Source organism: Mesoplodon mirus (assembly GCF_964341445.2).
Source record: "Mesoplodon mirus genome assembly, chromosome: 14".
Taxonomy (NCBI): domain Eukaryota; kingdom Metazoa; phylum Chordata; class Mammalia; order Artiodactyla; family Ziphiidae; genus Mesoplodon; species Mesoplodon mirus.
In genome coordinates, this window is record NC_138990.1 from 32,742,153 (window position 1) to 32,884,813 (window position 142,661).

Genomic DNA, 142,661 nt, shown 5'->3' on the forward strand with positions numbered 1-142,661 from the left:
TAAAGATGAGAGAGCTTAACCACAGAGCGATGGGAAGCTGCTGCCGGGGCTTCAGGGGCTGGGGCGGGCGTGGGGAGCCGTGGCCAGGTCAGTGGGCTCTGTGTCCTTTGCAAGCTGCCTCTGAAAACTTGATGTTCTCCATGAAGCTTTCTTCCAGGCCTTTGAATGTGACAGCAGATGGAGCTGAAGGGGCTGGGGGGGGGGTGTCTAGCCTTCAGTTTTCTGAGCTGGCCTCCAGGTGGTCTTCCGGGGGACCTCCAGTGGAGATTTAGCCACAGGGATTGGGAGTCAGTGGTGAGCTTTTTCAGACAGTAGCCATGATTGGTATTTCCACCATGTCTTTCCTCTATTGCAAGACCTGTAATGTCGCGAGAATTTGAGGCACTGAGGACCGCTAATGGGGTGATGCCCTCTTGCTTGTCCACACCCTCCCCGTGTGAAAGTCCAGCAGAGTCCCAGTCTTCCAAGAAACTTCCCCTATGTTTGCAGATATTCACTGATCTCTCTTTTCTACTCTGTTTGAAGCTTATTGTCCACCCGATGATTTGGGGGAAAGGTAGTATTAAGTGTGACCGCATCAACACAAGTGAGCCCTAGGTCTTTGACGGCAGGGGAGGAGGGATCTACTCTGCACTTCCCAGCTCAGCACACCTGGGACCCAAAGCACCTGGCAAGCATCTGTTGTGTTATACACACAGCTGGAGAGAAGCCAGCACCTGCTTCTTCCTTTGCTTTCCTCAACTCCAGGTCTCCTGACTTCAGCTTCTTTGATGAGTCAAAGGACCAAATCAGAGGGTCTGACATTCATAGATGCTGCAACTAGATTCAGATTTTCTGATTTTCCATCCAGTTCGACAAGAGAGGGATAAAGAGAGAGAATGACCGCAAGCAGGCTCCCCCAGGCTGCCCCACTGTCCCCATTGTCCCAAGTCCCAGGCCTGCTCTCCTAGTCCACCTTCCACCCCTAGATCTTCCTTCTCCAGAGATTCTTGGCAGTCGGAATTTCTCTTTCCTTTGGGAGGGAAAACCCCACTCCCTACAACCAGGGTTGGCCTTGCCCCCAGCTGCCCCTCCCCACTCCCTGCATGGGAATGTTTCCCAGAGTCTTTGTTTTCCAGCAAACAACAGCACCCCACGGGCTCTTCAACAGAAGAGGCTTTCTGAGCGTGGTCTCCCCTCTGTCCTTCACCTTGCCTGGGGAAGACTTGTTTTCCCATCCTCCGTAACATCTTTGATGGCCACTCCCACTTTTATGTGCCTGAACAAGAACACACAATCCTTCCAGGAACAAACAGTCATTTTCCAGGACAGTGTAGACTAAACCCGTATTTAGAAAGGAAGAAAACAAAACAGATTAACAAAACATCCTTTCAAAGCCAACATAAGCTACAGAGATTTGGCTTCAACGTGTGGAAGACCATTTCTTTTCTAGATGTACACCATTTTACATCATCATCTGCCAGGTTAATCTTTCTGCTAACTGTTGCCCACCCAAAATGTCCTTTGAGGTTGTCTTCTGTACTCAGAGACTCTCTGCCTGAAAGGCAAATCCAACCTTTTTCCCTTTCCCTTTGACTTGCCAGGAATGACCATTTCCCTTAAGTCCAAAGTTTCAGGGCCAAATCTGCTTTTTCTCCTTTTCCACCTTTTATTATGGAAAATTTTAAACATACACAAAAGAAACAAGAATATTATAATGAACCCCTACCTACAGTCTGCCCTCCATATCCTCAGATTCCACATTCCTAGGATTCAACCAAGCATGGACTGAAAATATTTGGGAAAAAAAAAATTCCAGAAAGCTCCAAAAAGCAAAGCTAGGTTTTGCTGCTCTGGCAACTATTTCCATAGTACTTACATTGTATTAGGATTATAAGTAATCTAGAGATCACTTAAAGTATTTGGGAGGATGTGCGTAGGTTACATGCAAACATTATGCCATTTTATATGAGGGATTTGAGCATCTGTGGATTTTGGTATCTGACAGGGGTCCTGGAACCAATCCCCTCTGCATACCAAGGGACAATTGTAGGCATTTCCCACCTTAAAAAATTAGCAACACATGGACTATTTTGTTTTGTCTATCCTACCAACAGTTTTCTTTTCCCTGCTGGATTATTTTTAAGCAAATCCCAGATAAACTGTTTCACCCAAAAATATTTTTGTGTGTTACCGCGAAAGGTATTCTCTTTTCAATAAACCGTTGTCCCACTGAAATAAAAAGTAACAGTAGTTCCTTATTATCCCAAACATCCAGTTAGTATTCAGTTTCCCCTGATGTTTCATTGACATGCTTTTGCAGTTGATTTGTTTGTTGGAATCAGGATCCAAATGAGGTCCATGTGTTGTGTTTTATTGATAAGTCTCTTAGGACTCTTTTGATTGATAACAGTTTTTCCTTTTTCCTTGCCATTTATTTGTTGAAACCAGCAGGTCACTGGCCTTTTGCATTTCCCTTCTTTCTGGATTTTGCTGATTGCATCACTGGGCTGTTGTTTAGTATGTAACTTTGTCCCTGTATAATCAGTAAATTGGTGGTTTGATATAGATGCTTGATCAGATTCAGGTTCAGTGTTTGGCCAGAGGTGTCCGAGTGATGGTGCGTACCTTACGTTGCATCTCACTGGGAGGCACATCGCGTCTGAGTGTCCCCCTTTCTGACGTTAGGATTGGCCAGTGGGTTCAGGATTGTCAGCCTGATCTACCCATTTATAAATTCCCCATCAGCCTTTCAGCACTGGATTTAGCCACAAGTGACAGTCACTGCCAATTCATAAGGGACTGCAAAATGATGATACGCTAATTTGGAATTCCTTCTTCATTTATTTGCTGGAATTCTTTTTTTTTTTTTTTTTTTTTGCGGTACGGGGGCCTCTCACTGTTGTGGCCTCTCCCGTGGCGGAGCACAGGCTCCGGACACGCAGGCTCAGCAGTCACGGCTCATGGGCCCAGCCGCTCTGCGGCATGTGAGATCTTCCCGGACCGGGGCACGAACCCGTGTCCCCTGCATCGGCAGGTGGACTCTCAACCACTGCGCCACCAGGGAAGCCCTGGAATTCGTTTATAAAGGACTCTTCATCATCAGCTACTTGGCTCCCCTGAAATACAGATCACACAGGAAAGGCAGCAGAAGTGCTTGGCTCTTCAACCATCAGATTTCTGGATAATGAGTTGGTTCCCTAGCATCCTCCAAAGCCAACCAATGAGTATTTTTTTAGTATTGTTATGAAGGTATGGCTTTTTAGCATATTCAGTGGGCTCAGTTCTGAGAAGTAATTATTCTTTTTGGTGCTCAAATTGCCCTCCTCTGGCCAATGGCCCAGGTATGGGGCTCACCTCCCCACAGCAGTCTCTCTGAGAGCAAAGCTTCTCCCTGGTGGATGGCCTTGGGAGCGAGATTTCAATGACGGGGCAGCAGCAGATCACCCTCTCCGCTTCCCATCAAACAGTTTTCCAGGGCTCAGAGCTTTTTTAACGTTGCCCCATCATCCCCATCTGAGCTGAGGCTCACGGAAGTGAAGTTCTTCCCAAGACGATCTAGCCAGTAAAGGTGGAACTGGGACTCCAACCCTGAAAATCAAGGAGGGAATGAGAACAGGTCAGGGGATGGCGTTCCAGGTGCAGGGGAAAGGCAGGGAAAGACAGGAGGGTGAATTCAGGGCAAGGCCAGCTAAAAGAGGGGCACATTGAGTGTGGAGCGGAAATGACAAGAGCAGCTGGATCTCGGGAGAACCTGGATGCCTTTCCGAAGAGGCATCAGACAAAATCTCAAGGCGACTCGGATTGGGGAGGGGTGGCTGGGGGTTCACACAGGTGAGCATCTCCTCAGTCTTTCCTGTGCTCCTAATACTCTCCCCTGTGGTGCTTCCTCCCCCGTATCCATGGTCTCCTCTGCTTCCTGAGCTTCTTGGGAACAGGACCCATTCCTAGTTAAACAGTGAGCCCACACCTGTCCTAAAGCAGACGCTCCTGGTAGATGCCCCAAGTCTCTTAGATAAGTATTCTCAGCTCCAAGCTGGGGTAATAACCATAGTCCCTTCTCTTAGGATTGTTGTGGAGATTAAATGAGATAATACACCTCAGGTAGTGGCCCAGCACTGGTCCGTCGTGAGGACCTCCATAGACGTGGCCTCTGTTACCATCAGTGAGACTTTTCTCCCTGCCCGTCACTTCGGCACCTGTGTTCCTAGAAGAACAGTCTTGCTTCAGTCTCCCTCGCTCTCCATCACCAGGGAATTTCTAGCCTGCAGCTGGTGGAATTTCCATGGCACAAGGCGATGGAGTTGTAGGTGAAAGTGAAAACAGTGTCAGAAGTATAAAGGCTTTTTTTTTTTTTCTAAATTGAGGTGAACTTTATATGACATAAAGTGGACCCTTTTTCAAGTGAAGGGTTTACTGGCATTTAGTACCTTCATTTGAAAAAGGGCTCTTTGCCTCTGCCATCTCTAGCAACAGCATCTTTAAATTCTTCTTCTTTTTTTTTGTGGTACGTGGGCCTCTCAGTGTTGTGGCCTCTCCTGTTGCGGAGCACAGGCTCTGGACGCGCAGGCTCAGCAGCCATGGCTCACGGGCCCAGCCGCTCCGCGGCATGTGGGATCTTCCCGGACCAGGGCACGAACTTGCGTCCCCTGCATCGGCAAGCAGACTCTCAACCACTGCGCCACCAGGGAAGCCCTTTAAATTCTTTTATTTTCATTTTTAGAAGTTTTGGGAGGAACGCCAATGCTACATTTCTATGGATCAGAATGAAACTTTTGTATTTTTTTTTTTGGCTGCACTGGGTCTTAGCTGGGGCACGCGGTATCTTTTAGTTGCGGCACGTACGCGGGATCCAGTTCCCTGACCAGGGATCGAACCCGAGTCCCCCCTGCCTTGGGAGCGTGGAGTCTTAGCAACTAGATTACCAGGGAAGTCCCCAAACTTTCGTACTTTTTATATTTTTTCTACCCACTGTTTTTTCCACCTCGGGTGGCTGACTGCCCTTTGCTTGGCGACCACCATTTTGAATAACATTCTGTCCACGTTACAAGGCTTTTAGTCTGCGCCCCGCCCCACCCGAGGCCCTCCGTGGACCCCTGGCTCCTGTGGAAGAGCTCATGTCTTAGAACCATCCTTCAGATAAGTAGAACTCGAAGAAAGAAACTATCATTTTTTATGGGGCTGAAGTGGACATTTTTTTTAAAAAATGAAAGAAGCAACTCTCCCTATAAATACAAATTGATTCACTCAACAAATATTTATTGAGTGCTTACTATGGGCTAAGCCCTGGGCGTTTAGTGATGCATTAAACAGATGTGACTCCTGCCAGGATTTTCTTGGCGACACCAGGGCATGGGGAGATTTGCTGGTTTTCTAAGGCTTTAGAACAAAATCAGTCTTGAGCTTCTAGGCCCCAGGATTGTATTGGGTTGGCCAAAAAGTTCGTTCAGGTTTTTCTGCAAGATGCTGCCCACTGGCAGTCCACTAGCTTGTCCTCTGTTGTGTATATATTCACTACGTTGCTGTCATCTTTTAGGTTCCACATAGAAGTGATATCATATGGGGGTCTGTCTTTTTGTCAGACTTATTTCTCTTAGCATAATCCTTTTTTCTTGGGAGGTGGTGTTGAGCAGTATTCCATTGTGTGCTGGGGGGAGGGGGGAGGAGGGGGGGAGGTGAGGTGGGTGGAAGGGAGGTGTCGCATCCCCTTTATCCAGGGCATGCTTATTTGTGTTCCTGGAGGGAGATATTTTTCTTTCTTTTTCCTCTCCATGGAGATCACGGTGGGGGCGTATGTAAAGAGGCATATAGAAAACACAATTCTTTGTTCTTTCCCAAAGTAAATACTGGGGAGAGTGGAGGAAAAACCAGAATGAACTTTTTGGCCAACCCAATAGAAGAGCCCCTAGTTTCGATGGGAGGCGCAGTGGGGTGAGAGTCAGTAACCTGGGTCGGGTTGTTTGTCCCATCAGCTGTCGTAGGAGCCATGTATCTACCCCTGAACCTCTTTCCCTATGTGATCAAGGACCCGACGTTGGATCTGAAGGGTCCTCTCGAGAACAGAATGAAAGAAATGCCTCTTCCGAACAACTCCCCAGACATTTTGCACAGTTTAGTGTGTTTTACGCTTTACTTGAGTGAATATGATTTAAGTTTTATACACAAAGATAATCGGGTCAAAATGACCCTTCTTCAGTTGCTGGAGCAGCTTGGGTAAAGGAACCCAGGGACTGTGGGAAGATGGCTGTGGGTTCTTTCATCACCCCATCTGCCTGGGAACGGACTTTTTGATAAAGTCAGGGCTTCTCTGTTCTTGAGCGGAAAGGAAAAGTTTAAAAATAATAGGCTTAATTGGACCTGATTGTTTTCCTGTTTGTTTTTCATAAATGAGACTGTGTAGGTAGGCAGGGTATGGTTCCAGAAAGCTCTGCAGACTCATCAAATCTTTTTAAAAAAATATACTTATGTCATTTTTATTTGATTTCTTATATCCTAAAGTTTTGCTAAGTTATATGGTTGCAATTTACAGCTTCATATATAGGATTAAAATTTTTTATTGGAGTATATTTGATTTACAGTGTAATGTTAGTTTCAGGTATATCTTTTCTGTTTAATTTCCCAAGGAAGGCTATTTTTTCACCCATCCTGGGGGTCAATGAGGGACCCACAGCTTATCTCCCTGACATAGTGCTGGGTCTCTTTAACTTGGTCCCAGTGTGGGAAGAGTAAGGGCCTTTATGTCACCTTTGAGGGATTTCGGTCCCAGAATTGAAGGATGGCCTTCTCAGGGAAGGAAGTTTTAAGTAGCTCGGCCATTGGGACTGATTTTTCTGGGAGCAACATTCAAGATCTCTGCCACAAGTTGGACTCTCTGAGTCCCTAGCACAGACCTGGGTTCCTGGGGAACCTCTTAGTCACCCTTCAAGGCCCACTTCCTTCAGGATACCTTGCCTGGTCCCCTGAGCTGATAGAATGTTCTCCCTTTTCTGAACTTCTGTAGCCCTGGGTTGGAGTTTTGTTCGGATTCACCAGAAACCTAAATTAATAGGAACATCCTATTTCCCAAGAATTCCAATTCATTGAGGGTTCTTGGTCTTGCTTTACAAAAATAGGAACAGTGGCTTCGTTGTAGTACTTCACATTTATTTAGCTTTTATGAAATAAACCAGTGTTTATGAAGTAACTTCCCAGGCCTGGCTTTTCTTGGTACTGAGGGTGACGTGTTGGCGGGCATTCTGGCTTGGTATGTCCCGCTGCACTCACGGGGGCTATAGCAGGACCCGTGGCAGCGGCACATTTGTGGTTTCATTCAGCCAGTATTTTCTGAATAGTAGCCTGTGCCAGGTACTGAACTGTGCTCGGGGGCTGAAGAGCCGAATGGGTTCTGGTCTCTGCTCTTAGGAGCTCATAGACTAGAGTGGGGAAGACACATTTCCTTCTAACCCTGACAGAACAGGAGTGAGAATAACTCTGGAAGGTTCAGCTGGATCAGTTGGGGTGGGCGGAGGAAGGAATATTTCTGATCGGGAGCCTGGGCCACATGGTGTAGAGTTGGATCTATACGACCAAAGACGATGGGAAATGAATGGTGTCTCCAAATCCCAGGACACAGATGAGAAGCAGTGGACACTGAGGGCCAAATGTGTATGTGCTGCCTACCGGGCTAGGCTTGTTTACTACAGGTCTCATGTAATCCTTTCATCAATCCTATTGTGTAGCTATTACCATGTTAACCTATTTTGTATTAGGGAAACCTGAGAATTAGAGAAAATAAGTTATTTCCCCAAGTTATCTACTGCTTTGTTGAGCTTATAATTCACCAGCTGGAGACTTTGACTCCAAATCTTACACCCGTCCAGTGGGTGTCCACCTCTTTGCTCACATACCACGGCCCTATTTCTATTATCAAATGTCAGTGTTGTGTCTTCAGATGTATGTGCTGTTTAACTGCTTTTTCCAGGAGGGGGCTGGCCCACAGAAATGCTTGTCAAGGAAAAGGGGAGGGGTATTGATTGATTGCACGGAGCTCGTTAGAGGGGAAGAACTGGAATGAACTCTTTGGAGATTTCAATTTTGCCAAAGGAATGCCCCTGAAGTTTTGGGAAATCAGGTGCCGAATACAGTGACCAAGAGACACTTGTGTATCTTTCAGGACTCAATCTGTACAACCGACCTCTATGCTGAGACCATTGCTCCTTCCCTTTGTTACAGCACTTAACATGTATTGATTTAGTAATATGGCATTTTGCCCTATTGGGTTGTGAGTTCCTTTGAAGTTGAGAGCAGGTGCCATCCACCTCTATGTGTCCAGTACCTAGCACTGTGCTTGGCACAGAGTAGGTACTTAAGAGCTGCTTGTTGAATCTATCCATCTACCCACTCAACCATCTATCCAACCATCCATCCATCCATCCATCCATTTGTTCATCATCCATACATCTACCAATCCATCCAGCCAGCCAGCCATTCATCTATCTATCTACCCACTCATCCATCCATCCATTCATCCCATCCAGCCAGCCAGCCAGCTACCTATCTACCCACCCACTCACCCGTTCATCCATCTGCCTCTCCATTATCCATCCATCCATTCAACCATTTATCCACCCATCCATCCATCCACTTATCTACCATCCATCCATCCATTCACCCACCCACACATCCATCCATCCATCGTCTATCCGTTCATCCATCCACCCATCCACTTATTTATCCATCCATTCACTGACCTATCCACACATCCATCCATCTTCCCATCCACCCATCCGTCCATGTACCCATCTACCTACCCACACAGCCATCCATTCAACTGCCCATCCATCCATCCATCCATCCATCCATCCATCCACTTATTTATCCTTCCATTCACTGACCCATACACCAATCCACTCGCTCACTCAGTCCTCCATTAGGTATTCTCTGAAGAGTACAATGTGCCTGGTATTATGGCCAGTGCTGAGGTAACAAGAGATTGAGTCAGATACAGACCATGATCTCAAAGAGCTCAAGAGTCTAAGGATAATGAGAAGAAAATGTGGCGAGTAGGGAAAAAAATGACTGAATGGAGACCACATTATCTCCAAGCCTGGGACTTTCCAAGAAGATAATAGGTTGCTCCTTTATCTTAAATGACATAGATATGGACGAGGCAAGCTCTCCCTCTCTATCCCTCTTCCCTTGTATCTCAGCCCCTGTGAGGTTTTCTCTGGCCCCATCTGGGCCCTTGCTCTGCTGGAAGCCCTTTGAGACATGAGGATCTCCATAGGAGCTCCGTGCCGAGGGCAGGGCAGGGGGCACTGATCTGGCGGCTTCAAGGTGGCCATATCGCCGTCCCCTCCTGTGTCTCCCCGAGAGGAATGCTGCCTGAGAGGACAGAGCAGATGTTCTCCGGGCAGAGTGATCATTCATCGGCCCCTCCTCTGGGAACAGGGGGTGACAGCACATTTATCCGAGAGCAGAGGTGAAATCCCCTGACACTATTCTTGATTCATCCATCCTGCGAGCGTTTGGTGAAACACTTCAGACTCCTGAGGGCCAGAGGACATTTGCTCACCTTCTCCAGCCTTTGTGATCGAGCGGCCACGTGGAGCTGCTTAGTTAGCCTCGCAGGACCATGCATCGGGTACGCTTTGGAGCACAGCCCCAAAGAAGCCTAGACGGAGCTCAGTGGTCTATTATTTTCAAACTCTCCTGGCAAATCCGTCACCTGGGCATTTTAGGTGGAAAAGCGGGGTGACCTATCTTGCAGGACTTTGTGGGTTTCCTGCCAACAGCACGACCAATGCTGGCTGTTTTCAGACTTGGGTGTCCCACTCCCTGCTGGCGTCCCCGGGTGCGTGCTGTCCACAGCGAACTCCTCATGGCCTCCCTGTCCCGGCTTCTTCTGAATGCGCTGACTCCGTCCCCAGAACTTGGGCGCCTTTCCTTGCCTCCACCACTGGTGGGTACGGCGTGCTGTAGATTTCCCTGTCATCCTCTGTGCGTGTCTTTTGGGGAGGGACCTGTTCTCTCTCTCCCTGTGACTGCTCTGGGGCAGGTCCTCGGTCTCTCTTCTCTGGTCAGGTCTCCGTGGTGGGTCACATTCCCACCACTGCATCCCCAGTGCATCCAAAACACAAGTCCAGTCTCATCACTCGTGGGCTTCAAGCCCTGCTGTGCTTTTCCGTCGGGACTCAGGGGCTGATGCTGCCTTCTTCTCCTTACCCGACTTCCAGCTGCAGTGAATGGAGGATCAGGCAGACGGACACCAGAGTCTCACCTTCATTTCTGCCGGGGCTGTTGGCCTGTCTGTTTAAGGTGTGAGCCGAAGGCCTGGCTGATTCTCCCTGCCCACCCCGCCCCTGGCCAGAGTTTGGAGTGGGTGGCTCTGCGTAGGGAGAGCCTCACACTGGGGGTATCTAGGAAGCTGTGTCTCGGCAGCAGACTTCGTGCCTGCTCTTCCCAGTTCTGCTCACCCTCTGCATCTCTTGGTTCAAATGTACAAGAGAGAGATTTGGCCCAATTACTCCTTTCGAGTCATTCCGTGCAAGTTCCTTCTCCCCACTCTGCAGGGGAGGTTGGAGTCTCTTATTTGAAATGGGAATCCTAACAGCAAAGGCAGGGCAGGAGACCCCCTTCTTTTGGGAGCTTGGTCAATAGAATCTGAAAAGTCCTCTTGGTGAAGATAAGGTTTAAACCATTGCTATGGACTGAATTTCTGTGTTCCCCGAAATTCGTATGTTGAAACCTAACCCCAATGTGATGGTATTGTGGTGGGAAGTTTGGGGGGAAATTTGGGCGTGAGGGTGGAGCTTTCATGAAGGGGATTAGTGCCCTTAGAAAGGAGGCCCCAGAGAGCTCCCTTATCCCTTCTGCTGTATGAGGACACCGTGAGAAGACGGCAGTCTGCAACCTAGACGAGAGCTCTCACCAGACCCCAACCCTGCTGGCACCCTGATCTTGGACTCCCAGCCTCCAGAACTGACAGCAGTAAATTTATTGTTTATAAGCCACCCGATCTGTGGCTTTTTTGTTATAGGAGCCTGAGTGGACTAACACAGTCACTGTACTAGCTTCCCTGGGCTGTCGTAACAGGGTACCACAAACTGAGTGGCTTAAAACACAAAAATGCAGTATCTCTGGAAGTCCACTTTCAGGGTGGCACCTGAGTTCCCTCTGGAGCACTAGGGAAGGATCTGTTCCAGGCCCCACTTTTAGCTTCTGGTAGTTCCTTGGCTTGTGACGGCATAACTCCAGTCTTAACACGGTATTCTCCGTGTGTGCATGTCTGTGTCCAAATGTCCCCTTTTCTAAGGACACCAGTCAGATTACACTAGGGGCTCCCCTCCTCCAGGATGACCTCATCTTAACAAATTACATCTGCAATAACCCTATTTCCTAATAAGGTCACGTTCTGAGGTGCTGAGGGTGATGGATTTTAGAAGACACGTTCATCTCCTGACAGTTACCTTCTTGACGTGAAAGGTGCTTAGGACTTTAATAGGCAGTGACATGGAAGAACGGCCTTCCTGGGGTGGGACGTGGACATCAGGGGCAAAAGCACAGAGGTGGGAGGGGTGCTTCTTCTCTTTCTCCCAAGGCAGTCAACCACCCTGTACTTGGTCTGCGGTTCACTTCATCCTGCTGAGAAGCTTGTCCCTGGGATAAACTCGGGCATCATAATTACATATATTACTTCAGATTTATGGGTCTTGGCCCTGCCTCCTCAGCTGGACCTAAGGACCTCCCCAAATTGCATGTGGGCAGCGTAAACGGGGTTGGAAGCATGGTCATTGAATGACCCACCCATTCACTGATAGGAGATGCTTGGCTTCAACTTGGATTTTGTGTTGGTTCCACATTCTGAATTGACTGTCTCTGTTGATTAAACCAAGAGGATATAATCAAATGCCCATGCTACTGGGAGCAGGTTTTTTTAGGAGTGATGCCGGGCATAGTTGAGATGATTTGCCTGAACGGAGAGTGAGCCGGTCAGTGGAGCTGTTCACTCGTTGTGGGCTGTGGACAGACATGGTGGGCCGTACCCTGCCCCTCGCCCTCAGAGAGGATGCATGTGGCTCTGGGCACGGCCCTGTGTGCCTACTAGGTTCTCTTCCCAGCCTCCTGGGCTCCTGTGGCCACGGCTTCCCACTTTTCTCCCAGGACCCTGGGTCTGTGACACCTCAGTCACTTTGCCCCATTTTTCCTGCTCTTGTCAGCCTAGTGAGCACACACTCATCTTTCACCCCTTTCACTGGCGCGTCCTCATGGCAGTTTTCCCTGTAAACTGGGCTTGATGTGGGGCTCAGGCAGTCCACCACTCGGGTCCCTGGTACATTTCGGAGTTTTAGCTCCTCAGCTTTAGAATAATCCCCATTGTGGCACTTTCCTCAGGTGGTCCCTCTACCTGTCCCAGCAGGGCTCCCTCTGTCCTGGGGGCCCCAGGTAGTCATAGGCATCACGAAGGCAACGTGTTTTGGAACAGCATGGAGCCCTTTACTAAGACATTATAAGGAATTATAGCATATTCGCTCGTCCATTTTTAAAAGTCTGTTCTTCAAGAAATTATCAGATTAGGGCTTCCCTGGTGGCGCAGTGGTTGAGAGTCCGCCTGCCGATGCAGGGGACGCGGGTCCGTGCCCCAGTCCGGGAAGATCCCACATGCCACGGAGCGGCTGGGCCCGTGAGCCATGGCCGCTGAGCCTGCGCGTCCGGAGCCTGTGCTCCGCAACGGGAGAGGCCACAGCGGTGAGAGGCCCGCGTACTGCAAAAAAAAAAAAAAAAAAAAAAAAGAAATGATCAGATTAACAAAAGTCTATGCACGTACGATGTTTTTCTTTGCTGGCTTATGACTGACATCGTTCAGTAGGTGAGTGACTTTTCCAACACGTCCCTTTTGTGCTTGCAAACACTTTTCCACTTGCTTCTCCTTTTGGAAGTCCCCAAAACGTCATGGCTCCCTGAAAACTCTTATGAAATACCTATAAGAGAGCATTTTATTGGAAACTTTCAGGCATTTGGAAAATATGCTATTGTAAATTAACGGTCCTGGACATGTCCATTTTGTGAATTGTTTTTAAGCTGACGGTGGAGCAGGTGTACCAGAGTATGGAGTCAGTTACACCCTTGGCTCTACTATCATTTCCTGTGTGTACCTGTTATGGCCAGGCTCAGCTTCTCTATCTGTGAAAAAGGGTGACAATGATTATAAAAAAAAGCCACCTTCCCAACTCAGTTATTGAAGACTAAATTAAAGTGCTTGGTGGGGACTTTGCTGGTGGCGCAGTGGTCAAGACTCCAAGCTCCCAATGCAGGGGGCCCAGGTTTGATCCCTGGTCAGGGAACTAGAGCCCACATGTGTGCCGCAACTAAGGAGCCCATGTGCCGCAACTAAGGAGCCTGCCTGCCGCAACTAAGACCCAGCACAACCAAATAAATAAATAAATATTTAATAAATAAATAAATAAAGTCAGAATGATAAAATAGCACCATTAAAAAAAAAACATGAAAGTTCTTGGTAGTTTATTATCACCCAGTATAAGTTGGCTTCCTGCCTTTATAGTCATTGTTCAAAGGGATCTTCCCACATACTCATCTTGTTTTATATGTTAGTCTCACTCTAGTGCAGGCCTAGATCCTCTTGTTTTAATGTGCTAATGTAATTCTTGTTTCTGTTACATTTAACAACTGGTAGCAAAACACTGAGGAGTAATTAAAAGCTGCTGGGAACTTCCCGGGACTCAGAGAGTTTTCCTAGGAGTGGTTGTTTTCCTTTTCCTTGCCTGTGGGCATTTTACTAGAGAAAGTGATTTAGTGCTTTTTCTTCAAGAGCAAAGGAAAAAAAGGAACCAGTCACTCTAACAAAATGGTACATGCATATTTAATCACTGGCAATGGCGCTCTTTTATCTCCTGCAAACAGGGATAGATGACCTGCCCAGGAAGCAGGGGGCCTCTTTCCAGATAGGTGTCTCATGTCAAGGTCATCAGGAACCAGAGAGTCCGGTTCCTGGGAGTTTATGACTTTACAGTCATTGAGAGTTGAAAATGAACACTTAAAAATAAATTCAGGATAGGAGAAAGTCATGCTCATTTAAAGGTAATTTTGGATTGTCTGGGTAAGTGACGGTGCTTTCCTTTCTTTTCAGTAGGATGAAGTCTGTTCTTTCTGGGGCTCCTCATTTGTGCCTCAGACACTGAGTGGAGAGTTTCAGAAGTCCAGGGTTAGAGCATCGGACAGGATGAGGTTTGTCCACGCTGCAGTTGGGAAGCGGCCGGGGTGTTGATTAATGCGGGCCATCTATCCAGTCTGCCCTTTGGCCGGTGTCCTTTATTTCACCAAGGCTAAAACCTACGGAAACAACTCACCTTAGCCTCAGAGGTGACCTGAAGCTCTGTCTGGCTTGGTACCCAGACGTCTGGGTGGAGCAGAACAGTGGCAGAATCTCGCACAGCTCCTCAGGCCGGTGTCCAGTACCCCAAGGTTAAACTAGACCAGAGGAAAGGTGGAGAGACCACAGGCTTGGGAGCATGATCGATCTGCATTCAGATGCCACCTCTGCCTCTTACTGGTGTGTGTCCTTGGGCAAGACATCCATCTCTCTGGCCCTCATGTTTCCTCTCCTGCTGGTCTCACAGGACTGCATGAGGATGAAGTGAAGTGATGTGTCAGATGCCCAGCAGAAGGATCCTCTGGGGGCAGTTCGTGTGCCCGCCTTATCAGGTGGATAATCAATACTTAAAATAGCCACCTCTGCAGGCTTGTAAAATAGCACTTTGATATTTTTGCATTTGCCTTGTGGTACCGTATCCTGTCTGAACATCCTCTTCTCCCCAGAAGGTCAGCGTGACCTCATTGTCTGGGACAGATTTGGCCTTGCTCTGTTTTGGTCTTATCACTACTTTCCATGCTGTGCTTTCCAAAACACATCACACATCTTCTTGTCACTGGCTGAACAGACGCTGGACTCATTGCAGCCCGTGGCCGACAATTCTATCCATCCCTTTCCTTATTCCTGACTGATGGAACCCTGATTTTGTTCAGGATAGCAAAGTGCCTGGCTAAAAACCCAGTTTCTCAGGCTCCATTGCAGTGTAGGTGGTCCTAAGGCCAAGTTCCAGCCAGTGTTTTATAAGCAGAAATCTATTGGGTTGGGACTTCTGGGAAAACAGTTGTTTTCCTGGTGAAGAAGCCCTGCTCCTTTTATCGGTTTTTTTTTTTTTTTTTTTTTTTTTCCGGTACCCGGGCCTCTCACTGCTGTGGCCTCTCCCGTTGCGGAGCACAGGCTCCGAATGCGCAGGCTCAGCGGCCATGGCTCACGGGCCCAGCCGCTCCGCGGCATGTGGGATCCTCCCGGACCGGGGCATGAACCCGTGTCCCCTGCATTGGCAGGCAGACCCTCAACCACTGCGCCACCAGGGAAGCCCTCCTTTTATCTTTTGCTTTTCTCCCTTCGTCCAGTCTGGATTGTGAACTTCAGTGGCTGCCTTCCAAGGCAGAAGGAGCTCTGGTATTGAATGTCATTGTCAGAAGGCCACCCTGACTCTGGACTAGCTCCCTGCAGGCTTCTAGTTACATAGGAAGAGTGAGCTCCTCTTGGGTTGAGCCACTGTGGTTGGGTTTCTGTAACAGGCGATGAAATATCATGGTGGGTATGTGAGGTGCTTCCCTGAGTTCACACTGACATGACTCTGTCCATGTAAATGTGTTTCATGTGAACTTTTTTAAAGTTGTCCCGGTCACATTCTCTTTCTTGTGACTATTTCCTTCTGGAATGACATACCCTATAGGTTTACTCGGGCTTCTTTCATTAGCCATTTGGCAAAGACACAGGAGGCTGTGTTCATACAGAAATCCTGTCTCTAGTGCTGAGAGGAAGCACCAGCTGTGGTACAGCCACCTCTCCTCAGGCCAGGACTGCCCAGCCAGGCACAGACCAGCCCCATAGAATGTGGCATGAGATGGAGGCCAGGCACCAAGTCACATAGAGGGGTCAGACACTTGCCAGGGTTTTAGCAAAGACTCACTTTTATCAGTGCCGACTTAGTTTGTTCTCGTGAAAAAAGGATCCACTGAGGGCTTGAGCTCATGTGGATTAATTACTAATGTAACTCTAGTTTTATGAATGGTTTTAAGCATTGGCCTTCACTCTTCCTCACCTTTGCCACCTGTTTTTCTTTCTTTACATCCTATGGCGTTTTATGACACCACATGACTCTAAGCTTTCTTCCTTTACATCACAAGTTCCTTTAATAGGAGAATAAGAGAGAGAACATAATGTAGTGGAAAGATATGAGTTTTGGATATCAGGAAACCTGCATTAACATCTGAGCTTTAGGGCTTGCCTGGTGGCGCAGTGGTGAGAGTCCACCTGCCGATGCAGGGGACACGGGTTCGTGCCCTGGTCTGGGAAGATCCCACATGCCGCGGAGCGGCTGGGCCCGTGAGCCATGGCCGCTGAGCCTGCGCGTCCGGAGCCTGTGCTCCGCAACGGGAGAGGCCACAGCAGTGAGAGGCCCGCGTACCGCAAAAAAAAAAAAAAAAAAATCTGAGCTTTACTTACTAGCTATGCGATCTTAGTTAATGTCTACAAGCCTGGTAAGAATTTTCGTGGAGATTAAATAAGATATTGTACGTCGAATACTAATGGCAGTCTTCTCCACAGTTGCCCACTCCTTCCTCCTTATCTTATTCTTGGGAGGCAATAACTTTCAGTCCTTTTAACTGATCCTTTTAGTAATCCTCTTGCCATTTCTAAAGAACATACTTTGCTACTTCTTGATTCTTGAATTTTAAATAATATTTATTCACTTCCCAATGGGGAAGATAAGGATTTTGCCCTCTTGCATATAGGTCTCATTCTTCCCATTCAGATACACACATCTTGCCCTCTATTCCAATATAGTTATTTATAGTGTTTGATAGCTCAATTCAATGTGTGCATGAATATGGCCATGTAAACAGTTTGACGGCTGAGCCAGGTATGTACTACTATTAGTTTTATCTTTTTCCTGCATAGCTTTTGTTTTCCCTAAAGTTAGCCATTGCTTATTTTTTGGGTATGCATTTATCACAGTTTATCTGGTGATCAGCATAAAATGGGGACGTGATAAATAGTAGTAGGCATAGTATGAGAAAAGAAGAGACGTGCCACTTTTTCAGGGGAAAGGTCTCCCCTCCCCCATTAAATTCTTTTTTTTTTTTTTGCGGTACACGGGCCTCTCACTGTTGTGGCCTCTCCCGTTGCGGAGCACAGGCTCCGGACACGCAGGCTCAGCGGCCATGTCTCACGGGCCCAACCGCTCCGCGGTATGTGGGATCCTCCTGGACCAGGGCACGAACCCGTGTCCCCTGCATCGGCAGGCGGACTCTCAACCACTGCACCACCAGGGAAGCTCCCCCATTAAATTCTTAAATCAATTTTTACTGTGGGACCTCATATAAATGATATTGTGACACAGTGGACTTAATTATTTTTTTTTGTACCTTTGTTTTTTTTTTAATTTTTTTTAATTTTTTTTTGCTTTATAACAAATTTAATCAGTTATACATATACATATGTTTCCATATCCCCTCCCTTTTGCGTCTCCCTCCCACCCTCCCTATCCCACCCCTCCAGGCGGTCACAAAGCACCGAGCTGATCGCCCTGTGCTACGCGGCTGCTTCCCACTAGCTATCTACCTTACGTTTGGTAGTGTATATATGTCCATGCCGCTCTTTCACTTTGTCACAGCTTACCCTTCCCCCTCCCCATATCCTCAAGTCCATTCTCTAGTAGGTCTGTGTCTTTATTCCTGTCTTACCCCTATGTTCTTCATGACATTTTTTTCCTTAAATTCCATATATATGTGTCAGCATACAGTATTTGTCTTTCTCTTTCTGACTTACTTCACTCTGTATGACAGACTCCAGGTCTATCCACCTCATTACAAATAGCTCAATTTCATTTCTTTTTATGGCTGAGTAATATTCCATTGTATATATGTGCCACATCTTCTTTATCCATTCATCTGATGATGGACACTTAGGTTGTTTCCATCTCCGGGCTATTGTAAATAGGGCTGCTATGAACATTTTGGTACATGTCTCTTTTTGAATTATGATTTTCTCAGGGTATATGCCCAGTAGTGGGATTGCTGGGTCATATGGTAGTTCTATTTGTAGTTTTTTAAGGAACCTCCATACCGTTCTCCATAGCGGCTGTACCAATTCACATTCCCACCAGCAGTGCAAGAGTGTTCCCTTTTTTCCACACCCTCTCCAGCATTTATTGTTTCTAGATTTTTTGATGATGGCCATTCTGACTGGTGTGAGATGACATCTCATTGTAGTTTTGATTTGCATTTCTCTAATGAGTAAAGATGTTGAGCATCCTTTCATGTGTTTGTTGGCAGTCTGTATATCTTCTGTGGAGAAATGTCTATTTAGGTCTTCTGCCCATTTTTGGATTGGGTTGTTTGTTTTTTTGTAATTGAGCTGCGTGAGCTGCTTATAAATTTTGGAGATTAATCCTTTGTCAGTTGCTTCATTTGCAAATATTTTCTCCCATTCTGAGGGTTGTCTTTTGGTCTTGTTTATGGTTTCCTTTGCTGTGCAAAAGCTTTTAAGTTTCATTAGGTCCCATGTGTTTATTTTTGTCTTTATTTCCATTTCTCTAGGAGGTGGGTCAAAAAGGATCTTGCTGTGATTTATGTCATAGAGTGTTCTGCCTATGTTTTCCTCTAAGAGTTTGATAGTGTCTGGCCTTACATTTAGGTCTTTAATCCATTTTGAGCTTATTTTTGTGTATGGTGTTAGGGAGTGATCTAATCTCATACTTTTACATGTCCCTATCCAGTTTTCCCAGCACCACTTATTGAAGAGACTGTCCTTTCTCCACTGTACATTCCTGCCTCCTTTATCAAAGATAAGGTGACCATATGTCCGTGGGTTTAACTCTGGGCCTTCTATCCTGTTCCATTGATCTATCTTTCTGTTTTTGTGCCAGTACCATACTGTCTTGATTACTGTAGCTTTGTAGTAGAGTCTGAAGTCAGGGAGCCTGATTCCTCCGGCTCCATTTTTCGTTCTCAAGATTGCTTTGGCTATTCGGGGTCTTTTGTGTTTCCATACAAATTGTGAAATTTTTTGTTCTAGTTCTGTGAAAAATGCCAGTGGTAGTTTGATAGGGATTGCATTGAATCTGTAGATTGCTTTGGGTAGTAGAGTCATTTTCACAATGTTGATTCTTCCAATCCAAGAACATGGTACATCTCTCCATCTATTTGTATCATCTTTAATTTCTTTCATCAGTGTCTTATAATTTTCTGCATACAGGTCTTTTGTCTCCTTAGGTAGGTTTATTCCTAGATATTTTATTCTTTTTGTTGCAGTGGTAAATGGGAGTGTTTCCTTGATTTCACTATTTTTCATCATTAGTATATAGGAATGCCAGAGATTTCTGTGCATTAATTTTGTATCCTGCAACTTTACCAAATTCATTGATTAGCTCTAGTAGTTTTCTGGTAGCATCTTTAGGATTCTCTATGTATAGTATCATGTCATCTGCAAACAGTGACAGCTTTACTTCTTCTTTTCCAATTTGGATTCCTTTTATTTCCTTTTCTTCTCTGATTGCTGTGGCTAAAACTTCCAAAACTAGGTTGAATAAGAGTGGTGAGAGTGGGCAACCTTGTCTTGTTCCTGATCTTAGTGGAAATGGTTTCAGTTTTTCACCATTGAGGACGATGCTGGCTGTGGGTTTGTCATATATGGCCTTTATTATGTTGAGGAAAGTTCCCTCTATGCCTACTTTCTGCAGGGTTTTTATCATAAATGGGTGTTGAATTTTGTCGAAAGCTTTCTCTGTATCTATTGAGATGATCATATGGTTTTTCTCCTTCAATTTGTTAATATGGTGTATCACGTTGATTGATTTGCGTATATTGAAGAATCCTTGCATTCCTGGAATAAACCCCACTTGATCATGGTGTATGATCCTTTTAATGTGCTGTTGGATTCTGTTTGCTAGTATTTTGTTGAGGATTTTTGCATCTATGTTCATCAGTGATATTGGCCTGTAGTTTTCTTTCTTTGTGACATCCTTGTCTGGTTTTGGTATCAAGGTGATGGTGGCCTCGTAGAATGAGTTTGGGAGTGTTCCTCCCTCTGCTATATTTTGGAAGAGTTTGAGAAGGATAGGTGTTAGCTCTTCTCTAAATGCTTGATAGAATTCGCCTGTGAAGCCATCTGGTCCTGGGCTTTTGTTTGTTGGAAGATTTTTTATCACAGTTTCAATTTCAGTGCTTGTGATTGGTCTGTTCATATTTTCTATTTCTTCCTGATTCAGTCTTGGCAGGTTGTGCATTTCTAAGAATTTGTCCATTTCTTCCAGGTTGTCCATTTTATTGGCATAGAGTTGCTTCTAGTAATCTCTCATGATCTTTTGTATTTCTGCAGTGTCAGTTGTTACTTCTCCTTTTTCATTTCTAATTCTATTGATTTGAGTCTTCTCCCTTTTTTTCTTGATGAGTCTGGCTAATGGTTTATCAATTTTGTTTATCTTCTCGAAGAACCAGCTTTTAGTTTTATTGATCTTTGCTATCGTTTCCTTCATTTCTTTTTCATTTATTTCTGATCTGATCTTTATGATTTCTTTCCTTCTGCTAACTTTGGGATGTTTTTGTTCTTCTTTCTCTAATTGCTTTAGGTGCAAGGTTAGGTTGTTTATTCGAGATGTTTCCTGTTTCTTTTTTTTTTTTTTTTTTTTTTTTTTGCGGTATGCGGGCCTCTCACTGTTGTGGCCTCTCCCGTTGCGGAGCACAGGCTCCGGATGCGCAGGCCCAGCGGCCATGGCTCACGGGCCCAGCCGCTCCGCGGCATATGGGATCCTCCCAGACCGGGGCACGAACCCGTATCCCCTGCATCGGCAGGCGGACTCTCAACCACTGCGCCACCAGGGAGGCCCCTTTCCTGTTTCTTAAGGTGGGATTGTATTGCTATAAACTTCCCTCTTAGAACTGCTTTTGCTGCATCCCATAGGTTTTGGGTCGTCGTGTCTCCATTGTCATTTGTTTCTAGGTATTTTTTAATTTCCTCTTTGATTTCTTCAGTGATCACTTCGTTATTAAGTAGTGTATTGTTTAGCCTCCATGTGTTTGTATTTTTTACAGCTCTTTTCCTGTAATTGATATCTAGTCTCATAGCATTGTGGTCAGAAAAGATACTTGATACAATTTCAATTTTCTTAAATTTACCAAGGCTTGATTTGTGACCCAAGATATGATCTATCCTGGAGAATGTTCCATGAGCACTTGAGAAAAATGTGTATTCTGTTGTTTTTGGATGGAATGTCCTGTAAATATCAATTAAGTCCATCTTGTTTAATGTATCATTTAAAGCTTGTGTTTCCTTATTTATTTTCATTTTGGATGATCTGTCCATTGGTGAAAGTGGGGTGTTAAAGTCCCCTACTATGATTGTGTTACTGTCGATTTCTCCTTTTATGGCTGTTAGTATTTGCCTTATGTATTGAGGTGCTCCTATGTTGGGTGCATAAATATTTACAATTGTTATATCTTCTTCTTGGATCGATCCCTTGATCATTATGTAGTGTCCTTCTTTGTCTCTTCTAGTAGTCTTTATTTTAAAGTCTATTTTGTCTGATATGAGAATTGCTACTCCAGCTTTCTTTTGGTTTCCATTTGCATGGAATATCTTTTTCCATCCCCTTACTTTCAGTCTGTATGTGTCTCTAGGTCTGAAGTGGGTCTCTTGTAGACAGCATATATATGGGTCTTGTTTTTGTATCCATTCAGCCAATCTGTGTCTTTTGGTGGGAGCATTTTAGTCCATTTACATTTAAGGTAATTATCAATATGTATGTTCCTATTCCCATTTTCTTAATTGTTTTGGGTTCGTTATTGTAGGTCTTTTCCTTCTGTTGTGTTTCTTGCCTAGAGAAGTCCCTTTAGCATTTGTTGTAAAGCTGGTTTGGTGGTGCTGAACTCTCTCAGCTTTTGCTTGTCTGTAAACGTTTTAATTTCTCCATCAAATCTGAATGAGATCCTTGCTGGGTAGAGTAATCTTGGTTGCAGGTTTTTCTCCTTCATCACTTTAATTATGTCCTGCCACTCCCTTCTGGCTTGTAGAGTTTCTGCTGAGAGATCAGCTGTTATCCTGTTGGGGATTCCCTTGTGTGTTATTTGTTGTTTTTGCCTTGCTGCTTTTAATATGATTTCTTTGTGTTTAATTTTTGACAGTTTGATTAATATGTGTCTTGGCATATTTCTCCTTGGATTTATTCTGTATGGGACTCTCTGTGCCTCCTGGACTTGATTAACTATTTCCTTTCCCATATTAGGGAAGTTTTCAACTATAATCTCTTCAAATATTTTCTCAGTCCCTTTCTTTTTCTCTTCTTCTTCTGGAACCCCTATAATTCAAATGTTGGTGCGTTTAATGTTGTCCCAGAGGTCTCTGAGACTGTCCTCTGTTCTTTTCATTCTTTTTTCTTTATTTTGCTCTGCAGCAGTTATTTCCACTATTTTATCTTCCACCTCACTTATCCGTTCTTCTGCCTCAGTTATTCTGCTATTGATCCCATCTAGAGTATTTTTTATTTCATGTATTGTGTTTTTAATCGATGCTTGATTCATCTTTAGTTCTTCTAGGTCCTTGTTAACTGTTTCTTGCATTTTGTCTATTCTATTTCCAAGATTTTGGATCTGGGAAATAGAATCTTGGATCATCTTTACCATCATTATTCTGAATTCTTTTTCAGGTAGACTGCCTATTACCTCTTCATTTGTTAGGTCTGGTGGGTTTTTATCTTGCTCCTTCTCCTGCTGTGTGTTTTTCTGTCTTCTCATTTTGCTTATGTTACTGTGTTTGGGGTCTCCTTTTTGCAGGCTGCAGGTTCGTAGTTCCCGTTGTTTTTGGTGTCTGTCCCCAGTGGCTAAGGTTGGTTTAGTGGGTTGTGTAGGCTTCCTGGTGGAGGGGACTAGTGCCTGTGTTCTGGTGGATGAGGCTGGATCTTGTCTTTCTGGTGGGCAGGTCCACGTCTGGTGGTGTGTTTTGGGGTGTCTGCGGACTTTTTATGATTTTAGGCCACCTCTCTGCTAATGGGTGGCGTTGTGTTCCTGTCTTGCTAGTTGTTTGGCATAGGGTGTCCAGCACTGTAGCTTGCTGGTCGTTGAGTGAAGCTGGGTGCTGGTGTTGAGATGGAGATCTCTGGAAGATTTTTGCCGTTTGATATTATGTGGAGCTGGGAGGTCTCTTGTGGACCAGTGTCCTGAAGTTGGCTCTCCCACCTCAGAGGCACAGCACTGACTCCGGGCTCCTCAATTTGGGATGATGTGTTGTCTATTCATGTATTCCACAGATGCAGGGTACATCAAGTTGATTGTGGAGCTTTAATCCGCTGCTTCTGAGGCTGCTGGGAGAGGTTTCCCTTTCTCTTCTTTGTTCTCACAGCTCCTGGGTCTCAGCTTTGGATTTGGCCCCGCCTCTGCGTGTAGGTCGCCGGAGGGCGTCTGTTCTTCGCTCAGACAGGACAGGGTTAAAGGAGCAGCCTCTTCGGGGACTCTGGCTCACTCAGGCTGGGCGGGAGGGAGGGGCACGGAGTGCGGGGCGAGCCTGCAGCGGCAGAGGTCGGCGTGACGTTGCACCAGCCCGAGGCGCGCCGTGCGTTCTCCCAGGGAAGCCGCCCCTGGATCCCGGGACCCCGGCAGTGGCGGGCTGCACAGGCTCCCGGAAGGGCGGTGTGGGCAGTGACCTGCGCTCGCACACAGACTTCTTGGCGGCGGCAGCAGCAGCCCCAGCGTCCCACGCCCGTCACTGAGCTCCGCGCTTTCAGTCGCGCCCGTCTGTGGAGCCCCTTTAAGCAGCGCTCTTAATCCCCTCTCCTCGCGCACCAGGAAACCAAGAGGGAAGAAAAAGTCTCTTGTCTCTTTGGCAGCTCCAGAGTTTTCCCGGACTCCCTCCCGGCTAGCTGTGGCGCATTAGCCCCCTTCAGGCTGAGTTCTCGCCGCCAGCCCCAGTCCTCTCCCTGCGCTCTGACCGAAGCCCGAGCCTCAGCTTCCAGCGCTGCGCGCCCCGGCGGGCGAGCAGACAAGCCTCTCGGGCTGGTGAGTGCCGCTCGGCACCGATCCTCTGTGCGGGAATCTCTCCGCTTTGCCCTACCCAGGTATGTGGGGAGTTTCTTGCCTTTTGGGAGGTCTGGGGTCTTCTGCCAGCGTTCAGTAGGTGTTCTGTAGGAGTTGTTCCACGTGTAGCTGTATTTCTGGTGTATCCGTGGGGAGGAAGGTGATCTCCGCGTCTTACTCTTCCGCCATCTTACCCGGAAGTCTCCAGTGGACTTAATTTGATAGCAGATGCCAAAGCCAGTTCCATATGGCTGTTTTCCACGATGGTGTTGAAAAAAAGCCAAAGTTACAATGTCACAGTGCAGCTCTGGGAAGTTGACTCCATGTGGGACCAAGTTAATCGGGTTAAAAATGTCTTGTGGTGAAACTTGATCCAGGAGTAAACTTGGGCACCTGGTGGGTTGGGTGGACGCCATGTCTCCTGACCTATCTTTTCTGCTGGTCAGCCTCTCTAAATAGCAAGACTGCACTCATTCATTCAGTTAGACAGCCAGACATGGACTGGGCTCTGGAGAGTCTGTAATCAACAAAACAGATGTGGTCTCTGCTCTCATGGAGTTCATGGTCTTGTGGGAATACAGATACTGCAACGTGCATTGTTGGTATCATGAGTGTTGTGAAAGAAAAAGGCAGGATGTGTCTCCTAATCCCAGTTCCATCAATAGTTGAACAAAGTCTGCCGGCTTGATCATTCTGCTGATAAGGATTCCCCAAATCCCTTAGTTTCCCTTTCCTTTAACTTTTTTGAAGGCTTATCTCTTTTCTGCATTGACACGCAAACAGCTATTGAGTAGAGTAAACCCACAAGATTTCAGAATCAGTCTTCTTTCTCAGGCTATAAAGTCACCTTCATCCAATCCAAAACTTGCTCAGGGAAACAGTGCAGCAGAGATGCGGTTGGACACGCCTGTTCTGGCTGTCCACACTGGGAAAGGGCCCTGAATTCATGAGCATGCTGCTGTATCTGAGGAATGGATCACAAAAATCCAGGGGTCACTACTCTGGTAGAACAGAAGAATGATGACTTTTCAAGGTTGCAGACCTGTCACTGTACATCTACTTCAAATTCACACTTACATCAAAGTTAATGAGTGGCAGAAATCTCTTTCAAATCCATCCATAAAAGGCAAGAATTTATAAAATACAAGCACCCTAGTTGAAAGTAGCAGAATTATTTGTTTGGATTAAATGTTCTATTCCTTGCTTTTAAAATGATACAAGTTTCTTAGTATAAGGCAGAAGGTTGGACTGGGTGATAGTTTTAAGTACCCTCCAATTGTAAAACCTGTGATCATAGAATATTTTATATAGTTCTTTGCCAAGCAATGCTCTGTCTGCAAGCATTAAGTGCTACTAAGTTTGTATTTTTTGGGAGAAATCCTTAACACCAATACTCATACGAAATTATATGCGTTTGTCAGATTTCACTTTTTTCTTTGCTAGCTAGAGATATTTATTCTAAAAGAATGACCAGATAGCTTCTTTTAGATTGGAAGTAATTAGATTCAGTAATTCGATTGGATGAAGAATTAGCCCTTGGCATTTTTTTTCAACTGGCTTGGACAATTCTCAACATTACTAAAATGTGACTTTGGTCGCTAGAAGTACAGAATTGTCTTGCAGTATAGTTATTACCTTAAAAAATAATCAGAAGACTCTAACTATTTTTATTTTCTCTTACTTTATATGTTTGTTTTGCACGGTGACTTCGAAAATTCCCATTTGCCAAGATTCAGAGGATCTTTTCCATTTGAAAATAAAGGGAAGAAACTCTAAAAAATAATGAAATTGCCAAATCTGTATTAAACCTGTGAAGATGGAAGAGTTCCCTTTCCCTCACCAGGGAAAACATCCACTGTTCACATTTCAGTGTATTTCCTTCCAGTCTTTTTTCTATGCATTTTAAAACCTGCAACTGTAGTAGGTACTAAGTATGTAATATACTTTCTCTGCTTTCTATCATTTTTTCATGTTTTTTGTCATTTAAATGTGTCATATTGAGTATGTGAGGAACTCTCTAACTAATGAGTCAGCATTAGCCAGAATAAAGTGGGAAAGGTTCATTGACTCCTGGAGAGTTTAGCAACCATCAGATATTTAGGGTCATTAATTCTCTTTTTTCTTACTGCCTATAGGAGCACCTCATCAATAAATACTCTCATGGTTGTTATTTTGTGCTAGGAGCTTGGGAAACAGATGGGCAGGATAGGTTTCCAGGGGCTCCAGTCTGGAGCATCCATGAAAATTATTCTTGTGTCTAGTAAAATTAAAGATGGAGCATTCATGGCTTCCTCGATGGGGGCTTGCTTCTGAAAGGCAGAGCTGATAATGTCCTGACTCCGAGCAAAAGCCACAAAGGAGCTATCTTTTCCTAAGTCTTTAGTTTTTGTTTTAAGGTTCACTGCAAACTTTAGCAGTGAAAAAAAAAATGCAGTAACTGGGTCAGAATGACCTAGAACCAACCAAAATACTTCTAATTACTGCGGCAGACAATGATGAATCATACCTAAGCTCGCTTGCTGCCTTTTCAGTCCTATGTGCTCATAATCAGACGCATTGTTTCATCGCCAGTGGAACACTTGCTCCAGCTTGTTTGGGTCTGTAGGAGGAGAGAAGTTTGCGGATCTTCCCAGCGTAGGATCTGCTCAGCTGCACTAGTACAGTAGGGAGGGGTCTTCACGTTATCAGGGTTTAAGCTCCCTCAGAGCAGGGCTGTGGCTTAGTCATTGTCATCATGGTGATACCAATAAAAGCTACCATTTTTGAGCACCGATTGTGTGCTAGACAGTGTATAAAATGTGTTTTATGGTCCTTATGTCATTTAAGCCTTCCAACAATCTTATGACATAGGTATTATTATCCTCATTTTGCTGAGAAAACAGGCTCTGGAAAATTAAGTCACTCAAATACCCAGTGTATGTAAGGTAGGCACCCGGCAAATGTTGAGTGAGTGAATGAATGATTACTCCAAGCTAATGGAGGGGAAAGGCAGAGGCGAGAACATGGCCAGTATGCGCCAAAAACTTGAGATTGTGTACCACCCAGTTATTCACTTTTGCAATTTTTAAGCTCCAAATTTGAGTAGCAGTGGGGGAGGCGAGAGGATTTCAATGTAGGCAAATAACATAAGACATGGATGAGGGAATAAGTTTGTGATCAGCAAAAAGATCAGCTTGACCGGGACAAAAAAAAAAAGAGAGAGAGAGAAGGAAAAACCCTGAAGTGTCAGCCACTGTGCTAAATACTTTACTACATTATCTTATTTGAAACTCACAAAACCCCTTTGAAGTAAGCCTTGTTAATCTCCATTTATGGGGGAGGAAACAAGCTCAGAGAGTTCAGGAGCTGCCTGAGGTCACACAGCAATAGGCCGGTGTGAGGCCGGGATGGGAACCCAGGCACCAGCTCCATAGCTGCTTCCCCATAAACAAAAGCCAGGAATGGAGATTTCATGAATTATGCTTGAATTTTATTTTGTATGTGATGGAGAGAAAAAAACCCGTATGATATACAAATTTCTTTTATTCTGACAAAACCCAGCAACTGGCTCTACCCCAGGAAGAGATTCAAGTTCAATCAGTGCAGGGAAAAGGCCAAGCAGCTGATGAAAAGTTTTGGGGTTGCCAGAAAGAATGAGCTTGGCGTGACTGGTGTGCAATTCAGTGGTGGTGACCAAATTTTCCAAACCAGAATCGGCATGCCATGCTCTTTGTTTTTCCCCCAACCCCGCCCCACCCCAAGTATCAGAGGAACTCCTGAAAATGTAGTTGGAATGCAGAAATACAGTCATATGGTCAGTTCTGATACAGTGAGACATATGTTTCTAAAAATCACTGAATCATGAAAAATCGCACAATAAAAACCACAGGATTTGTGGGAAAGATGGGATTATAGGCACAGGACTCAAAAAAATTTCATCAATGACATATTGAAAAAATAGGTAAACGCCTAATAGAAAAGGGAAGCACAGTTTTACATATAAGAAATGGTTAAGAAATACACAAATGGTGCAATAAATATGGAACTTTACCTAGAAGTGCAAGATAAATGTAGTTTTGTGTGGAAATGGGTATTGGAAGGGTTGCAGCTGTGAGTTACTGTGAAGTAGAGGAAGGAGGGAGATGTGGAATCATATGGAAAGTTCTAACACCAGCTGTGGATGGTTGTGGTTTACAATACATGCAGAGATTAGAGGTGGCTGGTAGGTGTTTGAGGTGTGTGGTTCTGTGTATTCCTAAGCAGCTCACTTCAGCCGGGCACCTTTTTTTCTGCATTCACCTTAGTGTTTCTTGCAGAGGAAATCACACCTAAGGGCACACAAAATTCACAAAATATTAATCCGTTTGTATTTGTGGTTTAAAAACATGTGTCATAGCAGAACTGACTGTGTATAGGACAACATAGCAGAATATACAAACTCTTACATATCAAAATGTGCGTGGCTTCCATACCTGTAGCTTTTCCACTCAGCTCTCTAGTTAGGGTCCCTATTAGAGACTAAATGTATGTTTCCCTCCCAAATTGATATGTTGAAACCTGTCCTCCAATGTGATGGTATTGGGAGGTGGGGCCTCTGGGAGGTGATTAGGTAATGAGGGTGGAGCCCTCAGGAATGGGATTAGTGCCCTTTTTTAAATTTGTTTTTATTTTTGGCTGCATTGGGTCTTCCTTGCTTCGCGGGCTTTCTCCAGTTGTGGCGAGCGGGTGCTACTCTTCGTTGCGGTGCACGGGCTTCTCATTGCAGTGGCTTCTCTTGCTGCGGAGCGCGGGCTCTAGGTGCGTGTGTTTCAGTAGTTGCAGCACATGGGCTCAGTAGTTGCGGCACGTGGGCCTTAGAGCACGTGGCCTTCAGTAGTTGTAGCACGTGGGCTCAGTAGTTGTGGCGCACGGGCTTAGTTGCTCTGCGGCATGTGGGATCTTCCCAGAGCAGGGATCGAACCCGTGTACCCTGCATTGGCAGGTGGATTCTTAACCACCGCACCACCAGGGAAGTCTGGATTAGTGCCCTTTTAAAAGAGACCCCAGAGAGCTCTCTTGTCCCTTCTGCCACAGGGAGAAGATGGTCCATCTATGAACCAAGAAGTGGGCTCTCACCAGATACCAGATCTGTTGGCACCTTGGTCTTGGACTTCCCAGCCTCCAGAACTGGAGAAATAAATGTTTGCTGTCTGAGCCATCCAGTCTGTGGCATTTTTGTTACAGCAGCCTGAGTGGACTAAGACTGTCCATCAGCTCTAAACCAGAGGATGGACTGGGTCATTTCTACGAACTCTTCCTCTGTGATTTTTGGGTCTCTCAGTGAATGGACTGGGTGACACAGTGTGGCCCCCCAGTCTCTCAGAGGATAATAATTAGAGTTTTTAAAAAAATTCTTTATGTATCCTTGTTTTTTTTCTCAGGTTGCTTTAGTATCTTTCCTTCTCCTGGATGTTCTTGTCATGCTTCAGTCCTTCTTCAGATGCCAGGGGACCCTTGGATTTTCATGTGGGTTTAAGGAAGAGAAAGTCGGCTGGGAGTTTTGTGTCCATGGGTGGAGCTTGTGGACTGGCAGGTGTTGCTTTTTGGGTGCTCAGGACAGCATCCGCTCGTAGTTTGGAGCCCTCTAAATGCCAGACGGTGCCTATGTTAGTGGCCCTAGTTCTCCTCTGTTGATTCAACTTAATTGATTTCATGTGTTTTGCCCGTGGTGCACACTTGAGTCCTGGAACCCTGCATGTGGCTGTCGGGTGGGAGGTGGAGGGGTCAAGCGCTCTGTACAGAGTATTTCAAAGAAGTCCCCTGTTTTCAACTAACACATGCCAGAGGCCCGAGTCTGCGTTTCTGTAGGGCCAACCGGCTTCCTCTGGTTACTTGCCTTGTATTAGCCACAAGTCCTCTCTTTAGTCTGGCTTCTGGAGTTTTGTTAAACCTGAACAAAGACAGAAGTGCTCAGGTCTGTTTGGGGAGGTCAGGTCCATCACACAACAGAAGAGATGTTTGAACTAGGTTTTGAAGGATGAATAGAAGTTCATCTCATGAATGAGGGGTAAGGGCTTCCCAGGCAGACAGAACACACAGCACGCGCAAAGCACTGGAGGCATGAGCAGTCAGCATCGGGCAGTACCAACCCCTCACAGTTTGTACAAGTAAAGCAGATCTAAAGTGATCTGGAAAACTCTCACGGAAACATTTTGTAAAAGCCAAGGCCTATTTGTTTTGTTAATGGTGGTTATCACAGTCTCCAGGACACTTTGTTGGACACGTAGAGACTTTTTGCTTTTTGAAGGTCATCACTTCAGGCCTTTGTGGTCACAGAGAAAAAGCCAACACAGTTGGCTGCTGGTACAGTGAATCTGTCCATGCTTGCCACATGTAAGGTGGAAGGGACTTGGCCGGGGGGTGGGGTGGGGGAGAACAGCATTTGGTATGGAACAGAAGAGAGGGAGATAGATATATGTGGCAAGGAGATATATTGGCATTGAGCATAGATTTGCAGATGTAAATTCAGCAGGAAGACGCACACCAGAAACACCATCAGAGCTGCCACTGGGGCGAGCTCTCTCTCCTGTGCAGGCACCCCAATGTTATTTTCACATCCAAAGCCTTTTTTTTTTTTTTCGCGGTACGTGGGCCTCTCACTGTTGTGGCCTCTCCTGTTGCAAAGCACAGGCTCCGGACGCGCAGGCTCAGCGGCCATGGCTCACGGGCCCAGCCGCTCCGTGGCATGTGGGATCTTTCCAGACTGGGGCACGAACCCGTGTCCCCCTGCAACGGCAGGCGGACTCTCAACCACTGCACCACCAGGGAAGCCCCCAAAGCCTATTTTGACAGCAATGGGAAAGCATGGTCAGTTCAAAGGTATTATAATACAGGCCTGATGAAGGCAGTTCCTTCTTTGCTAATTTTCTCCTCGTGATGGTGATAATTTATGTCAATTTAAAATTAGCAAACTATGGAAAAGATTAAAGAAGCATTAAAAAATCTTGAATTCTTTCACTTAGAGGCAACCACTCTAGACATTTTTTTTCAATCTCTTTTAAGCATTGTATTTATTTATTTGCAGGCTGAAAGCTTAGCAATGATAACAGTTGTTACTATTATCATGGCCTATATAGGAAGTATTATATATGTGCCATTCACTGTTCTAAGTACCTTCTGCATATTCATTCATGGAATCCACACAACAGCACTAAGAAACAGGTACTTTTATCCCTTTTATCAGATCGGGGAAACTGAGGCACATAAAGGTTAGGTAAGTTGCTCAGGGTCAAATGTCCAGTAAGTCAGGATTCAAACCCAAGCCTGGGCCAGACCCAAGATATATCTCTCTTGACGGATCTCTATATAATAAGATATCGTATATCAATACATTGTATTACATGTATGTGTATACATGTATTCCTCTCTTTATATTTCTATAACAATTTAAAATCTTTTTCTTGCTGCATGTTGTACCCTAAGGATATCCATATCGTTTAAAAACTTCATGCACAGGGCTTCCCTGGTGGTGCAGTGGTTGAGAATCTGCCTGCTAATGCAGGGGACACGGGTTCAAGCCCTGGTCTGGGAAGATCCCACATGCCGCGGAGCAACTAGGCCCATGAGCCACAACTACTGAGCCTGCGCATCTGGAGCCTGTGCTCCGCAACAAGAGAGGCCGCTATAGTGAGAGGCTCGCGCACCACGATGAAGGGTGGCCCCAGCTTGCCACAACTAGAGAAAGCTCTCGCACAGAAACGAAGACCCAACACAGCCATAAAAAAAAAATAAAAAAAAGAGTCCCAATTTCAACGGTCAGCTACTCTTACAAATTCCCACAATCAGAAAAAAAACCCCAAAACAACAAACTTCGTGCACAAAGCCACATGCATGTGGATATCAGAGGCTGCATTAAACCTCCCTTTCCTGTTGGACATTTCTGTGGTGTCCAGTTTCCCACCATTACAGACAGTGCTCTGAGCGGTGGACGGTGATAGGCACCCCATGCTGGGTCACCCCCTCTCCAGTCTCCTCAGACCTGAGCTGCCGCCGCCCCGCCATGAGTGAAGCCACGCCAGGCTTTGCTTCGACTCCTGCAGCCTTGTTCAAGCAGAGCCACCAGGGGGCGCGGCCCTGCCCGTCTGTGAAGGCCTGGGAGCAGGTGGGGTCTCCCCTTGCCTTGCTAGGGGGGTGGGGCTCAGCCTGGGGAGAAGTAGGTCCGAGACGTGGGGCTCTTCCTTCCACCGCGTGGTGGTTTTGAGGACGGGGCCTCGAAACAGCTGAGAACTCTCTTTGCTGACTGGGGCACCAACAAGAATAACCCAGTCCTTTGGGCTTTGGCACAAAAGGCAGATGACATGGATCCCCCTGGGTCCTACCCATGTCCTCTTGGCGGGCAAATAAAAGACCGTGGAAAGAAGATAAAAATCAAAGTTAAAGGGATTTAGCACAAATGAAGGGACCTCCCATGATTTCTTGTCTTCCCTTTTTCAGTTAGGATTTGAGCACGATTCCTGGATTTCCGAATGTTAGTTGCAACAGGAATGTGTAGGAAGGTCCGGACAAGAGCTGGTGTTTTCATGATTTCCAGCCTGATAGAAATGACTTAAATACAATAAGTTTAAGAACGAGCCGCTGTGACTCTCAGGGGACTTCTCCTGGCCGGGTTGTGTTCCTTGCTATTCACGGAGGCGGTTGTTTGGAGGGGCACGTGCTTCTCGGGGTCAGTGCCACACCTGCGGTCCTCCCGTGGCCAAGCGGGCTGCCCGATTCCCATGGCAAAGCCCGTGCTCTTCCCTGACCCTTTGTTCTCTGCGCAGGAGGACCCGGTTCCATGCCAAGTACAAAACTTTCATGTTTGAAAAGACTCGGTTTAACTGCTGGTGGTTAGACTGACAGATTGGTATGTACCTGCGTGGTGAGCACTTTGACCCAGTAAAACACTTCAGCGCTAAGAAGATGGAAAACCATGGCATTTGCCATCTGACCCAGCAGGAGCCTGGGGCAGAGGGAGCTCAACTTGGAAAGTCTGCTGCTGGCTTTTTTTTTTTTTCCCTCCTGGTTGTTGTCGTAGCCTCGGGAGCAGATACTGCCTTTGAAACCTTTCCCCTGACTGGCTTGACTGCCTCTGCCTCCCAGGGAAGGGGCCAGGGAGCCAGGGTGTCAGGCTGACCGAGCGCTTGGCCCTGTTCTTGGGGGCATTAAGGGCTCCTCGCACGATCAGAGGCACAGCCCGGGAGGCAGGGGCTCAGCAAGCGCTCGCCCTTCACTGGGCTCAGCCTGCTCCTGGCTGGTTGGTTTCTGGCTGCCCGAAATGACCAGCTTCTTGTAAGGTACGGTGTGTTCGACCTTGGGAGCGGAGCGCCCGCTTTTGGGGGGTTGGAGAGGTTGGCGTTGGCGTTTTGGCTGATGATAGAGACGGCACTGGCCCGTGTCAAGCGGAATAATGGCAAAACGTTTGCCTTTTCAGTAAGCCGAGTGAATCCACTTAATGAACTCATTTCCTGATTTGCTGTTGAAAATGGTATCTAAAGGGGTTAGAACTAATTAGTTTTGCACAAGGTGGGCACCAAGCAGCAGCGAGTCTAGTTATAAATGATGTGCTAAGGAAATACTCTCTGGATCCTGCCTGGTGGGTTCTGGAGAGAAGTTTTTCCATAGTTTCTTCTTCCCTGAAAATCTTCCCTGGCTTTATTCAGAAGCTGCTTCTCTCCCATTCAGTTCTCCCTGCAACTGGGGGTGGGGACATCGCGCTTGCTTTGTCGTTGCATTCCAGAGAGCTTAAGGATGGTCCCAGAGGAAGGCGCCATCTGACCTTGTGTGGACAGATGTCTGGGTGGCATGGTGCTCTGGCGGCTGAGACAGGACAGTCCCGGTTAGAGAGACAAGCAGATTAAATAGAAGTCACGCCCTTAGCCCGGCTTTTCGTCATTAAACAGCACCTGTGGAGTTTATGAGTTCCTCCAGGGAAAATCGCAGAAATCTACATTAGAATGCCGTTTCCTGCCAGGAGGACCTCAAAGAGTTTGTAGGAGACCATCCTGCCGTCTGAATGCGTTTATGGTCACATCATATATTCGGGGCTGACTCTTCCTCCTCTCCTAAAAGCATCACAGCCATTCCTCATGTGCGAGGGCCCACCGTGCCGCGGGAGGTACAGGAGGAGGTTGGAAACGCGGTCTTGAGAGGGCTTTGCTTTTGTTTTGTTTTCCAAAACTTTGGTCTCATAAGAAGTAAATCACCATACTTGTGTGTCAGCTGAAGGACTCTTAACTCTTGCTGTAGGGATGTGGGAGAAGGAAGGAACGGGTTAGTGGCAGCTCAGATCTGAGCTGGAACTTGGGGCATTGATGGTTCCCTTCCGGGAGGCCCTGAGGTCAGCAGGGATTCGGGGGGAGGGCTGTCTCCGGAGAGGGTCAGGTGGGAGGGTCTGACGACCACAGGTGTGTTTTGGATGTGATTCAGAATGGAGGCAGGTGGCAAAGGGAGGGGAAGAGAGGCCTGGCGGGGGCTGTGGATGGGTCTTCTCTTTCATGGACTTGAACTCCGGCTTTGACTCCAGGGCACGGACGCTTTCTTCTCTGCCCTTGGTCACTTCTCCAGGCGAGGCTGAGAGGAGACAGAGGACAAAGACAAGTGGGTACCAGCCCCATTTTGCACGTAGCTCAGCGGATGCCTGTGAGGGAACAGATGGCAAGCAAGGGGATGGCTGGAGGGTCCTGAGCACCTGGCGCGTGGGGCGCCTCAGCCCTCCCACGGCCCCTGTCCTTCTGCATTGCGATGGTGACACCACCGACTTCCGCCTCTTTCTAAAGCCCAGTCTCCCCTCTTCCTCAGCCTCCACATGAGCCAGTCTTTGTGTCTTCCTTGAGTCTCAGTGTATTGCAATATTCTCCTATATTCCTCCTTAGGAAGCCTAGGTAGTCTCTCTCACAGTCTGATCCAGCCAGCTTCAAGTCCTTGCCTGACTCTACGGGGTTAAATCTGAATGGGTGTTCACAGGGCTTAGTCTAGACTGGTCCTCATCACCCTCCTATACCTGTCCCCCCCCCGCCCCCTACCATACTCCAGCATCTGGAAGGACCTGTGTTCCCCAATCACACGTGGGTGTCACCCCCGGGTCAAGCCTGGGTGTGTTGCCCACCTCCTCTCCGAATGCCCTTTCTTATATTCAGCTGGCAAACCTGTGCTTATCCCCAGATTCAGCTCTTCTGGGAGTTACCCTGAGATTGCCTTGAGATAGAACCTTCCATGCCCATCTCTGTTTCCTTTGGAGCTGCCCTCTTGCCTAAATCCCTGCTAAGGCAACGGTCACACTGCCTTGTTTACCTGCACTTCCTCCCTACCTGTGAGTTTCTCCAGGTCAGGGACTCTGTGTCTTTCACTTTCACCCTTAGCTCCAAGTAGGAATGAAATATTACTGCCATGTATCCAAATTAGACTATTTAAGCATTTAACTTTAGGGCAAAACCATGAATCTAAGAGGAAGGTTCACTGTTTCTCATGAAGCAGAGAACAGGCTCGGATTGTCGATTTGTGGCTTAGGACAGACCTAGCTGTATGAACTTGGTTCTGAGACCTTGAAGGCCTCCAGCTGTGTCTTCTCTTTGAGCCTGGGGTGGCCCGGGTGGAGGGCGAGCGGGGTCTCTGGCCGCCTGGGGTAATGAGCAGAGTCAATGGCTGATCCTTTGCCAGATCTGCTCCAAAGAAACTGTTCTGGGCTCCACGGGGAATGAGTGAGCTTGGTTGCTCCATCCAGCAGTTCAATCCCCCGAGAAGGGGGGGAAACGCAGACACACTCTGTGTGGCTTTAGTGGGGAGAAACCCAGAGCCCAGTGAGGTGTATGCAGAGTGCTGGGGGTGGAGGAGAGGAGGCCATGAACGTTGGCCTCAGTGTGAGCCCAGGGAAGAACAGGCACAAACAGGGCCCATGGGGTAGCAGAGTGTCCATGAGGAAAGAACAGAAGTGCACATTTTGAACTTCGATGCTCACAGGAAGGGCTCCCCTCTGACCCTGCTTGGGATGGAAAACAATTAGGTGAGTTCAGGTAGTACCTGGGGCAAGGAGGCATCAGCTAATGCACTTTCTGGGACTGTAACAGCGATGGCATCCTGGGGTCCGAAATGAAAACCTCAGGTGCGTCTACTTGGTACACCTGGGGCTTCTGAGTCTCCATGTGATGCTTTCACACAGGACCACGCTCCGTTTCTTTGCCGTCCTCACTATAACCTTGAACAGGTGGTCTCCCTCTCCCTTTCCGTCTCCCTCTGACTCCTTTTAGGAGTTATTATCCGGGACCTGCAGTATTTATGGGAAATAAAGAAGTGACTAGAGGGCTTCCCTGGTGGCGCAGTGGTTGAGAGTCCGCCTGCCGATGCAGGGAACACGGGTTCATGCCCCGGTCTTGGAGGATCCCACATGCCGCGGAGTGGCTGGGCCCGTGAGACATGGCCACTGAGCCTGTGCGTCCGGAGCCTGTGCTCCGCAACGGGAGAGGCCACAACAGTGAAAGGCCCGCGTACCACAAAAAAAAAAAAAAAAAAAAAAAAAGTGACTAGAATAGTTTCTGTTGTCAAGTGGCTTCAAGTCTTGAGAGAAAGGGGGATAAGCCGTGAGGAAATGCCATCTACTTGCATAGGCACATTGCAATTGGTGTACCCCTAAAGGAAGCCAGTTTAATTATTGCTATCAGAGTACAGTGAATCAAGTTAAGTCAGCATTTCTGGTTAGCATCTAGAAATTAGAATTAGGAGCAGTTAATTCCAATTTAAGAGAGAAAGCTAGAGTTTATTAACATCTACTATGTGCCAACAACTCTATGTATGTTAGTTCATTTAGCCCTCATTACAACTCTGGGAGTGGTTCGTATTATCCTCACTTTACAAATGAAGAAATGGAAGTTCAGAGAGGTTAGGTAACTTGCCCAGGGCCACACAGCTCAAAAGCAGCAGAGTCATAAATGAAGCCCCTGGTGGCCTTATTCCAAAGTACATGCTTTTTACTACCCAGCAGGCAGATTATGAACGCTTTTGCGTTTGAAAAATTGTTTGAAGTTGGTAAAGTCCAACTTTACTGAGGGGTTTATTATCTTATAACTCAAAGGGACCTGCAGGGCCCTCTCTGAGAGTCCTGCTGGCTTTGATCTAAGTCGCCACCATGGCTGAGAACCCAAGAGCTTGCCCCCAGCACATCGCTGGCCTCAGTCTCCACACACAGAGGGACCCAGCCAGCGATGTGCGCCTCTGGACGTCTGGAGGAAACGGGATGTGGGTGAGGACCCCTCTACAGGTTAGCAGAGATCCCTCTGGGGTAGGGGGAGAGCCGGCTCTGATGGGTGAGCAGCAGGGGAAGATGGTAGCTTTATTTATTTATTTATTTATTTATTTATTTTTAAAAGTGAGTTATTGGGTTTTTGTTTTGTTTTGTTTTGCGGTACGCGGGCCTCTCACCACTGTGGCCTCTCCCGCCGCGGAGCACAGGCTCCGGACATGCAGGCCCAGCGGCCATGGCTCACGGGCCCAGCCGCTCCGTGGCATGTGGGATCTTCCCGGACCAGGGCACGAACCTGCGTCCCCTGCATCGGCAGGCAGACTCTCAACCACTGCGCCAACAGGGAAGCCCCAGTAGCTTTATTTTTATGAGCAGAATGACTAGTGGGCAGCAGCCAGGGACACACAGAGCTGGGCGTCATCCTTAGGAAGTGGGTTCCAGCCATTCCAGGAACAATAACTGTTGTTGACGGCTGGGAGCTCTGGGCTTAAGCAGAGGTGCCTCGTTACCTGACCGATAAAAGGCAAAGGTGAAAGGTGCTCAAAAAGGAGCAGGAAAATCTTTGTGGACGCAGAGTTTAGCTGGACACAGAGCTCTTCAGGGCTCCCAGTGAGTGTCAGTGAGCTTTTTAAGTGAAATGGGTTTTCTGTCTCTTGGGCAAAACTTTTGATATTCTTTTTCTTTTTGCCACACTGCGTGGCTTGTGGGATCTTAGCTCCCTGACCAGGGATGGAACCTGTGCCCCCTGCAGTGGAAGCACGGAGTCCTAACCACTGGACCGCCAGGGTATTCCCCAAAACTTTTGATAGTCTATTCTTTAAAAAAAAAAAGAAAGAAAAAGGAAAAAGGTCACTTCAAGGAGAGGCTGGAATGTTTTTCTTGAAAGGGCTGGAGTCTGGTTTAATCCCTGCTTTAATCTCCAAGAAAGGGCCAGTCGGGCTGTCGGGGAGGCGGACACTGTCCAGGCCCCGGCGGGCCGGCGCGCTGATTATTTGTGTGTTCTGCCAGTCTCGTGAAGCAGCAGTGAGCCCGCTCGCCTTCCTTCCTCGGGGAGACCTGTCTTCACGTAGCATTCTTAGAACGCTCTTGGTTTTCTTTGTCTGGCTAGAAGTGTGTCTTTTTAAATGGGGCTTTTCATTTGCTGATGCTGTGTTTTCTCGTCACGGCGGCCCCCCTCTCGGTAAAGTACCACTAAGGAAAAACCCAAGGCAGTTCTCTTCTAACCAAAAGTTTTGGCATGGCCGGACAAGTGGACACCGTTAAAAAAACAAAAACAAAACACAAGAACTTTAAAAAATGCTCCCTTTTCTGAGGTCACCTACGTCATTGAAAGCAAAGATTCCCTTGCTTTGGGCCATTATTCGACATTCTAAAATTGTCCCAAATGTGAGACCTTGCACAAGTCACTTAATCTCATCCTGCCTCAGTTTCCTAATATATAAAATGAGAACCATGCTATGTGCATTTTAGGGCCATGGTGAAGATGAAATAAATGATAAATGTAAACTAAGAAAGGTGTCTGCACAAAGTGGCCCTAGTAAGTGATGACTATTATTTTGATTATTACGTAAAATGTTCTTGGGGCTTCTGTTGCTAAAGGAAATAATAAAGATGTGAAGACAATCAATGCTTTTAAACCCCAGACACAGTCTCTTCACCTGCAAAATGAAGACAAGAGTACTTTTGTCACAGAACTGCAGGCACAAAAGAGATACTAAACAAATATTGGTTTTCTTATTCTTTCATTCAAACTCGGGTCGCCCCTCATATATATGTATATATCTGTCTATTGATTCATAAATTGTATACATGGACCGCAGTATACCCTGTATATTATTTACATTATAAAACATACACTGAAAAATAATATAATGATTAGGTAAAATAGATATGAGCAGAGGTTTTTATATTTTCTTTTTTTGTTCACTTTGGATGTAAGGCTGTACTATATATGTAAGTACTATAACAGGGGCTTTATAAGGTCGGTCATGTGGTTCAGTGAGTATAGGTAGAACCTTCTCCTATGAATAATTGCAGGGTTTTATGGGCTCCCAGAGAACCAGCGAGAACACTTAGCCTGGAAGGATGTCCAGTTTTGGATGTTGTGTGCATGCTTAGTGTCGTGAGGCCAACTCTCCAGTGCTATCCTCTAGAAGTTTTGAGGAATACCATAGCATTCTGTGAAACTGGGAAATGTCTTGACACGACTGGAAAAAAAAACACTAGAAGGTAATGGTAATACAAGTTTATAACCTTTAAACTGAGGATGTCTGAGATTTTTCAATTCTGCTAGTTTAAACTTCTTAAAGACTACTTTTCATGGAAGAGATTCTTGGAGATGGGCTTTTAATTCCAGACCAGGAACTAGCTGTGTGTCATTAGTCAGGTCTCCCAACCTCCCTGAGCTTTAGTTTCTTCATCTGTAAAATCAAGATACAAGTAGGGAGAGAAATAATGAGCAGAAAGGATTGTTGCTAGGATTAAATTCAGTGATACTTGTGGAGATGCTTAGCAGGGTGGCCTGCCTTTGCTGTAGGTCTGTAGTTCCCCAAGATCTTCAGTTGCTCTCCTACTGAGGTGCTGTGTGATGTCCATCATCCATTATAAAAATGGATATGCATAAAGCCTGCATTTCATTAATTTTTAAAAATGTAACCTTCAGCTTTTAATAAACCTAAAAATGCACGCAGTCTAAAAAGTTAAATGTTATAAGCTTTAAAATGAAAAACAGTGATCTCCTTCTCACCTATTTCCACTCCAATTCCTGCTATGTAGAGGCAACCATCTCTTAATTCTTTCTTTTTCTTTAATTTTCTGGAATTTACCTCTTTATTTACAAGTAATAACTGATGTTGCCCTTTCTTGATCATTCCTAGACCATCTTTTCATTCTTACCATGGAATGAGAATTGAGGGTTCTCACACCGCTTTCCTCCTGCCCGCCAAACATGTGTGTATCCACCTTTTTCCTTTCCCCATCTTCCAAAATAGTTACAGGCACACCTTGGAGATATTTCAGGTTCAGTTCCAGGCCACTGCAATAAAGTGAATCACATGAATTTTTTGGTTTCTTAGTGCATGTAACAGTTATATTTATACTGTAGTCTATTAAGTGTGCAATAGCATTATGTCTAAAAAATGTATGTACCCCAATTAAAAAGTACTTTATTGCTAAAAAATGAGAACCATCATCTGAGCCTTCAGTGAGTCATAATCTTTTTGCTGGCGGAGGGTTGGAAATATTGTGAGAATTACCAAAATGTGACACAGAGGCTGGAAGTGAGCAAATGCTGTTTTTATTTTTGTTTCTTTATTGAAGTATAGTTAATGTACAATGTTGTTTCAAGTGTACAGCAAAGTGATTCAGTTATACATATTTATATATATCTATTCTTTTCAGATTCTTTTCCATCATAGGTTATTACGAGATATTGACTAGAGTTCCCTGTTCTCTGCAGTAGGTCCTTGTTATTTGCCTCTTTTATATACAGTAGTGTGTGTACGTTAATCCCAAGCTCCTAATTTATCTCCATCAGGCCTCCTGCCTCCGGGTCTTCACTCCAATTTTGTTCTAAACATCCCTGTCCAGCTGACCTGCTTAAAATATCACCTTTATCGTGCTTCCCTGGTGGCGCAGTGGTAGAGAGTCCGCCTGCCGATCCAGGGGACGCAGGTTCGTGCCCCGGTCCAGGAAGATCCCACATGCTGCAGGGCGGCTGGGTCCGTGAGCCATGGCCACTGAGCCTGCGCGTCCGGAGCCTGTGCTCCGCAACGGGAGAGGCCACAACAGTGAGAGGCCTGCGTACCGCAAAAAAAAAAAAAAAAAATCACCTTTATCAACATAAGTCCCTAGTTCTGAAGCTTCAGGGCTGTTGCCTACTAAAACAATGTCTAATTTTTACCCTCAGTTTTGGTTTTTTTCCTATCATGGTGCCCCCTTTACTACTCATCAAATGCACTTATTTTCTTTTTCTAGAGCATGTGTGTATTTGTGGAGCTTTCCTTCCTGTGTACCCTCCTGTTTCTTTCCCAAATGTTAGTCCCAATTTTTGGCCAAAAATATCCTACTCTCCCTTTTTGGCCCACTTTGGGTACCAGTCCTTTTGGACCGCTTGAGTTCTCACTGATTCTCCCCAAGACCCCTACCCCCACCTTACGTTGTAGGAATTATGGACTATAGCACTTTTTTGTCCCTTGTCACTTGTGATTTGAAGTTCTTATCTTTTCACATGCCTGTTCAGATTTAGCTAGAAATGAATGGCCATGCACTGACTACCAGGTGCTCTGCTAGGCACTTCCACACTCTGTGTCTTCTGCTCTCTGTGATGACCAGGGAGTCCTTCAAAGAGCCCATTTTACAGATGACAATACCGAGGCCCGGTGAGCCACACATGCTCTCTCCGTCTACTCTACCAGGCTCCTGTGCATTAAGGTGAAGGCCGTGGTTTGACCATCGTCGCTGCAGTGATGGGCACTGCTTCAGATTCTGTGGTTGAAGAGCATCACGCACCAGCATTGGGAGAGGCTGGGCCAGGCCTTGGAAGGCAGGCAGCAGAGCGTGACGTGTCAGGGTGGGAAAGGAATCCCCGCAGTTTGCAGACTTGAGTAACTGCAGCAGGAGACGAGCAAAGAGGCCGTTCCCAGGGAGCGAGTGGTAGAACCCAGTCCCGGGAGGTCACAGGTGTCGCCCTGGATCCACGAGGCTCTGGGGAGGAGTTTGGCTTTGGTGTTTGACCCTGAGCGAGGCTGTCCTCTCTCTGGCTCTTTAGTTCCCCATGTGACAGGTGTGGGATCCTAGCACGCCAGCGAGCCCCAGCTGGGCCTCCATCTCAGCCTGCTCTGCCTGCCCTCTGAGCCCTGACTTCTCACTGGCAGGTGGTCTTGTCTGTGAGCTGGAGCACTGCCAGGTGTAGGTAGGAATTTTCCACACCATTCGATTGTGGTCCAGTAGGACTAACAAAAAGGGCCAGAGCATTGTCGTTCGATTCTCAGTTTCCCTCCCCATCCTCAGTTACCAGCATTTACTTAGGATTTCAAGTGCCTCATTAGATCGGGAGTGGGGTCATTGTCTCTCTCACTGTTTGCTTCTAGACATTAAAGCTTTGATGTCTGCTTAGGGTTGTAAAATACACTTTCCCTTTTTTTGAGTGTGAGCACTCTTCTGTGTCTGCCCTTGTCCTTTTGGTGTTTCTCCTTCCCTCCTTCCCTCCCCTTCCCCTTCTCCTTCCCCACACCCCCAATTCTATTTTCTTTCAACAAGAGTTCTTTCAGGTTATGTATCATCTCTGAGACTTGGATTTGCCATCTTTATGATGATGGGCTTCATAATATCCCTCCCACGGTTACCCAGTGTACTGAGCAAGGTGCCTGGCACACGGGAGCCGGACAGTATTCGTCTTTCTTCCTCTTTACTGCTATGTCACACCAGGCATTGCTCTGCCTTAACCGCTGGAGTCCTCTGGGCTCAGGGAGCCAATCAGCTGCCAGGTGAGCAGCTCAGGACCTTGGGAAGGGAGGGTCTGGATGCCCTGAGCATTTCTTTCAACCGTTGAGCATCATTCCGCAGGGGCTGCAGGTAAAATGGGCCAGAAGTAGAGCTGCTTTCTGTGTGCGTTAAGCTCTTCAGACAAAGATCTATAGAAACAGAAGGCATTCGTGATGTTATTAATTGGAGGCAGCTTTCCGTGGACCACCCTGAATGGAAACGGACACAGGCGTCCCCACATGTGGCCCGTAATCCCTCATTTACGTACTGAAGGAGGCTGCGGGTCAAGAGAAAAGGCAGAGGGGCCTGGGAGCCTCTTCTGACTCAGGCTATTAGGTGGCTCCAACCGCCCCCCTCTCTCTTTCAGGAGCGCTTTCTTTTTGTTCGCGCTAATTCCTGAAGCAATCCTCCCACCAGCTCATTTCCCCAGGCTGTATGCAGGGGCTGACGGAGGGGAGGCCCTGTGCTCAGGAATTATTGCCCCAAGCAGGAAGTGTTTAATGGTTTCCATTTACTCTTAGTTGGAAGAAGGAAGCCTGAACCTTTCTTACAACAGAAGGCAGAAAATCAACCTGACGACACTGGCCCATTTTACCCTCAGGAGGGAAACCAGAGCTCCTTAGGGCACCAACGGTCCCATCTTGAAATTGCATAGCCACCTACAGAACAAGGACAAGGGGAATTTCTTATATACGTCTTAAGTCAAAGTGATGTGTAAGGAGGTGCCTGGGATGTGAAGCCAATCTCACAACTCGTGTGACCGAGTGTGTGTCACCGTAATGAAGCAGGAAGCCAGTGTCCTGTGGTCATGTCAGGGATGGCATCTGTGCTATTTTTTTTTTTTTTTTTTTGGCTGCACCATGCAACTTGCGGGATCTTAGTTCCCCGACCAGGGATTGAACCTGGGCCCGCTGCAGTGGAAGCGAGGAGTCCTAACCTCTGGACCACCAGGGAATTCCCCACCTTGTGCTATTTTGAAGTCAAATGCCACTTTGGACATTAATAGTAGAGGAGGCATGAAATATATGAGGATGTAGAAAAGTTGAATAGTCTACTTTCATACCTTGAAGAGAGTTTAATCTTTTCTCACATGACAGCATATTTGTAAAAATCCATCTGGCACCTGTCAAAAAGAAACCCTTAACAAATTTTAAAAGTAGAGTTTTTAAAGGCCACAGTCGTGATTATCCAATAAAAATTAGAAATAAATAATATAAGGCTAATCCTTCTTCCTCCCAAATTCTGACAATTTAGAAATTAAACCTACATTCCTGGATAATTATAGGATCAAAAAGGGACTCAAAAGGGAGATCATAAACTGTCTAAAGGGGAACACTTTACACTAAACCTAGGGGCCACAGCACAAGAGGCACCCAGAGGAAAATGTATAGCCCTAAATATCTTCATTATCAAAGCAGTAAGATGGAAAATAAAGATGATGATGAAGTAGTCATTTTTAGAAGTTTGGTAAAAGTACAGCAAATTAAACCAAAAGGAAATAGAAAAAGGGAGATCTAAAACAAAAATGAAATGAAGTAGAAAATAAACAGAAAACATTAGGAAGGAATATACATTTAAATGCCAGTTCTTAGGAAGCGCTAAATATAGGGATGTAACTGTATGTCTGATCCCAGAGAAATGTCTTAGCAAATACCTGAACCTTCACTCAATGGAATGTGATGCAGCCATTAAACTGGTTCTAACAGCATTTGTAAGAGGTTTGGGTGAAATGTTTATGTCAGATGAAAAGAGCAGAATCAAAAATTGTATCATAAAGGGATTATTACCATGTGGATACAGTCTCCCAGCTCCCTCCTGTGCCCCAGAGAACGAAGTCTGGAAAGAATACATCAAAGTATCAGAGAGAATGGAGTATTGACGCGTGCTTAACACAGAGGAATGGTAAAGACGTTGCGCTCACAGAAGGAAGGACCACATACTGTATGATTCTGTTAATATGTCTGTAGACATAATGTAAATTAGTGGCTGCCTATGGCTGGAGGATTGGGGACTTAGGGGTGACGGCCAAAGGGTATGAGATGTGTTCTAAAATCAATTGTGTGATGGTTGTGCCACATGGGAATATACTGAAAACCACTGAGTTGTACCTTTTTTAAAAAAATTGAGGCATAGTTGATTTACCATGTATTAGTTTCTGGTATACAGCAAAGTGATTCAGTTATACATATATATTTTCTTTTTTGTATTCTTTTCCATTATAGGTTATTACAAGATATAGAATATAGTTCCCTATGCTATACAGTAGGACCTTGTTGTTTATCTCTTTTACATATAGTGGATGAATGGGGTGTTATGTGAATAGATCTTAAGCTGCTACCAAAAAAAAAAAAATTACAGTGGTTATCTTGGGGGATGGACATAGTGATTTTCCTCCTGCTTTTCCACCCTCTTGTGTAATTTCCAGATTTCCAGATGTAATTCTGCATCACTTGTCTAATGGAAACATAATAAACTAAAAACATTTTAGAGGAAGTGTTCATAATTGGCCTTTTAGCAGAGGAGGCAATGGGGGGAAATCTGCTTGCTAGCCTTCCTCCTGAGAAGGTGAGGGGAGACCGAGTCCCGTAATCCTGAAATCAGGGACTGGTTGTCATGGGTCGCTGCCTTGTCAGCCGCCGTCACACACATAAAGTGGCGCAGAGCTATTCTTCTTCAAGTCAAGGAAAAGAAAGCGTCATTTGTCTGGGGTCTCTCAAAAGCAGGATCACCACTCAGGGAAAAGCTGGGGGTCTGTGAAACCTGCAGATGACTAAGAGCCAGTTCCTAGTAAAATCTCCTAAGAGGTGTCAGGCTCTGCTCTGAGTGCTAAATTAGAGAAAGCTGTTACTTATATAACTTCCTGTAATTGCCCGGCAGTAGCCGAAGCTGAGAGCCGCCTGCTCCTCCTCTTGGCTGAGCCGGGGATACGCGGCCCTCTCCCCTCCTAGCAGCGGGGATCCTTTCTACCTTTGGGCTTCATGCTCGGGGTCAGGCTTTTTAACTGAAACTGAAATGCCATTTTAAACAGAAGACTGCTTCGTCTCTCTTGGAAATGGGAAACTCTTACGCTGGACAGCTGAAGACCACGCGGTTTGAGGAGGTCCTGCACAACTCCATCGAGGCCTCACTGCGTTCCAACAGCCTGGTACCCAGGCCCGTCTTCTCCCAGTTGTACTTGGAAGCGGAGCAGCAGCTTTCCGCCCTAGAAGGTAGGAGATGCGCCCTTGCCTTTCTTTTACCACGTGTGAGAATGTTGGCGGTGGGACAGGAAACTCTCCTCTTCTGAGGAAACTGTAGAAACTGTTGGGTCTGGAAGAACAGAATTATTAGAAAAGAGAAAGGTGCACGTGCATCCCATCCTTACTTGGCTAAAACTAAAATAAGTTTCAGCCATAAAGTTGCAAGGAATAAAATGGTTCATTGGGCTAGTAAGAGAAAGAGCCGTGCCAGCCTGTTCTGGACTGGTTGTTACTTATACTCTTATTAAAGGTTTGATGGGGCTTCCCTGGTGGCGCAGTGGTTGAGGGACCGCCTGCTGATGCAGGGGACACGGGGTCGTGCCCCGGTCCGGGAAGATCCCACGTGCCGCGGAGCGGCTGGGCCCGAGCCATGGCCGCTGAGCCTGCGTGTCCTGAGCCTGTGCTCCACAACGGGAGAGGCCACAACAGTGAGAGGCCCGTGTACCGCAAAAACAAAAACAAAAACAAAAAGGGTTAATGGCTCACTTGGATAAGTAAGACGTTTTAACATGCTTTTGACCCTCAGTTATACATTTTTTCTCTTTGTGATTCGTGGCCATATCTTTGCAAGGGAGCGTAGGTAGTTTTTCTTTGTGATAGCAGTTACAAGAGCCCTCTAGAAACTGTTAAAAACCAAGAACAAACCCTTATAGATTTAACGTGTGCCAGGAATAAATTATCTTCAGGCATGGGGTTAAGTTTAGGGTTTACTTAATTATCCAGAGAAGAAACTGGTTGTGTTTTTCAATCTTTCCTTTGTATTTTTTGTAGTCGTGTATTTTCCTGTCAAAAGTAACCCACAGCAATCCAAAGTATGAGACTTATTGCTAAAGGAAGTTCTTTTTGTCACTTTGTCTTTCATGTGAAGTTACCTGCACGCTTCTCTTAGCTTTTGAAGTGAAAGAGAGCTGTGGTTTAAAACAAAAGTTAACTAATTAACGAAGCATGCAGTATGCCGGGTCCTGTCTTGGGGTGATCACGATATGTGTGTGTGTGTGCAGGGTGAGGATGGTGGGCTGGGACGGTTGCACATAAGGGAAAATGAGGCTCAGAGGTCCTCGTGTAATGTCTGATAGTCCCTTTTTCTAGCAGGGAGGCATTCCTTGTGTCACTATTTAAAACGTCCTTACAAAATTAACCTTGCACATAGCAATCGCTAAGGACCTAAAGGAACTGGATCTGGGTCTGGGAGAAAGTAGACTGTGATCAAAAGCACGAATTAGGAAGCCCGAGAATTCTCTGGTATTCAAGTCAAAAGTACTAAGGTTTTCCGGCACAGGAAGCATTACTGTGACCTTGGGGGCATTTGAGAAATTACTGGGGGATCTCTTGTAGACTGTGTTTTCAGTTAGCTGAAAGACTTCTGTGCAATATCTATGAAATGGTCCTCCTTAACTTCTTATAGTATTGAAAGGCTTTGTTGCTAATGATAAGTGAACAATATAATGATAAATAATTTAGTACATTCGAATGGCACCTTAAAATCAACAAAGTGCTTTTACCTCCACCAGTAATTAAATCCCATGATTTGGGAAGATGAAAGATGGATTTGACGTTTTGAAGGATGTTCACCTGGGGACAGGTAGGGCGAAAGCCCTGGCGTTTCCCAGTCAGCTTTTCCTGGCGTCGAAGCTCTCCATAGACAGCCTTTGCTGGCCTCTTAGGGAGGCTGCATCCCGAACATTGACTCCTTGGGATGCCCTCATCTGCCCTCATCACGTGGCGCTTTCCAGGGACAGCTTGGAGGCTTGCGTGGCCCGGGCCCTCCATGTTGAGTGCTGAAGGCTCCCTGCCAGCTGTCAGCCGGCTTGGTCAGCCCCTCATGTGGGTATGAAAACCAGAGCAGGCCCTCTCTATGATTTTCCCATATGTCTGGCGAACAGCATAGAGGAATCCTCCGCGATTTTGTTTCTCTAGTACTGGGAGGATGGAGGAGGGGGTTGGTGAAAAGGGGGAGACTCTTGTCGATTTGCTAAATGTCACCATCCACCAAGCACTGGGCTTGAGCCCCTGGCTTCTGCATCATAGAACGTGGTACAGAGGGCTTGTTTTGTCCATCTGTCTCTCTGTCAGGTCTCTTGTCTTACTGCTGTCCTTCCTCAGAGCGTAACATGAAGGATGCTCTTAATGACCAGGGTGCTGGTACCCCAAAACACCCCTTGATCTGTTAACATTTTCTGTATTTGTGAGGGCGATTCAGAGGGCCCTTGTTACTTTGTTCTACGAATTAGGGGTATTACCCCCTCCTTCTAAGGGAGAAATCTTTTTTATTTATTTATTTATTTATTTATTTTTTACATCTTTATTGGAGTATAATTTCTTAACAATGGTGTGTTAGTTTCTGCTTTATAGCAAATTTAATCATTTATACATATACATATGTTCCCATATCCCCTCCCTTTTGCGTCTCCCTCCCACCCTCCCTATCCCACCCCTCCAGTCACAAAGCACCGAGCTGATCTCTCTGTCTAGGGGAGAAATCTTTTACGTGTTATTTTTTTTTTAAAGGAAGGCCAACCAAACAAAACAAATACAACCCCAGTATTTGAGGATAAGTATTTATTTATTAAACAAGATGCAGGTAAATTCCTGTAATCCCACCCTCTCAGAATGTCATACGGTTTCTTCTCATGGAAAGAAAACAAAATTTACTCTAATCATTAAAACACATACCCTCATACTCTATGGGGTGCAGTGCAGCTGTGGAACCTCTGGATTCCTGTGGTTGAGTTTTAAGGTCCTGAGCTCCCAATCCAGTTGGTTTTGTCTAAGGCCATTTTAAAGCTCTCATCCTGCCAGAAGACCTTGGTAAACAGTCTGGTTTAGTCTGGCCCTGGTTAGGAAGTCTCCTTGGGCTTGTTGCTGGCTGAAGGATTCCATCAAAGACCCTGGAATGTCTGATGTAGACCTTTGACCTTTAATCCTGCTTTCTTAGCAGCGACTGGATTTTGAGCCCTTTCTTTGACTTTCAGAGGCTTAAGACCCTCTCCTTTCATTCTTTCGGAGAGTTTGGATTCCTCTTCTTTTTGGTTGAGCAGAATAACGTGCGGACATTCCTGTGTGTGCCCTCAGAGCTCCGAAGTCCCCGGCTTTCTCTCCCCTTTTCACTCTAATTGTTGGTGCTTTGCTGTCCCCCCGCCCTAAGCCCCTGGAGCTGAGTCTCTGGCTTACAGACTAGTCTTGATTTTGCAGACAGCCTTCTAAGCCACCTACTCCATAGACGGCCAAAGGATGGTTTGGGCCCCTGTGGGGACCCGAGCTGCATGGCTGGCACCTGGGGTCTGAGCATGACTCTACATTCTGCTAAAACCATCCCTGCCTGCATTTAATGGCAGGAAGGAAGCGTCTGAAGGAGGCTCTGGAGTTTACCCCTCCAATGCCCTTTGTGTTTTTCCTGGGTAATCTTTTTACAGTCTCCCCGCCACCTCTGTGTCCTCTAGTCCTGGAGGGATGGAGACACGAGGAATTCTTGCTCACTTCCTGCCGTGACCTTCCCAAGGTCATGGGCTTGGGCCGGCCTAAGATGTTAGTTTCTTCTGCCTCGTCCTTCCGGCACCTTTAACATGGTGACCACCCTGAGGTTATGCTCCCAGCACCCTGTACTGATTAAATCACACCTGGAATGTTCTGGGCCGCTCTGAGAGCCACATATCCCCACATAGACTGTCACAGCTCAAAGTGACCTTCTATGACCACCTCATTTTAAAGATGCAGGATCTGATGCACAGAGAGGTTAACTAACTTTTCTGTGGCCACACAGACAATGGCAGACCCAAGGACTAAAACTCGAGTTCCCAGATTCCTAGTTGATCTTTTTCTGCTGCACACAATTTCCTCATTAACCTAAAGCCACGTAACCCACTGCATGGATGGAGCGTGTGAGAGCCAACTAAGGTGAGAGTCGAAGGATTGGCAGCAGAGGGGTCAGCCCTAGAGGTGGATACAGAGAAACCAAAAGGGAGGAAGCAGCTGCCTCCGGGCCTAGTGTATCTAAGGATGCTTGTAACGACCCTATTCCATGAGGAAATCTGGATTCTCTTTATTAAATGACATTTAAAGATAGAAGGATTTTTTTACCCAAAGAAGTTAAAAGAAGTTAGAAGGAGTTTGTAAATGCATTGATGTGAAACCCTCTTTCTCTAGCAGGCTGGGTAAATAAGGTATAACTGTGTGTGCTCAGACCAGTTGGGAAGTAGTTTCCTGTGTGAGGCATTCTGCTGGGTGCCTGGGTTACAGAACACGAGCAGGGCCCACACTCCCCAGGAGCTGAGAGCCTGTGGGGAAGACCACCTCTTTTATTGCTGTGATGAGGCTCACACACAGGGGGAGTGGGATTTTCCTGGCCGATTCCTGGCTCCCCTGGCCGTTTCCACATTTGCCATTCCTCCTAAAATACTATTTCACTTAAAAAAAAGTTTCCTAAAGAAAGTCACTTGGCCTGTTCTGGGATGGCTTCTTTTGGTGAGTGTGGTAAATCCGGGTGTTTGCATTTCTGGTTTGTAGACATCCAGTTTTCCCTTGGGGATAAATAACAGCATATAGCTTCACTCCTCACTTATTCAGTGTAAAGGTTGTTCCCACTGGACTTTGGGTTCTAAACCAAGCGATGCAGTTAGTGACAAGAACAGCAGCTTGGGCGTCGGGTATAACTGGGAACATACCGGCTGTGTTGCTTAATGGTTTGTTGAATCACTGGGTCTCTCTGAACCTCAGTTTCCTTAGCTGTAAAATGGTCCTTAGGTTACACCGTGGCTCCTCCCACACAGATGCGTTTGGAGAGCCTACTGTGTGCAGGCTGCCTGCTCAGTCCTTGTCCACAGCTATGTCCGTACTGAGCCCTGCTTCCCGTGCAGATGTGTGTGGCTCTGGGGGCTGGGAGGTGATGTGGACCTGCGTTTGAAGTCACAAGGCCAGGCTTGGAGGCAGAGTCTGTGACCTTGGGAAGGACTTCCGGCCTGAGTGGGCCTTGGCCTTCACCGCGAGTAAAGAAGGGTGATAACGTCCTCCTTAAATAGTGTGTCTGTGGGGACTGGTTAATTACGAGCTAGCTGAGACTCGCTGTGTACTTACTTCCGCCTTGCACATTGCTCTACTTTCCCACGTCTAGGTGCAAGCCGAGTGGACAATGAGGAAGAGGAAGAGGAGGGGGAAGGGGGGCTGGAACAGAACTGCCCCCCAAACCCCTACCAGATGCACCCCCCGCCCGAAGGATGTTGCACCACGGACGGTGAGATGCCCGCCAGGCTGCGTGCTGAGGGGCCCCGAGGTGTGAGCCGTGCCCGCGTCGCCAGCAGGTCATGGCCCGGCGGGCCCCCGCGTCCCAGCAGCCCTGGCTACACCACATGGGGCCCTGTCAGGCTCACAGTCCTCAGTCACTCTTTGGATAGCCTCACCGTCACACATGCATTCAGATCCAAAAGTTAATTTTTCTCCATCGGCCGTTTAAAAACCAGAATAGCCCAGCTGAGGTCGGCTTCCACCGTGTGTTTATCTCAGCATTGATGAGTAGGCGTAATCTTTCACATCTGTGGCTACTTTACTGTTGAAAGAGCAGATATATCCATATGTTATCTCAGGAACCCTGTACAGTCAGTAAGATTACCTCATTTTGCTGTTGAGGAGCGAGGCTTGGAGACGCCGGGCACGCGGGCACCTTTGTTCAGTGATGGGAGCCTGTGCCCTGCGCTTGAGGGTCTTACAGTGCACTTCTGGTCTGCTGCTCCCCTGCCTGGCAAACTCGCCGAGTGGTTGGAAGTTCACCTGTCCTGTCACCATACCAGTCAAGAGGTGTCACTACTTAGTTGGTCAGTTAATTGAGTAAAATAAGTATTGAGCCCCTGCTCTGAAAATATGGAGATAAAAGGTCCAAGAGCTCCCAGTGTAGCAAAGCTATGTGAGCAGACCCTCTGCACACAGTGTAGAAAGTGCTGGGAGGTTGGGGTGGTCTGGGCCAGCAAGGGTCTGTGGGAGCACGGGAGATGCTCCTGGTGCCGGTAGAGAGTTTGGGGAAAGGCTTCCTGGAGGAGTTGGCCCTTTCTGTGGGTTTTGGAGTGTCAGCAGGAGTTAGCCAGGAGACCCAGAGGGCTGGGGGAGAGGGATATTCCCAACAGAAGAACAGCAGGTGCAAAGGCTTAGAGGAGGGGGAACACGGCCCGTCTGGGGAACTGCTACTAGTTTATGTAGGTAGGGGCCTGAGGGGTGGCCAGGCAGGGCTTGGATAAGTGATGAGACTGGCCGTGGAGGCCCCATGCACCCTGCCTGGGGGCCTGGACTTGACCTTGTGCAGATGGCCGGCAGGGGAGGGAGTCAGCCCTCCCTGGGGCTGCTCTTCCAGGAAAAGGGCAACAGATACAGTAGCTCTTCATGATGTAGGACTTCTGGTGTCCAAGAGCTAAAAGACTGCCTAGTTAAATAAGAGAATGGCAAACTCTCCGGTGGTCACCACCGTGATTTCCAAAGAATTTCCAGGTGAACAGGGACTGCCCACGGCCTTTTTTCCTCCAGCTCTTCAGAAGGAAGTGGCTGCTGTGCAGAATGGGAGGGGCCTGGGTCATGGAGGTAAAGACCTGCTGGGCCCTTGACCTCACCTGTGGGAACTGGTTTAACGTCCCCAAGACGAGGCAGGGGGGCCGCCCCAAGCTCCATCCTGACCCCCCTCCCAGCAGCTTTGAGTAAATGACTTGACCTCTCAAATGAGAACTTTCCAGGGCTTCTCCCACCTGGTGCTGTACACAGTGGGTGCCTCTTCCTGCTTCGCCCACGGGCAGATGCGAGAACTCGGAGCTAGTGCCTTGTAAATGGTAAAGCAGGTACACCGGAGGAGAGTCTTCTTAACGTACCATAGAGTTTTGCAGGGAAGGCCTTGGGATCATCAGCGTTCACGTTAACTCTCATCGTCCCTGTCGATAACTAAAGGTGGAAAGCCACAGGGCCTCCGGCTCAATGTGCCTTCAGGGAGAGAGACTCCCAGAAAGGGCCCATCCGAATAAATCTCAGCTGTTTCCCTCTTCTTCCTTTTTTTTCCTAAATATTTTTGGACACTTCAGTTTTAAATAGGAAATATATTTAAAAGCTCTGAAATACAAAAAGTCCATGTGTATAGAGTGAAAGTCTCCCTCTGCTGATGAGGCCCCTCTGAGGCCACCAGCGTCACCCGGTCCTCAGCCCGTATTCCTGCCATGTGCCCCTGCCTCATACACATAAAATACAGGGTGGAGAAGACATCAACTTACTCACGGTCCCTTATGGATTTGTCTTGTCTACATTTTCATGTACCATCACTGGTCTACCCTTCTCTCCCGCTGAGCTTCATTTTACATTCATGTGTATTACACGGTGACACGGATAGTCATAAAAGCAGCATGGGGTTAAGTGTCATGAGTAATGAATTAATTTAATTAAAAAATTGTTTATTCCTAATCACTTTATTGTCGTGAATGGTTGTAATTGGCAAGTGAAAGGCATGTAAGGGTAATGTCCTTAAGAGTGTTCTCAGAATTAATTTGAAAGTCAGCCAGGTCCAGCGGCACGGTGGTTGCTGACGAGACCAGACTGTTGTCACCCCTGTGCCCGCGTGGATCCTGGTTCTGTGGGAGCCACTCGCTGGGCAGCGTGTGAGCCTGTCCGTCCCTCCTAGGGTTCTGCCAGGCAGGGAAGGACCTGCGTCTCGTCTCCATCTCCAGCGAGCCCATCGACGTCCCCGCGGGCTTCCTCCTGGTGGGCGCCAAGTCCCCCAGCCTGCCGGACCACCTCCTGGTCTGTGCCGTTGACAAGAGGTTCTTGCCGGATGACGACGGACACAACGCACTTCTTGGTAAGTTCCTCCTCTGCTCTGCGGCTCCGGCCGCATGGCGGGTGGGCACAGGGAGAGCCCTTGGTCCCCTTGGGGGACAGGCCACCTTTGAGCCTCTTCATCAGCATGTCACACAACCCTGTTTATTCATCACTCTGTGGGCTCTTTCTTTGTGGAATGGAATGCAAATGAGGGTTATTTTTAAAACCTGACTACCTTCCTGTAGAAAGCCCATCAGTACTAATTCTTCTTGTACTCGTATTCGTCAGACCTTTCCAAAGTGCCTGCTGTGTCAGGAATGCGATCCAAACCCTGTCCTAGTTGCTCTCGGAAGCCAGCAGACACGAGGCAGGGCGAGAAGGAGGCCGAGCACGTGGCCCTGCCTCCTGGACAGTCATGTCCTGAGGGACGGCCGGGCACCCTCTACCGTTCTCTCCTTCGCTTTACCCTTCACCAGCCCGTCATTCTTATCCTGGCCTAATAGGTGTGCTTGGACCTGTTAATGCACTTGCCCAAGGCCGCACAAGTAAAGGAACGGAGTCAGGATTCAAACTCAGGTCTTCCTGGTTCCAGATTGTACCCTCTGACTACCACACCCCACGGTCCCGTACCTGATCGAGGTCAGCCTAGGGAAGCTGTGGCTTTGATCTCTGGAACCACCGTGGGCCCAGGGGGTCCCAGCTGCAGTGCAGAGTTGAGACTAAGCCTTATGAAGCCCGGCTCCCCTTTGCTCAGACTTTCATTGAGCTCTTTCTGTGTGCCTGGCCCTGTGCTCAGCTCACTCCCCCATTAGTGGAGCAAAATCAGGGGAGACGTGAGGTTGGGTCTGAGAGCCCAGCAAGCTGGCTTCCCTGCTCCCCAGTTCCTTCTGCACTTTCCACGTGTACAAACATTTAAACCTCACTCTTGTGCTTGATACGGCCCCCCAAAGCTGGGTAGGTAAACGCACCGCAATGGATATTTACTGAGGAGGTATTATGTCTGAAGCTCTGTGTGAAGGACCCAAGGGTGGAGGTGGGGAGGTGAGAGTGAGGATTGACCCAGAGGAGAAACAGAAGTGGTTCCTGCCACGAGGGCCGCGGGGACACAGTGGTGTGTAAACTCTGAAACACGGCAGACGAACGCTCACTGGAGGGACGGACATGGCTCTGGGGCAATGACCAGGGGGAGAAAAAGTTGTGGCCAGTACTCCCTTAAGGCAGGTCCATGGGCTTATCGTAACTGGTTTTTGTTTTTTTTTAATTTTCGTTGGAGTATAGTTGATTTACAATGTTGTGTTAGTTTCAGGTGTACAGCAGAGTGAATCAGTTATATACATGTACATATATCCACTCTTTTTGTGTGTGTTTTAGATTCTTAAGGTGGGGGAGGGATAAATTGGGAGATTGGGACTGATGTATACACACTACCATATATAAAATGGATAACTAATAAGGACCTGCTGTATAGCACAGGGAACTCTGCTCAGTACTCTGTAATGGCCTGTATCGTAACTGGGTTTTTTTTTTTTTAATTGGAGTATAATTGCTTTACAATGTTGTGTTAGTTCCTGCTGTACAATGAAGTGAATCAGCTCTATGTATATATATATATCCCCTCCCTCTGGGACCTCCCTCCCCCCTGCCCGTCCCAGCCATCTAGGTCATCACAGAGCAACGAGCTGAGCTCCCTGTGCTCTACAGCAGGTTCCCACTAGCTATATACCCTACCATGTGTAAAATAGATATCGTAACTAGTTTTTGAAAGCAAGAATAATCCAGAAAATTCAGTCTACCAAGGAAGCTCACAGAGTCATTGCGTCTCAGATTTAATTTGCTTATCAAGGCTGCTTAGGACAAAATGAGTGGGGAAGATGGCCTGGTGGCTTGGTTCGTGTTTGATCTGGCCGTGGCTGGGGGTTTGCCTGAATTCCTCCCCTTTGTGACTGTAAAGGAATTGAGAGGGTAGTAAATCAAGGAGGCTCTGGGTCTCGAAATGTGGAGACAAGAATCTTTCAGTTCATTCACCACCAGCCCAGGAACAGCTTCAGCCCCTCAGGCGGGGAGCTTAGAGGAAGTGGGGTCTTTGTTAATTGCTTGCCAAAAAGCCATCGGAGGTGGGTAACAAGGGCCGGCTGGTAATAACCGATGCTTTCTTCTTTTAAAACAACTTTATGCTCTCAGCTTGCACACTTAGCACTGTTTAGGTTTCCTGCAATTAACCCTGATGGCTGCACAGGACAAGGTGGCCCTGCAGCCCTCTGGGGGCCGGGGCTCAGCACTTTTTAGCGACCTATAAAGTGGAGGCTGTGGAATATCTTGGGGGAAGCAACAGCTTTAGGTGCCTCTCCTCCGCCGTAGTTTATAATGAAGCGAGCGTTGTTTTAGTGAGTTTGAATCAACTGAGGGATTTGGTCTGAGAAAGTGAAAAAACGAAAACTTAGATGGGTGTTTCAGTTTTCTGATAGTAATTCATCGAAATTGGCTGATAGCTAAGACATAGGAGAAGAAAACATCTAGCTAGATTGTTCATTTTTGAGGTGGGAGTAAACAAGCTCTTTGTGCATCCAGAATGCAAATAATTCAGTATTTATGGAATATATAACCCCAAACTGAAGGTGGACTTTAAATTCAGCCCAGGGCCCCAAAGCCAAGTGGCACCTGGTCCTTCCTGGGAGCTCAGGGCCTGTGGGAGGACACAGGCCAACCGGGACTCAGCTCGGAGATCGCACCCATGGCCACAGAAATCTCTGTGCTGCAGGTCCCAGCCTAGGGCTTAAGGCGCTAGAGGATCCCGAAGGACGTGCCGACTCCCGGGGATGGGAGAGTATCTCAGAGTATGTGGTGGTGGAGTTGGGTCATGAAAAATGGGTGGATTGCCAGTTGGAGAAAGACAGCAGCAGCAGCAACAAATGAACCTGACAGCGGCTACTTTACTGAGCACTTCTCACGTGCGAGAAACTTCTAGTTACAATGAGGTAGGTGAGTGAGGTGCTACTACCTAGCATTTAGATATGAAGAAACAGGCACAGGCAGTAGAACGAGGTACGCCTGTCCTTACTGTCCTGGAAGGGCCAGGGTTTCCACTTTTATTTCTGAACCGCAAGGAGGAGCCCCTTCTCGTCGGTGGCACCCCTCCCTGCTTCTGGAATGGAGCCATGGTCCCACAGTCCACAGTTCTCACAGGACAAAAGGCCTGTAAGCTATTTAGCTATTTCTGGAAAGGGATGGCAGAGCTGGCCTTGGTGAAGCACTCTGAGCATCTTTGGTTTTGCAGTTCTGTTTCTTGTTCCTCATCTTTTCAACCCTCAGGGTCAGAATCCCTTCCAGGGAGCGTGGAAGTTTTCTCAGGGCCTCATTCTTAGATGGCAGTTGAGCTGTTTATCTCAAGGTGCCCAGGTTGGAGACCAAAGAATAAATAAAAACATTAGATGATAAAGTTAGAAAACATTAGAAACATTAAAACATTAGAAAACAAAAGCCTATCGAAATGTATGCAGAGATGCTAAGTGTTCACTTTGATAGTTATCTTGTTTCCTCTCTCCTTCCCTCCCGGTATTTGCAGCCTCTCCTGTGTCAGGCGCTAGTTTGTATACACACACTTACACGCACAGACGTGCCCCGTGCCTCCCCACAGACATACCATGCTCCCAGTCCTTTGGAAGCATGGCGATATTTATGGGGGAAAATACACAAATTTCAGTAACTCTGACACTAGGGAAGAAGTTATAAGAACTGTCAGCAATATAAAGTCCAGTTAGGAATTCGCATAGTAGTGGGAGGAAAGGGAGATAAAGCCAGAGACGAGCATGGGGGGCATTGGGGGCAGCCTTGAAGGCCATGCTTCTGGGTCTACACTCCGTTCTCATGCTAGAATCCATGCATCACTCTCTGGATCTACACTGGACAACTACTTAGCCTCTCCGGTTGTGTCAGTTAAGCTGAGTGCCCTGTTTGGGTGACAGTAAATGACAAGAAGGCTGTTGGTTTTCTCTGCATGGCAGTTTCCTCCCTGTCCCTTTAACAACAAGTAAACATAGAGCATGGTGCTGGCATTTCTTTGGTACCTTATCTGTTTCTCTGGTACAGAGGGGATAGGAGTTTGGAAGGATAAACTAACCTGTGCCTGCCTTTTAGACCAAGAGATTTGTCTTTATTTCTAATGCCTTTTAAGGAATATTAAATTTGCTTAAAATCAGTCAGAGAATCCAGAAGGTTTCTGTAATATAGATGTCTTTCTCTGTGGAACCTTCACAAACTGATGTTATTTTGGACAGTAGCCAGAGGCCTCAGGATTATCCCCTTTAAAAGCAGAGCTTATGCACAGAGCCCCATGGTCCTCCTGGCCTAAGCTGAAATGCCCTTTGTAAACTTGTCAGCCAGAGCATACGATAAAATAAGTCAGTCTCAGCTTCAGGGTCTCTCCTGCTGAAGGACCTTGCTCCTTAGAAACCAGACGTACCAGTGGGCGAGGCAAGGTCATAGGGAAGGCCTTTGTGAGATAGTGAAGTTAAACCAGGAGGGTCACCAGATAGAAAACCTAAATCATCACATTTCTCTGGTATTAACCAACAGTTCTGTTGAGTCCAGTTTGAATAGACTTTACAGTATGTAAAGGTCTTTCAAGCACGTTCTCTGGATTTTAATAGTTCACAGGAGGTGGTTTTGTCATTGCCTCTATAAAGCCAGCCTTCCCAGAGCCTCAGAGCTGAACTCTGTTATTTCCCAGAAAGGCCCCCTCTGGCCTCAGGCAGCAGGACGCTGACACAGACCACCACATTTTAGCCGAGTGCCCCCACTCCGCGGCTGCTGGGGCCATAGATTTCACTCACCACCGCCCTGGCCTTGCATGGTGGAGCTCTTGATTTCTTCTCTGCAACTCGTGGGATCAACTTACTTGATTTCTGGAGGGAACTTTGGACTCTGAAGAAGACTCCCAATGCATTCAGCCTCAGGGGTCTGATTGCTTTGAGATTCTGTGACTGGCCAGCCCTGAAGGAGATGCGGACACAGCAAATTATTGCAGGTGCTCAATCAGTGTAGACAGTTGAATGGGACAGTTCTTGTCCTGTGCCATAGGACGCAGAGGCTTTAAATAGGCCCCTAAGCGAGTTCAGTCTTCCAAGCTTGCCTGGGCTCAGCTCTACGATGAGTCCACTTGGTCCTCCTGTTTGCATCAAGGTCATCTTGACCCCTGGGCCAGCAGGAGCTGACAGGGACCTTTGCCCCATGGACTTCCCTGCTGGTGTGGCATAGGATGTGAATGCCTAGTGGGCGATGTGTCACTTGGAGGGACGTTGATGTAAGCTGGGGATGGTCATGGCTTTTTCCTCCCCAGGTTTCTCTGGGAATTGCGTTGGCTGTGGGAAGAAAGGCTTCTGTTACTTCACAGAGTTCTCCAGTCACATGAACCTGAAGGTGACCACCCAGCCCAAGAAGCAGAAACACTTGAAATATTACCTGATCCGCAACGCACAAGGGGCTCTGACCAAAGGGCCTCTCATTTGCTGGAAAGGCTCAGGTGAGCAGCTCTAAGGGGGTGGGGTGTGAGAAGGGGCGGGGCATGAGAAGGGGGTGAGGCGTGAGAAGGGGGCAGGGTGTGAGAAGGGGATGGGGTGTGAGAAGGGGGCGGGGCGTGAGAAGGGGGTGGGGCGTGAGAAGGGGGCACCTCCAAGCGAGCCAGGGGCCTGACGGCACAACTCTGGACCGAGACTGCTCTGTGGTGGACGCGGTTTCGGGCAACACGTCAGCCCTGTGAAGTTTTTTTTGTTTTGAATTTTATTTTTTTATACAGCACATTCTTATTAGTTATCTATTTTATACATATTAGCGTATAGATGTCCATCCCAGTCTCCCAATTCATCCCATCCCCCCTCCGCCTGCTTTTCCCCCTTGGTGTCCATACGTTTGTTCTCTACATCTGTGTCTCTCTTTCTGCCCTGCAGAATGGTTCATCTGTACCATTTTTCTAGATTCCGCATATGTGTTAATATACGATATTTGTTTTTCTCTTTCTGACTTACTTCACTCTGTATGAGTCTATGGGTCCATCCACGTCTCTACAAATGACCCAATTTCATTCCTTTTTATGGCTGAGTAATATTCCATTGTACATCTGTACCACATCTTCTTTATCCATTCGTCTGTCGATGGGCATCTAGGTTGCTTCCATGTCCTGGCTATTGTAAACAGTGCTGCAATGAACACTGGGGCACATGTGTCTTTTTGAATTATGGTTTTCTCTGGGTATATGCCCAGTATTAGGATTGCTGGGTCATATGGTAATTCTACTTTTAGTTTTTTAAGGACCCTCCCTACTGTTCTCAATAGGGCACGGCACGAGTTAGCAGCATCCCTGGCCCCCACCCACGAGAGGCCAGTGGCTCTCAGCACTCAGGATGATCAACAGTGTCTCCAGACATTGACAAATATCCCCTGGGGGACAACACCACCCCCGGCTGAGAACCTTGCCCCAAATACTTGCCACAAGAAGGCACAGCACAGCGTTGGCCCTGTGTCAGCTTTGAAAGCTCCCATACAATTAGGCTGGTACTATAAACTAGATGCCCGTAGGGCAAAGTTGCATGGTAATTTCCCAGGACTGTAGCATCTAGTTTATAGTACCAACCTAATTGTATGGGAGCTTTCAAAGCTGACACAGGGCCAACGCTGTGCTGTGCCTTCTTGTGGCAAGTATTTGGGGCAAGGTTCTCAGCCGGGGGTGGTGTTGTCCCCCAGGGGATATTTGTCAATGTCTGGAGACACTGTTGATCATCCTGAGTGCTGAGAGCCACTGGCCTCTCGTGGGTGGGGGCCAGGGATGCTGCTAACTCGTGCCGTGCCTGGGGCAGCACCCCTCCAAAGAATTGTGCAACCCAGAGTCAGTGGCGCCAAAGTTGAGAAACCCTGACTTAGAGAAAACTCAGCTCAGATAGCCCCCCTTCCCACCCCACAGTCTGTTAACTGTGAAGAGAAAGACCAGCTTCCCGGTGCTGGGCCTTGCAGAAGTGAGTGGCCTCCCGCTTTAGGAAAGGGCCACACCCTGCCCTTCTCTCTCTCCCTGTATTCTCATGGCTGCAGTCAGCTATAGGGACGGAGGGGCTGGATTTCCCAGGCCCAGGTACTCTCTGAGATCCCCCCCATCCCCCCACAAACAGCTGGGGAGGGACGTGTCCTAGGAGCGGTCTCCGCGAGGCGCCTGGGAGAGCCAGACTGTTGTCCCTCACTTGTCTGCGTAGGTTCACTCTGGTCACCTGGAATCTCCCAGCCAGCTTCTGCAAGGAGAGCCGAGGGCTTCAGGAGGGGCTGGCTCTGGACGTTCTCCCCCTGGCCTCTCCCATCACTCCTCTCCCGCCCCTCTCCTGTTCTTGCATGGCTCAGTAAATATTCCTTGAGCTCCTACTGCATACACGCCTGTCATTTTCTACGTCCTGGGGAGGCAGTGGTTCTTCCCCTTGTGGGACCAGATAAAGAGCCTTTGATCACTTGCTGTGACCAAGTACCCCTGGGGGTTAATCTTCCGGACAGAGAGTGATTTAGGGGCTGGAGGACGGTATTAGCTGTTCCTTTACCTTTGAGTAAAGCTCTGTTCTTCCCTTGGACTTGAAGGGCCGAGATGGAAGGTCTTGTTTGTATCATGTGTTTCTGTCTTTTTCCCAAATGGTCACTATTGTTCCTGCTCCTGGCAGAAGAGCTGTCCCCCAGATGGATCCCCTGCCTTTGGCACCGAGCCTGGGGCATGTCACACCCCCTCCTTCCCCGGAAGAAGCGACTAGGATGGCCTTGGCACCGTTGTGGTCATCTCTGTAGCTGGCTCTCCTACAGGACAGATTCCGGTCTAGGAAGTCATCTCACACTCTTGGGGAGGACCAGTGGGCTGGTTTTCACGTGTGCATCTTCCCCGCAGAGTTCAGAAGCCGGCAGGCATCCGCCAGCGCGTGTTCCAGCTCTCTGTTCCCACCACTGGAGAGCTCTGGGCTGCCGGCTCCCTTCCCCAGCGAGCCTGGTGCTGGGACGACCCCGAGTGTCCCGCTGGGAGCACCGCAGGCAGGTGAGGTGATGGAGCAGCGCCGGAGGTGCCGGGAGCGGGCTTTAGTTTCCCCAGTGTTCTGACTTGGAAATTGAGGCACGAAGATGCTCGCATAGGCTCTCACGGGCAGTAGGAGTTGATACAGGCATTTCTGGTTCATGAACTTGGCCTTTGCCATGATGAACAGACCTGATAAGCATGACAGCTATTATCAAGGAGATAGCAGCCTCCTTCCCAAAGCCTCTGGTGGGTTGGTGGTTGTTATTTCTCCTGCCCAGGGGCTCTGTCGAGGGGACCTGGGCCCTTGCCCCAGGTGACTCATAATCCATAGCGAAGAGGCTGCACCTGGGCTGGGAACACACTCTCCTCCAGAGGCACGGTGTCCCCTGTTCCACGTGGTGTCTGCTGTTGTCCTCACTGTGCCTGGGCCACCCGGGGCCTGTCACACCTTGGCAGCTGGAGGGAACACTGCTTTTGTCGTCAGAACACCTTGGTGTGAGTTCCAGCGCCGTTGCCTCCTAGCCAAGTGATTTGGGGCCACTCAGTTGAACTCTCTGAATCTCCGTTTCCTCATCCGTACAGATGGAGAACATCTTTTCTGTCTAATCTGCAGGGTGATTGTAAGAATTGAGTACGATGATAGTAATAGCAAATACTTTGTGCTTATGACCTTCTGTTAACTCTTGTCATCCACACAGTGGCTCTATTATTACCTCCATTGTCTAGATGAGAACAGTAGGAGGTGACGTAAGTTAAGGAAGGTTGCACAGCAAGTCCGCAGCAGAGCTGGGGCTCAGACACAGGTCGTCTGGCTTCGGAACCCACCCTTAACCCCTCACCATGCCGCCTCAACACAGGAGATGTTTTGTGCTACTCCTGAGTCTGGAGTACCTTCCAGATCATTCTGGCTGATGTGGGTGGCTTAGAAGACCACAGCCCCCAGTTGCCCCCAGAATTCTCCTCGGGCCCGGGGAGCCCCAGGCCCTGTGGGCAGCCTGGATCTGGGCGATGGCAAACCTGACTGCTTTCCCGAGCATGTCTGACATGCCCCTGAACTCAGGAGGGTGAGCGAGACGGTGGAAGGAGGGTGGAGCAGATGCAGGGGTGCTCCCGGAATCCAGGGGCCCCGCTGGCCCTTCTCTCACCAGGCGTGCTCAGTAAAGCACGTGCAGGAGTGTGTGTGCCTGTGTGTGCACACATGCGTGTGTGCCTGTCCGTGTGTGTCTGTGCTTTCTCTGGGGGCGCAGAATCACTCTGGCAAGAGCTCTGACCCCCGATGGGCCGCATCAGTGAACGGCTAATGTGTAAAATGGAGGAAGAGTCATTTCCTGCTTGCTGGGCTCACAGAGTGCCCTGCTCTCTCCCCTCTTTCTCTCTGCTCTCAGGACCAGCCTCCGATCATGCCTCACTAACCGCAGCCGTGGGTCCGGCTGTTTTCAACGGCAAAGATTCCCCGAAGCACCAGCTGCTGGTGAAGCACAGCCTGTCCGCCACGCCACGTCCCTCGGCCTTAGGTAGCCTTGCCCGTCCTGTTCGGGGGCCTTACTCTGCTCTGGGTCAAGACGGCGGCGGGGTGGGAGGATGGGGGAGCCCCCGTGCCGAGGCCCCCAAGCCTCCTGGAATTGGGGGGCTTGGAAGGAGAGTCAGGCCAGGTCAACAGGTGCCTCCTGAGTCCATGAGGCTGTGCTCAGGCCCTGGCGCTGGAGGGGGGGGGGCCTGGCTTCGGCCCTCGACTTGGGTGGTGGGTGTGTCTGCCAAGACACAGTGGGAGCCCCGTATGGGCGGGTGACCTGTCGCATTGTGGGCCACCCATCGTGAGGGCTGGAGAGTTCTGGAGAAATGGGGCCACGTGGTGTCATGGGAAGATAAGGGGCTCCAGAATCAGATGAACAAGAATTCAAAACCCAGCTGTGTCAGGGGATCAAGTCTCCTGGCTAAACATTCTCTCATCAGGAGATGAGAATTCTGCTCTGAGGGCAGTTGGAGGTTAGATGAGGCGCTGCATGGGAATTCAGGGCACACCTGGCAACTCCCTAAGGGGCACCATTATTGCCACCTGCATCAACACCATCACTGAGCTGGTCTTTTCAGGGAGGGCTTCCTGGAGGAGGTGACAGCTGAGTTGCAGCTGACCGTTGGGGAAGCATTAATTAGAGATGGTATGGGAGGAAGTGAGGAAGAGGGATGAGGAGGTGAGGGTCCCAGTGAGAAAAGCAAGTGAAGGGGTGAAGCAGGCCTCCTGCCGGAGCAGAGGCTGTGGGTTGAGGAAGAGTCGGAGCGGTCCGGGGACCCCACGTTCAGTGCCCTCCCTCCGTGCTTACCTGGAGCCATTTAATAGGCCAGTCTTACCTCTCTCCTCCCTCCTGCGTGCACACAGCTAAGTGGAATATTAGGACCCGAGCGCATCCCTGGAAGAGGGCCCAGGAACCGTCTAGTCCAGCCTGTCTCACAGAGAAGGAAAGTGTGGCCCAGAGAGACACCAGCCTGCTTGCCAGGCTTCCCTGCTTCCGCGGCACGGCTGGCGGAGGACTCCCCTGGTGGGGGAATTGTCTCCCTCTAAGCTGAAGGAACGATATCTTTTCTGACTTGGATCTGAGCCTTCCCAGTCCTGACCAGTGTGTCCATTCTGGAGTCAAATCCCTGTAACTTCCCGAGTGTGAGGAACCCCAGGCAGGCACCCGCTTTTCCTCCCAAGACTGTTTCTTCTCGGCTAGGTGCTAAGTTTAGGGCGGCCAGTGGCTGGGGACTGGGCCTCTGGGGACGGTGACGGGAGACTGTGCTGCTGGTACCTCCCCTCCCTGCACTGAGGCCTGGGTGCATCCACCCCGGACAGCAGGAACAGAGGACATCCTTCGGCCTGGGCCCTACGAGGTTGGCTCTGGGGACCCAACCTGAGGCTCCTTCTGTGGTGAATGAATGTGTTTCCTTGGAGGGGCATGAGAAATATAGCCCCAGTTCCCTAGCGTGACGCTGGAAACTTCCGGAATCTGGCCCCAACCAACCTTTTGAACTCGCTCATTCCCCACTCTTTCTACTTAAGAACTCGTACCCTGGCTGCTGCATGGGGTACAGCTCAGTGGCCTCCCCATCCTGTCTCTATGCCCTGGTCACACATCCGGGCCCTTGAAGGGCTCTCACCACCCACCTTCTATACCTGCCCTTCAGAGCTTAGCTCAGGTGTCACCTCCCCCCTGTAGGAGGGCTCCCTCCTTGTGACACTCAGGTGTCAGGCTTTGTTCCTCGGCCATTTGTGTCTGTCGGGCCTACGAAGTTCCTGGGAGCAGGGCCGTCATCATGTTTCCTGGGAGCCCAGATACTCCGCAGAGCCTGGCCCAGAGGGCGCGATGGATGCTGGCGGAGTGTGGTTGCGCCGTTAAGGGCACAGCTGGAGCATCGGAGGTCCTGTGCCTCACGCCTGCTCTGGGGAGAGCTGGAATCAGTTTCAAGAAACGGCTTCTGAAGCTACAAGGAGTGTTTAACCAGGGCTTGGGGGCTGTCGCTCAGTGGTTTGCAGTGGAAGTGCTGCCCCTGCGGGACGGGGCGGGGGTAGGGTGGGGGAAGGAGTTAGGAAATGTGCAGGATCCTTTTTTGGTTGTCCCAGCTCAGGGTCTGGATGTGCAGTGCCTGCAGGAAGTGGGCTATATGATGAAGACTTGTCTCCCCCAAAGTGCCAAATAGGGTCCCCCTCCCCAGTACCAGGACACATGGCCAGAAATAGATGGTCCACAGGGCAGCTCCTGGTGACATCATTTTGGCAGAGGTCATGAGCTTAGAGTCCACGTAGAGACAGTTAGTGTTAGCATCCCAGAGGGAGAAAATACCTGTAGATCTTCCATCCTTAGCACCGAGGCCCAATCCCATCTCCCTCCTTGCTTTGGTAGTTTTACGTGGTTTTTAGAGGAGCTGGCGTCTCAGTCCTTGTGGGAGCTCTTCTACCGGCTCTCGAGGACAGATGTTCCGGGAGGTGAAGATATGATTCTAAATGGAACAAACGTAGCAGAAGCTGCCTCAGAGGTTGCGGGGATCAGAGGAGACCACCTGCTGGAAAACTCTTTGCAAACAAAGAGCTTCATGTTTTTAACATTTTATTCACTTCATTTCATTCATTTTCAATCGGTCTAAAGAAGAGGTGAAAATAACTTTGGATTACTTTTCAAAGACTCTAAAGCCATGATTCTCAAACTGCAGTGCACCTCAGCATAACCAGTGTGCTTGTGAACGAAGTGTTTTCTTTCACTTCCAGAGCTCTGCTTCTGTAGGCTGAGGGGTGTCCAGGAGCAGACACTCTGAACAAGCTCCCACTGGTTCTGTCCAGCTTTGTCTCAGGCCAGACTTGGAGAAACATTGCTCTAAACCGGTGGTTCTCAACCCTGGTGCGGTTTAGAATCCCAGGAGCTCGTGGGTCATCAGAAGGCAGCTGGACATGCTGGGGTTCTGGTTTCCTTGGGATGGGGCTGCATCTGGGAATAGAGAGTTTTAAAATTTAAACTTTAATGTGTCATGGTTGAACGCGGAGCTCTAAATGTAGGAGACATTTTGTGTTGGATGGGTCCCCAAAAATATGGTACCCAATTCTTGATACTTTGAATAATCCAAGAACAGAGCGTGAGTCATGCTCATGCTGTTCCCTGCCGTGGGCCGGGATGACTCATTAACAGCAGTGGGTACCAGCTTCTGTTCCCCATCATTTTATTAGTCTGAAATTAGCTTTCGAGGCCGGGGGTGGGGAGAGGTGCACGGGTGGATCGGTACTGCCCCCAAGTGGTGAAACTGTGGCGGTAAGTTGAACGCAGCTGCAGCTTGTCTACAGAAACACGTATTAATTTACTGGAATGTGTAGCTGATGATGGTGCTGTGGGTCTCGGTGGCTATCATTTATTGGACCCAGACTCTGTGCTTTACATATATTCTCTTTAGTCCTGATCAAACCACCTTTCAGAGCAGGTTTTATTATCCCCCTGTAAAGATGAAGGAGGTAACGCTCGGAGAGCTAAAGCTTAGACACTTGCACAGCTTTGGAATAAAACATTTACGAAGGTCGATGGGATATTTCCTTTAAGCCTAGATACTTCACTAGATGCTCAAACCCACTGTGAAACTGTGATTTAAGAAAGTACAAGTGAGTGTGCTCCACTTCAGGGGAACGTTGTATTGAAGCTCATCCCTGGTGGCAGCCTAATCCATGCTCTGAATGTGGTCTAGGTATCTTATCAAACTCCGGGCCCCCCAAGAAACGCCACAAAGGATGGTCTCCAGAATCTCCATCAGCTGCGGATGGTGGCTGCCCCCAGGGTGGTGGGAACAGCGCTAAGTATGGTAAGTGACGAAATCCTCGCCCCAAGTCCCAGGCTTGGGTCCTAGGGGTGGTGATGCTGCTGGTGGGGTGTGTGTGCACGTTTACATGTGCTTTTGTGTGTATTGGTGAGAAAGTTCTAGGGAGGCAGACCTGGGTATAACAAAAGAGTCTCTTTCTCATACATTAGACTTGCTTAACAAAGTCCAGCATCCATGTACAGTATTGACTTCTCTGACCCTAGAGGAATTTTTTAAAAGGCTTGCCTGTCACTTGGCAGGGATATTGAGAGGAGGAGACTCGGTTGTTTGGTGGGGAAGGGGGACCCAGTGACCTTTAAGATGCTTTTGACCTCTGGAATCTGTGATTCCCGGACTTGGATGCTCCCATAAGCAGGGAACTGGTCAAGTTGTAGCAGATGTGTTGGCCAGCCTGACGTCAGGTCTGCCGGAGGTGGATGCTTTGTCTGACGTGTCTTCCTAATGCTCTTGGCGTGTCCCTAGAGAGCACAGGAGTGACCTGCATGCCCCAGGTTGGCTTGGTGGGACCGGCTTCAGTCACCTTTCCCATTGTGGCCTCCGGAGAACCAGTGTCCGTTCCCGACAACTTGCTGAAAATATGCAAGGCCAAGCCAGTGATCTTTAAAGGCAAGTACAGCAGTGTGACGTGTGGTGGAAGTCGGGGAGCCCAGGGAACGCACGAGAAACAGGCAACGTGACACGTCCTCCCAGTCTGACTCCACACCAAGGGGTCCTCCTGGGAAAACTCTAAAATCCTTTCCGGGGCAATGAGAGAACCAAGCAGACTGGTCACTGGGGTAGCCCCTGATCAGGTGCCAGGGTTTCAGAGCTTGTCACCGTTTTCTACGATGAGCCCAAGTGAGACGATCCTGTCCCATGATGACCATTTGCTTGTTCATTTGTTCCTTCAATCAGTCCCTCTCTCAGCCTCACTCGGCTCCTGCCATGGTACCAGGCCCAGGGCTGAGCACCGTGGGTGAGAGATGGGTCGTCAGCCCCTTGCCGATTTGTCAGGCCCCCGGTCTGGCGGGTTGTCCTGTGACCACTAGTATTTTTGGGCCATGAAATCTGACTTTGGGCAAAGATAGCCATGGTCACCAGGCAGAAGCATGAAACAAGACCAGATTTGACCTCTATTTTGTGGGCTTATGTACATGGTTGGAGGTCAACTTGTGGCTCAACTAAGGAAATTCCTTCCTAATGAAGTGGGAGCCCTTGAAACGTGAGGATTCGGCAGGGCTTGTTTGTTGATGGTGCTGGCCAGTACCGTGGGCTGGCACGGACTCACACACACACACACACACATTCAGGTCCTTCTTAAATAAGGGCAGACTGTGGGGGGTTTTTTCATTTATTTTATTTTTTATTTTTTTATTTTTATTTTTTCTGTTATTATTAGATGGCATAAACTTTAAAAAAATTTTATAGGAGTCTAGTTGATTTACAATGTTGTGTTAGTTTTAGGTGTACAGCAAAGTGAATCAGTTGTACATATACACATATCCAGTCTTTTTTAGATTCTTCTCTCATATAGGTCATTACAGAGCACTGAGTAGAGTGAACACTACTTGGTATCATGTTTGTAGTAGAGGAGAGAGGGTGGTAGGAAAGTGGGGAGGGATCTTACTCTTAATTATGAAATAGGAGAGGTACTCCTTTCTTTATCCCCCTCCCCCCAAAATGGACAGGATATTCAGGAAGAAGGGTGCAGGTCTGGGTTTTGAACTGGGCGTGAGGCTCGTTGCAGCGAGCGGGGGCTGCTCTTCATTGCGGTGTGCAGGCTTCTCATTGCAGTGGCTTCTTTTGTTGCAGAGCACGGGCTCTAGGCATGCGGGCTTCAGTAGTTGTGGCTCGCAGGCTCTAGAGCGCAGGCTTAGTAGTTGTGGCGCACGGGTTTAGTCGCTCTGCGGCATGTGGGATCTTCCTGGCCCAGGGCTTGAACCCGTGTCCCCTGCATTGGCAGGCGGATTCTTAACCACTGCACCACCAGGGAAGCCCCTCAGATTCCCTTTTATCTGGGCCCCGTTGTAGCTTCTCTGTGCCTCTTTCATGACAAATTTCACATCCTTCTTTTAATGGTAATTCTTTACATTGCCTCTTATAAACCATAATGTTTGTGAACAATGCTCCCCAAATTGTGGTCCCTGGACCAGCAAAGCCAGCACCACCTGGGACCTCGGTAGAGGTGTGAATTCCCAGGCCCATCCCAGAATCCGAATCAGAAGCTCTGTGGTGGGGCCCAGCAGCCTGTGTTTTAGGAAGCCTTTCAGGGGATGCTTATGCACCCTCAGGTCTGGGAATCAATTTCCTGAAGGACATGAACTGTGTCCCAGTCCCCAGATCTTCCCCCAGAGCCGAGTGTGAGGCCTGTACATAGCACGTGGCAGGCATCTACTAAGTGTGTGTTTGGTGAATAGGTGGAGACCTTCTGAGCACAAGATGCCACACCCACGCTGAACCACATTTGATCATCTCAGCAACCACACGGGGGCTCGATTTTCTCCACCCCATTCTACAAAGGTGGAGACTGAGGCTTAGGGAAGTTAAGCTTCTCGTGGAGGGTCACATAGTTAATAAATGGTGCAAAGGCGATTCGGAACTGGCCTGGGCTGTCCCCCCTCTGTGAGTTGCCATCAGAATTAATCCTGTAACGTTCGCTAAAGCATTTGTCAAGTTCTGTCAGTATTCGGAGTCTCTGGTCTGTACAGTGATTTATTTTCCTAACTCAGCTTGTCAGAGAGTTCTAGGACACTGGGAGGCAGAATCCAACATGGGGAGCTGGGGAGACTCGGGCTGGTGCAGGCCTAGCAAAGATCTAGTAGGCATTGCCCGCGTGAAATTTCTAGAGTCAGAGCCAAAGGAGCAGCACAGGCGATGGCTGTTCAGCTTTGGCAGTTCCCTCTGGGCCTGAGCTTGCTTGGCTGTAAAATATGGGATTGGACTAAATGAACAAGCAAATGCTACAGCCCCTGTCTGTTCTCAGAGCAGGTGCACAAATCGGCAAGGGCTGGGAGTTCAAGATTTCCTTGGAAAGGAGCACTTGAGTTACCCCAGGTGCAACTGGCCTGCCTGTTTTCACTCCCTCTCATTCAGAGACCGCCCACATGTGGGGACCACGCCTTGTGCCCGAGGCCAGGGGCCAAGCGGGTGCTGTTTTTCCTCCCCCAGGCCACGGGCACTTCCCTTACCTCTGTGGGAACCTGAACGATGTCGTGGTGAGCCCTCTCCTGTACACGTGCTACCAGAACTCCCAGTCCATCTCCAGAGCGTATGGACAGTATGGGGCCTCCACGATACAGCCCATCTCAGAGGAGATGCAGCTCCTGCTGACCGTCTACTATCTCGTCCAGCTGGGTGAGTCTCCCTCCTATTTTGTGGGAACCACTGGTGGAATAATCGCTAAAGGCGGGAACCGCACAAGCCTTGATCACTGACCCTCCCTTGGAACCCTTGTGAAGACTGCCTCTGCTATCCGGTCACTGCAGTGGTCTCCACCCCGAGGGGCTGGGGAGGCCTTAAAGTAGGTCAAAGTCTACAGTGAGAATTCAAAAATGATTTCCCTGCCCTTCTAGGCGCAGAGATACAGCAGGAAGAAAACAATGGCTTTGCCCTCAAGGAGATTGTATCCTAGTGGGAGAGAGAAACAGTAAACAAGTGGAAAAGAAGCAGAGGGAGGTGGGGTATGTGATTGTGCGGTTGTTTCAGGTTGTCAGAAAAGGCCTCTTTTAGGAGATGGCGTTTGGGTTGAGACCCGAGTGATGAGAAGGATCCAGCCTTAGGAAGATCTGAGGGAGGCAGGGGTGGGCGGCAGGCGGGGCTGGAGCATGGAGCCCCAGGTCAGTGGGAGCCAGGGCGGCTGCAGAGTGAGAGCATGACAGTGAGGGTAGGGCCTCAGGCTAAGGTCAAGGGTTCATATTTTAGACACATTGAGAAACAATTTGTATTTGTCTGCTCAGGCTGCCATAACAAAATACTACAGACTGAGTGCTTAAACCTCAGAAATGTATCTTCTCACAGTTCTGGAGGCTGGAAATCCAAGATGAGGGTGGCCGCAAGGTTGGGTTCTAGTGAGGTCTCTCCTCCTGGCTTGTAGATGGCTGCCTTCTCACTGTATCCTCCTCTGGGCATGTGTGTGGGGACAGAGGGTGGGCTCTGGTGTCGCTTCCTCTTCTTATAGTGTCACCAGTCCTACTGGCTTAGGGCCCCACCCTTCTGACCTCACTTAGCTACTTCTTTTTTTTTTTTTTTTTTTTTTTTTTTTCTTTTTGCGGTATGCGGGCCTCTCACTGTTGTGGCCTCTCCCGTTGCGGAGCACAGGCTCCGGACGCGCAGGCCCAGCGGCCATGGCTCACGGGCCCAGCCGCTCCGCGGCATATGGGATCCTCCCAGACCGGGGCACGAACCCGTATCCCCTGCATCGGCAGGCGGACTCTCAACCACTGCGCCACCAGGGAGGCCCTTAGCTACTTCTTTAAAGGCCCTATCGCTAAGTAAGTCGTATTGGGGGTTAATACTTCAACCTACGAATTTGAGGGGGACACAACTCAGTCCATAGCACCACCGCAATGTTTTGGGCAGGGGACAGATAAGATCTGACTTTCATTTCAAGAAGACCACATGGGCTGCCATGTGTGGCCAGATGGTGCAGTCGTCCCAGTGAAGGCAGGTGGTGGCTTGGACCACTAACAGCCACAGGGGAGAGATTCTGAAGGTCAGGATGGTGGGCTGTCTGTCTGAGGGACGTGAGGGAAAGATTTCACTTGCATTTTGGCCTGAGCAACCCGGTGAGCCATGGCGCTGGAGGATGAGCAAAAGTCCTGTCTTGGCAGTTTCAAGTTTGAGCTGCGGGTGGGGCAGCCAAGTGGGCCGAGTCAAGGATTTGGATGTGCAGGTCTTGAGCCCCAGGGAGACATTGCAGCTAAAGGTATAAATTTAGGAAACACGGGCTCAGTGATGATCTATATTAAAGCTGTGAGGCTGGATGAGAGACTGGGAGGGGTGGTGATGGAGGAAAGTGCTAAGGTTTGAGCCCTGGGACACTCAGTATTCAGGGGCCCGGGGGAGATGGAGATGGAGCAGGTAGGGAGGAACCCTTGAGGGTGCTGCTTAGGACTGTCTGGAATCTGGGAAAATGTGCATGTGTTTCTCTTTCTCACTCTTACAGTCCACATCCAATCCATCAGTAAGCCCGGCTTCACCCTGAATCCAACCTTGCCCACCTTCTCCATCAACACCTCCTTTGCCCAGGGTACCACTCTTGCTCAAGCTTAGACAGCTCAAGGCTGCACAGCTGGTGGAGCTGGGTGAGGACACGTCTTCTAAATCGAAGCGTGGTGCTCTTTCCTCCAGCTCACCCAAATATGAAATTTTGACACATCAACCAGAAAATAACCGTAGGGAAGAAAACACTGAAGGTACTCAATCTCACTAGTCATCAAAGAGATGCAAAATTAACACATTAAACAAGTGATGCTTTTCTCACCTAAACTGGCGATAACAACCCAAACGGTGCTGTCCAGTGGAGCTAAGGGTGCAGTAGAACCAGTGATACCGTGTGTCCTTAGTGTCCTGGTACGTTGAGACATTTAAACCCTCTGGAGACAGTCTGATGATATGTATTAGTTGGCTCTGTAAGCCCAACTTAGAGCATTTAGGCTAAGGAATGTCCTATACGTAAAGCTGTGTATTGCAGAAGTATTTATAACTGTGCTTATCTGGAAGCAGTACAGGGGTCCACAGTAGATCAGCATTGCTCAGTCCGTGGTGGTGCCCCCACGTTAACAGTGCCCATTAATAGTGCTGTTTATGAAGGCCGCAAACATCATGCAAGCATGGTTGTGGCGTGACGGTGAGGGAAGCAGACACGCCTTGAAGTCATAGGCCCGCAATTATTATAACGATGTAAAACCTGCACGTGGAAAAAAAAAAAGATGGAGAGGGGCTTCCCTGGTGGCGCAATGGTTGAGAGTCCGCCTGCCAATGCAGGGGACACGGGTTCGTGCCCCGGTCCGGGAAGATCCCACATGCCGTGGAGCGGCTGGGCCCGTGAGCCATGGCTGCTGAGCCTGCGCGTCCGGAGCCTGTGCTCCGCAACGGGAGAGGCCACAACAGTGAGAGGCCCGCTTACCGCAAAAAAAAAAAAAAAAGATGGAGAAACATACAAAGATCATCGTGGTTCTGTTAGGATGGTGAGATGAGGGCTGCTTTTATCACCTCCCTCTGTTTCCCAGCTGTCTCGCATACCATTTAACGTTAATCATTTAGGTTGTGTTATTTGCGAGTTCGTTTACACGCATTTCCCCAGCACGGCCCGGTTATATTGGTGTGAAGCTGCCGCGTGGGGCAGGTGCTGAAGCCCCTTCCGCCCGCCTTGTCGTTGCCAGCGGCGGACCAGGTGCCCCTGATGGAGGACCTGGAGCAGATCTTCCTGCGCTCCTGGCGGGAGTCGCACCTGACGGAGATCCGGCAGTACCAGCAGGCGCCACTGCAGCCCGTCCCGCCAGCGCCCGGGGCCGTGGCGCCCGTCACCTCGGCGCAGCTGCCCTGGCTGGCCGGCCTGGCCGCCAGCTCCTGCAACGACAGCGTGCACATCATAGAGTGCACCTACTCCCTGGCCGAGGGCCTCTCCGAGATGTTCCGCCTGCTCATCGAAGGCAAGCTGGCCAAGACCAACTACGTGGTGATCATCCGCGCCTGCCGGAGCGCCGCCATCGACTCCTGCATCGCTGTCACCGGTGAGGCTGGGCCCCACCGCTGGGCTGCCGGGAGGGCAGTCTGGTGATGCCCAGAAGCCCTCGTTTGCTGTTGCCCCCTTTTGCCTCTCGTGTCCCCGGGTTTGCAGCTGCGCGGGTTAGTAACAGCCGTTAGTGCACAGTAGCCCCTGGTGTGCCCTGAAGAGTGCGCTTCGGGAAAAATTCCATTCCTCCTGGCATAGAAGGTGAGCCGTTCCCGTTTCTCTAGAGAGACTGGGGGCAGGTTTGGATCTGGATAAATGCAGGGAAAACCTGGCTCCCCCGTGCACCTGCTGGTCTGTGGTTTAATGACTCTGGCCCTCAGCTGCTTCAACTACCTAATGGAGATGAAAAAAAATAAATCATGGCTTTCTTGTGTTGTGTGGGTTAACGAACGAATTAGCTAATTAATTATAAAAACGTATTGAAGCCCTACTACGTGCAGTCACTGTTCTGGGGGCTGGGGACACAGGAGTGATGTCCCTGCTTTCCTGGAGCGTGCGTTCTGGTGGGGAGACAGACATCACACAGTGCAGAATGTCCCAGGAGGGGGGCGGGGATGGAGCATTGCGGTAACTATGCAGCATCCCAGTGATCTCTTGGCATCCCTTCATCTTAAACACCTGTGTTTTTAATAAATTCTTTACATTGATTTCAGTGATATCTTTAGTAATAACCTCGAGCCCCTGCTGTGTCAGGCACTGGGCTGAATATTTTATAAACATTGGCTTGTTTTATCCTCACAGTAGTCCTGTGAAGTAGATGGTACTTTTAGCCACGAATTCCAGATGAGGAAACTGGGTCAGCCTAGGTTACACAGCTAGTTAAGTGGGGAGAGAGTCAGGTTCCAAAGCCCATACTCGGGGATTTCCCTCTTATTATCCCAACTACTAAACTGGGCCGGGGGTGTGTGTACCCTTTATTCATTTCACCAGCAGGGAGCCCTGCTCTTAGCCAGGCGTGGTGCTGGGCTTGCGGGATGGAGGGAGAAAGAGATTCAAGCACAGACCCTTCCATCGAGGAGCTCATGTGCTAATTCTAAGCAGAGGGCCCAGTCCAAATTGTTGTTTATTTTCCAGGAAAATACCAAGCCCGGATTCTTTCTGAGAGCCTTCTCACCCCTGCCGAGTACCAGAAAGAAGTCAATTATGAGCTGGTTACAGGGAAAGTGGACTCTCTGGGAGCCTTTTTTAGCACCCTCTGTCCAGGTAGGCTTGTAGTGAGACAGGTGCAAATTCATAAATTGATGAGAAAGACACAAAGGGCAAGGTCGTCTCAGGGGATGGAGCCCATCACCCGTGACCTGCTGAGGCTGGCCTGGATTTACATGTGTGGGCGGCCCTTCCATCTGTGGGGTCTCTGGCTGGCTGTTTCCTGCTCTGGCTGTGGGTTCTCTAGGTGGTGGCTTTGTGGTTTCTGTCCTTTGGGGGCACACAAGGGCCTTGTGCCTGGTTCTCCGTACCTCTCCGGCTCTGTCCATCACCCTCCTGCCTCCCGCTCTGTGTTGCTTAAAGCTTCTCACTGGAGAAGTGTATTCTCTGTGCCTCATTCTGTGTGCCCTATGCCTTGAGTGCCCGTCTCCCTTCTTTTCTGGCCACTTACCCTACAAGACTCACCCCATTTCCTCCCAGAAACTCTTGCTGGCCCCTCCTTCTCCAAGACGTGCTCTGACCCCTACCTACCTCCTGACCTTTGGCATCTTGCTCTTCTTTGTTTCTGTCCTGGCACCTTCTGGGTCATAATGTAATTTTCTTTAGCACATCTGCCTTCCTGGGCTGTGGGCTCCTTGACAGGATGGGCCACCCTATCTCTGGTGCCCCAGGCCCAGGACAGTGCCTGATACATAGAGGGTGTTCCATAGCTGCTTGCCGAGTTTCCCTGAGACGGAAAACCCATTTCTGTTATTCTCTCTGTTTTGGGCAGAGGGCGACATTGATATTTTGCTGGACAAGTTTCATCAGGAAAATCAAGGCCAGATTTCTTCCTCACTTACTGCCTCCTCTGTCACCAAATCAGCATCCCTAGATGTCGGCGGGACACCGGTATGCACAAGTGAGTGATGCCGGGGCGCTGGTGGCCAAGCTCTGGGCTGGTGGGGCAGCATCCAGGGCCCCCAGGGGCTGCAAGGAAGCAAAGTTAGAGGCACCTCCAGCGGGCAGGGCATCTCCTTAGAATCGAGTAGACCTAATATCTAATTTTAATTTTAGTCTTTGATGATAACAGTCTCATTTTACCCTGAAATGTACATCTGTACAGTTTTCCTGAGATGGCACATTTCTCTGTTGATTTCCAGTTTATCGATGCATTGTCGAAATACTTTATTCATTCTAAGCTCCTGAAGGGCTGTGATGGTCCCCTCCTCTTCCAGAGAACCTGTAACCTCTTCCAAAATCTAATCTCAGCATCAGCTTCCCTGGGATGCCGTCCTTGTCCCCTCCAGGTGGAGTAGGTCACAGCCTCTGTGCTCCCCGAGTGCTGTTCATCCTTTTATTTTTAAATTAGGAAAAGGGTGTGAAATGACCATCACGGTGGGTAGCCCGGAGCAGGCGCTCAATGAATATCGGTGTTTTCCCCATTCCCTCATCACTTTGTGTGCTAGACGGGGGCCCCCTGCTTGATTCCCTAGCAGAGGTCCAGGGCTGTAGCCATCTGCTGGCGTGCACCTCACCTTGATGGGGGCTCTGGTTCCAGGTGACCATCTGGAGCCTCACCGCATCCGGCCCTTCCAGCTGGCCGTGGCCCAGAAGCTCCTCTCCCACGTGTGTTCAATCGCAGATTCCAGCACCCAAAACCTGGACTTAGGATCCTTTGAGAAGGTGGACTTTCTGATTTGTATTCCACCCTCAGAAGTGACCTACCATCAGACCCTGTTCCACGTCTGGCATTCAGGTGCGGGCCTTTCAGGGGCAAGTGTGATGTCTGTGTGGAGAAGCTTTGATCTGTTTGCGTTCAGATTTGGATTCTAACACCATCTTTACTTCTAAAGTAGAGGGTGCCGTATTAACACCCCGGTTTCATAGCTCATGAAACTGATGCCCAGAGGAAGCGACTTGTCCACTATTTTATAATCTGTTAAAGGTAGAACATGACTTGGGTGTTCCCTCTCTCCCACTCAAGTCAGTGAAGTATGTCCCGATATCTGGCTTCGACTTAATGTATTCTCCCTGTGCTTTCAAGGGGATTAAACACGAACCACACAGAGTCAGTGTCTTCACTCGGAGGGTTCACTCTGAGTGCTCTAATCTAAGGCCTGGGGGCATTCAGGCTGGAGATGATTTTGGTGGGTGAGAGGGGACCTTTCCCTTTCTTTCAGTCACCCATGCTGGGATCAGCTGCTTCACGAAGGCAGCTTTGCTGTGCCCCTGGGTGGGCTGTGTACATACCACGCTGGGGAGCAGGCCCACCTCCAGGCCCTGCTCCTGCAGGCAGTGACACGACAGTCGTTTGCATGGGAATCGACCTCCCTGACTCACACGTACCTCCTGCATCCCTGTAGCCTCCAGTCCCAGCAAGGAGCCTGCCATATGGGAGATGCTCCTCAAGCGTCTGTTGCTGAGTGAAAAACTCATGACCATGTTTGGAGTTGCTGATGTATTTTCACCGTGTTGCAGGGGTTTTGCTGGAGCTTGGCTTGGAAAAGGAGCACGTGACCAAGCAGAGGGTCGAGCAGTATGTTTTGAAGCTGGATGCCGAGGCGCAGACAAAGTTCAAGTCCTTTCTGCAAAACTCCTTTCAGAATCCACACACGCTCTTCGTCCTCATCCACGACCACGCCCACTGGGATCTCGTGAGGTTAGACTGGCTTTGGCACGTGGCAGGGCTGGCATTTCCCTCCTTTGAATGACTATGTATGGATAATACTGTGGGTATAAGTGTTAAAAAGATGAGTGGTGTTGGGGGCTTGGCATTTGTAGGCAGATGCTGTGGGAGAATTTCAGACCTTAGGGCTGGAAGTTACCCGAGGGATCGTCTAGTGTAGCCTCTGGAAGGTACCATTATGGAAACGAGAGAAGGGAAGCACCTCGCTCAGTGTCGCAGGCTGGGGTGGGGGAGGGAGGGCATCAGTGGCAGAGCAGCAGGTGCCGGTGGGGGGGATCCTGATGGGAGTAGCTCCGCCCGGGCCCCTTCCTGATGGAGCCCCATTGGCTCTGGACACCATGGGTCACAGCTGGTGCCCTTCCCGGGGGAGATTTTACTTTCTCAATTCAAATGAACAGAAATCTAGATGAATTTCAGATGGTGTCAAGCCTGGAGTCTGGCAGGATTCCTGGGTGTTTACCAGGATTGGTCATCTCCATGAGACTGGCCTTGGGGTTGTGTGTTTAAACACTGCCGCTGACGTGGATGAGGAGGGAAAGAAGATTGTGGGTCGGGTATCGGAGGAAGGCTTTGATTTAGCGCAGGGCCAGAAGCTCAGGGCTGGTCAGAGCCTTAAGGTTTGCCCAGTTAAAGGGTTTACATTCTCGCGTCCATGTATGGGCGTGGGGGAATTTGAACATTCTGAAGTATATACAAAGCTAAATTGTACATATTCATTTGCTGGGTAGGTTTCTCAGAGTGGCTACCTGCCACCCGAAAGGTGAAGCTCTGATTTTTTCCTGTCCCCCTAGACTTACAGACAAGAATGCTGAGACCACTGACCCACTGAGAAAGGCTGAGACGCACTTGTCTCCTCGGCCCCTTGTCCAAGATGCTTCCCATTCCTGATCCTATACTTTAAAATTTAGTACAGAATTTACCATGTTATGTCCTCTTTGGGTCATTTCAAGATCAGTAGGACTGTTGTAGAAAAGGATTTAAGGAGGCAGGTGTACAGTCAGATGGGGCCAAGGGAGAAAAGGCGAGACTCATCGACAACTCCTGGGTGGGCATTCCGGTGCTAGAGAAGCGGGTGGATTGTGTATCTTGCAGGCAATCCTCTATAGACACTGTTCCCCCAGCCAAGCTTTTAATAAGTCATGAGTATTCAGGGGAGTCCCTGACGGGTACCTGCAGTGCGGTCATATGTTAAAATTTCATTTTGCTGGTCATGGGCAGAGCCCTAAGCTTCGATTGTTGCCAGCGTTGGGAGGCTCGCTGCCAATTGATCCAACTGCTTGATTGTGGTCAAATGACGGGACAGTGCTTGCCCTTCCACTTATCATTTCTTCTCCCTCTTTTGCTCTCAGTAGCGCTGTTCATGACCTCTACTCCCAGAGTGACCCGTCCGTGGGGTTGGTGGACAGATTGCTCAACTGCAAGGAGGTGAAGGAGGCCCCCAACATCGTGATGCTCCACGTGACCTCCTTCCCGTACGCACTGCAGACCCAGCACACGCTCATCAGTCCTTACAACGAGATACACTGGCCGGCCTCCTACAGTAATGTGAGTGTCCCAGGCTGCTGGGCCCACTGTAGCAATGACCTTGCGTTGGGAGAGATCCTGTTCACTAAAGACCTGACTGACTAGCCCAGTTGAGGGTCAGTGGGTTCCAGCTCCTTGGATCTTTGATTCTACCCAGGGTTAGATTTAAACCCTTCTTGGTCTTTAGAAACCTTCCTGTGTGCATTTGTTGGCTCCCTGTCTTAGAGCATGTAATGCAACACAGTTGGTTTACTGTTTCTCTGGCGACTGAAGCTCTCTGAGCAGCGTTCTGAACACCTGCTCTCCTGGTGTGGGACGTACAGCCCTCTAGGGCTGTGGGGATTTGGACTCCACTTGGGGTGACTCTAAGTTTGCTAGAAGCCCTGGAAATGTTCCTGTCTTTCCTACCCCCGCCTCCTTCAGCAACGAGGTTCAAAATCTCCTTCCTCAAACTGAACACATGTCCACAAACCCTGCTGAGTTTTATTTCAGCTTATCACCTGCCATTTTCGCATCAAAATAGAAGACAGCAGTCATTCTGGTAATTTGAGAAATCTGGTGGTTGGATTCCACCTAATTATACAAGCAATAAGTAGACATCAAGTTGCGGACTTTTTTGGAGTGTCTTGGAATCATCCGAGGAACTTCTAAAGGTGCTGATGCTTGGCTTCCTTCCGGCCAATTCAGAATCAGAGGTAGCAACGGCATTTGTTTTTATGTAGCGCTTACCATGAGCCAGGCAGGCACTGTTCTAAGTGCTTTATCATATGAACTCAGATAAGACACAGGTGCTAGGATGATTTCCGATTTACAAATGGGGAAAATGAGGCAGAGGGGAGGGGTTAAGCCACTTGCCTAAAGCCATGCAGCTACAAGGTTCTGGAGCCGGGATATGACCCAGTCCAGCAAAATCCACGGCCCTCATGTTTAACCACTGTGCTACTTGAGGGTGAAGTTCATGCCTTTGTAATTTTAGCATCCTCCCACAACTTTGCTGTGCTCTGACGTTTGATAAGCTCTGATGCTAGTTTGGGAGGAATTTTATATCAGTGTGGGTAAAATTGGTTGGATAAATGCATTTCCTTCTGCTGATTTAATAGCAGCTGAATGCAAAACAGTTGATTTGTCTATTCCTAAAACCAGCTAAAATTGTTGGAAAGAAGCAATTTTAACAAAGGAAGTTGTGTGTTTAAAAAAAAAAAGAGGCTGATTTTCTTCTTGGCAAAGGCACTGGGGTCAACTGAATGGAAAAGTCTTGACTGATGGGGAGGCGCCGGCCCTTACGCGTGAAGTGCTCTGTGCTCTGGGGCCGCAGAGGAAAGACGGTTGTAAAACGTCATCCAGGAGGTCGCAGAGTCAGCACAGTTCAGATCAAGATGCCTGTCCAGGTCGTCTGTGCGCCCGGCACGTGACCCTTTCAGTCCCCACAAAGGCAATGTTTGCGTGACCGACGCGCTTCTGTTTTAGGGAGTGGACTTGTATCCTGAGAATAAGAAGTATTTCGGGCTGTCCGAGTTCATCGAATCCACCCTCTCAGGACACAGCCTCCCCTTGCTGAGATACGACAGCTCCTTTGAGGCCATGGTCACCGCTTTGGGAAAAAGGTACCTGTCTCTTTTGAAGTTACTAAAAATGCTCCGTAGTCAAGGTCAAGGTGAGGAATGTGCAGCCAGGGAATTCCAGGGAGGGAGCCACCTCTCTCCCTTCCTGGTGACTCAGTCCCTCCGCTAAAGGGATCCTGGTTTATTTCTCGTCTTGCATTTTGGGCCGGTGATGTTGTTCCAGAAAATTTGAGAGATGAGAATGGGCAGAAATATGCTAGAATGTGGGATTGCATGTCTGAGACTCAAGGGAGGGCAAGAAAATGGGAGGTACGATAGCAAAAGGTGTAAAGGAAGAGAGAGTGGAGGTCAGTTGGCTTCGTCTTTATTTCCTTTGCATGTCACCTACCGTGTGCTTATTTTGTGCCAGTCACTGTCCTTACCTTCATTATGTTATTTAGTCCTCCCGACCTCTCTGAGCCAGTTGCTATTATTATTCCCATTTTACAAATAGACTGAGACTCAGGGAGACCCCATGACTTTCTCAGGCCACACATCTAGCAAGTGACAGAACTGGGTGTGAACCCAGAGTCAGTGCTACCTTTTCAACCCTGTCACAGCAGACCCCTGAGGTGGATATCAGCACTGCCATTTTACAGATGAGGGAACTGAGGCTCAGGGGGGTTAAGTGCCGACATCCACACAGTTTATACGTGGAAAAGCCAGGCCAAGTTTTACAGACTGTCTAATACAAAACAGAATGAATGGCTCTGCCGCCAATTTTGGGCGTTGAACTGAGCTCTGCCGTCTCCCCTCATGGCACCTCATTTGTCTCACTTGCTGACAAAGGGATTGAATTAGACGTGTACTTCCCAAGCTGTGTTCCAGGCTATACTGCTGGATGCTAATAGTTGTTATGTCACGAGGGGTTCCATGGTCATGTGTGTTTGATAAACCTTACATTTAACAAAGGATTCTTCTCCCAGTGAGAGTTCTCAAAGCCTTCAATATGCCATGTGTGCTATAAATCTCCAAGAGACGGCTAGAGCGTGCAGCATCTCCACTGTCTCGGGGGATTAGTGTTCCCCAGAGCACCCTTTGGGGAACTAAATCCCTTTCAGCTCTGATGCTGATGGGTTTAATCAGGCCACTTCTCCAACTCGTGGATTGTCAGCCGAGCTCTCCCATCCTTGCTGCGGGAAGACACCCTCCAAGATTTTACACTAAGGCTGTGAGAACTGACCTTTGTCCTGCCTCTGCTTCTCTGCCTGGCTCCCCAGCTTCTCCTCGTGCAGCAAACATGTGCTGAGTGCTTAGTGATCTGTAGACGCTGGGCCAGTATTTTCCATTTATTGCCTAATATAATCCTCACAATGGCACAGTGAGATAGGAGACACTGTTATTCCCCCATTTGACAGAGAAAGAAACAAAGACTTGGGTTAGGTCACTTGCCCAAAGTCATGTGGGGGTTTTGTAGTAAAGCCAGACCAAATCCTGGTCACTTAAGTCCAAAACAGTAGACCTACTAAACTGTACAGAGCGAGCTCTCACAGCTGGTAGAAGGCCAGAGCGATCATGGCACCAGACATCCTGGCTCTACTCTTTATTAGTTTTAACTTTAGGCAAATCATTGAACCTGCCTGAACAGTCTCCTTTCAAGTGTTATTGTACCACTTCCTGTATAAGATTCTTACAATCGTATGTTTCCATTTCTCTCCTCCTAGGCTTTGTGCTTTTGTTACCATACATTTTACTTATATATGTTATAAACTCCCCAATAAATCACATTTGCTTTAGGCAGTCGATTATCTTTTAAAGATATTTAAATAAGAATATTTTTTAAAACCTCTTTCTTTATTTATGCACATAGTTAATACTTCCAGTGCTCTTCATTCCTTTGTGTAGATCCAGATTTTTATCTGGCATCATTTTCCTTCTGTCTAAAGGACTTGCTTTAACATTTCTTGGGGGGAAGGTCTGCTGGTGATGAATTCTTTCAGCTTTTATGTGTCTTTAAAAGTCTTTATTTTGCCTCATTTTTGAAAGATACTTTCCCTGGGTATAAAATTTAGGTTGACTTTTTTCTTTCACAGTATTAAAGGTGTTGCTCTACTATCTTCTGACATACATTGTTTCAAGCCAGAAGTCTGTTGTCATCATCACCTTTGTTTCTCTCTGTGTAATGACCTCTCTTCCCCACCACTCCCTCCCAACCCCGGCTACTTCAAAATGTTTTAAATTTATCACTGATTTTAAGCAATTTGATTAAGACAGGCCTTGGTGTGGTTTTCTTCATGTTTCTTGAGTTAATTGAATTTTCATCAAATATGAAAAAATTATAGTCATTATTTCCTCAAAAATTTTTTTCTACATCTCTCCTTTCCCCTTTTAGAGTAATCCAATTGTACATATATTAGCCTGCTTGAAATTGTTCCATAGCTCTCCGATGCTATAGTCATTATTTTCTGTTTCCCTCTGTTTCATTTTAGATCATTTCTGTTGTTATGTTTTCAAGTTTACTAGTGTTTTTTTTCTGCTGTCAGTCACATCCAGTTTATTTATATTTATATTTATATTTTTCACAAAAGCAAAATAGTCATATAACAAGGTTCCTAAGAGAAGAAGAAAGGCAATTTCAGGTAGCACATACATGAATGTACACACTGACAAATTGAAAATAAATAGTTACTTGTGTTTGTTTATTAATAAGGACTGTTCCTTGCAAGTGACTGAAACCCAACTTGAACTACTTTAGGAAAGGGAGAGGAATGCACTGACTCATGAAATAAAAGGAGAGGTTGAATAAATAAACCACAGAGCCAGGTGCAGCTGGTTTCAGGAACAACTTAAGTTAGGTATTAAACACTGCCAAGACTGTGTTGTCTTGTCTTTGGTATTTTTCTCTGTGTTAGCTATATTGTATCTCATCACACACTGGTTTCTTCCATGTGCTGACAACATCATCCCTAGCTGCTGCTGAACTTCATATTCTCCAGCTTCTAGAAGGGGACTGATTCTTATGAATAGTTTGAAGAATCCCAGGAAAAGACTGATGACCCCTCCTGGGTCAGGTAGCCATTCGTGAACTGATCCATTGTAGCTGGCAGGGCCGGGCCAACTACCAAGATGGTAGCTCCCATGAGAATTCAGGATCCAGTTTTTCTTCTGTCTCAGACATTTTAGTTTTCATCTCTAGAATCTGAGTCTTTTTCATGTTTCCAGTTAAAATGCTCAATTTTTCCTGTATCTTCTTTTTTTTTTTTTTTTCTTTTTGCGGTACGCGGGCCTCTCACTGTTGTGGCCTCTCCCGTTGCGGAGCACAGGCTCCGGATGCGCAGGCCCAGCGGCCGTGGCTCACGGGCCCAGCCGCTCCGCGGCATATGGGATCCTCCCAGACCGGGGCACGAACCCGTATCCCCTGCATCGGCAGGCGGACTCTCAACCACTGTGCCACCAGGGAGGCCCTTCCTGTATCTTCTTAAACATGGAATATGGTTCTAATAATTGTTTTAACGTTCTTCTCTACCAATACTGTCATCTGTGTTGTTTCTGGGTCAGTTTCTATTGGTTGATTTCCCCCCCTCCTTTTTATGGGTTGTATTTTTCTGCTTCTTTACATATCTGGTAATTTTTGAGAGGATGCCAGACATTGTGAATTTTACCTCGTTGGGTGCTGGATATATTTGTATTCCTGTAAATCTTCTTAAGCTTTGTTCTGAGATACAGTTAAGTTACTTGGAAACAGTTTAATTCTTTCAGGTCTTGCTTTTAAACTTTGTTAGGCAGGACCAGAGCAGTTTTTAGTCTCGGGCTAATTTTGTTCACTACTGAAGTGAAACCCTCTAAGTCCTCTACGATATTTCATGAATTTTGATGTCTTCCACACTGGTGATGGGAACAGGAACTATTCCAAGCCCTATGTGAGTTTGAAGTATTGTTCCCTCTAATCCTTTTGGATGGTGCTTTTCTTGGCTTTGGGCAGTTTTCTCACATATATGCGCTGATCACTACTTAGCTGAGGACTTGAGTGGGACCCTCTGCGGCTCTCCTGAGTTCTCTATCTGTGCAGTTCTCTCCTCTTTGGTAATTTTCCCCATGAACTCTGGCTGCCTTGGTTTCCCTGGACTCCAGATCTTTCCTCAACTCAGGGAGACACTGGGGCTTGCCTGGGTTCCTCCTTCCTGAGCAATCCTGGGAACGCTTTCCAGGTAGAAACTGGGGGCTCACCTAATTTCTTTCCCATTTCGAAGGATCACTGTCTTTCACTGCTCAGTGTCTTGAAACACTGTTGTTTCATAGATTCATCCAGATTTTTAGTTATTTCTGGTGGAAAAGTAAATCTGGTCCCTGTTACTGTGTCTTGGCCAGAAGCAGAAGTCTCTGCTTGTCCTTTGAGCAGAGGTGAAAGCAGATGTTGGAGATGGGGAGAAGAGTGTGCTTCTCCCTGAGTGACAACTTGCTCTTCTTACCTTGCTCAAGGTGACAAGGGGCCACCACAGCTGGGGCAGTGCTGTAGAGAGTGGAGACAATGCATTTCCCACTCTGCTCTCTTTCTTCCTGGGCACTACTTGGCCAGTGCACCAGGGGCAGGGTAAAGCAGTGCTTGGGCCACGGGTCCCCTTTGTGCCAGAGCCTGCAGACCCTTAATGCCTTCCCAAGACAGCACTGGTATTGGCAAGTTGGCCAGGCCACCTCTTCAGTTCGCAGAAGCCATGAAGTAGTTGAGTGCCAAGGAGAAAGAATGAACAAAAGTATAACGGTGGGCAGGAGAAGATAGCAGAGATGCTGTTGGAAGGTGAGCTGGCTGCCCTGATAGAACTCACAGGGTGACATGGCCGTGGGAAGGTTCCTATCTTTGTAGGTCAAGAAACTACTTTATCTTTGCTCCAAAAAGCCACTGAGTCAGGGGACTCATGCCATCTAAATAAACTGCCAAGAGCATTGTCTATAAACGGAACACCAATTTGTCTATTCCTACTGAGAAACACAGAGTGACATACCGGGACTTGGGTCTTTCTGGTGGCGTTCTGGGGCCTGTCTCTGGCACAGGGGTCAGAGCCGCTCTGGCAGTGCAGGTAGTTGTGGGAGGGGTCTCCCCCTTTGTGTGACCACAGCTTCTGAAACAAAAACTAGGGCCCTTGGTTCGACTGGCTGTGTTTGGATGTGTAATTCACCTGTCAAATTAAAATCACATTAGTTACATTTCTAATAACTCACTGTACATGAAATGAATGATAGGCCTTTAGGATGGTCCCCCCAGATCTGGGGTAAGTGGTAGCTGCACTTACATACTGATTACTGACGGTTCTCCTATTGCCACTGGGAACCTGGGGCAAATTACCTAACTCATGGAAACATAAATTAAGCTGATGATGGGCATTTATTTTACTCATTCATCTAGTCATTGAACAGACCTTTATTGAGCAGCTAGTTGAGCCAGCAGCAACAGCAAAACTTCGCTTCTGTTTCTCAGCTGGAAATGATAAAGCAGTCTGTGACTTGACTTCTAAAGAAGACTTCAATTTCAGGTTGTAAACAACCAGCTTCAAAAGGCAACACCACTTGTTTGTGATCCAGGAGTTGCCTGTGCCCGAGACGGCAGGTGTCTGGGTTACTTGTTTGCCCCGGGAAGGCCTTTCTCTCTCGGAGCTCTCCCGGCATCCTTGGGGGTTGCAGCCCTGGGTCACGACGTGCTCTCTCTGTTCCTTGCAGGTTCCCCCGCCTGCACAGCGCGGTGATCAGGACCTTTGTTCTCGTGCAGCACTACACAGCCGCGATGATGGCCGTGAGCGGCCTCTCTCAGATGAAGAACTACACATCGGTGGAGACGCTGGAGATCACGCAGAACCTCATCAACTCCCCGAAGCAGTGCCCCTGCGGCCACGGGCTCATGGTCCTGCTGCGGGTGCCCTGCTCCCCGCTGGCGGCCGTGGCCTACGAACGGCTGGCCCACGTGCGGGCGCGGCTGGCCCTGGAGGAGCACTTTGAGATCATCCTGGGCAACCCCAGCTCTGGCATCACCATCGGGAAGCACTTCTTGAAGCAGCTCAAGGTGGGACAGGAGTGGGGATAGACTCCCGGGAGGGCGGTGGGGCGGGACCACCAGGGGGAGGGGAGGAGAGGGAGTGGGGTGGCGACCAACTCCTTAAGGTCCCATCCCGATCCATAGGTCCATCGTGGCCTCTGCATACTGGGCCACCCCTCCAGCTGCCTCTCTTGCCATGTCCCTACCTGCAGCTTTCAGTCCAGCTGTACCACATTACTTATAAAAGCTGCACCCTGCCGAAACACACTGTCTTGCTCTTTCAAACTTCTGGGTTATAGCTTGATTTTATTTCTTTCTGGGGATTCATTTCTTCTTGTTGTTTATTTAGCTGATGCCTGTCAATCTGCAGAATTCAACTCAGTGTCTCTTTTTGTTTTTAATTCTTATTTATTTATTTATTTTTGGCTGCGTTGGGTCTTCATTGCTGTGCACGGGCTTTCCCTAGTTGCAGTGAGCAGGGGCTACTCTTCATTGCGGTGCATGGGCTTCTCATTGCGGTGGCTTCTCTTGTTGCGGAGCATGGGCTCTAGGCACGCAGGCTTCAGTAGTTGTGGCTCATGGGCTCAGTAGTTGTGGCACATGGGCTCGGTAGTTGTGGCTCGCGGGCTCAGTAGTTGTGGCGTGTGGGCTCAGTAGTTGTGACTTGTGGACTCTAGAGTGCAGGCTCAGTAGTTGTGGCACACGGACTGAGTTGCTCCACGGCATGTGGGATCTTCCCGGACCAGGGCTCGAACCCGTGTTCCCTGCCTTGGCAGGTGGATTCTTAACCACTGGGCCCCAGGGAAGTCCCCAGCGTCTTTTCTTCTTTCAGGAAGCTGCCCTTCCCCCTACTTGTCCCCCCGTCCCCCCCAACCTGGGGCAGGTTCTGCTTTCCCTGCCTGTCATCTGGCTCCTCCCCCCAGCAGAGGAGGGCAAGGACAGCCCCACACATCTCAGCCCCCCAGACTAGCCCAGTGCCTGGACCATAATCGCCTTTCACTAAACGTACAGGTGACGGAGGATGCAAAAGGGTTAGGGTAAGAATACTGAGAGGATAATTGGGAAAGCACTGTGAAGGCACAGCCCCACAATGGAGAGAACATAGTACCAAATGTTAGACAGTTGAGGATCTATACTGTCTCGCAAAGAATCAGTCAGTCAGTTGGCAGATATTTCATGAACAGCTGATAAGTGCTAGGCAGTGTTCTGTGTGGCTGGGAGTCCTGTGGTGAAGCCAGTGGTATGCTTATTTGCAGTTTAAATTTGATAAAAATCCAGCGAGGCATTGCAAGGGCTTTAAATCAGCAGAAGGACATCAAGGTTCCCTTGGAGCTGGGCTGGTTGGAAAGTAAGAAGTCTTACAGCTTTCTTTTTAATTACCTGCAGATGTGGCAGAAAATTGAGGATGCGGAGTGGAGGCCTCAGACATACTTGGAGTTGGAGGGCCTGCCTTGCATCCTGATCTTCAGTGGGATGGACCCACATGGCGAGTCCTTACCAAGGTGAGTGGGGAGGGACTGTGCACCTGGGGGTCTCTGAGGAGCCAGTTGCCCGGGCTCGCCGCTGCGGGCTTTGCCAGGTCAAGCTTCCCCTGCCCGACTCTTGGGAATGCATTCACATCAAAGCCATCATAGATGTGTATCTTTATGGTGACCGTTTTCCAGCAAATGTCAGTGAAATGCGTCTGAGGCCTGGGCAGCTTTTCCTAATTCTCAGACAGGCACCCCCCGGACTCGTGGTGGTGGATGTGGGGACTCTTGCCGGGCTCCATGGGTGGAGGCCCTGTAGCTGATGAGGTTTACAGAGATTAAGCCAGTGCGCCGCATGGCGGACTCCAGGGCCACCCGGCTTCTTGCCATTTGGCCACACGACACTTAGGCGAGGGCCACCTCGCGCCGCATACTCACGGCCCGGGTAAAAGTGTCCGCACAGGGTTCAACCTCAGTTGTTGCCGTGTCACGGGTCAAGTCTTCTATTCCTCAACTCCATAAGGACTAAGACAATGTCTTAGTCTGTCTTCACGTTGAGCAAGCATTTACTTTTTGTATCAGGCACTGGGCTAGACTTTTAATCTAGCATTTGCACCTTACGACCATAGTATTACTACCCTGTTTTATAGATGAGCAATGAAAGGTCATTTGCTTTAGTAAAAGCCTAACTGCAACCCCCATCTGCCTCTCTCCAAGCCCTTTGCTATTTCCCCTGCACAGCTCTGAGCCCTGCCCCAGCCTGCCCTCTGTGGCCCCTCCTCCACGTATGTCGTGACTCATTGGCATGTCTTCCCAGGCAGACTCTTGTTTCCAGTATGGTGATGACTTGATCACCATCCTCTCCCTTGCATGGGACATAGTCTTGGGCACATTTTAAATGTTGATGGAATAATCAAATATCCACTTATTACATATATTTCTCCCAACAGTGCACGTAGGTGGTTATTAAATATTCATGGCCATCTTTCATTTGAAAAAAATCTGAGCCTCCAAGAAGTTGCCCAGCTTGTCGAGGGTCTGTCGCCAGGAAGTGGCATGGCTGGGGTTCAAGCCTCATTTTTGTCTGACCTGAAAGTCAGGGTTCTTTTGATTCCAAGCAGCACGGGGCTAAATCCACGGCAGGGGCCCCCAGAGGCTTGCAGTCAAACAGACTTTGTTGCTCAGGGGTCCCAGTGATGCTGTTTGCTTCTCCGTTTGCATGAGTCCTAGGGGCCTAATGAGGAAGGCAGGGTGCCGGTCCCCAGCGCGAGCGGTAGCTCCGCTGTAGAAGGCAGTCGATAGAGCCCTTCTTCCGTTTCCTCCCAGGTCTCTGCGGTACTGTGACCTGCGGCTCATAAACTCCTCCTGCCTGGTGAGGACGGCACTGGAGCAGGAGCTGGGCCTGGCTGCTTACTTCGTGAGCAGTGAGCCTCCCCTGGAGAAGCGGGCCCGGAGTGAGGCCTTGGAGAGTGACGCTGAAAAGCTGAGCAGCACAGACAACGAGGATGAGGAACTGGTGACAGAAGGTGCGGAGGCCGGGCTGGACACCTGTCCCGCACACAGCGTGGCCCTGGGCCCATCAGCTGGTCAGCGGCTCCCTTTGAGAGCCATCTAGATACGTCTTTGGGGGAAATCCCTCAATGATTTCGGATTTTGCTTTCTCCCCCTCATTTTTGGTCACGTGAGAAAATGGAAATCCCAACAGGTTCTTCGTAGCTCTAGAATTCTTAAAGAGTAGGAAGAAAAATGGAGATTTCCTAGGCTTTAAGTTCATGCCTTGTTTGAATTGCTGGTGGAATTACGGCCTGGTTTAAGGTTCACTCGCTTGTTTCCTCTATGTGAATTAACAGGATCTGTCCCTTACTGAGATTTATGAAAACAGGCTAGTTTCGTATGCAGACATCAAAGTTCAACACCATGTATTTATTTATTTATTTTGCGGTACACGGGCCTCTCACTGCTGTGGCCTCTCCTGTTGCGGAGCACAGGCTCCGGACGCGCAGGCTCAGCGGCCATGGCCCATGGGCCCAGCCGCTCCGCGGCATGTGGGATCCTCCTGGACCGGGGCACGAACCCATGTCCCCTGCATCGGCAGGCGGACTCTCAACCACTGCGCCACCAGGGAAGCCCAGCGCCACGTATTTTAATTGGACACATAAATCGGAGCAATGCAAGGCACTCGTGGGGTTTGGTGAAGCAGAGAGAGAGATGGAAGGAGAGCTGGAAGATGAGGACTCTCTTCCCCCTCCATCTCTGGCTGTGTGGCTTTGGACAGGTCACGTCACCTCTCCAAGCCTCAGATGACTCATCTGTAAAGTGGAGTGGAAAGACCCGCCTGGTGCTGTCGGAACCTTTCACAGACGTGAAAGGGACCCTGACATGAAATTGCCCATGGAGTGAATCCACACTCCTGGAATCTCCCGACCCACCTCCGTCCTTGCCGCATTCGTTCCAATTGGCTTCCGGCCCCTACGCTGCACCCATCTTGGCCACACTCATCTCATGAATGTGCTCTGCTCTGTCACCTGTGGGCCACACAGGCGTTCTCCTGGCCACTCGAGTCCCCTCTGCTCCGTGCTTCACCTGGAAATCCCTGCCGGCCCTTCAGAACTGGGATCAGGGTCACCTTTCCCAGGATGTTTCCCTGCTCCTGCTTCTCCCTGCTGGGTGGGCACCTGGCCCCTGGGCTCCTCCCTCTTTGCTCTCCTTACTCTGTCCTGTAGCTGTGACCCCTGAGCAGGAGCCTCACTGACCCACTAGTGCCTCACTGGCCTGCTCTGTGTTGTACACCTGTCTCCTCAGCCTTCCTCAGAGGAGGATGCCTGGGAACGTGGATGGAGGGATGGATGGAGGGAGGGAGGGATGGATGGATGGATGGAAGGAGGGATGGACGGATGGAGGGATGGATGGAGGGAGGGATGGATGGGTGGAGGGATGGATGGGTGGATGGAGGGAGGGATGGATGGAGGGAGGGATGGATGGAGGGATGGATGGGTGGAGGGAGGGATGGATGGAGGGAGGGAGGGATGGTTGGAGGGATGGATGGAGGGATGGATGGAGGGAGGGAGGGATGGAGGGATGGAGGGAGGGAGGGATGGAGGGATGGATGGAGGGAGGGATGGATGGGTGGATGGAGGGATGGATGGAGGGATGGAGGGAGGGAGGGATGGATGGAGGGATGGAGGGAGGGATGGATGGGTGGAGGGATGGATGGGTGGAGGGATGGATGGAGGGAGGGATGGATGGAGGGATGGATGGGTGGAGGGAGGGATGGATGGATGGAGGGATGGATGGGTGGAGGGAGGGATGGATGGATGGATGGAAGGAGGGATGGACGGATGGAGGGATGGATGGAGGGAGGGATGGATGGGTGGAGGGATGGATGGATGGATGGATGGGTGGAGGGATGGATGGGTGGAGGGATGGATGGAGGGAGGGATGGATGGAGGGGTGGATGGGTGGAGGGAGGGATGGTTGGAGGGAGGGATGGATGGGTGGATGGAGGGATGGAGGGATGGATGGAGGGAGGGATGGATGGAGGGATGGAGGGAGGGATGGATGGGTGGAGGGAGGGATGGATGGATGGATGGATGGATGGGTGGATGGAGGGATGGATGGATGGAGGGAGGGAGGGGTGGAGGGAGGGATGGATGGATGGATGGATGGAGGGAGGGAGGGGTGGAGGGAGGGATGGATGGATGGAGGGATGGATGGGTGGGTGGATGGATGGATGGAGGGAGGGATGGATGGAGGGAGGGAGGGGTGGAGGGAGGGAGGGATGGATGGATGGGTGGATGGATGGAGGGAGGGATGGATGGGTGGATGGATGGAGGGAGGGATGGATGGATGGAGGGATGGATCGATGGAGGGATGGATGGATGGAGGGATGGATGGATGGAGGGAGGGATGGATGGAGGGATGGATGGAGGGATGGATGGAGGGATGGATGGATGGAGGGATGGATGGATGGATGGGTGGATGGATGGAGGGATGGATGGATGGAGGGAGGGAGGGGTGGAGGGAGGGATGGATGGATGGAGGGAGGGATGGGTAGAGGGATGGATGGGTGGAGGGAGGGATGGATGGAGGGAGGGAGTGGTGGAGGGAGGGATGGATGGATGGATGGATGGAGGGATGGATGGGTGGATGAATGGAGGGAGGGAGGGATGGATGGGTGGATGGATGGATAGTTGGAGGGAGGGATGGATGCAGGGATGGATGGATGGAGGGATGGATGGATGGAGGGATGGAAGGAGGGATGGATGGGTGGAGGGAGGGATGGATGGAGGGAGGGATGGATGGGTGGTTGGGTGGGTGCGTGGACAGATGAGAAATGATATGTGTGAACGCACTTTTTAAACTGTGAAGTGCTGGGGGAACGTACGGGACCATGATTACGAGGCCTCTTCTGTGTGTGTGTTTTGAAACAGGCTCCACATCAGAGAAGAGGAGCCCCGTGAAGAGAGAACGATCCCGCTCCCACGACTCCGCGTCTTCATCCCTCTCCTCTAAGGCATCCAGTAAGTCTCTAAGGGGTAAAGATCCCACAATTGGACTGTTTTTGTTTTTTGAGATTTCGAAGAATGAAAAGAGATCCTTTATTTTCAACTAGAACTAGAAAGAGAAGGGATCTACGAAGAACTGGCCTTTCTAGAGAGTACGCGTCTTTCTGGACTTGGGCGGGGAGTGGGGGGTCCTTCCCGGCAGGAGGTCGTGGTCTCTGCCCCTGGAGGGCCTGTGCCGGGTGGTGTCAGAGGGTCCTCCCTCTGTGCTCTACAGGCAGCTGTTGGTTTTGGGAATCAGGGGAGAGGAGCTGGGTGAGTGTTCTTGTCGAGTCTGAGGGCGGAGAGAAGTGGACACAGAAGACTTCACTGGGGGAGAAATAACAAAATTTAGCAAGTGTCACTGACCCCTGGACATGGACCACACTTTGGTGGAGGGAGCGTGGAATGTGGATGAAGTGCTCCAGGTCTCTGCTCTGGGGGCTGCCTCGGCCTCAGGAGCAGTCAGGACGGGCGCACATGAGACAGTGTCGCATGTCTTCCCACCACAAGCATTTACAGGGAACCTACTCGCTACCTGGCTCAGGGCATTGAGAGACCAATTAGATACGGACCTGCTCTCAAGGAAACCATTGTTCCTTTGGACCACGTTATGTTGCAATAGGGGCTGCTGTATTTTTTCCTGCACACATATTCACACCTGTGAGGTGTTACGGTTACGCATATGAGGGAGTAATTAATTTTGTCTCAGGTGAGGCAGATTTAGCGGTAGGGTGTGATCCCTGCAGGTTTCAGAGAGCAGCCGGTCTTTGGGCCTTGCAGGAGAAGGCTTTCCAGTGCAGGAGAAGGTATTCCAGGTGGAGGAGACTTCACAGGTAGAGGAGGCTTGGGGCCTGAAGGTGTGTGTGACGTTTGGATGCAGTGAGTGGTCCCAGGGTTACAGCTCAGGGTCAGGGCGTGGCTGCGAAGGTCAGAGCACATCAGGGGGTTTGGCTTGGGGCCTTCTTGGGTTTCCTTTCTCCTTCCCCCTCCCCACCTGCCCACGGATAATAGTGGGCCAGTGGTGGGGCTCTCCCTCACAGGTGTGCACAGAGGGAGTCAGACGAGGCCTCCTTAGCATGAGCCTGGTCTCTGTGATAGAAGAAAGGTCTGATTTATAGGCTGGAGTCAGTCAGAAAAGCCAAAGGCTGCAGCTTGTTATCCTCCTGCCCCAAGAAATAGAGGGAGCCCAGGGTACCAGGGGGGCACCTGAGGAGTGGATGATCTGTGCCGTTAGAATAGAGAGGTGTGGTGCTTTGTTTTTCCCTGGTCCTGGGCTGACAGCTTTCTAGAAGGTTCTGGGACACACAGGTCTGTGCAGTGTCTTCAGGTGGAGTAGAATGCCCAGGCTGCCAACCAGCCTCCCCTTCCAGTGAGGTGACTTTTTAAAATTCCTCAGAGGGTCCTGGGATCTTAGGGGTCTCTGATGAGATGCTTCCCGTGTCTCTCATGAGATGCTTCCCGTGTCTCTCATGAGATGCTTCCTGTGGCCTTCGGTGTAACTCCCACATTTCAGGAGGTCCAGGGAGAGGGGACTTGGCCACAGGAGTCAAGAGCGGGGGGCGGGGTCACACGAATCAGCCTGGGAGGGGCTGGGTCGCTCTTTTGTAGACTGACAGTCCCCCTGGATTCAACCGGGGCAGAATGACTGAGGTCAAGGCGGGTGGACGGAGAGAAACATCAGTGTGGGTCTCCGTCCTCCGGGTCCTCCCAGTCTGGGCCTCACAACCTAGGACACGGGTGAAGACATTTGGGTCCCCGTGGTCTACTTTTGGAACCTCATGTCCCTTTCATGTCCTTTGTGTCCACCTGTCCCTCCCCTGGGCTAGATGCCCAGGTCCTCATAGCCTCCCCGACCCTGGTCCTTAGCTCCTCCCCTGCCTCTGAGCTGATCACCTCGGTGGCTTGCCCGGGGAAGAGGCATTTTAGCAGGAGTCAGGCCTTTAGCCTAGGGGGACAGGCCGGTGCTGCATTTCCTCTGTCCATGAGCAGCCTGTAACCAAGCAAGACGCAGGCTGCGGGGTTGAGTCAGAGCCTTGCTGGGGAGCTGGGATCCAGTGGGGAGGCTGGCTGAGCGGTGGGTAGCAGCATGCAGGCTGAACCAGGTGTCATGGGGCGGGGTCTGGGGAGGGTGGCCTGGGCAGCAGCTTCCCTCGTCTCCAGGAAAACAGCAGAGCTAAGATAGAGATGTGGTTTCCGTGGAGCCTGAGGTCCTCGGGGTCGCTTGGAGCTGGCACGCACGCCCCGGGCAGATGTGGCTGGATTGATATAAAAGACAACGCTGCCCCTCCGTGTCCAGGGATCCGCACTCGTCTTGCCTTTCAACATGGTCCATGTGGGGAAAAGGGCAAAAGAAACCCCGTATTTGGGTAGCTGCTGTGCGTACTGCATTTTCCGTCCTGAGTTCTTCTAGACGCTAAGTGGTTGTAGCATTAGCGTCAAGCCTTTTCAGTCCTGTGAGTTTTGCTGCTTTGAACCAGAAGCACCACTATGCTGTGCAGAGGGGAGATCGGAGCTCCAGGACCCACCTGCACAGAAGCAGGAGTGTAGCCTGGGCGCTGAAGGTGAGGGTTCTGGAACAGATCGGGCGGGGCGTGCAGAGGAGAGGCCTTTGCGACGTGTATGGGGCCAGGGAGCGGCGCTGGCTGTCTCCCCACAGTGCCTCCTGGCTCTGTCAGAAGGACAGAGGGGTCTGTGTTTAACCAGAGGTGGGATGGCATTGACGGACATTCCGAGTCGTTGCAGGTAAGGGGAGTTGGTGCTGCAGAAGCAGGAGATGCGGGCCCGGGGCCCTGACTGACGGGACCCTCTCTCCACAGGCTCCGCGCGGTGCGGCGAGTCCCCGGCTCAGGCTCAGCCGGCGGGGCCCTCGCGGGGGGACAGGGCCCGATCGCCTCAGCCCTGCGGCCCCGCGGAGGAGGGCAGGGCCCCGGGAGAGAGACAGTGGCCCCGGGCGGGGCGGGGGCCACCGTCGGCCATCAGCAGGCGCAGCCCCGGGCTGGCCCCCCAGCCGGACCCTGGCCTCAAGACCGGCCAGTGGAGCATCCAGGTGTCAGTGCCCTCATCGTCCTCCGCGGGCTCGTCCTCCTCGTCCGCGATGCCCGCCGCCGGCCCGCTCGTCCTGCAGGCCGCCCAGTGCTCCATGACCAAGGCCTGCCGGCGGCCGCCCGTGGTCTTCCTGCCCAAGCTGGTGTACGACATGCTCACGTCCACCGACGGCAGCGGCCTGCCCAAGGCCGCCTCGCTCCTGCCCTCGCACTCGGTCATGTGGGCCAGCTCGTTCCGGCCCCTGCTCAGCAAGACCATGACGTCCACGGAGCAGTCACTGTACTACCGGCAGTGGACGGTGCCCCGGCCCAGCCACATGGACTACGGCAGCCGTGCCGAGGGCCGCGTGGACGGCTTCCACCCGCGCCGGCTGCTGCTCAGCGGGCCCCCCCAGGTGGGTGCCGCCCCGTGCGCCTGGGCTCCGCGGGGCTTGTGTTCGCGCCCAGAGGCAGGTTTGGGGCGTATTCACACCTGCCTTCCCTCTGTGGAATCTCGGATGGCCCTAAGTGGGCAGGTGGACGGCTGGGTGACCTCCATGCTCTGACCCCGGTTTCCTCCTCTGCGTGACGTGTGGGTGGAGGAGTTCTCTGCGGGTGCTTGTTGCTCCTTCAGACAACAATTCTGCATTTCCCACGCTATTGCATTCGGTGCTCATGGCCAGTCTGCGGTTCCCTCCCACTCTGACAATGGAAGCCAACCCCTGTTTCTGCCCTGCAAGATTTTGGTGAAACTGAACAGGGAGATGAGAAACCTGTCACCATCTCCCAGCTCTTTGTATTTTTCTGACAACAAAAGACCGTTTCACCTGTCAACATGGCAGGAACCTGGGCAGTGTGAATGTCAGGTGTCGTGAGCATGTAAGGGGACGCACGAGGTCGGTTTGGGGTCTTGTGGGGGGGCCTCGGCCAGACAGGGCAGGGCTGGAGGGTGGGCCCTACAGTGAACTGCCTGGGGCTGGATTCGGACTAAAACATCACCTGAGCCCTGGGCCGGTTCCAGCCTTCTCTGTGCCTCACTGTCCTCCTCTGAGAATGAGGAAGATAATAGCACCTCTCTCACAAAAACAGGAGTGTTAACAAGAGAATAATTCTAGGGCACCTGGAACGTGGCCTGACCCCTGGGAAGCATTGTTATTGTCACCATCATCATCACTGTCCCAATTCAGGACGTTTCCTTTTCACACCGAATGTTCATTCCCCTGCCAGGTACCTACCCCAAGAAACACAAACCCACAAAAATATGTATAAGAATGCTCATTTTTGTATTGTTTACAGTAGTTAAAAAACAGACTGGAAACAAGCTGCATTGGTCAAGTTTGGTTGAAAATATTTGAGCACAACAGTATCATGCAATTCAGCCACAGAAAGTTTGAACTATTCAATAGACCTTTATACACTGACATTGAAATTTCTCTAAGGTACTTACATTTTAAAGATCAAGTCGCAGAATAATATATACGTGGTGTCATCAATTATGAAAAAAATCAGTGTGTGTATGTGTCTGCGTGTGTGAAAATATCTAAAAAATCCCTGACAGGAGAGCTTGGGGGCGGAGGGGACTGGAATTTGTGACCATTCTACTTTATTATTGATCTGTATTTCTTGAACTTTTAAATGAGTATATAGTACTTTTCATAATTAAAAAAAATAGGAAAAAATAAAATGTTTTTTAAAAAGGTTTCCTGGTTTCCCCATACCCCTCACATTACTGAATGTTACCAATCTTTAAAAACTTTTGCCTTTTTGATAGGGGAGGAATAGTATATTTCTAGTATAATAGTAAGGGTGAATATATTTTAATATATTTATTGGTCATTGGCACTTCTTTTACAGTGACTTTCTGGTTTTGTTTCTCTTATTTTTCCTTTAGTCCATTTGACTTTTATTCTTTTGCTTTGTTCTTTAGATTATAATTTTTAATCCTTTGTTGATTATATGTATTGCATATATTTTCGCCAAAGCTCCCCCCCAGTTGTGTTTCATATTTTCTTTTTGGGTCAGTTATTTCCGGGACTTCCCTAGCAGTCCAGTGGTTAAGACTCCGTGCTTCCACTGCTGGGGGTGTGGGTTCCATCCCTGGTTGGGGAGCTAAGATACCACATGCCGTGTGGCACTGCCAAAAATATAAAAATAAAAAGTTAGTTATTTCCATTCACCAGCATTTGTCGAATACTTGCTGTGAACCGGGCGTTGAGCTAAGAACTTGGGGAGCACATTCTTAGCGCACCAGGGTGGACGGAGGTGAGGATAACCCACAGGTACCCATGTAACCAGTTGTGACCTCAGTGAACTAAGACCAATAGTATACTGGCCTGGTGCTGGGCTAGAGGGGGCAGGGGACTCTCTAAAACAAGAAGAAAGAGAAGGAAGAAGAGAAAAATCATCTTATTTCTTTTCCTGGCCTTAGGAGGAGATAAATGTGATGCCAGCCTTTTATGTCCCACACAGTGAATTTTCTTGTCTTACTATAGCCATATCAATTAATATAAGATAGCAATTTGTAATTACGCAAGACTCTTTTTAAGACATTATTGAAATGTCAGTTCATTTTTTTTTGAAGCAACCTTTGTTCAGCTCCTGATGGAGTCCTACTTCTAACAGCTTAAACCATGTGGCCAGTTAAAATCTGGAAAGACATTTGCAATGATTTATAAGCAGGTGGGTCTCCCGCCCACCAGAGTTCATCTGTCTGCCTGCCATGCTTCTTCAGGCCACATTTTCCCTCAAATGTCTTTGCATCCCCCCAGCCCTCCTTTTAATTAGGTGAGATGGTTAAAAGCGGTGGCGGCGTGGAGGCATGTCAGGTGCTCAGTCAGCGCCCACACGTAGGCAGGGCGTACTGAGGCTGGCTCCTGTTTTGCTGTCTCTACAGATCGGGAAGACAGGTGCCTACCTGCAATTCCTCAGCATTTTGTCCAGAATGCTCATTCGGCTGACCGAAGTGGATGTTTACGATGAAGAAGAGATCAATATCAGTGAGTTATCTGCTGATGACCTTGGGCTTGGCATCATCTTTAATGGGTTTCTCAAGTGACTTCCGCTGTATCTTTTACTTTGAAGATGGAATTCTCAGATTAATGATCTGACTCCTCCCAAGGGCCTTGTAGGGCTGCTTTTATCTTGCCCTTGTAGCCATTTTGCTCAGTCCTAGAATAGTACCTGGGAGGCCTTGGTGGGAGATAAAATTACGGTACTAAAAATACCTGCTGTTTACTGCGCACCTTCCAAAACATCAACCACTGCGCTAGATGGTTTACATAAATCACCACATTTCGTTTCCTATGCCACACCAAGAGATGGATAGTGGTATTCGGTTCCGGAATAACACGTTCAGGAGTCCAGCTGGGAGGTGGCAGAGCTGGCACCAAACTAGATTTCGTTGCTGCCTCTAGAAAGCGGCGTTGCCATCAGGGGAGGGTTTCCCTCTCAGGCTGCTGAGCACATAGGTCCACATCTTGGGGCAAAATGGAAACATACGCTATGCAGGGAATAGCCTTTTCTTCTCATTCACAGAACAGAATTTACCCTGATTAAGGTAAGACTCTTTGAACAGCTGTTTCATGCTTATTGTAGAACACCTCCTCCATTTCCTCTTCCAACGCCCCTCCAGTGGCTCAGAAACTTGGTCTGGTAAAGGAATCCATTGCTTTGGGAATGAAGATTTGTGTAAGGAGTCGTGTGTTGTAGAGAAGGGGCCCCAGTAAGCTGGTAACAGCACTTGGATTATGTACGTTTAAGCTGTACAGCTGGATGATTTGATACACGTATACCCTGTGAAGTCATCACCACAGTCACGCTAATGACCGTATTCATCACCTCACACAGTTACCTTACCGTGTTCAGCAGCATTATTCACAATAGCCAAGATGCAGAAACAACCATATTTTGTCCATTAATGGACAGACAGTTGAGTGGATAACGATGGGGTATATACTGGCGATGTATTCAGCCTTGACAACGAAGGAAATCTCGTCATTTGGATACACAGAACTTTTTTAGATGCTCTTGCTGTGTTTGAGTTTTGACTTGGAGAAAATATAGAACCAAGGAAGCCCATCCAGTCCTTGGTCTTTCCTTTGAAGGAGAAGGGAAAGAGGCTTTTCATCGAAACTCTGAGCTTTCCACTGTTTCCCCACAGTTTGAAACCGTTTTTCAAATGAAAGTCAACAGGTCTGCTGCATTTCTGTCTCCTCATTTTGTTGGATATACCAATGATACAGATAGGATTTGAATCCAGTTTGTCAAACTTCAAAGCCTTATTTTCTTAAATGCTCTCTTATTGCCTTGGGTTTCTCTTTGGCAAAATGTGTGTAATTCCTGTTTTACAGGATGCTGTGAAGATTAATGGAAGTTATACATACGAAACACTGAGCACCTATTAAATATGGAATAAATGTTCCTTGCCCTCTTCTTTCCTTATTTTTTCTGTTTCTTATGGACATGTACTCCGCCCATATATATATAGTAGGACACACTGATGTAGGTATATAGATGTATATCAGTATCATCTATACTATATATATGTCATATCAAATATGTAAACTCAATATGATGTAAAATGATATTGATCAATTGATGTAAAATCAATATGTTACATATGTTTGAGTTGGACCAACTAGATTTTTTTACCTTTTAGCCAACAAGCATTTAGTGAGCACTGTAGACTACACCAATTATAATGTAGGGTGATACACTGCAAATGTGGAAATGTGGATTGGGCCATGAGTAGTGGTGGCATTCAGAAGGGAGAAACCAGTGTACCTGAGCATTCAAAAGAGGCTTTCTAGAAGCGAAGTGATAGGAGTTGGGCCTTACTGGCTGGGTAGCATTTAGATATAAGAGCAAGAGAGAGAACTACATGAAGTTCTGCCAGTGGTGTGGACCAGTGTGGTATATTTGGGGGACGGTGCTGGGGAGAAGCCCAGAGCCCAGGGGTAGGTACACTGCCAGGAGTGGAAGTTAGTGTAAGTTAGAAGAGCAACCCCATCCCACAGGAAACACAGCATAAGGCTGTTTGTCTGCATAGACATAGATCTGAATGCACCTTCTTGGTGAATTAGAATAATCCTGAAAATGGGACGGGTGCCAGAGTATCTGAGACTCAGTGGAGTTCCCCAGGTAACCTGTAGACTCAGTATCAATTCCATTCCTATCATCATCCTTGGGCACATTTGACATAAATCCTTCTCACTTCGTGTTTTGTCATATATCTGTGTTTCTACTGATCCTGTAGACCTCAGAGAAGAGTCAGATTGGCATTACCTCCAGCTCAGTGACCCCTGGCCGGACCTGGAGCTGTTCAAGAAGTTGCCTTTTGACTACCTTATTCACGACCCGAAGTATGAGGATGCCAGTCTGATCTGTTCACACCATCAGAGCATGAAGAGTGAAGGTCAGGTTTTTAAATCTCTTGCTGCCGCCTTCTTCCACAGTACGTGGGAACAGCCTCTTAAAGGGATGAGCTGAATCTTGTTAGGGATGAACTTATCTGGTGGGGGTGGGTGAACCGACAGCGTCTGGTGGAGGACTGAGGTCGCCACCTCACCTGACAGGAAGGGCTCTTCACAGACCTCACGAAGGAAGACTCAGGGCTCGGTTGGTGCTGAATAACGGTGAGGACCCTCTTGGTGGTTTATCATGACCGGAGGATTCTGAAGGTTCTGGCTAATAGAGGAAGAAGACATGTATGTTTCTCTATGAATTTGGATTGTAACAAAATGCACCTATTTCCCTTTCTGCCCTTGGTCTCTCATTTTCTCGCTCCTTCTTCAGGGACTGCTAACTTCCACAGTATTATGACCCTGCTGGGTTTCAGGGTCACTGGCAGCAAACATCGGACATGAGTGGCCGGTGTGATTATAACCACTGACTAGGGAAGTTTGGTGAATGCTGCGTGAGAGGAAAATACTCACCGGTCTCCTTGTCAAACCAATCATTTTATCTTCGCTGCTCTCAGAGCAGATCACTTTTTTTTTTTAAAGATTTATTTAATTTATTGGCTGCGTTGGGTCTTCCATTGCTGTGCACTGGCTTTCTCTAGTTGCAGCGAGCGGGGGCTACTCTTCGTTGTGGTGTGAGGGCTTTTCATTGCAGTGGCTCCTCTTGTTGTGGAGCACAGGCTCTAGACACGCAGGCTTCAGTCGTTGTGGCCCACGGGCTTCAGTAGTTGTGGCTCACGGGCTCAAGAGTGCAGGCTCAGTCGTTGTGGCACACGGGCTTACTTGCTCCGCGGCATGTGGGATCCTCCCGGACCAGGGCTCAAACTCATGTCCTGTGCATTGGCAGGCGGATTCTTAACCACTGCGCCACCAGGGAAGCCCAAGCAGATCACTTTTACTGAAGGTTCCTTCACATAGTAGACCTTCTCGAATGCAGGTTGACCGTTAAAATCTTAATTTTGCTAAGTCATTTGAAAACCCGGAGGTGAGTCATGTGCTTTACAGTACTGGCATGGTATGTTGGCGATCGATTTACACTGTCATGTAGCGAATCCTTGAATATGTTTATGAACCGTGCATAGGTGCATGCGTAAGACGCCACGTGAACGTAGCCTTCAGTTTATCCCACTGAGACTCTGTCCTTTCTGACCAGCTGCGCCACCTTGGGGCAGACAGGTGAGAGGTGGTCGCACAAAGTCCTGGTGCCGTGGTTCCCTGTGAGTAGGCAGGGGAGAGAACGTGGGCTGTGCCTCCTGCTGTTCTGTAATGCTGGGGATTTCGTGCAGGCAGCGGGACACGCCGGAAGCCGGAGGACCTCTCCGTGCGGCGCCAGACGGCGCGGATGCGGCTCTCCAAGTACGCGGCGTACGACACGTACCACCACTGTGAGCAGTGCCACCGGTACATGGGCTTCCACCCCCGCTGTCAGGTGGGACGGGGCCCCCGCTCCAGCGGCACTTCCCGTTCTGCACTTAGTATTTCCTTTCATCTCAGGCCCAGACGGGGAAGGAGGAGGAGGGGCAGCGGGAGCCGACGGGAGCCAGGCAGACACCTGCGCGGCCAACCTGTTTCTTACATACTTTCCCCCCATCAAGTGTTGCGTACTTCGTGCATTATGTGTATATTCACGCATACAAGTACATATACGTCAAATTGTACACAATACATAATACGTGTCATCGTGCATTATTCACCCCATGCTGATAGCACTTACATTAAATCATTGGTATTACATATACATACATGTATGAATTGTACGTAGCTCATTAAGTCAAATCAATTCCAGTCAACATGCATGTCATAAGGATTTAGTCACAGTGCAGCCACCACCATATTATCACTGTCACATGCATGAAATAAACTACCCATCATCACAACCCTTATTCTCACCATTATCCTATCAGTGGGAGGCCTTCCACTGCTGTCAGGATTGACCCCCAAATGAATAATCATCCAAAAAAGAACAACATTGTTTTACCTACACTGACAGCCGTTACACCATGAGGTGATTTCTACTTCTCTGTACGACTTACACACTCATGTCTACATGAGTGGATGCCCCAGAAAGGCCCAGAGGTGGCAATAGCACTGGCTTTCTCTGTCCGTCCCCGTTACAGAGGGAAACAGCAGACAGTAGCTTTCATTTTCCCGAATCTGCTCGGCCTTGAGCTCAGCTTCCACTGAAGTAGCACCTGTCTTCTTTTAGCACAGATTTTTTTAAACGATGTAATTTTACTGTAGACGAAATTAGAAAGTACATATGAGCGGTTTTTCAAAGGATTAAAATAATCAGAAATCCTATTTGCTGCAGAATAATTCTCCTAACATTTTTTCCCTCGGAGATGAAGCTTTTCTTTCAAGGCAGAGAAACATATAAGTGAAGACGTTGTCTTGATTTTGAAATTTAAAGATCTGGAGAGACTCAAAGGGTTCAGTCCCTGGTCACTTCAGGGTCTGCCGTGAAGGAATGAATGAAGCATGGGGGGCGGGTTTGAGCTCTGGCCGGAGGGCTGGGTCTGTGTGCAGGCACGCGGGTCTGGGGGGCCACACTGGCAGGGGACGTGAAACCAGGCCCTGTGAGGAGCACTGAGGGGCACACGCTGGCCCCCTGCTGGCACTTCCCTGCCTCTCCTTGTTCTGTTCTTCTTCCTTCATCGCTCAAGGCTCCCTAAGAGGAAGTCCTAGGAGATTCCTCAGCTACGACCCTCTGTGTTCCCTCCCCAGGTCAGAATCTGTTTCTCCCTCATCTCTGCTCTCAAAGTAGAGCCACAGTAGGACTTCACAGCCGGCGTGTCCCGGCCCGCATCGGCCCTCCCCTGGCCCCCGTGGTTCCCGGGAGGGCACAGCACAGGCTAGCTGCACGTCTGCAGGAGGGGATGTCAGATGGAGGGTGAGGGTCAGGGAAGACCCCTCTGTGGACGCCTGAGCTGAGAACTGGAGGAGGCATGAGCGTGGCCTGGGCAAAGCTGGGCTGGGAGGTCGCACCAGAGAGCAGTGCAGGCACGGTGACTGGGTGAGGGGAGGGCTCCTTGGACAAAGTGACTAGAGGTGAGGCTAGGCTGGGGATCGGAGTGAGCCCAAGACCCGTGGGTGTCAGTTTCCACGTCCACCAAGTGGGGGTGAGGACATAGGGTTGTTAACTGCTTCATAGATTGTTAATTTTAATGCCAAGGGGACGGGAGGGGGCCTGGACGTGGTGCGTGAGATAGAAGCGCACAAGTTCGCAGTTATTGTCTTATTAATATGCTGTTACACATATTACCTATGGTGGGAAAATAACCTTTGTCACAATTAAAAATGTGATCTGGCACGTGAATGCTTTAGTTGGTAACCCAGCGCCCCTCTGGGTCGGGTCCAGCGTCGGGAAGGGCTGGGCGGCTGACGTGGCATTGCTGGGTGAAGCACGGTCAGCACCGGGATGGGAGCGGCCTCTGGCCCAGTGGGTGTGGCCTCAGGTGTGGGCGTCCACACTGTGTCCTGGCGTCAGCCTGGGGCAGAGGCGGCAGCGACCTCTGTGTAGTCACAGCCACGGCGGGCCTGGGTTCTTCCGGGAAGTCAGGCCGGACTCTGATGACAAGCTCTGTCCTTTCCCCCTCGCACCTCAGCTCTATGAGTCCACCCTGCACGCCTTTGCCTTCTCTTACTCCATGCTAGGAGAGGAGATCCAACTCCACTTCATCATCCCCAAGTCCAAGGAGCACCATTTTGTCTTCAGCCAACCCGGAGGCCAGCTGGAGAGCATGCGGCTACCCCTCGTCACAGACAAGGTACTGGCTTCGAGTCCCCGGGGGGCAAAGCAAAGTGGCTGCAAGGGACCACTGAGCTGGAGACCCAGGGACTGTAGTTCTTGATGAGTCGGGCACATGGGGTGGGGTGTGGCGGGGAGAGACGAACATGGTGACTCAACTTGGAGGAGGCTGGGGAGCACAAGGGCTTTGTGGTCACTCAGAGTCAAATCTGAGTCAAGTTTGACATCATACTGTCACTTGATGTCTCTGAGCCTCAGTTTCCTCATGTGTAAGCTTTGGGCAATAATAACTCTTGCAGAAGCTTCTGGTGAGAATTGTATGGAGTAACCGACGTCAGGCCACAGCACAGTACCTGGAAGATAACAAGGGCCAGTGAATATTCGTCCCTTCCTCTCTCTTTTCTTTCATGCTGTCTCTTACGGAACATTTGGAATAGGCTAAGACGGCAGGATAGTATAATGATTCCCCCAGGGCTGCTTACCCAACCTCAACAGTTATTCACTCAAGGCCAGTCTTGCTTCATCAAGCCATCTCTCTTCAGCTGCCTTCCTGTGTTACTTGGAAGCGAATCTCAGACATTGCATCATTTCATTTGTAAATATTTCAACGTATATCTCTAAAGGAGAAATTCTCTGTCTTCCGAGGAGGTTGTTCCTAATGATGCATCGTCTCTCTGGCCCATTCTTAGGGGCGCTGGTTTGACAGTTCCAGCCTGACAACCTCAGGGTCAACCGGCTGCCCCTTCCCCAGCCCCAGCCCCACGGACCTTGTGTACAGCTCTGCTGTTCCTTCTCCAGAGGGCCAGGCATGCCCAGAGCTGAACCCAGCCTAGCAGACCCAGCAGGCTATTATCAAGAATGAAAACATTTGTAAAGTGGCAGTGAGGCCTTTACTATAAGGTGCTTGAGCCTTTATCAGTTACTGCACTAGCTTTTCCAGGCTGTTCCCATCAGAACTGGTTATGAGGGACTTCCCTGGTGGTGCAGTGGTTAAGAATCCGCCTGCCAATTCCAAGGACACGGGTTCGAGCCCTGGTCCAGGAAGATCCCACATGCCGTGGAGCACCTAAGCCTGTGCGCCACAACGACTGAGCCTGCGCTCTAGAGCCCGCGAGCCACAACTACTGAGCCCATGTGCCACCACTACTGAAGCCCACGTGCCTAGAGCCTGTGCTCCACAACAAGAGAAGCCACCGCAATGAGAAGCCCGCGCACCGCAACGAAGAGCAGCCCCTGCTCACCGCAACTAGAGAAAGCCCACGCAGCAACAAAGACCCAACGTAGCCATAAATAAATAAATAAATAAATAACTTTATTTAAAAAAAAGAACTGGTTATGAGCACCAGCTGTATGCACAGCTTTGTAGCAAGTACTTTGAGGAATCGAGAAGGAACAGAAGATCTAGCTTGGCCAGTGGAACCTATTGTTGAGAAAAGAGTGAAAGAAAACACAGTTATTTATATAAGAGATTCATAGCCTGCGTGTATGAGTAGCTAGGCTGTGTGGCTATGATAGAGGGATTTAAGTCATACAGGAATAACGTGTACTCAGAGCACGACATCAGGTGCTCATAGGAGAGGTTAATGAATTTGGGTAATTGATATATGCCTGTTAGTTCTGCTCACCTAACAAACCATTTCCGAACAAGCATGTACTTAGCCTCTGATTCTGTGGGCCAGCAGTTTGGACTCAGTTCTGCTGGGTGGTTGTCCTGGGGTGGCTTGCTCTCACTTGTGTCCGAGGTTAGTTACCAGGTTGGCGGGGGGTGGGGGGCCGGCTGGGCTAGGGACGCCCATGTCTGTTCCCTGCGGCCTCTCCTTCTCCAGCAGGCTAGCCCGGGCTTCTTCCTGGGAGGGTTCCGAGAGAAGGCAGAATGCGTCAGGCCTCCGGAGGCCAGGCTTGGAACTGGCGCGCTGTCATTTTTACTGCATTTTATCCATAAAAGCAAGTCCCAAGGCTAAGCCAGATGCAGGGAGTGTGGAAATAGATACCATCTTTTGATGGAAGAGGCTGCAAAGTCACATTTTATTTTATTTTCTTTATTATTATTATTATTTTTTTGCGGTACGCAGGCCTCTCACTGCTGTGGCCTCTCCCGTTGTGGAGCACAGGCTCTGGACGCGCAGGCTCAGCGGCCATGGCTCACGGGCCCAGCTGCTCCGCGGCATGTGGGATCTTCCCAGACCGGGGCACGAACCCGCGTCCCCTGCATCGGCAGGCGGACTCTCAACCACTGTGCCACCAGGGAAGCCCCCGAAGTCACATTTTAAAGGGAGGGGAATGATTGTGGCCACGCTGACAAACACTTGCTTCTTTATGCCCGTCCTCTCCAGAGTCAGGAATACATAAAAAGTCCGACGTTCACTCCCACAACGGGCCGTCACGAACATGGGCTCTTTAACCTGTACCACGCGATGGATGGTGCCAGCCATTTGCATGTGCTGGTTGTCAAGGAGTATGAAATGGCAATTTATAAGAAGTACTGGCCCAACCACATCATGCTGGTTCTCCCGAGTATCTTCAACAGCGCTGGAGTGGGTAGGCCTTTTTAAACGTGCCCTACTCTGTCAAGTTTCTGTGAATGGAGACTGGAGAGAATGTTCTAGATGTCGATGCACAACGTGAGAGTTGTGAGTTCAGTTTTATTTGGGGCAAAATGAGGCCTAGAGCTTGGGAGACGGCCTCTCAGATAGCTCTGAGGAATGGCTCCAATGAGATAAGGGGGGAGGTCAGTGTATATGGGATTTTGGTGAAGGGAGATGCGTGCAGTCAGGCACACGTTGGCAGAGGGATGCTACTGGTCACAAGAAGGCTGCTGCTGGTTACTGGGAGCAAATATCTCTGTTACTGATTTTAGTGCTTTTCTAGATAGGAGACGATGCAAGGAATTGGGCTCATAAAATTACCTCCTGAAAAATATCTAACTCTCTGGAGGCCTGTTCTGCCAGTTTTTCCCAGAGCATAGACTGCCACCTTCCTGATCGCCACCCTGACCTCCTTTCAGGGTGTGCTGAAGGTCAGCGACCGCCGTGGCTACTGACCGCATCCTTGTACAGGCGGATGGCGAGAGACAGTTTTTGTCCGTGTAGAGAGGAAAGACCTTTCTCATTAAGCTTTTTGGTTTTTAAAGCTATTTTAATTTGACTGTTCTTTTTTCTTCGATGTTTGGTTATTGATTTATTCATGTTCTCAGCTGTTAGAAAAGCAAGGATATATCGATGTGTGTGCAAATTGGAGAGGAGTGTTTTCTGCCGTAGAATTCTACCAAGTCAATAGCCTGTAGTGGGTGGGTGAGGGCTGCAGATCAGGACCCCCCAGGGCTGGGGCCTCGATGGGCTTTCATCAAGTTCTCTTCTCACTGGGGCTTTGTCCTGGGTGGTCCTCGGCATAGGACTGGCCTGAGTCGGGGTCGTTTGCCCGTTTCAGGCGCCGCCCATTTCCTGATCAAGGAGCTGTCTTACCACAACCTGGAGCTGGAGCGGAACCGGCAGGAGGAACTGGGGATCAAGCCGCAGGACATCTGGCCCTTCATCGTGATTTCTGATGACTCCTGCGTGATGTGGAACGTGGTGGACGTCGACTGTGGTGGGGAGAGAAGCAGGTGAGAACCCACACACTCACCCCACCAGTAAGACAAGTGCACGTGCTCTCTTCTCAGTGGGGGATTCTCGTCCGCCCTTCGAGGACCCCAGAGGGCGCCTCACGCTAGAAGGTGTGGTGTGCAGTGGACAGAGCCCTGAGTGTGGTGGGCTCATGTTCCAAGCTTTACTTTGAGTTCTTAATTTTAAAAATGTTATTGAGGTGTAATACATACAGAAAGTAAAGCAATATATATTCAACATCAAATATATATGAAAAGGAAAGTATAATACATATCCAGGTATTTTCTTTTTCTTTTTTTTTTTTTTTTTTTTTGCGTTACGTGGGCCTCTCACTGTTGTGGCCTCTCCCGTTGAGGAGCACAGGCTCCGGACGCGCAGGCTCAGCGGCCATGGCTCACAGGCCCAGCCGCTCCGTGGCATGTGGGATCTTCCCGGACCGGGGCACAAAGCCGTGTCCCCTGCATCGGCAGGCGGACTCTCAACCATTGCGCCACCAGGGAAGCCCCATATCCAGGTATTTTCACAAACAGAGCACACACGCTTGACAAACTCCCTGATGAAGAAACAGACCATCGCTGGCACCCCAGAACCTTCCAGTCCCTCCTCCCTCCCCCCAGCCTCCTCCTAACATGAAGCTGTATTTTTATTTGTTGTGTGACATTAGGGAAATGACTCTTTTTTGGGTTCTAGATGCCTCATCTTTCAGAGGGGCACTTAAACTTGTGCTAGAAGTTTGTTACAAGGATTAATTAAACCATGAATTGTGTGCCTGGTCATGGGCAATGGAGCAGCACAATGTAGGAAAGGCTCAGTAGATACAGTTGCATCTGAACATCATGGGTAAAATATTTCTGTGTGGTTTTACCATGAGTGTTTCAACTTAGCCTTTATTTTTGGCTTGATTTTTTTTCTTTTTTTTTTTTTGAGAAACAACTTGATTTTTTGGCTTGTTTTTGTGAGAGGCAACTTTTGAGGTTGGTTCACCTCTTCTGTGTTAGTGAGTCCTAATGTAACAATTACCATTAACACCACTGCTCTTCTAGAAAAAACTGTTTTCTGTCTGTTAGAGCTGCACATGCATGAGGACAGCAGTCACCGTGCTTTCAGTATTCTCACTGTCATGCTTCCGAGGGCAAGAGCTCGGCTAGGGCAGGGATGAGGAAGAGAACCAAGCTTTTCCCTCTGCCTTTCTGAATTTCATTCTGCAGCAGCCGTTCAAGTCCTGGCACGTCAGAGCTGGCTGGGGCCTTAGAGAGTTTAGTTGAAGCCCCTCAGTTGGGGGAAAGGAAGCTGAGATGCAGAGAAGTTGAGCCACTTCCCTGGGTTTCACAGACAGAGCTCTTTTCACCCCAGCTCCCAGCCCTGGGGTTACTCCCTTCAGCAGCCCTCCCTGGTCGTCGGGTGGCCCTCACTGTCTTCACGGACTTCAGTCACCGGCAGGGTGGGGTGGGAGGTGTTTACACACTGCCTCCTTCCCTCCCCCCACCTCGCTTGGAATTGACACTGGAAACGTGAGGTGGTTTGGCAGATGCAGAGACTATGGGCTCCGGAGGCAGACAACACCGTTCAAGCCAAGCTCTGTCATGTGACACTGGGCAAGTTATCCAGAGCTTCTTTTTTCCTCATCTGTAAAATGGGGATGCTACGCCTATGTCATAGGATTGCTGCGAGGATCAATGACAGTGAATTTGAAGTGCTGAGCACAGTGCCTGGTGGTTGTGATGGGTTCCTTCTGCACCCCACTGCCCGGCATGTTCAGGGAAAGCAGCATCCTGGCCAGCCTGGTCCAGAGGGCCTTGCTGTTGTCTGCATGCCAACCGAGGGATGTCCATCTCCTTCCTTTGAACAGGGAATTTTCCTGGTCGGAAAGAAACGTTTCCTTGAAGCACATCATGCAGCACATTGAGTCTTCCCCCAACATCACTCACTACGCGCTGATCGGCGTGCGCAAGTGGTCCAGCAGGACCGGGAGCCGCGAGGTGCGCGAGCCCTTCTCCCGCTGCCACGTGCACGACTTCATCATCCTGAACGTGGACTTGACCCAGAACGTGCAGTACAACCAGAATCGGTGAGCTCCTGCGCCACCTTGGCTGTCAGCTCAGCCCACGGTCCCAGGGCCCTCCGTGAGGGGCGGCCTTACTCCTGGCAGGTGGCTGCTCCCTCCTTGCCCTTCAGGGCCAACGACACCAGAGCCTTTTCACCCATAGCACTGGCCTGGTCCCTTGCTTTCAGCCCTCATGGGGTTTTTTTGGCTTTTTTTTTTTTTTTTTTTTTTGGTGTGGTACACGGGCCTCTCACCGTTGTGGCCTCTCCCGTTGTGGAGCACAGGCTCCGGACGCACAAGCTCAGCGGCCATGGCTCACGGGCCCAGCTGCTCCACGGCATGTGGGATCTTCCCGGACCGGGGCACGAACCTGTGTCCCCTGCATCGGCAGGCGGACTCTCAACCACTGCGCCACCTGGGAGGCCCTTTTGGCATTTTTGTTGTATAATTTGAGGGCAGATTTGCCTAAGACCATTCAACTTCCTTCCTCAGTTCACGTGGCACCTTATTTAATGATGTAAATGCTGCCGGGTATTGTTGCTCTTGCTTTTTTGGCTCCTTCTCTGGACACGTCACTTTTTAGGAGCGTTAGCACTGAAGGAAACTGTCATTTCCCTGTGTCACTCTCTACAGATATATGCAGACATGCTCACATCACGAGAAGAATCTAATCACTAACGTTTACTGAGCCCTCTACGTGCCAGGCAGTGGGCACACCCCCGAGAGGGCCCAGGCAGCAGTGTCAGTTTTGGAGCCAGACTGACCTGCTCGGAATTTGGGTTCTGCCACTTGTCAGCTTTGCAATTTAGGCAGATGACTTGCCATCTCTGAGTCTTGTTTTCCTCAGCTGTAGAAAGTGGCTAATATGTTTACTTTGGGAGGTCGGTTGTTTTCTTTTCAGCAAATAGATGAAGTGGGGTTTGTCAAGTCCCTGTCACGGTGCCTGGTCCACAGGTGGCAATGCTTCTATAGTGTATGCCTGGGGTGAACCCTGCTTCCCTGGTGCAGGCACATCACAGCTTGTCCTGTTTTCCTTCTCCGTTTGCCTTCTGTGCCTCCCAGAGGAAGGTCTCTGGGGCAGGAACGAGCCTGCTCCGTCTTCCCAGCCCCCAGTACAGGGGTGCACACTGCACGTGTCTGGTAAGGGCATGACCGGGGGTGTGTGAGCTGCCTCCAGTCCGACCCGCCCCCTCCTCTGGTTCTGGGCAGGTTCATGTGTGATGATGTGGACTTCAACCTGCGGGTGCACAGCGCCGGCCTCCTGCTCTGCCGGTTCAACCGCTTCAGCGTGATGAAGAAGCAGATCGCGGTGGGCGGGCACAGGTCCTTCCACATCACGTCCAAGGTGGGTGTGGCCGTGTGCCTAGACGGGGCTGCTGTCCGTGGTGAGAAAGCTGGCAGGGCGGCCACCCGGGCGCCTTTGAGTCAGTGGGGTGGACTTGACTGCTGGGAAGTATTAGTAAAGGTTTCCGGTTGGGAGCCCCGGGAAGGGAAAAGACTTCATCCTGTTTCCCTTCTGATCTCCGACTCTAACTGGTTTCCCGTGTGTCCCCCCCAGTGCACACGCACCACCAGACCTCCTGTGCGCCCTTGCCTGCCCGCACTCTCTCTCTCCCCATGGGTTTCCTGAGCTCATCTCTGTCACTGTCTTTGCTGTTCACTTGTCCGGCTTTTCTGCTGGACAGAGCCCCTTGCGGGGGGCGGGGGCAGGTGTGGTGCCATGCTCTTCTCGGAGCCCCTGGGACAGTGCCTCCCAAACACTGTCTGAATGGCCCTGACGGGCTGGCTTGGTGGCTGAGCCGGCCTCCTGATGGGCAGAGACGTGATCTGATTGTGTCGGTCCTGGCCGGGCAGACCTGGGCATTTCAGATGCGAAGTCACAGCGAGCCTTGGGAGATCTGTGTCTTCCAGGAACCCATACGGAGCTGGCACACCCCTGCCTTGAAGGTCCCTCCGATCCATGGGGCAGAGTGTCAGAGATGAGCTGGAGAAGTAGGCAGGACCTTATCCGCTGTGGGAAGGTTCTAGACTTTTCTGTAGGAGTAACAATAACCCATTGAAGGGTGTCCAGCAGAGGGTTTGATTAGCATGATTTACATCCACAGTCTCTCTGGCTGTAACATGGGAAGTCTGTTGGTGATGGAACAAGAGATGGTGGGCCCAGATGGCCGGGCCGTGGAGAGCAGGGGCCACGTGGCTGGACAGGAGGCAGATAGGGTCTGGGGGTCAAGGGGAGATTGGCTGTTCCCAGAGGTTTGCATCCCTGGATTTGGGGGAACGTTAACAAGGTCCATGGATTCCCTTATTTTTTTCTAGACCAGGCAGCCAATTTTCAGCGTGGAATGGTCAGTGTCTACGATTCTGATCGATCACGTGATCAGTTTTCACACGTCCCACTTGGGTTAAACCTAATTTTTCTTAATGGAGAACCTCACAGTGGAAGTTATGTGTTCTCACATCGCTGCTCCACGGCACAGCCTTCCACGACGGGGCCACCCACCCTGGGTCCCTGCTCAGGGTGTCTGGGAGTGGCTGACACCCGCCCTTCCCTGCGCAGGTGTCTGACAGCCCCATGGCCATCGTGCCGGCCCAGTACATCTGCGCCCCCGACAGCAAGCACACGTTCCTTGCGGCCCCTGCTCAGCTCCTGCTGGAGAAGTTCCTGCAGCACCACAGCCGCCGCTTCTTCCCGCTGTCCCTGAAGAATCACGACCACCCCGTGCTGTCTGTCGACTGCTACCTTAACCTGGGGTCTCAGGTAACTGTCGGAGGGGGCGCTGTCGAGTCCATAAATCCGGGAAATTCCTAAACACGTGCGCCAGAACCCAGGACTTGGAATGAGAACCACTCCACTACTTCGGTTCCGGTATGACCCCACTTTACAGCTGATAAGATAAAGGCTGAGAGGACTGAAGTGGTTTGGCCCCAATATAAGAAGTTAAGAATCAAACTCACTTCTGATGCTAAACATTTCTGATTTTCAAATGAATTAATGAATAGATAAATCTGGATAAGTCTTGGAGTTGAGTTTTAGGATATAGATTTGGAAATAACGTTAAATATTGTTTCTGTTCCCCCAAGTCTGAGCTTGACCTGGCAGTTCGTATTTGCTAGATGCAAAGCCCTAACACAATGTCGTGGAGTATTTCATGGAGAATGACATTTTCTCTTGGATTCCTTTCTTTTCAGATCTCTGTGTGTTATGTGAGCTCCAGGCCCCACTCTTTAAACATCAGCTGCTCCGACTTCCTGTTCAGTGGACTCCTGCTGTACCTCTGTGACTCTTTTGTGGGAGCTGGCTTCTTGAAAAAGTTTCATTTTCTGAAAGGTAACTTCCCGTACTCTTACCATGGACCTTGCTTTGAATGGCTGTTGCCACCTGGCGCCTCTGCGGAGGTGACCTCTGGTCTAGTCCTTGCCAACGGGTAAACTGAGGCTCAGGGCGCGTGACTTCCCCGACCATCCAGGGAAGCGCAGGAAGGCTGGGATGGGATCCCAGGGCAGCTCTTTCGCCCTCTACCTGTTTGCATAGAGACAAGACACAGACCCTTTCTTTTCGGTGACTAGCAGATATTCTCAACTTTTCTGTTGCTTTCCAAGCCAGGCTCTTAACTTAAGCATGCAGATCCCCTCAGACGTTTTTCCTTCTTGGTGGATGAGTTCTTCTTCCTTGTCTTGGGGTGACACATGCATCTTTACTTCTCTTCTAGTCTTTCTCCCTCTGTAGGTGTTTTCATGCTACAGTGGTTGAGAGTGAGAAACATTCATTCTGTGTGACTTAAACACATTCTTTCTAATACAGCTGGGATCCCTAATCGAACTTCACTTTTCCTTGGCTGCCCTTGACTCTGACCTTCCTCTCTACCAGGTGTTTAGTGAGCACCAACATTGCATAAGCTTTGGGGAAATAGTCAGAGGTTTCCACAACCTCCTCTGCTCTTGGGATGCATTTCGTCTAATAGGAGGATAGGACGTGTAGGTAGGGAGGTAGGTAGCTAGAACGAACACCCACAATTACTGATGAACGCTAGGCGTCGAGAGGCGGGAGAATCCTCGTTGTCCAGCAGAGGAAGGGTCAGGAGGTGCGTGGGGCCTGGGCGGGTGGCTGGCTGGGATGGCTGGAGAGGGAGGGTTGGGCTGGAGGGGCAGGGGAGGGCGCTTCCCAGTAGGGGCTGCAGCCGAGGATGTTGGTTTGTGGTCCTGCGAGTCTGTCTCCTTCTCCCCCTCTGGTCACTTCTTTGCCAGTGTTTCTTGGTTCCATGTTGTCTCATCTGCCAGACCTGCCAAATCACAATCTCACTGTCTTGCTAAGATTAAGAAGCATCCCCAAGGAAACAAGCGCTCACGCGGACATCCGGTCCTTCCCGTCCAAGCAGCAGCGTATTTTGTTCTTGCAAATAGCGGCCAGGCGGTACCTTTCCTTTGGAGAAACTCCCCTGTTTTCTTCACATACCTCTGCTGTTGTCCACACAGGTGCCACCTTGTGTGTGATCTGTCAGGACCGCAACTCACTCCGCCAGACGGTTGTCCGCCTGGAGCTGGAAGATGAGTGGCAGTTTCGGCTGCGAGATGAATTCCAGACCGCCAATGCCAAGGAGGACCGACCCCTCTTCTTTCTGACCGGACGGCACATCTGAGGGAGACACATCTGAGGGTGGGGCCTTCAGAACCTCAGGCTGCTGAGGCTAAAGGAAGAATAGGAGCCACGGAGTGTCTGGACTGGGACAGGACCCAGAGGTGTCTGTTGGCCACCCCCTCATGGTAGGTGCCAGGGAACCGAGGCCCAGAGATGGACCGAGACTTACTGAGGCCGACGGGGATGAGTGGATGGTGAGCAGGAACTCAAACCAAAGGCCCCTAGGTTCCGGGGCAGACCCCATCGCCCTGGCCTGGGCTCGAATGTCCCCATGATGGTCGAAGTCCATCATATGAAGAACAAAGTTCTGCCTGCTGTCATATCATCCATATGCTTCCATGGACAGACTTGACGTTTCTCTTAGCTCTGAAGGATCCCCCTTGGCTTACCTTGTACAGGCGCCAGCATTTCAGATGATGGATATGATGTTGGCTATGTAGATTTCTCTATAACCTACTACAGAGCAATATTCCAAAAGAACCTTTTAACTGTAAAGGCTGGAGACAAGAAAGAATGAAGTAGGTTCACTTAATAAGAATTATGTAAGTTTACTCTTTTAGAAGCTAGCCCAAAGGCATCAACTTTAATAAAGTAAAACGAATAGTTTCACTTCAGAGCAAATACGATTCTATTAAAATAGTATAGGGTAAATACCCTACCTCTTAGAAAGGGCAAAAGTGAAAAGAAACTTTTTTAAAAACTACAGGGGTTTCAGGAAGGAAATTAGGGTTACAGAGATTGACCTTGAGAAATAGAATTTGCCTTACAAAGGAAAGAGGACCAAATGGCTTACTTGAAACAAACAATGAGAACAACTAAAGCGATGTGGAAAATGGTTGATAAGAACTAGACTTCTGACTCTAATTTAGTGAAGCTCAGTTTTTAGTTCCTTGAGTCGCTTGTCTTCTCTTACGAATGTTTGGTCCCTGACAGGAGAGGAAGAGGAACCGACAAGGCAGCAGCGATGTTCTGTGATGCGCCCACACTCTGGCTTGTGTTGGGATGTTTTTTAAACCAGCGTGTTAGAGGGCCCCCTAGAGGCTGGGCCTTGGGCCCGGTGCTTTTACAGTTACGGTCTTGCTTAACCCTTCCAGCAGCCCATGCGCATGGAATTATTCTTCCCATTTCATTTCAAAGATGAGACAGTTGAGATGTAGAGAGCGCATCTCACCAAGATCACACAGCTGGAGAGAAGCAGAAGCAGACTCTGGGGTCCGTCTCCCTACCACACTGCTTATGGAGTGGCCCGTAACCAAAGGAAGAATTTAAAGGTCATCAGAAATGAATCAGCAGAATGCACTCTCATCCATCCATTTTCGACGTTTAAAGCACTCTAATGGATAGCGATCCGAGAAGAAATTCTTTTCAAAGATGATGCCAAAGAGTTAATGTCAATCTTTTCTTCCCTAAGAAAAAACGTCCATGAGTATAAAAGATTTAGATCAGTGTTTCTAAAATGATCACTTTGTGTATGTCATTATTCCTATCTTGGAATAAAAACTTACCTTCTTTAGTTCTATTTGTCTTTTATAAATGGTGGCTTCTGGGCTGCTTTCCCCATTTTATTGGTTAATTTAAACTTGGGGAAAAAACCCAAACAAGTATTCGTATTTGCTCCAGCCTTATAAATAGAATTTGCGATGCATGTATTGTTTCTTTGCTGGGAACTGAGTTGCATTGTTTTGGGAGGAAGTAGTGTGGCCAGTGGTCCTGGGGGGCTAATACCTGCTTAAAATCTCAGTGAATGACAGAAGGACAGTTTTGGAAAGGAAAGAAGAACAAATCCAAAAAAATAAGGGTATATTAAGATGTGGAGGAATCCCTGAAAGAGAAAAGACAGGCAGAAATGGAAGAAACAATGGCCCAAAGCGTGCAAAGAAGCCCGCCACACAGGAGGATGGTTTCCTCCTGTGCCCTGAGCTTCCCAGTGACTAAGGAAGCAGGCAGGGGGCCTGGGCGTTTGGCAGGGCTGTTCACAGGGGAAGTCGCTTGGAGCAGCCAGGCTCTTTGGTGCCTCCCAGCCCTTCCTGCCCCGCTCTCCACCCCGCAACCAACCTGGGCTGAGCAGCAGATTGGGTGAGGCTCAGGCCCGGAGTGTGGAGCCCCAAGCAGGGGACGGGTCCCCAGGCCTTTGTGAAGACAAGCTGTCGGCACCCTGTCGCCACCGCCGCAGCAGTGTCCTGTTCCCACAGTCACTTGAGGCAGTAAATAGCAAACAGGAGCTCCCTAGTACGGAAATAAACACACAACTAAAACTCATAACAAAACTACAGGAAATGTTATAGAGGGAGAGGCGATACGCTCCATGAAGAGTCAGTACAGCAGACGGAATCCCATCAGCCAAGTGTAGTTAAATTCAGGGAAAAAGAATATACTGCATCCAGAACAAAAAAAGATCAGGTACAGATCTTGGAAATTCAAACCTCAGTAGGAGGATGAAATAGACCAGCTCAAGAGTGAAAGAGACAGCTGGAAGGTGCAGTTGGGAAGGTCTCTAAGAAGGCAGTACAAAGGGAGGTGCCTGATCTCTGCTGACCCTTAACTTCTCCCTTTGCTTACTGCATGTCAGCTGCCTGGCCCTCCCGGACCACCTTGGCCATGGCCAGGCCAGCACCTCCTCCTCTCACATCCGCTTGGGTCCCTCCCTCGCTTGCACTGGGTCCTTGCTACTCAAAGGCCACCTCCTCAATGAGGTCATCCCTGATTGAGAGTACCTACTAACAGAACACAGTTTGTTCAGCTGTCTTTTGTTGTTTTGCTCTTTCCCCACAAAAGCAGGAATTTTATGAGACAGTTCCACTGCTCTCTTCCCAGAGTCTTGATTATGCCCAGCAAACTGTAGGGACCGTGAGATGCCCATTGAATGAATGAATGAATCTCTTCTATCTTAGCTGATCCCAACATGGGAGCTGGGGGTGGGGGTGGGAGTGGTGGGTGATGGAGGAACTGATAAAATGAGTGAAATGGAGCAAAAATTCTTGGTTTAATGGGGCAGAAGTGATTAACATGTTAATGGAAAAGGAATGTTTAAATATATGTGTTAAAAACTTTTAGAGAAGCTGCTAGAAGGAAAAAACAGGGTGTCCAATATCTAAGACATTAAAGGGAAAGGTAGCACTGACAAAATCAGTGTATGAGGTCAGAGCAGGCTGGGGAGGGGATAAACAGCAGGAAAGCTTGGTAAATAGAATACACATCCCAACCTATCAACAATCAAAATAACTATAAATGAATTAAAGTCACCTAACAACAGATTGAGGCTCTCAGATTGGGTCAAGAAAGGTAATCAGACTAGGACTCCATTTTAAAAAATTAAATAGGCAACGAGATATTTTAAGTTAAAATTCAAAGTTCTACCCAGAGGGATGAGACTGTCCCGACACGCTGTAGATATGCCAACATTGCTATGAAATATAAAGAACTGTGAGAAATACGAGAAGATGGGTAAATGGTGTAATCATAAATGGAGACTAGTCTGTCTCTCGCAGAAGCAGACAAAGAAGACCCACAGAACTGAGAGTTGGTTGACACAGTAATATGTTTGGTCTAAAGTAATCAACCTTCAAAGAGGAGAGAATTCGTGTGTAATAAAAATTCCAGAAAATGTACCGGAACTAGATAGCAGTGAGGGTTGCATAACATCGTGAATGTGCTAAATGTCACTAATGGCCAATTTTATGTGTATTTTACCGCCATAAAATAAAAACTCCCCCAGAGCACTGGGAAATACGGAATCCTGTACTTCTGAAAGGCCAGATATAACAGTCACCCCAAAACCAGATAAGAATAATAAGTACACACCAAAAAACGGATTCTTTTTTTCCTGACAACTTTCAGCAATTTACAACTATTGCAATAAAGGAGGAGAAATCATGGTACAAGAGCAACATTTATATGGATGTCAGAGTGCTTGACGCAGGATGTGGCAGTGCAGAGGGCACGGAATCTGAAATCGGGAGACTTGGGTTCATGCCTTGACTCCTTTGCCAAGTCACCCAGCTCCCTGGAGACTATGTTAGCTATGAAATCAGCAACAGTGAGTAGCAAACTTTCTTGAGCATCTACTGTGGTTAGTCATTTTACTAGATGGCCAATTGTCCATTATTTCATTTAGTCATCACAATCACACTTGAAGTAGATATCACTGGTATCATTTTACAGAGTAAGAAACTAGGGCTCAGAGAGGCTAAGTGACTTGTCTGAGATCACACACCTCTCAAGTGACAGGACAAATCTAGATTCATGCCTGCAGGTATAAGGATAGTTTCACTAACATCACAGCTGCGTGCTATCTTGAGTTATTTACGTCCCCCACATGCTGTTTATTAGAAGGCACTGTTGGCTCCTAAGACTCTGTGTGCAATAAAAAATACTGATCCAGAACTTTCTCACTGGGTTGCCTGTTGAATGTGGTGCTGGATTCAAGCATGCACCACATTATGGGCCATCCAGAGTCTAGGCAATTCCAGCATTAAGGTTTAGAAACCACTTTCAATAAAGAAGTTTGCATGAAACCTCCCACGTCTGGCTTCAGGTTCTGCAGACAACTCTTCTATAAGGGAAAACCATGAACCAAGGGCAAGTCCAGTGTCCACAGCTGCTGTTTCTTTTTCAGTCTACTTGCTTAGGCAGACTTCCTGCTCAGAAGGAATTAGCATTTTAATTAGCAAAACAGTTGGGAAGGCCAGTGCAGAGTTTTCAAGCCCTTCAGGTCTAGAGAAGAAACAGAAATTCTAAGACTGCATTTGTCATTCACCGAATAGACTGTCCCAGTTTCCTTTTGCCTTTCTTCTAAAACTCTGGGCGAGCACCAATTTTTCTCTCTTAGGATCTTTTTCTCTATGAAAGGGTGTTTCCTAGGGGTGGCAATCCACCCTGCCAAGAAGGGTGGGCTTTGGGTGGTGTTGTGAGTTGAATTGTGTCCCCCAAAAAGATATATTGAAGTTGTAACCCCCAGTCGTTCAGAATGTGAGTTTAATTGGAAATAGGATTGTTGTGATGTAATTAGTTGAGATGAGGTCATATTGGAGTAAAGTGGGGCCCTAATCCAGTGTGACTGGTGTCTTTATAAGAAGACAATAAAGAGAAACAGAGGGAGAATGCCGTTGGGCCGTGGAGACAGAGACTGGAGTGATCAATCTACAAACTAAAGAATTCCAGGGACTGCTGGGAACCAACAGAAGCTGGGAGACAAGGAAGGATTCTTCCCTAGAGCCTTAGGAGGGCATAGCTGGCTGGCACCTTGATTTTGAGCTTGTAGCTTCCAGAACTGTGAGAGGATAAATTTCTGTTGTTTTAAGCCCACTACCTTGTGGCACTTTGTTACATGCAAGCCCTAGGAAATCAACACAGGTGGGCAATGCATACTTCATCTTTCAAAGTTTGGCAAAGTTTGGCAAAGGCTTCCTAGGATCCTGGTACGAGGTAGTTGTGGCTATAAGACTAAGACTTAGGAAAGGAGCACTTTTGGGGTCTCTTAATCTTGGCCAAGCAGGCGAACAAGTAGACCAAACTACCACACAAATAGATATAGCTTATTTTTTTAAAACACAGAATTGTAGGACCTCCCTGGTTGGAGGCACAGTGGTTAAGAATCCACCCACCAATGCAGGGGACACGGGTTCAATCCCTCGTCCGGGAAGATCCCACATGCCGCGGAGCAACTAGGCCCATGCGCCACAACTACTGAGCCTGCGCTCTAGAGCCCACGAGCCACAACTACTGAGCCTGCGTGCTGCAACTACTGAAGCCCACACGCCTGGAGCCCACACTCCACAAGAGAAGCCACTGCAATGAGAAGCCCACGCACCGCAATGAAGAGTAGCCCCCTCACCGCAACTAGAGAAAGCCCGCATGCAGCAACGAAGACCCAACGCAGCCAAAAGTAAATAAATTAAATAAATAAATTTAAAAAAATACAGAATTATAAAGATAGGCTGCATTCAGGAGCCAAGAGCTTCCCTTTATTTTAATAACGGCTACTATCCATTGAGCTCTTTAAGTGCTACATACACACTTTTCCAAGCATTTTTTCATATGTACGATGATGTCATTTAATTCTTAACATCAGAGGATAGTGGTTTTCATATCTGTTTCACAGATGTGGACAGGAGGCCCAAGCAGGTGAAGGAACTTGCTGATAAGTGACAGAGGCAGGATCCATCTCCAGGCCTGTCTGAGCCTGGACTGCAGGTGCTTTAGTCAATGCCCAGTGCTTCTACCTGGGGCCCCAGCAAGGGGAATTTGATTTCTATTTGAAATTTGTCATTTAGATATTATACAAACAACATTATGCCAACAAATTAGGAAAAAAAAATAGGTTTCATAGTCCTTTTTCTACGAGACATTTCTGAGTGTCTGCTGTGTGCCAGACACTAAACTCAGATCCTGGGATGAAGGTGGCAGAAACCACGCTTATTCTTAGGTCACTCATGCCTCCATAGCAAACTCACCATCTTCTAAGTGCCTCATTCTAGACCTTTTCTCTGAATTGGAATGACTTGTGCATACTATAATTTTGCATTCTGTTTCCCTGTTTAGTTAATAGTAAAACCACAATATGTTTATACTGCTAAGTAAGTCTTACGCGGGCCTCTCACTGTTGTGGCCTCTCCCGTTGAGGAGCACAGGCTCCGGACGCGCAGGCTCAGTGACCATGGCTCACGGGCACGGCTGCTCCGCGGCATGTGGGATCTTCCCGGACCGGGGCACGAACCCGTGTCCCCTGCATTGGCAGGCAGACTCTCAACCACTGCGCCACCAGGTAAGCCCGGTAAGTAAGTCTTATTACTTGTTTATGGTGGCCTAGCACATAGGATTTGTTTGAATAAATGATTATGAATCATTCGATTTCTTAAGGCTGAGCCTTTAGTTTCTTACCATCTTTTGTCATCAGACTCTTGGGAAGCAGTGTGATGTAGCGGGGAGGACTTGGCTGCTGAATCTGTGTTTCCAAGTAATGGGACAAGACTTGTCTTAACCTCTCTTTGCTTCCACTTCCCCACATATAAAATGACAAAAGTAACAGCAGTGTTTCCAGGCAGGATGTAAGGGGCAGGCATCATGAGCGATTAACCTGCTTGGTCCAGAGCCTGCTGGTAAATGCCCCATGAAGAGCATGGCAACACACCTGTGTGCCCACAGAGAGGCTTTTCTTCCTTGGCAAACTGCCTTAAAGGAAAATTCCAGCAGGTGAAACATAGGCTCTAAGTTTTTGAACATTTCTCTAGCTTCCAAAATTTCTTGTCTACTTCCTTTCTAGGAGGGCACTCTGATTTTCTCTCCCTCCACTGAGCACATTGATCACACCTGGTTTCTGGTGGCAATATGGGCTCTTGTCATTGACATTTTGAAATTAATGTATTCGCCATAAGATACTGCATCACTATTGTTTTGACTGTTGTTTCCTTAGGAACTTTTGAGGCTGAACGTATTTCCTCTGGTGTGTTTCTTGGCCTTTGAGGTCTTGGTGTTTTCCTTAATGATTTTCATGAGATCTTTGGATAACATGTAAAGTAACTCCTTACGTATCGTTCATGTTTTCTTAAATTGTTTTCTCAATATGTTTTTCTTTAAATTTTGGTCCTGCTATTCTTTGCTATTCACAGGGCCTCCTGTAAGGGTTTACCCAGTTACCAGGTTTTACCCAGTTTGAGGTCTAGAGTGATGACATGACAATAGTGACAACTAGTATTTATTGGGCATTTACTGTATGCCAGGCACTGTGATAGGAACTTTTCATTCTTTCTCATTTCTTCATTACAAATTGATTATTATGTACTATATATGCATAATCTCTTATCTGAAACCCTTGGGATCAGATGTATCAATATTTTGCAATTCAGAGTATTTGACTTTTTGAAAAGTAGCGTGGTTCATATACCACTTACCACAGCGACCCTAACAGGGTGTTATGGACTCAATGTTGGCATCCCTCAAAATTCATATGTTGAAGGCATAACCCCCACTGTGGCTGTATCTGGACGTGGGGCCTCTAAGGAAGTAATTCAGGTTAATTACTGATGAAGTAAGTTCATCATAATGAGGTCATAAGGATAGGGCCCTGATCCAGCAGGATTAATGTCCTTGTAAGAAGAGATGCCCGAGGGCTCGCTCTCTCCCCCCGACACATGCACAAAGGTCATGTGGACACACAGCGAGATGGCTGCTGCCCTCTAGCCAGGAGAAGCCTCAGAATGAAATATAAACTTGTCAGCACCTTGATCTTTGCAGCCTCCAAAGCTGGGAGAAAATAAACGTCTGTTGTTTAAGCCCCCCAGTCTGTGTTGTTTGGTGATGGCAGCCCGAGCTGACACGCAGGAACTTGGAGCATCCCATAATCAAACACATTCACGTCTCTGCAGCAAAATGTACAAATACTTCTATGAAGAAGGATAACTAAGGGCTGTACATTGCTTCAAATCCAAGTCAGTTTTTGCTGATCTAAATTATTTTTAAAAACTGGATTTAAGGACTTTTGCTCCATCAGTTTTATAGATGAAAAAACAGGCTCAGGGAAATTCCTTTGCCCAGGGTGGGCTCATCCAAGTGATGAGGCCAGGCCCCAAGCCAGGTCTGCCCCAGACCGGGGCCCGAGTCCTGGGCCGACTGGACCCCGCTGGTTCAATTGCTTCCGTACCCCCTAATGGAGCTGCACCAGAGTTTGTATTTTGAGCTGCTTCTTGCTCTTTCCTACTTCACGGTGCTCTGTGAGCTTTCGCTAGAATGAAGGAGGGTGCCCTCCCCCGCCTTCACTAAGGAGCTCCAGAGACGGGCCTTTAAGATCAGCCCACAGGGATCCTCAGCCAGGGCGGAGGAGCCCAGGCACACGGGGCAGAGAGGGGGGCGCCCACCCTCCACGGGTCGGTCTGGAGTCCGTCCTCTTCCATCCACCGGGAGAGCTCATGCCCGACCCTCGGAGCCGCCTGACAAGAGGTTCCCAAGACCAGCACCGTGTGGCTCCTTCTTTCCAGGTGGCCCTTCCTCTCCCTGACGAGGAGGGTGGTGGGCTCTGCGTAGGCTCTCTCTGAAGTGTGTTGTCATCGCCTCTGGCCTTTTCTCAAGGGCTTTGGGGCTGGGGGCCGGAACGGTCACCTCCCACTCATGCAGTGGCCACCGCACAGCACCCCAGGCCGTGTGCCCGGGCTGAGCCTTCCTCCTGGCCACCTTTCCTGTCTTCCTTTGCCTGTTCTAGCTTCTCACCTCCAACAGGGTACTCGTCCAGGCGTGTGTGAGTGTAGTGTGTGTGAAGTGTGTGGCGTGATAAGTGTGCATGAATGTGTGTGCACGTGATGTGTGTGTGATGTGTCTGTGTGACTGTTTGCCCACGATGTGTGTGCACAGGTGCTGGTTCCAGGCCTGGGGACCAGGGTGAGTGATGGACGGAGTTCAGGGAAACATCAACACAGTTCATCAGAGAGAAGCTTTTTTCTTTCTAAATTTTATTTATTTATTTATATTTGGCTGCGTTGGGTCTTTGTTGCTGCGCGCGGGCTCTCTCTAGTTACGGCGAGCGGGGGCTACTCTTCGTCGCGGTGTGCGGGCTTCTCATTGCGGTGGCTTCTCTTGTTGCAGAGCACGGGCTCTAGGCGCGTGGACTTCAGTAGCTGTGGCACGTGGGCTCAGTAGTTGTGCCTCGCAGGCTCTAGAGCGCAGGCTCAGTAGTTGTGGCGCACGGGCTTAGCTGCTCCACAGCATGTGGGATCTTCCCGGATCAGGGCTCAACCCGTGTCCCCTGCATTGGCAGGCGGATTCTTAACCACTGTGCCACCAGGGAAGCCCCAGAAACCTTTTCTTGGTCCTTCTGCTCTGCACTTCACTTTTCTCTTCCTGCCCCTTTGCAGATCTGTGGCTTCAATGGCAACAGACAGGAAAACCACCCTTCCTCTCTGGGCTCAGGCCTCACAAGCCTTCAGGAGCAAGGCTGGCCGCGTCAAGCAGGACTTGGCCCTGTGCAGGCAGGACAGGGGCTGAGGCCTGTGGGGAAGTGGAGGGGGCCTGCTCTGACAAAAAGAATGGAAATGCAACCTTTCCGAACACTGCTGGCCAGAGCACGTCTGTGGGGCTGTTCTCCAGAGCAGGCAGCCCTGCCGTCATCCCACGGCTGCACCCGCCGCCTCACGTCAGGCAGGCACACAGGTCCGAGGCCAGAGAGGGCGGCTGGTGACTCCAGGCTCTCTAGAGTGCACAGAACGCTCCTGATGGGGTGAGCGGCTGCTCCCTCACTTGGAGCGACTGGACGATTTTACTACAGCTCACGTGATCTATCAAGGCAGTCAGCTCTGGGCGCTGTTGACTTGTCATTCGCAGGAATTCAGGAGAGCACTAGTGATAACCATAGCAACAAAGATAATGCCAGCGAAAATACATTCTTTATTATGCACCAGGCACTGTGCCAAGTGTTTAGTCTTCAGACAGCGGGAGAGATGGGTATTACTCATGTCCATCATACAGATGAGGAGACTGAGGCTGGGAGGTGTAAGTGACTTGCCTGCAGGTACACAGCTGGTGAGCGGCAGAGCTGGGGGTCCCTGTAGGTCCGCCTGACGGCGTGGCTTGAGTCATTAGTGATGAAATCGCTCATCTGAAAGCTCGAGGGCTGTGCAGTCAGCGTTCCTCCGCTCCTTCTTCGATTCCATCCAGGCCAGGATTCCCGGGGGAGCCCCAGAGCCGGATGCTGTATCCATTAGGGCGGGGCTCCGGGGCCCCTGGGGGGCATGGCTCCATGGGGTGGTGCTCTCGACACAGGGAGCTGAGGGCTTCCAGGAAGAGTTTTCTGAAGGAGGAAGACACAGCATTGTACAGCACAGGGGTCACCGCCGAGCTGACGTAGAAAAGCGTGTTTGTCACCACGTAGAAGTAGTGATAGAAATCGTAGAGCTTGCTGGAAGAGAAACCCGGAAGGCGGGTTCGAGGGCCTGCCGCCTGCCCGGGGCATCCTCCCCTTGCTGCTGGGAGTGTCTCCTCTTCCACACGGCCGGGTGAGGAAGGCCTGCTTCCTGCTATCGGGAAGCTCAGTGTGAATTCAAGAGACGTTCCGTCACACCAGCTGCCCTTGGCTGACCTGTCCCACCCAGCCTTTGAGTCCCTGTGCTTGGCTGCCCGGCTGGGTCACCTGCACGGTGAAGGGCACACCTGCTGGTGGACGGGGGCCACTGGCCAGCCCGCTGAGACATGGGGAGCCTCGTGCTGCTGGGTGTGGTCAAGGAGATGTGGCTTCACTAAGAGAAGAAAGTCCTTCGGAGAAGCTGCGCCCCGTGTCGCCGTGGGAAGGGCTGTGTGTGTGCATGTGTGTGCACGTGGGGGTCGGGGGGGCACTAGCAGGTCTCAAGAAGGAGCCATCGTTGACACAGCTATCTCCTTGGAGGCCACGTGGGATCTCTCTCCTCTCAGATGTTTGACTTTCCCTTACGATCGAGGCGTAGTGATTTCCAAAAGGAAGAGAAGGGATTCTCTGCTTTGCTTTTCTCCAATTGTGTCATAAAAGGGGTGTGGATGGTCTGGTCTCTAAAAGGCCTCTGTTAGCTCATGGAATCACAGCTCTGAGGCTTCTTCCCTCTCTCCATGTAAGAACATGGCCTTTTCCCCACTCCCTACCTGTAGGCCGCTCTCCGTCCTGAAGTCAGGATGCCCATAACCCTGACTACCACTCACATGGCCTGACCAGTTCAGAGAGGTTTCTGGATAATGCTCTGTTCCCCACCCTGAGCTGGGAGCTTTTGGGATAACAGACTGGGCAGAACCAGATAGAACGGAGGCCAGAGTTCTGGGGAACCCAGCAACTGGGGGTTCCTCCAGAGAGCAGAGGCAGCCCTGGCCCCGCCCAGTGGCCCCTCCCTGTGTGCTGGGGCTCCTCCCCTCACTCACTCGGTCCACCCGCTGTCAGGGACTTAGCAGTACATGAGCCTGCGGGCGTGGTACGGCATCCAGAAGATGACATACACAGCCACGATGGCTCCTGCAGGACCGGGGAGAGACAGACAGACAGGAAACACATAACAGTTACGCCACCTCTGGGGAGGAAGCTGCCCAAGGTGACAAGAGCATTTCCCTTGAACTTGCTCCTGGAGTCTAGGGGTTGGAAGGGGACTTTGAGGTTATCTGACACACCCTTACCTGGATCTGTCCCCAAACCTGGTGTTACCCTGTCCTCTGAGTGAATGTCCACTTTAATCCTGACCTGTCCACTGACATGCTTCTAGAAACTGCTACAATATCTATAAGCTCCTGGTCACTAGAAAATACTCCCAACTCAGGGCTAGGTATTCCCACTTGGTTGTCTGACTGCAGAGACAACAGAACTCAAATGTCCTTCTGCCTTATAAGGCCTCTCCCTCTTCTATCCCTTTTTCTGATTGATTGATGGCACCGCCATCCATCTGGCGCTCACGTCGTAAGCCACAGAGTCTTCTTTTTCCATTACCCCCAAGATGCAATCTATTAAAATCATCTCCCCTGGGCTTCCCTGGTGGTGCAGTGGTTGAGAGTCCGCCTGCCGATGCAGGGGACGCGGGTTCGTGCCCCGGTCCGGGAAGATCCCACATGCCGTGGAGCGGCTGGGCCCATGAGCCATGGCCCCTGAGCCTGCATGTCCAGAGCCTGTGCTCTGCAACGGGAGAGGCCACAGCAGTGAGAGGCCTGCGTACCGCAAAAAAAAAAAAAAAAAAAAAAAAAAGAATGTCATTTTCATGGAGCAGTGTCAGCAAGGAAAAGAAGTATGTTTAGTATGTTTCAAAACCTTACATTGGTCTTTTTCCTAAGCCCTTCTAGAACACCAGAACTTTACAACTGGAAGGCCCTTGTGGAGGCTTTCTTATCTCACCCTTAGATCCCCGGGCATTTAGGGCCAGAGCCAGGTCTCCTGATTTTTTGTCTTCAGCAAAGTTGTTATGGCCCAGTGATATTTAATTCTTCCATTTGGATATATAACCTTACAGTCACTTTGGGAGCTAGGGCTTCAACATATATATATATATTTTTTTTTTAATGTTTTTAATATTTATTTATTTGGTTGCATGGGGTCTTAGTTGTGGAGGGCTCCTTAGTTGCAGCTCACCAGCTCCTTAATTGCAGCATGCGGCTCCTTAGTTGCGGCATGAGAACTCTTAGTTGCGGCATGCATGTGGGATCTAGTTCCCTGAACAGGGATCGAACCCAGGCCCCCTGCACTGGGAGCACGAGTCTTATCCACTGTGCCACCAGGGAAGTCCCAACATATGTTTTGAGTGGACACAATTCAGTCCATCACAAGGATTCCATACATATGAGTTTTAGACAAATTTTCTTTAAAGCAAATAACCAATATTAATAAATTTTTAACTTTTCACTGGGTTTCACATAGCTCAGTCAGGCCTGTAGGACCTGGGAAAGGGCAAGGTCCTGCTTCCCTTTGGACGAATTCTCCAAGGACTTAGTCTCCCAAGGTCTAGACTGGAAGAGTGGAGAGACCCCGGGGTGGAGTCGGAAGAGGTGGGTCCAAGTCTCATCTCCGCTGTTCACTGGTTGTGTGTCTTGGACAGGCCGCCTGTCTCTCTTAGCCTAGTTTACTCTCTGAAAAGGAGGAATGAAAAATACTATGATCTGTTTTTCTTACCTCTTTGGGTTAGAGCACAGAGCAGATAGGAATCTTCAGGGCTGGAGTTCCCAGGCTGTCACTTCAAGGAGTTAAATTCTTGACTCTTTTGAGGTAGAGAAGCTCCAAGAAAAAGGGGGCCGTCTCTGGTTTTTCATTTGGTGGTGCTATTGGGAGTGAGTCCGTTTTCCAGGACACGCCATCAAAGACATGAAGAGGTATTGTTGCCTTTTAAGGACAGTTCTAGGCAAGAATCCTGTGTCATGTAGAAAGAGGAGAATTTCCTTTGTATCTTCTGCGGCTGGGCCTCTCCAGCCAGGTCAGAGGAGGCCGGTGAAATGCAGTTAATGGGTGAGGAGGAAGGTTCAGCACCAGTGATGCACCCAGTGGGTTCCCCTTACAGACGGGTGCAGGGGGCTTGGAGTTTCTGTCTTCACCCAGGGGGACAGAGGAGAATGACTGATGCGCCCTCTGGCTGTAAATCTCATGCGTGGTCCCGCTGACCTGAAACTCTTCCTAGAGAGTGTATCTGTGTATAGATGCTCGGAGACTAGCGCTTGCTGCTTCAGTACCCACGAGAACTTACTTTTGCCTCTGAATGAAAACATCTCTTGTGTCAAGACTGGTTTCAGCCTGTATTGGAAGACTCTGATCCTTGATATCCCCCACTGTCTATGTTAGAATCAAAATCTTGGGGCTTCCCTGGTGGCGCAGTTGTGAAGAATCTGCCTGCCAGGGCGGGTGACACGGGCTCGAGCCCTGGTCTGGGAAGATCTCACATGCTGCGGAGCAACTAAGCCCATGCGCCACAACTACTGAGCCTGTGCTCTAGAGCCCGCGAGCCACAACTACTGAGCCCGTGAGCCACAGCTTCTGAGCCCGTGAGCTACAACTACTGAAGCCCGTGCGCCTAGAGCCCGTGCTCCGCAACAAGAGAAGCCACCGCAATGAGAAGCCCGCGCACCGCAACAAAGAGCAGCCCCCACTCGCCACAACTAGAGAAAGCCCACGCGCAGCAATGAAGACCCAAAGTAGCCAAAAATAAATAAATAAAAGAAAGCTGCCTGCTGACTTAAAAAAAAAAAAAGAATCAAAATCTTGGCTTTCCTGTTTAGCCACAGACCAGGCTAAATTCCTCCATCTCTAATTGTGCAGAAAATAATTCAGAACCACTCAGTGCTGGAGGGCGCTGCCAGGGGTGGGCAGTTATGGAAGCGCAGCAGTTCTGAGTCCAGTGATGCCAGAGGTGGAATGTTGCTCTGCTTTGGGCTGTCCCGGCAGTAGTGTCAAGTATTGACAAGGCTTCCTGGCCAGGCAAGGGGGTCTCTGAGGCCAGGAATCGGGGTTTTCTGCTTGCTTTGTGCGCTCAGGTTCCTGACTTTCTTGCCTGTTGCTTGTAGGATCCCATCCCGGGGGCTTCTGCTATGGATTGAACTGTGTCCCCCCTCCCCAACTGTTGAAGCCTTAGTGACTATGTGGAGTGAGGAAGTCATCAGGGTTAAAGAGGTCATAAGGGTGATTAGTGTCCGTATAAGAGGAGACATCACAGAGCTGCCTCCCTCCCTCTCTCTCTGTCTCTTTCTGTCTTTCTGCCACATGAGGACACGGTGAGGAGGAGATGTCCCGCAAGCCAGGAAGAGAGCTCACACCAGGAGCCAGATCTGTTTGGCACTTGAATCTTGGACTTGCAGCCTCCAGTACTGTGAGAAAATAAATTTCTGCTGTTGAAGCCACCCGGCCTCTGGTGTGCTGTTCTGTAGCTTGAGCAGACTAAGACAATTTCTGATCCCTAATCAGCTTTTGGTCCTGATGCCGACAGATGACCCGGAGAGATTATTTGCTACTTGAACCTTGAAAAAAAGACAGTTAATTCCCTGGAGTGAGTCATGGTGGGGTTTTCTGACTCAGAGGAACAGAGTTTACTTTCATGAGAACAACAGAGAGTCATTGTGTGTGTGTGTTTGTGTGCATGATGAGAGAGAGGGCGACACAGAGAGACAGAGAGGTGCAGAGAGACAGAGACAGAGACAGAGAGAGGGAGGCAGAAGATGTAACATATCCTGTGTAGTGTGACATATCCGCAGGTTCGGGAGATTAGGACCTGGACACTTTGGAGGCCGATACCCTGCCTCATACACCTCAGGTCACTGATTCCCCTCCTGAGGGGTCTGGCCTCAGCCCCTCCCCTGGCTGGCCTAGGTCCTACCACCACCCCCTGCCGGTCTTCTTCACCCCTCTCCATATCCTTGTAAACAGCTCCCTTGTCAGGCCTTGACCCAGCTCCAGTCTCCCATCTGTTCTCAGCTACGACCTTGACCAATCTAGTGTATGAGCATGATAAAAGACTGTTATCCAAAACATACACAGAATTCTTAACGCTCAGTTAGATTAAAAATGCGCCAGGGCTTCCCTGGTGGCGCAGTTGTTGAGAGTCTGCCTGCCGCTGCAGGGGACACGGGTTCATGCCCCGGTCCGGGAAGATGCCACATGCCGCGGAGCGGCTGGGCCCGTGAGCCATGGCCGCTGAGCCTGCGCGTCCAGAGCCTGTGCTCCGCAACGGGAGAGGCCACAGCAGTGAGAGGCCCGTGTACCGCAAAAAAAAAAAAAAAAAAAAAAAAAAAAATGCACCAAAGACCTCAACAGACACCTCACCAAAGAAGATATACAGATGGCAAAGAAACATAAAAAGTTGCTCCACATCATGTGTCATCAGGGAAATGCAAGAGAAAACAAACATGAGCTACCATCAGACACCTATTAGAAAGACCAAAATCTGGGACACTGACAACACCAAATGCTGGTGAGGATGTGGAGCAACAGGAATGCTTATTCATTGCTGGTGGGAAATGCAAAATGGTGCAGCCACTTTGGAAGACAGTTTGGTGGTTTCTTACAAAACTAAACATACTCCTACCATACAAGCCAGCAATTGTGCTCCTTGGCATTTATCCAAAGGAGCTGAAAATTTGTGTCCACACAAAAACCCTCACAGAGAGGTTTATAGAAGCTTTATTTATAGTTGCAAAGCTTAGAAGCAACCAAGGTGACCTTCAGTAGGTGAGTGGATAAACTGTGGTACATCCAGACACTGGAATATTATGCAGCACTAAAAATAAATGAGCTCTCAAGTCATGAAAAGACATGGAGGGAGGGAGAGGTGACAGGCTGAGGACAGGGGACATTCATGGCAGTGGAACTCCTCTGTATGATTCCAGTGGTAGATACATGTCATTAGACATTTGTCAAAACCATAGAATGTGAAATACCAGGAGTGAACCTTGATGTAACTTATGGACTTTGAGTGATAATGATCTGTCAGTACAGGTTCACTGATTGTGAAAAATGTACCCCCCTGGTGTGGGATTTTGACAGTGGGGAAGGTTGTACATGTGTGGGAACAGGGACTCTATGGAAACTGTATTCTCAGCTCAATTTTGCTGTGAACCTAAACCGCTCTAAAAAATTGTTTATTAATTTTAAAAGAGCGGATGTGACTTTTGTGACTTTGCCACATGCTGTGTCACCTGCTGTGTGAGGTACTGTTGGAGCTAGGCCTGGACCTTGTGCCTGCCGTGGTTGACATACTGAGACATAAACTCACAGGTAACTCACCTGCCCCAGCACACGCTAAGTGTCGGATAAGGGGAGTGGATGGTGAGGATTCTGAGCTCCACCTCTTCCTGGCCAGGTGAGCCCCTCTGAGTCTGTTTCATCTGGGAAATGACAACACCTAACCTTGGGACTTCGAGATGATATGTGTGAGAAAAGCACTTGGCTCATGGAAGATGCTCAGACATGTCAGTTCCAACCTCGCATCCTTTTTCTCGAAGGTCAAAGCACGGAAACATCCTTATGGAGTGGAGAGATCAGGGAAGGCTCCATGGAGGAAGAATTCAGTGTGACCTGGGCCTAGAAAGTGGACACTTTTGGAAAGGCATTCCAGGAAGGGGTCATAGCATGAGCTAAGGTTTAGAAATGGGAACATCCAAGGTGCTCTTGTGGGGCCTCGCAGGAGACTCCCAGACCCTGGGCCTGGCAGTCTGGGAGAAAGGAGTGCCCTGTGGATTCTTGCAGCCAAGAGCATGCAGGAGCAGTGTTTCAGGGGAAATGCAGCATGGTCCTGGCCGTGGTCCCTTGGGGCAGTGAGGGAGTCCTCAGAAGCTCCAGTGGAGGACAAGTTGGAGAGAAGTACAAAAGTACAAAATAAAACAGAGCCTCCACTTCTCTGCCTGTAAAATGGAGCTATTAATACCCACCTCAAAGTTACTGTGAGGATTAATAGTTGTTACGGCTTTTTGAGGGTCTGATACGCGCCAGGCATTGTGTCAAGGGCTCTCCATGCCTGGCCTCAGTATCCCCACAACAGCCCTATGATGGAGAGACTATTTTTATCCCTGTGTTTCCCAGATAAGGAAGCAAAGTTTCTTAAAGGCCTGAGTCAGAACAGCTTCCAGGGGCCGAGTCAGCCCCAGGGCCCAGGTCTGTGTGACTCAGATGATGAGGGTCAGTCATCACATGGAGCTTCCGGGAGCCAAGTCAACACTCACGTCCCCATCTCTAGACGCGCCAGTCAAGCCAGTGTTGGCTGTCAGCGGCCTGACATAGCAGCAGGACACGCATCAGCCTGACCTCCCTGCCAGCCGGGTTGAGAAACCCGCCTGGGCCCAGAGCCCCGAGGACCACGCCTCTCCTCCCCCCTTGTTCATCCTGAGGCTCCACGTGATAGCGCCTCAGGATGGATGCAGTGACGCTGGTGTGCTGTGTGCAGAGTGACTGCTCCTGTGTGGCTCTGTGCCTCTAGGCTAAATGTTCACTGTGACCAGGTATAATTACAGTCTTATCCCTCGTCGGTCATGAGGTTCTCAAAATATCCCGACAGGATGAATTAAAACTAATAGGAGTGGTGGGGACCCGGCTCAGTATAGATGTCTTAAAGTGTTGTCTTCTCCCTTCCGTTGAGGACGTGTGGGAGCCATTCCAGGGGTGGGCTGCGGGGGGGTCTCCCTGCTTTTTCTGCTCTTCCCCAGTGGGAGGAAGACCAGCGGTACAGTGTGGCCAGGACCGTGGTGACCTGGGAGTGCAGAAGCCGGGGGCTGGGGACCTCCCTGCTCCTTACCAGGTGCAGCGCCAGGGCAGCCACCGGCCCCAGCCTGTAAAGGGAAGTCATTATACCCATCGTGTTAGATAGGACACACCAGGTACCTTTCATGTATTCGCCCACGCCGCTCTCAGCACAGCTCCGGATGGATTCCTGGTCAGGGTCTCCTCCGGAGGGAAGGAGGAAGAAGAGTGAAGCGAGTGGAATGGGAGAAGGCCTGGCTGGGGAGGAGGTGGAGGACCAGAAAAGGTGCTTCTCGGCCCACGGAGCAGAGTTGAGAGACTTCAGGAGGTGGTTGGTCTTAGCATCACAGGCTGTAGGGACAGCAGCTCTGGGGGACACGTGGGGTGAGGGGTCCCTCTGTGCTAAGAGTCAGGGAAGTTGTCTCCCTCAGTCCCTGTCAAAACTGGATTGGAGCCTCTGCATGCATGCCTGCAGCATGACCTGGACCCCCTCCCCTCCCCTCCCCTCCCCCTCCCCCTCCCCTCCCCCTCCCCTTCACCTCCCCTCCCCTCCCCTCCCCCCACCCAGAAACACCTTCCCTCCTGCCCTGCGCTCCTCTGAGCCCAGCCCCATCAGCACAAACCCATGACTCCCGGGAGGATGAGAACCACATTTCAAGCACCACGTGTGGGATCAGGCTGACCCTGTTTTGTCACTTCCCGCTTTGTCACTTCCCGCTTTGTGACCCAAGACCAGCTCTTCACGCTCCTTATTTGACTTCCATAACCTTAGATGCAAAATACGTACCAGAAAACAGCTTCCTGGTGTGCGTGGGGCATTCAAATCCAGCGAATGGTCATGATGCTGCTGCTGAGCATGATGGAGGTGACGGTGGTGGCCCACTGGGGAAGGGAGGCCACCGACCCCAGCCTTCCTGACTCCCTGAGGGGTGCCCAGGCACGTAGAGAAAGGATTCCCCGTAGCTTTTGGGGGATGCACAGGGAAGAAAGTGAATAGAAAGTGAAGAAATGATCTGCACAGCTTTTTTTGCAAGGTTTCTGCATGCAGCATGTGAGGTGGTCCCTCCCTTAAATCCCCTCCTTCCCTCAAATCCCCTCTGGAAGCAGCGCTCGTGGGTTTGAATCCCAGTTCTGTCCTCTGTTGCTGTGACCCTGGGGAAGTTAGTCAATCTCTGAGTCTTACTCCTGATTCCTCAGAGCTGGTGGGGAGAGAATGGCCAGTCGCCGGCCAGCAGGGGTCATGCCCCCTCACCGGGTGTCCTTCTCAAAAAGTCTAGAGAAACTGGCATCTATGGGAAATCTCTGCATCCTTCAGGGAACGGGAGGTGTCCCGGTGTTGTTTTGTTAGCCAGCCCCAGGTGGGAGAGGATTTGCAATTCAGCACCCTGCTCTTTTCCTGAGCCTTGTGACTTGGCCAGGCTCCTGGGTGTAAAGAGAAGCCGCCTGCTCTGGGCTCAGTGTCGCCAGCACAGCCTCCCAGCTCCTGAAATTAGCTGCTGCAGACACTGCTGTCCCGGCACTGGGTGAGGAGGCAGCTGGCATCCCTCGGGCCTGGCCATGGAGGAACAGGACCGCGCCTGCGGCTCCACCTGGGAGCCCTCACAGGGCAAGAGCCGCCCGGACTCACCTTGGTCATGGGTAAGGGCCAGGGCGCGGCCACTTGCAAACCACACCCCCTCCTTCCCCAGCTGAGGAGTGCTGCTGGGACCTGAGGGTCTCATTGAGGATTTGTGCATTCCTACTTGTTTAAATGAGTGACAGGACCAGCTGCTGCCCACGGGCCCCTGCTATGGAGGCTGCATTTATAGAAGAGGGTTTAGAACTTATTCAAGAAGTGAAGGCTTTTTTCTTTGCCTTGGATGGAGAGAAATAGTGATTGCTTTGAGCCTGAAGACAGGGAGTTATTTGAGGGCTGCTGCTCGCCAGGCACAGTGCTGGGACCCCTTGTTGTCTTCTGTGTCTGCATGCGGGAGAGGAGGGAGGCCCTGAGTGTTGAAGTTACTGGACCGACACAGTCATTGAGGCGTGGTTGTCTCAGAGAGTGTGACGTGTGTGTGCTGTGAGTGCCCCTGGGCTCCAAAGCCAGTGGCTGCACCGTCCTGCCTTTTCTGGATCTCATCCTAGATGCCAAGGCTTTGTTCAAATGTAGTTATTTTCATTTAAAGCCCCAAAGCAAGAGTAGAGGGTGTTCACATAACCCCAAGTGGAAGTGGGGGCCGAGGATGGAGTCTGGGCTAGAGTCAGGCCTTGTCCTTTCTTCCAAAGGCTGGAGGTTTGGCTGCAGTGAGGACAGGGTGTTAATCTCCCACCCCGAACGGCATCTGGGACACCTGTGATGCTCCTCAGCTGCAGAGGCTGGGCGGGCACTGGAGGGTTCCACACGCCCTGCAGACAGAGAGAGCCTGGGGCCTTCTGTTCCCTAGCGAGAAGAGGGTGAGGGTGTGGCGTGCTCGGGGCTGACAGAGCCTCCTGGCTGCTGGTTCCCCAAAGCAACTGTCGCTTGCACTTCAGGCACGTTCCCCCCGCAGGGCAGCTCCTTTCCCTGCAAGGGGCGAGGGACCTTGCTGTTGGTGCTCGGGTCAAAATGCCAGGGGCCTGGGGCGGGGGGCTGAGAGAGAAAGAGCATCTGGATTCTGTTCCCACCATTTGCCGCTTGGCCCTTTGGGCCGATGTTTCCTGGGTGGACAGATGCTTGCAGAGGAGACTGGTCAACAAGCCTCCCTCTGCAGGCTGAGGACAGGAATGGGGCCTTCCTCAGCAGCGCTGTGCAGATCCGTGACACCCACACTCTGGCTAAAGGGACGGTTTTGTGGTTAGTTGGGGATTAAGATGGCTGTGTCTCATTTCCGTTCCTGGAATATCTCTCTTGGACAGGGCAGCCCCGTGCTGCCTGAGAAGCGCCCCTACTTCTCCCGCGTGGGGAGCGCTCTCAGAAACCTCTCCCAGGCCCACTCTGGGACCGAGTCTCCCCGGCCCTGGGATGCAAGTTTTATTATCGTGGGTGTCTCTCTTGTGCAGCCCAGGCCGACACTGTCATTCCCATTTGACAGCCGAGCACGCTGCAGCTTTGAAGTTGGGACTTGCCCGCCGCAGCCTGGGGGCCGGCGGAAGACAGAGACAGGATGGCAGCCCAGCCTGTCTGTCACCCCTGGTACCCTACGGCCGCTGTGATCCGAGGAAGCTTTGACGATATCTGCTTTCTGCTTATGTCTTTGGATTTATCAGTTCTTTTTCCTGGTTATAAAAGTATGCTTATTACAGAAGATTTAGAATCTACAGCAAAGTGTAAATAAGATAGTAAAATGCCAGTCATCCCACCCCTCGGGAGGTAGTCTGGGAGCTTTGAAAACAGAGGTCGTGCTTCATTTCCCTGAAGGCTCATTATAGTTAAGCCACAGAAAGGATTTCAAAGCCTCTAGTCGCTTTTTATTTCAACCCTTACACTGCCCTGTGTGCTTGATTCTGGAAACCTCAAAGGCCCCTTGGCTGTCCCACTGTGGCCTGGATCCCCCGCTGCATGGCACCTGTGACTGTCCTCCCTGGGAGAGGCAGGCATCCATGGCAGGAGCGGGTGAAGGGTGGGCGGGTTGCTGGACCCCGCTGGCTCCTGCGGGGTGTCCACCCCTGGGTGCGGGGTCTAAATGGGCTTGGGAACTTGGGCTTGGCTCGGGCTGATGCCCACCTCTGGGAGATTCTGACCTGCTGTGCTGAAGGGTGGCTGCAGGGTGGGGATCCTGGGAGCCTAACTGGGCTCCAGTGAGAGAGCTGGCCTCCTTCCACTGCTGGGGGCTGGGTCCAGCCCTGGGAGGACAAAGGAGGGCCAGGTCCAGAGTCGGGCTTCAGCAAAGCAGAACTGGAACACAAAGCAAGAAATTAAGGCACATGCCCAGATGGACAGACACAGACTGCCATGCAGGAAAGCTTAGGAGGAGGCTGCAAGAGAGCTGGCCAAGCAGGATGGGAGAGGCGGGAGCCACAGCTGCTGTGGCCAGCAGCCCGGGCTGGGCTGGCTGCTTGTGGGAAGGGTAAAAGTGGCTCGGCCACCATGGGGCACCTTCATTCCTAGGGTTGGGAAAGGGCAGCTGGCAGCTGAGCCCTCGGAGGCACCTGTTAAGTTGGCACCAGCTACCTGAACATTGGCCACAACCCTTCCCAGAGACTGTGAGCGTGATCTCCAGGCCCTGAGTGTGTGCAGAGCCCCATGGGGCACAGAGATGGGTGAGACCTAGTCTCTACCCGCAAGAAGTCCAGGCGGAATTTGAGTGGGTGGGTCTGCACTGAGCCAGCTGCCAAGTTCATGGGGACACAGATCAGGAGGAATTCCTACTGGCAGGGCTGGAGAAGGCGTCTTTGAGAAGCTGACATTGGAACCAGGCCTTGGCGAAGGGTAGGATTTCAATAAACAGAGCACATGGTGGGTGGAGTCTTCTAAGCCAAGGGTTCAGCCTGAGTGAAGCCTGGGATTTGCGGTACAGGGCGTTCCCCTAAAACTAAGTCTGAAGGTTTTGTTCCTCAGGCCATATGGGATTTTATTTCTCCTTAGCTGGGGCGTGCATGGTGACATTCATCTTGGTCAGGCACCCAGCCTGTGAAAGAAAGCACACGGTCACGGGCCAAATATGTGGGACCCAGCGTGAATCTGGGGGTGGGGGAGGCGGGAGCCATGGGGCTCGAGCGCTAGTTTTGCCCCTTACCAGTTTTGATTAACTGGAGCCTTAGTTTTCGCATCTGTAAAATGGGGCTTACGATACCTAATAATATAATAATCACAGGTATTGGGTAAATGGTAGCTATTATTCATAATAGCACCTAAACCCGAAAAAAAGATAGCTTGTTACAGGTTGGGCTGTAAATATCACAGTGAAGAGAAATCAACTCATTCACATTTGGACCATGGATCTTAGCACTGTAAGGAGGAAATGCACAAATCCAGACCCCTGTGTCCACTAATACAGAGGATTCCGAGGGCGTCTTTGTCCAGACATTTTGGCTCAGCACTCAAGGCCCCTCAAACGCTGGCCTCACCTTCCTGCTCTTGGTTCTCTTTCTCCTGTCGTGACCTTGTGCTGCACGGCAAGTGCCTTTCTTCAGGGGCGCTGAGCCAGTCGTGTTAGCTGGGTCTCCAGGGAGGTGGCCGTCAGGACCCCAGACCCATCCTGCCACCTCCAGCCCCTGAGACTTGGGCAGGGGCTGGAGTTTGGGCCTCAACTGCTCAGAGCACACGTTTGCTACCTCAATTCCTTTGGCAAAGCTGACCGGAAGCCTGGACAGAAGCCAGATAATACCCTCCTGGACTCCTTTCTTCAGGGACCTCTGGGGCCTGCACCCCTGACTGTGGTGAGGGCATGGAAAGACAGACTCAGGGAAAGGGTCCACCTCTCCCTAGACCCCCAGCCGACTTGAAACACATGTTTGCCCACCTGGTCCAGGGAGGCTCCCAAGAGGCTACTGTCTGGGATCAGCCTGAAACCACCAGGCCCCTGGGTGTGTGTGGATGGGGAGGCGGAGACAGAAAAACTAGGAAGCCATCCCCACGCACCCGGGAAGCAGAGCTTTTGGCTTCTTTGCTACTTGTCTCTCGGTGTCCTGGGCCCACCCGATCCCCCTTCAAGTGAAGTCACAGGGGAGGCCTGGAGCGCCCCCTGGAGGCGGTACTCTGCCACTACACACAGGAGAACCACCGCGGCCTCCTAACGCAACCATGAGGCAGATGGAACTTTAACTAGGGTCAGAAACTTAGGATGAACACGGAAACTCAATGCAGCAAAACCAGTGATTACTGGGTCCATTTGAATTCCTCGCCATTACGTTTGTTTGTGATTTAACTCCTTGCGTCAAACTGCTTTATTTATTTGGCCGTGCCGCGTGGTTTGCAGGATTTTGCTCCCCGGCCAGGGATTGAACCCAGCCCCTCGGGCAGTGAAAGCGCGGAGTCCTAACCACTGGACCGCCAGGGAATTCCCAGCAGCAAACTGTTGTTGGAATACATTCTGCATCTTGCCCAGAGAGAGATGCTGTTCCTTCCTTCTCAACTGATCCCAGACTTACTCATCCTTTAAGGCCCGGCTCCCATGCCACCATCTCTGTAACATTTCAGTTAGTGTTTAAGATTGAGGGCCCCCTCCCTCGTGTCAGGTAATGCGTCAATTTTCTCGGCTTCACGTTCTGTATGTTTCTGATGGAAACAGATCTTGTTTCCCTTTATGGAACTGGAGTGCAGGAGACCCTGCCTTTAAACTCAGACTCCAGCTGGCACCCCTCCCCCACCGCCTGTTCTGTTCTCGTACTTATTTACAGCCTCTTCTCTTCCGTTGAGCGGTGAGCTCCAAGGGAAGCGAGGGTGTCTCCATCTTGGCTTCGCCACACCTCCTAACACGGCTGCCTTTGCCTGGGTCAGTCGGATTTACACCTATTGTCTTGATGTAATTACCTGTAGCCTTTGGCTCTGGAATGGGGTCATCACTCTACCTGGCCCACACCTGTAAGTCCACACCTGTGACTGGCTTTGGGGCCATCCCCTCACCCGCAGTTTGTTCCCAAAGGTCTTTTCTCACTGACGCTTAGGGGTCCTAGTCATCTCCCCCACCCCTCCAGCCAGGGCTAGAGCGGGTGGAGGGCTTTGTGCGGTAGCGCTGTGTTTCATGCAAAGAAGGATCTAGCGTTAGTGCAAGGGGCAGATATTGTGTGTGGTCCAGTTCCCTGCCGATGCTGGCTCCTGCAGACACCATGCCTTGCCATGTTAGCAGAAAAACTAAGGGAATAGATTAAATAGCTTCTCTGTTGGGGCTCAGCGCCCAGCTCTCCGGGTTGCTAGCTGGTGACTGACCTTTCGTAGACGCCTTTCCTTGTGTGCAAAAAGGATTTTGTGAGAACTCAATGAGTTAAAAGCCATAAAGCACTTAGTATGCACATAACGAGTGCTGGTTCTTATTAAGTCCAACACAGGCCCTGTTTCCCTCAGCCTTAAAGCAGATTTCCATTCCCTCTCAAGCCTTGCATGATTGGCCTTTTTGTCACCAGGTGACCTCTCTCCTGGAACGCTGTAAACTCACGTGATGTGCAGTGTTCGCCCCCTAAGATCCTCCTGGGAAGTGAGACAGTGAGGAAACAGCAGATCTGCATCTTCTATCCCATTCCTCTCTGGAAAACAGCAAGAGAAATTGCCATGCACGGTTGAACATATTATTTTTTGTTCTCCCCCTCTCTATTTTGCCAAAAGTATAATTAATTGAATGCATTTACATTAAAAGTATGAACATGATGAGGGCTCCACTCTTTGCCAACAATAAGTTTTGTTGCGCATGTGTTCGTGCTATTGAGAAGCAAAATGCTGAGGTGCCCTAGAGCTGTGGACCCAGGGTCTCAGAACCAGGGCTGAGGGCCCAGCTTTGCAAATGACTAGTTATCTGACCTTGGACAAGGTCATTTTTCTGAGAGGCTCAGTTTCTCTGCCTGGTGCTGGGAGGCTCAGATGAGTTATGTGAGTTGAAGCACTTCGCAAACTGTAGGGCTCCCTAGAGATGCAGTTGAACTCGTGGGTATCCGCTCTGCCTGCTCTAGGCCCTGCGGGGCTGCAGAAGAAGAGCACGTGCTCTCGAACTGAAACGATAGCCAGCGAGGCAAGAACTACGTGAGATGACGTCTATCATGTAACACACATCACGTCTAATTTTGTGTTCTCATATTTTAAAATGTCAGATTATGTGGCAGAAAGCTGGCTAGTTATGCTTTGAACGGTGAGGTCTGGAGCCTGAGGACGGCCAGGTTCAGAGATGGAAACCCTTGGAGTGAGGCAGCTCAGGAAGTCGGCTTTTTGTGGCAGGTGGGCCTGGAGCTGAACCTGAGGGCTGGGAAGGGGGGCTGAGAAGGGAGAAAGAGAGAAAAGAGGCCTGGAGCAGCTTTTGCTTTGGAGAGCTGCAGGTGCGCACTTCCTGGCCCCTGACCCTCACCCCCCCCACCACCCCGGACTGCGCAGAGGAGAGAAGGTGGAGGCGGGGCCACCCCTGCGCCTGCAGTACCTCCCCTTTTCCCACCTCTGCCAACTTGCTCTTAGCCTCTTTGATCCTCGGGCTCTTTATCTTTACAACGGGGCTAATAAACCGCCTTGGCTAGCTTACTGTGAAGGTAAATGGGGTGAGGTTTGTAGAGACTTATTTTATTTCTCTTAGCAGCTGCATGAAAGATGCAGTAGAAGGGGGTGTGGAAAAAGTTTAACTTCACTGAAAATTCAACGTGAACTGTAAAGTTCCTGAACCACAGGCTGGTGTCACGCTGGTTCTCTCTGATCCGGGGGGGTGGCCCTGGCTTCTGGAGCTGGAACCCCACCCTTCTTCAGTGTCAAGAATGATCCCCACGTGAGCAGGCATGTCTGGGGAGCAAGGGCCAGCCAGGGGCACGTGGACATCTTGTCGTTTTTTCAAGGAAGAAGCACTGTGACCCAGAGCTGGAGGGTTGGGAGGTGTTGGGGATGAACGGCTGATGGTGCCACAGGTTTCAGTGATTCACGGTGGAAATACAGACTAGGGCAATGTTGTGTGACGTATGCGTTGATGTGACCTTTTCTTGGGAAAGACTACTAGTTATCCTGAGAGAATGCGCTTCCCACTTTGGGGAGGTTAAAGTATCTTTCCTTTATGAGATGATTATTATAGTAGATACCTCCCTCCCTCCCTCCCTCCTCCCCTCCCTCCCTCCCTCCCTCTCTCCCTCCCTTCCTTCCTT

General features: G+C 49.5%; 1 protein-coding gene across 4 annotated transcripts; it reads left to right on the forward strand.

The window, feature by feature from the left end:
* Window positions 1-45,845: 45,845 nt before the first annotated feature.
* On the forward strand, window positions 45,846-115,510 carry GREB1 (growth regulating estrogen receptor binding 1; the record flags this gene model as incomplete). 4 transcript variants are annotated; one of them, XM_082642752.1, is made up of 32 exons in its annotated part: window positions 45,846-46,002; window positions 51,140-51,259; window positions 53,669-53,845; window positions 59,141-59,323; window positions 61,709-61,852; window positions 63,217-63,345; window positions 67,034-67,147; window positions 67,628-67,783; window positions 70,313-70,498; window positions 73,528-73,878; window positions 74,955-75,083; window positions 75,799-75,927; window positions 76,567-76,764; window positions 77,487-77,667; window positions 79,044-79,239; window positions 80,686-80,822; window positions 86,472-86,811; window positions 88,171-88,286; window positions 89,580-89,779; window positions 92,669-92,773; window positions 95,614-96,236; window positions 98,714-98,816; window positions 101,075-101,233; window positions 102,566-102,708; window positions 104,885-105,046; window positions 107,361-107,565; window positions 108,454-108,628; window positions 110,479-110,697; window positions 111,883-112,018; window positions 113,231-113,431; window positions 113,863-114,001; window positions 115,147-115,510. In XM_082642752.1, 32 exons carry the CDS (start codon window positions 45,846-45,848, stop codon window positions 115,308-115,310), a joined length of 5,877 nt encoding a protein of 1,958 aa, XP_082498878.1. In that variant the 3' UTR covers window positions 115,311-115,510. The 4 variants fall into 4 exon arrangements, with proteins under 4 accessions (XP_082498878.1, XP_082498879.1, XP_082498880.1 ...); XM_082642753.1 differs by having other exon boundaries at window positions 92,684-92,788; XM_082642754.1 differs by having other exon boundaries at window positions 92,684-92,773.
* Between the last annotated feature and the right edge of the window lie 27,151 nt (window positions 115,511-142,661).